This window comes from Hyla sarda, chromosome 3 (genome assembly GCF_029499605.1).
Source record: "Hyla sarda isolate aHylSar1 chromosome 3, aHylSar1.hap1, whole genome shotgun sequence".
NCBI lineage: Eukaryota > Metazoa > Chordata > Amphibia > Anura > Hylidae > Hyla > Hyla sarda.
Window position 1 is genome coordinate 66,159,702 of NC_079191.1, and position 144,179 is coordinate 66,303,880.

At 43.4% G+C, this 144,179-nt stretch overlaps 1 long non-coding RNA gene across 1 annotated transcript; it reads left to right on the top strand.

Moving 5' to 3' along the window:
* Nucleotides 1-21,353: 21,353 nt before the first annotated feature.
* LOC130361372 (uncharacterized) lies at nucleotides 21,354-89,369 on the top strand. Its single transcript, XR_008890985.1, has 4 exons — nucleotides 21,354-21,384; nucleotides 38,708-38,758; nucleotides 41,749-41,903; nucleotides 89,301-89,369. It is a non-coding gene; the product is annotated as an uncharacterized LOC130361372 (long non-coding RNA).
* The last annotated feature ends 54,810 nt before the right edge of the window (nucleotides 89,370-144,179 follow it).

Genomic DNA, 144,179 nt, shown 5'->3' on the forward strand with positions numbered 1-144,179 from the left:
TTAAAATGGATTTTCATGCTGGACTCTTTGAAACCTAAGGGTTTAAATATGGAGTTTAAGACTCCATATAGGGTGGTGATGCAATGAGGGTAGGTCGGAAATAGCCCTTAGTCTGGAGATGTATATATCAGTGTCAATTGACATAGGAATGAATAGACGGCACTCACGTTCTGTAGTTCAATCACGGACGCTTTATTCTTTTAGGAGCAGCAGGATCTCAGCAGTTACAAGTAAGATAAGCAACAAATGTTTCACTCTACATGCGCTTCTTAATAGCTTGATACACATCTACTCGTTATACTGTGTTTAAATACCATTGGAGCACGTTCAGGTGTGTGCTGACATCATCAGGTTACTAGGAAACCCTTGATGCTAAGTCCATTTGCTAAGTGGGTGGGAGCTACCTGGATATAGTACAATATTTAACTCTTTATTTGGCCAGGCTACTGCGTAAAAACGCCCCGCTCACCTCCATATAGCAACTATATTAGTCGCACCACATCTGAACTGCTCCCCTTGGTATAAAACATACAGTTACATTACCGATCACCTAAGTGATAGCGAATACAAACACCAAAATACAAAACCTAAAATAGTGTAACATAAATGCAAGACTAACGAAAACACAAGGAAGTAGTTAAAAAAAAGCACTCATATCATTTTTTTTAAGTCCCAAAGGTCCTACTGCATCGGTTTTAATTATCCATCTGGCTTCTCGCTGCAACAGCAGTCTATTCCGATCCCCGACGTTCTGGGGGACGTTCTGTGTTTCCAATCCTGTAAATTTTATTACATTAAAATCACCTGCATGTATTTCTGAAATATGCTCAATAAACCTAGAACATCCTGACTTTGTTATAATTGATCTTTTATGCTCACGAATACGTTCGAAAAGACAGCGAAGAGTTTTACCTATGTAGAAGCGTCCACATGGGCAAACCCTCGTGTAAACTACATATTTAGTTTTGCATCTGATAAAATCTTTTATCTGCCAGGTAACACCCCCCTACATTAATACATTTCGCTTCTGAGTTGAGGGCGCACTGGCTACAATTACCACAACGATGGTTGCCCATGGGAACGGCTCTATCTAACCACGTCATTTTTTTCTTGTCAAAATATTGGTTAGGACTTAAGGTATTCGCTATGGTGCGGTTTCTCCGATATGAGATGAGAGGTTTTTTTTTAAGCAATCTCACCTAATTCTGGATCTCCCTCTATCACATGCCAGAACTTCCTGATAGTTTTTTGTATGACTTGATCCATACTCAATCGTTGACAGGAAAAGGTAAAATCTCCTCTAATTTTTAGTTTTCCCTTTGTTTTTTAGGACCGTAACTCTATCTATTTTTCTTACTTTTTCTAGGGCCTTTTGAACCATATTAGTGGGATACCCTCGCTCTATAAAACGGCACTTAAGCTCCTCCGCTTGCTGGACAAATTAACTATCATCACTACTTATGCGTCTAAGGCTCACAAATTGACCATAAGGTATGGCCTTCTTGACGTGGGGGTGAGGATTGCTATTATAATGCAGTAACACATTAGTTGCCGTGGATTTTCTGAACCCTGACGTTTTTTTGCTACCTTCTGCAATCTCCACCCTCACGTCTAAGAAGTCCATTTGTTGGTCACCGTAAACTGCTGTAAAAAACATATTGAAGTCATTTATTGATTGAGGTGCTCCACAAAATCAAAAAATTGTGACTCTGAACCGGACCAAATTATAAATATGTCATCCATATATCGTAGATATGTTTTAATAAAACCGGCTGAGGTGTTAGATGGTGAAGAAATAAACAATTTTTCAAAGGCTGCCAAGAAGAGGTTTGCAAATAAGCACGCCACTGGCATACCCATTGCAACTCCCGAATCCTGGCTGAATCATTCTTCATTGAAACGGAAGGCATTAAGTGATAGAATAAAATGTAACAAATCACTGATTAAGGTAACCCATTTTTCCTCCACACCCATAGACTTGAGGAGTTCACCCACCACCCGGATCCCCAAGTTTTGGGGGATCCGGGAGTAGAGACTCTCCACATCTATGGATGCCATATGAAAATCATTCTGACAGTCAACACTATTTACTGCTACCAAAAATTCCCCCTGTGTCTTTCAAATAGGACGGGAGACAAGTGAGGAGTCGTCTAATAAGCCAGTCTATGTATTTAGAAAGCCCTTCAGTCACAGAGCCGATCCCCGAGACGATAGATCGTCCCAGGGGGTCGGCTCTGCAATTTATGAATTTTGGGCACATAATACCAATAAGGCTCCCGTGGCCATTTTGGAAAGATTTTTTCTGCAGTCCCCTGTGCAATGACTCCCTTTTCCACATATTTATGTAGCAATGTCTGTAATGCCTGTTCGTATCTGTGTGTGGGGTCCCCTTCAAGTTTAGTATATATATTTTTATCATTTAGGAGTCTGTATGTGTCACGATGCCGGCTGGCAGGTAGTGGATCCTCTGTGCCAGAGAGGGATTGGCGTGGACCGTGCTAGTGGATCGGTTCTAAGTCACTACTGGTTTTCACCAGAGCCCGCCGCAAAGCGGGATGGTCTTGCTGCGGCGGTAGTGACCAGGTCGTATCCACTAGCAACGGCTCAACCTCTCTGGCTGCTGAAGATAGGCGCGGTACAAGGGAGTAGACAGAAGCAAGGTCGGACGTAGCAGAAGGTCGGGGCAGGCAGCAAGGATCGTAGTCAGGGGCAACGGCAGGAGGTCTGGAACACAGGCTAGGAACACACAAGGAAACGCTTTCACTGGCACGATGGCAACAAGATGCGGCAAGGAAGTGCAGGGGAAGTGAGGTGATATAGGGAAGTGCACAGGTGATAACACTAATAGGAACCACTGCGCCAATCAGCGGCGCAGTGGCCCTTTAAATCGCAAAGACCCGGCGCGCGCGCGCCCTAGGGAGCGGGGCCGCGCGCGCCGGGACAGGACTGACGGAGAGCGAGTCAGGTACGGGAGCCGGGGTGCGCATCGCGAGCGGGCGCTACCCGCATCGCGAATCGCATCCCGGCTGGAGGCGGTATCGCAGCGCCCCGGGTCAGTGGAGGAGAGTGCAGTGAGGAGAGTGTAGCGAGCGCTCCGGGGAGGAGCGGGGACCCGGAGCGCTCGGCGTAACAGTACCCCCCCCCTTGGGTCTCCCCCTCTTCTTAGAGCCTGAGAACCTGAGGAGCAGACTTTTGTCTAGGATATTGTCCTCAGGTTCCCAGGATCTCTCTTCTGGACCACAACCCTCCCAATCCACTAAAAAAAAGGTTTTCCCTCTGACCTTTTTGGATGCCAGAATCTCTTTGACGGAGAAGATGTCCGAGGAGCCGGAAACAGGAGTGGGAGGAACAGATTTGGGAGAGAAACGGTTAATGATAAGTGGTTTAAGAAGAGAAACGTGAAAGGCATTAGGAATACGAAGAGAAGGAGGAAGAAGAAGTTTGTAAGAGACAGGATTAATCTGGCACAAAACTTTGAAAGGACCAAGATAGCGTGGTCCCAACTTATAGCTAGGGACACGGAAGCGGACATATTTAGCGGAGAGCCATACCTTGTCTCCAGGGGAAAAAATGGGAGGAGCTCTTCTTTTCTTATCCGCGAACTTCTTCATGCGTGATGAAGCCTGTAAGAGAGAATTTTGGGTCTCTCTCCATATGATGGAAAGATCACGAGAAATTTCATCCACAGCGGGCAGACCAGAGGGCAAGGGGGTAGGGAGGGGGGGAAGAGGGTGACGGCTGTACACCACGAAAAATGGGGATTTGGAGGAAGATTCAGAGACTCTGAAGTTATACGAGAATTCGGCCCATGGTAGAAGATCTGCCCAGTCATCCTGGCGGGAGGAAACAAAATGTCGTAAATAATCACCCAAGACCTGGTTAATTCTTTCTACTTGTCCATTGGATTGGGGATGATATGCAGAAGAAAAATTTAATTTAATCTTGAGTTGTTTACAGAGAGCCCTCCAGAATTTAGACACGAATTGGACGCCTCTATCCGAGACGATCTGCGTGGGCAACCCGTGAAGACGAAAAATGTGTACAAAAAATTGTTTAGCCAACTGAGGCGCTGAAGGAAGACCAGGAAGAGGGATGAAATGTGCCATTTTGGAGAATCGATCAACGACCACCCAAATAACAGTGTTGCCACGGGAAGGGGGTAAGTCAGTAATAAAATCCATACCAATCAGAGACCAAGGCTGTTCGGGGACAGGCAGAGGATGAAGAAAACCAGCGGGCTTCTGGCGAGGAGTCTTATCCCGGGCACAGATAGTGCAGGCTCGCACAAAGTCCACAACATCCGTCTCCAGAGTCGGCCACCAATAGAAGCGAGAGATGAGTTGCACAGATTTCTTGATGCCCGCATGACCTGCGAGATGGGAGGAGTGACCCCATTTGAGGATTCCGAGGCGTTGGCGTGGAGAAACAAAGGTCTTTCCTGGAGGAGTTTGCCTGATGGAGGCTGGAGAAGTGGAAATCAGGCAGTCAGGAGGAATGATGTGTTGCGGAGAGAGTTCAACTTCAGAAGCATCCGAGGAACGAGAGAGAGCATCGGCCCTAATGTTCTTATCGGCAGGCCGAAAGTGAATTTCAAAATTAAATCGGGCAAAGAACAGAGACCACCTGGCCTGGCGAGGATTCAGCCGTTGGGCAGACTGGAGGTAGGAGAGGTTCTTGTAATCGGTGTAAATAATAACTGGAAATCTTGATCCCTCCAGCAGATGCCTCCATTCCTCAAGTGTTAATTTAATGGCTAGAAGCTCTCGATCCCCGATGAAGTAGTTCCTCTCCGCCGGAGAGAAGGTCCTAGAAAAAAAACCACAAGTAACAGCATGCCCGGAAGAATTTTTTTGTAGAAGGACAGCTCCAGCTCCCACAGAGGAGGCATCAACCTCCAATAGGAGGGGTTTAGATGGGTCAGGTCTGGAGAGCACGGGAGCCGAAGAAAAGGCAGACTTGAGCCGTTTAAAGGCGTCTTCCGCTTGAGGAGGCCAAGACTTGGGATCGGCATTTTTTTTGGTTAAAGCCACGATAGGAGCCACAACGGTAGAAAAATGTGGAATAAATTGCCTGTAATAATTGTCGAACCCCAAAAAACGTTGGATAGCACGGAGTCCGGAGGGGCGTGGCCAATCTAAGACGGCAGAGAGTTTGTCTGGATCCATTTGTAGTCCCTGGCCAGAGACCAAGTATCCTAGGAAAGGAAGAGATTGGCATTCAAACAGACATTTCTCTATTTTGGCATAGAGTTGATTGTCACGAAGTCTCTGAAGAACCATACGGACATGCTGGCGGTGTTCTTCTAGATTGGCAGAAAAAATCAGGATATCGTCCAGATATACAACAACACAGGAGTATAAGAGATCACGAAAAATTTCATTAACAAAGTCTTGGAAGACGGCAGGGGCGTTGCACATGCCAAAGGGCATGACCAGATACTCAAAGTGTCCATCTCTGGTGTTAAATGCCGTTTTCCATTCATCCCCCTCTCTGATGCGGATGAGATTATAAGCACCCCTTAAGTCCAGTTTGGTAAAGATGTGGGCACCTTGGAGGCGATCAAAGAGTTCAGAGATGAGGGGTAGGGGGTAGCGGTTCTTAACCGTGATTTTATTAAGACCGCGGTAGTCAATGCAAGGACGTAGAGAGCCATCTTTTTTGGACACAAAGAAAAATCCGGCTCCGGCAGGAGAGGAGGATTTACGGATAAAGCCCTTTTTTAAATTTTCCTGGACGTATTCAGACATGGCAAGAGTCTCTGGGGCGGACAGAGGATAAATTCTGCCCCGGGGTGGAGTAGTGCCCGGGAGGAGGTCGATAGGACAATCATAAGGCCTGTGAGGAGGTAGAGTCTCAGCTTGTTTTTTGCAAAAAACATCCGCAAAGTCCATATAGGCCTTAGGGAGACCGGTTACAGGAGGAACCACAGAGTCACGGCAAGGGTTACTGGGAACCGGTTTTAGGCAGTCCTTGGAACAAGAGGGCCCCCAACTCTTGATCTCCCCAGTGGACCAATCCAGGGTTGGGGAATGAAGTTGAAGCCAGGGAAGTCCAAGGAGAATTTCAGAAGTGCAATTGGGGAGGACCAAAAGTTCAATCCTCTCGTGATGAGGTCCGATGCACATTAGAAGGGGCTCCGTGCGGAAACGTATGGTACAGTCCAATCTTTCATTGTTTACACAATTGATGTAGAGGGGTCTGGTGAGACTGGTCACCGGGATGTTGAACCTGTTGACGAGAGAGGCCAAAATAAAATTTCCTGCAGATCCGGAGTCCAAGAAGGCCACAGCAGAGAAGGAGAAGGCAGAGGCAGACATCCGCACAGGCACAGTAAGACGTGGAGAAGCAGAGTAGACATCAAGGACTGTCTCACCTTTGTGCGGAGTCAGCGTACGTCTTTCCAGGCGGGGAGGACGGATAGGACAATCCTTCAGGAAGTGTTCGGTACTAGCACAGTACAGGCAGAGATTCTCCATGCGGCGTCGTGTCCTCTCTTGAGGTGTCAGGCGAGACCGGTCGACCTGCATAGCCTCCACGGCGGGAGGCACAGGAACAGATTGCAGGGGACCAGAGGAGAGAGGAGCCGGGGAGAAGAAACGCCTCGTGCGAACAGAGTCCATATCCTGGCGGAGCTCCTGACGCCTTTCGGAAAAACGCATGTCAATGCGAGTGGCTAGGTGAATGAGTTCATGTAGATTAGCAGGGATTTCTCGTGCGGCCAGAACATCTTTAATGTTGCTGGATAGGCCTTTTTTAAAGGTCGCGCAGAGGGCCTCATTATTCCAGGATAATTCTGAAGCAAGAGTACGGAATTGTACGGCATACTCGCCAACGGAAGAATTACCCTGGACCAGGTTCAACAGGGCAGTCTCAGCAGAAGAGGCTCGGGCAGGTTCCTCAAAGACACTTCGAATTTCCGAGAAGAAGGAGTGTACAGAGGCAGTGACGGGGTCATTGCGGTCCCAGAGCGGTGTGGCCCAAGACAGGGCTTTTCCAGACAGAAGGCTGACTACGAAAGCCACCTTAGACCTTTCCGTGGGAAACTGGTCCGACATCATCTCCAAGTGCAGGGAACATTGGGAAAGAAAGCCACGGCAAAACTTAGAGTCCCCATCAAATTTATCCGGCAAGGATAGTCTTAGACCAGAAGCGGCCACTCGCTGCGGAGGAGGTGCAGGAGCTGGCGGAGGAGATGATTGCTGAAGCTGTGGTAGTAGCTGCTGTAGCATCACGGTCAGTTGAGACAGCTGTTGGCCTTGTTGCGCTATCTGTTGTGACTGCTGGGCGACCACCGTGGTGAGGTCAGCGACAACTGGCAGAGGACCTTCAGCGGGATCCATGGCCGGATCTACTGTCACGATGCCGGCTGGCAGGTAGTGGATCCTCTGTGCCAGAGAGGGATTGGCGTGGACCGTGCTAGTGGATCGGTTCTAAGTCACTACTGGTTTTCACCAGAGCCCGCCGCAAAGCGGGATGGTCTTGCTGCGGCGGTAGTGACCAGGTCGTATCCACTAGCAACGGCTCAACCTCTCTGGCTGCTGAAGATAGGCGCGGTACAAGGGAGTAGACAGAAGCAAGGTCGGACGTAGCAGAAGGTCGGGGCAGGCAGCAAGGATCGTAGTCAGGGGCAACGGCAGGAGGTCTGGAACACAGGCTAGGAACACACAAGGAAACGCTTTCACTGGCACGATGGCAACAAGATCCGGCAAGGAAGTGCAGGGGAAGTGAGGTGATATAGGGAAGTGCACAGGTGATAACACTAATAGGAACCACTGCGCCAATCAGCGGCGCAGTGGCCCTTTAAATCGCAAAGACCCGGCGCGCGCGCGCCCTAGGGAGCGGGGCCGCGCGCGCCGGGACAGGACTGACGGAGAGCGAGTCAGGTACGGGAGCCGGGGTGCGCATCGCGAGCGGGCGCTACCCGCATCGCGAATCGCATCCCGGCTGGAGGCGGTATCGCAGCGCCCCGGGTCAGTGGATCTGACCGGAGCGCTGCAGTGAGGAGAGTGTAGCGAGCGCTCCGGGGAGGAGCGGGGACCCGGAGCGCTCGGCGTAACAGTATGCTTCCGCTAGATATTGTTCAGATGTCAAAATCACAATATTCCCTCCTTTATCTGATTTTCTAAAAATTAGGTTTTCTTGGGATTTCAATCATTTCAACGCTCCAGTCTCCACTGTAGTTAAATTATTAACCTCCTGGGGGTACAATAAAGCTCCCACCTCTTGTGTAACCAAAGAGGTGAAAGTTTCCAAACTACCCTAAGGTTGCAAAGGGGGGGGGGTGAAAGTGGACTTCTTCCCACCTGTGAATACCGGATCATGTTGGTATGCTTCAACATTTAAGGAGGTCATTTCAGTATTCAATGTTACTAATAATTCAGCACCCTCCAGCACATCTTGAGATAAATCTGTGACAGCACTAAAGCCCAATGGGCCTATTTTAATAGGTTCGTCCCCATAGCGAATACCTTAAGTCCTAACCAATATTTTGACAAGAAAAACACGACACGACGTGGTTAGATAGAGCCGTTCCCATGGGCAACCATTGTTGTGGTAATTGTAGCCAGTGCGCCCTCAACTCAGAAGCGAAGTGTATTAATGTAGGGGGGTGTTACCTGGCAGATAAAATATTTTATCAGATGCAAAACTAAATATGTAGTTTACACGAGGGTTTGCCCATGTGGACCCTTCTACATAGGTAAAACTATTCGCTGTCTTTTCGAACGTATTCGTGAACATAAAAGATCAATTATAACAAAGTCAGGATGTTCTAGGTTTATTGAGCATATTTCAGAAATACATGAAGGTGATTTTAATGTAATAAAATTTACAGGATTGGAAACACAGAACGTCCCCCAGAACGTCGGGGATCGGAATAGACTGCTGTTGCAGCGAGAAGCCAGATGAATAATAAAAACGGACGCAGTAGGACCTTTGGGACTTAATGAAAAAAAATGATATGAGTGCTTTTTTGTAACTACCTCCTTGTGTTTTCGTTAGTCTTGCGTTCATGTTACACTATTTTAGGTTTTGTATTTTGGTGTTTGTATTCGGTATCACTTGGGTGATCGGTAATGTAACTGTATGTTTTATACCAAGGGGAGCAGTTCAGATGTGGTGCAACTAATATAGTTGCTATATGAAGATGAGCAGTGCATTTTTATGCAGTAGCCTGGCCAAATAAAGAGTTAAATATTGTACTATGTCCAGGTAGCTCCCACCCACTTAGCAAATGGACTTAGCATCAAGGGTTTCCTAGTAACCTGATGATGTCTGCACACACCTGAGCATGCTCCAATGGTATATAAACGCTGTATAACGAGTAGATGTGTATCAAACTATGAAGAAGCGCATGTAGCGTGAAACATTTGTTGCTTATCTTACTTGTAACTGCTGAGATCCTGCTGCTCCTAAAAGAATAAAGCGTCCGTGTTTGAACTGCAGAACGTGAGCGCCGTCTATTCATTCCTACCTCAATGGATTACTACATGTGGATTACTACGAGGTACGCTGGGAGCTTCATTGGCTGTGCTGCACATACAGGAACCTGGTGGCTGGACGTTGTTTTAGGGGTCTGAATTTTATAGAACGGTGCCAGCTTTACGCTTGTTGCTATATTGTATATATCACTGTAGTGTGTACATTCTTAAATATACCACTAATTGTCATATTTTATATTTATCAGGTGGATTTTGGGAGATGAATATGTCACTCACCGGATTGATTTTTTTTATTGTGTTGAATTTTATTAAATAAAACTTGAATACTACTTTATTGTTTTCTTATTGTTTACCAGTGGTGAGTGTTGGTGTGTGGAACAACACATGTCCCTTTATATATTTTTTGATATATATTTCACATATTTTCGTTTTATTCACAATGTTGGTGAGCTTTTATATTTTGGAGCATATTAATAGCTATTGTCACTATGTCCTGGGCAGAGTGGTATGTGGCTTGATATATGGACTGAGAGGGTCCTATAGTGGACACTCTGTACTGGACTGTTGGGGGCACCTCACCCATTGATTTAGTGGGTGGCAGGGGCATAGCTATAGTGGTAACAGGGGTGGCAGTCGCACCATTGCCCTGGTGCCTAAGGGGGCCTCAAAGCACATCTTCCCCATAAGAGACCGGTATTATAATGGGCACATGGGGCCCTGTTGCAGATTTTGCATCGGGGCCCAGAAGCTACAAGCTACGCCTCTGGCGGGTGGGGTGCGTCGGCGGACACAGATGGACCGAGGTGGATCACGGCAATGCCGGGTCCAACTGGGTCCAGGAGTATAACCACTGCAAAAGATGAGTGGGATCTGAGATATGTGCGTGGGACTAATGTGACATTTGTTATATGACTGCACACAATACTTTTGGCCTGAGAGTTACATACCTGATTGTTGGCCCTTATGCTCCATTTAACTAGCTCTATAAAACACAATGTCCTGTTTATACTTTATGGTTTTTAAATGCCCGGTTCTAATATGGCGTGTGTGTTTCCCCGCAGCTAGCAGGAGCCCATGACAACAGGGACGCTAACTCGCAGCGCGAGAAGCCTCTGCCCTTCTACACTTTTCCGCTGTATAGTGCACATGCTCAGTACTGTTTCACCACGCTAACGTAGTCTATGGCGTTTTGCATTCATGAAACCATCTGGTGAGTGACGACCCCCGATTGTAATTGTTTTAAATTTTATTCACAGATGAAACTAATGGGTTCACTGAGCACACTTAATTTTTTTTATTCATATTGTACTATGTTGTATATTGTAACATTGTATGTATGATTAGCACTTTGGCACTTTGTATATTGCACTGTTTACATATATGTTTTGGTACATAATTGTATTTATGATATTGATTTTACACAAATTTTATGATTGATTGAAGTACTTGGTACTTGATTGGTACCCCTATTTAAATGTGGTCACTATGGATTGTACACTGCTTGAAAAAGGCTTGGTTGAGCCAGCCAAAACGTTGCTGCTATTGTAATGACACTTTCTATGGAATAAATTTCACCTTTATCACATTGGTGCTGTGGAGAGATCGTTTTTCCTAGACAGATAGATGGATATATAGATAGATATGAGATAGACAGATAGATAGGAGATAGATAGATAGATAGATATATATGATATAGATAGATGGATAGATAGATATGAGTGTGATAGCCTGGGGGATTTAGGGTATGGGGAGTGTAGCTGTGCAGTAATTAAAGGGTTCTTGTTAACCCTTGCTATTCATGAGGCCAGGGTGAGGGCTCCTCAGTAACGCTTGTCCTACCGCCACCCTTCCTAAGAGCGATAGGGAGGTATAGTAGAATAGATTGTCCACAACCGGAGAGTTTTCTGAAACAGTATTAACTTTTACTGAAGGATATATATATATATATATATATATATATATATATATGATATAAATATAAAGATGGAAAGATAGATAATATGGGATAGACAGATAGATAGATAGACAGACAGACAGACAGACAGACAGACAGATAGATAGATAGATAGATAGATATGAGTGTGATAGCCTGGGGGATGTAGGGGATGGGGAGTATAGCTGTGCAGTAATTAAAGGGTGCTTGTTAACCCTTGCTATTCGTGATGCCAGGGTGAGGGCTCCTCAGTAACGCTTGTCCTACCGCCACCCTTCCCAAGAGCGTTAGGGAGGTATAGAAGAATAGATTGTCCACAAGCGGAGAGTTTTCTGAAACAGTATTAACTTTTACTGAAGGTTTTCTGCAAGCTTCAATAACATAACAGTCTTTAAACATAACAATGGCTTTCCTTGGAGATTGACAAAGGTTGGGACTTTAGCATTTAGAGTCTTTTAGTACTGTCTTTTAGGACTAGCGCTAATTGGTCCATACTGATGTAAAGCACCATTACATAGATTTGTGAGTAACACGTGACCCAAGGACCTCCTAAGGTCCTCCAACATACCATAGAGGTGACTAGCATGGTCACATGACCGAAGGTCCTGCGACACTAAACAATGTAAGTACTATACATTACTATAGAATATATATAATTATTAAATATACAAATATATTAACATTAGAGATAGACTTGAGGAGAGGCGACTAGGGGCTGTCCCACCTGGGGAACCCTACCTAAACGTAGTTACTCTGACTTTGGGGATCTCTACACTAGGTACGGCATGTAATACGGTACCGGGATACCACATGAGATAGATAGATAGATAGATAGATAGATAGTAAAAATGCAGAAATCCGCAGCACACAGGTCCAATGTGGTGAAAACAGAAAACATTTTAATCCATAATGTGAATGTCTTACAGCTGTAAAACATTCACATTATGGATTAAAACTTTTTCTGTTTTCACCACATTGGACCTGTGTGCTGCGGATTTCTGTATTTTTACTGTGAAGCCTATGGACCCCTAACCAAGGTCCGGTTCTGCGTGCACCCATTCATACGAAGCTCCAAGTGCTGTTTTTCTTTGGATTTCTAGATAGATAGATTGATAAATAGATATGAGATAGATAAATATGAGATCGATAGATAAATAGATATGAGATAGATAGATATGAGATAGATAGATAGATATGAGATATATAGAAAGATAAGATAGAAAGATATATACATAGATGAAAGATAATAGATAGATAAAAAAAATCAAAAATAAAAATAAAAGAGACCAGCAGCACACAGAAAAATAAGTGCAAAAAAAGTGCCTGCTCTTCTGGAGTTTTTTTTAGATAGATAGATAGACAGACAGGAGATAGATAGATATGAAAAAGAAAGATAGATATGAGATAGATAGATAGATATGGAATAGATAGATATGAGATAGATAGATAAACATGAGATAGATTTGATACATATCTGGGATGTAATCATATAAACATACTTCATATTCCAACAAACATATTCCAAATCCGATATAAAAGAAGTTAAAGTGGGCCTGACAGCAGTATTTTTGCATACTCAACCAAGCATATGGCTAGATTGAGCATTTAAACATGATTCCAGATATACCATTGTTTTTGCCATTGTCCCCTCCAGTGCCAAGATCTAAGGGTTTTTAGAAGTATGGAAATTAGGCAGAAGTGCATGGTGGGTGGGGAGGGAGGTTTGGACGTTCCTTTGGCCGCAAAAGCCCAGCTAGTAGCTGTCAATCAAGGTGTTATGGAGAGAATGGGCCGTACTTAGCTGGGCTCCTTCCCCCCTGTGCACTTGTGTCAAATGTCCATATTGATAAAAAGCCTTCAATCTTAATGCTAAGGACACAATTACTTAAAAAAAAAGGTATGCCCAGAATTATGTTTAGCCATCTGAACTTTTTGCAGTAATAAAATATACATATATTTTGCCTTTCTGAAAATGTTTTCTGAAAAGTGATATATTAAAATTGTGTTTGGTTGTATTAAATATAATTGGAATACACATAAAAATAAAATAAGAAAAGCAAAATAAATACAAAACCTCAAGCCATACAATCCCAAACCCAAAGCAAAGTCATAAAAAAGAAACTCCCAGCGCAGCACTAATCACATGACACCGTACAAATACCCCGTACAAATAATCCCTCTAATGATTTAATACAATTAATTGTCTACAGAGCAGATTCTACATTTTCCTTTCCCATTTTTTTTAAATATTCAATTAAACCCCTTTCAATAAATTGCTTGTCAACTTTTCTAAAATAAAGATAGAGTCGAGCGCTGGATGGTAGTTAACATGCTGCGACCCCGTGCCAAAATATTTGTGGCAGCAAGCATGTACAATTACGTGATGTGAAAGTATTTTTGGTTGCAAGGGGGGTGGCTAAAACTTTAATTATAAAAATGAATGCTGTTTCCATTTCCAATTGCCAAGAGGAACTTATCCTGGAGCGAAATTGTAGAAAAGCAGAAGAAATTAAGTAATCTCCCTTTGGAAAATTAAAGAACAAAGGGCTCAGAAATAATGTCACATCTAGGGGAAAGGCCAAAAGCCATATATAGAGTTGGTTATTTGGCACCGAGGAGCTAATAAAAAAAGGAAAAGTTCAGGAATTTCTTATTTTATTTCTTTCCTTCTGTATAGATGTTGCTCCATTTTTGGAAATATATATTTTTTCTGCAGCAAAGAAGAAAGGGATGATCCAGCAGATCCTTAAAACTTCAATGTTTTATTCGTAATAGTTAAAAATTTGGAACACAAAACATCGTTCCACCTGGCCAGCAACACACCACAAAATGAAGGCGTTTCGAGTGTATGCGCATGGTGATCAAGAGCGCGCATGCGCTCCAAACGGGTTCATTTGTGGTGTGTTGCTGGCCAGGTGGTGTGATGTTTTGTATTCAAAATGTTTAACCATTACAAATAATGGTTATATAAAACATAGCTGCACTCTTTCAAACAAAGACAAAAAAAAAACAGCATCCCACTTGTCCTCTGGTTGTGTGTGGTATTACAACTTGGCTCCATTCATTTCAATAGAACTGAGCTGCAACATCACGCACAACCTGAGCAAAAGAGGGGAGCTGTTTCTGGGAAATAAAAGCAGCAACGTTTTTTTCTAATCCTGGATAATGCCTTTCAATTAGAAACAGTGCCACATCTACCCATGGGATGTGTCATTTTTACTTGGATTCAGATGAGATGCAATACTAGACACAGCCCTTATACAGACAAGTTGCTATTTCAGAGGGGGGGGGGGGAATTAAATACATTTTTCAGGCCCTTGAAGTGAATGTATATTATTATTTTTATTTATTACATAAATATTTGCTAAGATCATTGTATTTGCATGTGAATTCTCTGTTTGGCCACAAAATCTTGCAATCTTGCCCGATTTATATAGTTTTGCTCTATGTGTACCCTCTAAATTTATATAGTTTTGCTCTATGTGTACCCTCATTCTGTTATATTTGTAAAATCCAAAAGTAAAGAATATCCACATTTACATATATACATTATATATATGTATATATATATATATATATATATACCGTATTTATCGGGGTATACCACGCTCCGGCCTATAACACGCACCCTCATTTTACCAAGGATATTTGGGTAAAAAAAAGTTTTTTACCCAAATATCCTTGGTAAAATGAGGGTGCGTGTGTGTGCATGCGTATACCCCGATACACCCCCAGAAAAGGCAGGGGGAGAGAGGCCGTCTCTGCCCGCTTCTCTTCTCCTGCCTTTCCTGGGGTCCAGAGCCCTGCTTCCGGCCCTTCTCTCCCCTGAATATCAGTGCCAGCGCCCCATTGCTGGCGCCGATAGCCAGGGGGAGAGAAGCGCCGCCGCCGCTGCCCCGTTGCCTCCCCATCCCCGGTTGTATAATTACCTGTTGCCGGGGTCGGGTCCGCGCTGCTTCAGGGCTCCGGTGTGCGTCCCATGCGTCGTTGCTATGCACTGCAATGATGAGTGATGTAATTGCGTCTCGCAGCGCATAGCAACGACACAGGGGATGCACACCGGAGGCCTGAAGCAGCGCGGACCCTACCCTGGCAACAGGTAATTATACAACCGGGGATTGGGGAGGCAACGGGGCAGCGGCGCCGGCAATGGATGCCGCTGCCCCTTCTCTCCCCCTGGCTGTCAGCGCCGCTGCCCCATTGCCGGCACCGCTTCTCTCCCCCTGGCTAATGGTGCCGGCAATGGGGCAGCAGCACCGATAGCCAGGGGGAGAGAACGGGCAGTGGCACCGATAGCCAGGGGGAGAGAAGGGCCGGCAGCAGGGCTCTAGACCCCAGGACAGGCAGGAGCAGAGAAGCGGGCAGCGACGGCAGGTCTCTGCACCTGCAAAGCCGCTGCAGTTCAATGATTTAAAGCACCCGCTTTAAATCATTGAACTGCTGCGGCTTATCGGCGTATAACACGCAGGTAGACTTTAGGCTAAAAAATTTTGCCTAAAAAGTGTGTGTTATACGCCGATAAATACGGTATATATATATATATATATATATATATATATATTTATATCATGAAATAATCTTGAAATCTTGCGGTTTTCCTTGTGACCACAAAGGCTGCTTTCACACTATAAAAATACCTCCGTTATAAACGCCCGTTATAAAAACCCTGGAAATCGGCCGTTAAACGGCCGTTAGAAAATCCCATTATAGTCTATGGGATTTCTCCAATAGCCGTTTTAAACCATTATTGCCCGTTATTAATAACGACCGTTATTTTGTGACGGGCAATAGTAACGGGGGGGGGGGGGGGAACAGTGCATGCACTAAGCTTAAAACTAAGCTAAGACTTGTTCTGTACAGATCACTTTCCAGCAGTGTCACAGGCAGGGTTATAGTAAAAGGTGACACCAGTATATAGATAACAAAAGATCTACCACCATTACCAATTGCTGATGCTCACAGCTCAGCCTCCCCCTCCTTATGGAATTACATATGAACAGGTCACAGAGCATGCCTAAAAAAAAAGCTAAACTTTCTAGTGAATGGGGCCTGTGTTTATGTCCATGGGTCCTTCTGTAAAGCATTTCTCTTAATACTGTTAAAAACAGCTGGGATAAGATGGCTGCCCCCCTCCCCCCTAATAATTTACCAAAAAAAATAAAATAAAATACAATTCTAAATAAGAAAATAGAAAACAGATTAGAATAAAAGAACACATTTTAGTCATTGGATGTAATCAGTAAATAAAAGATAATCTAGGTGATACAGGGGTACCCCGCTGCTAGACATCTTATCCCCTATCCAAAGCAGCGGGACCCCAGCAATCTCCCACAGCACCTGGCGTTCTAAAAAAATTTTGGTTCCTGTAATAGTGGTCGTGAAGTCATGCCCCGCCCCCTTCATTATTGTCTATGGGCGGGGCATGCCTTCACGACACGCCCCCTCCCATAGACATGAATGGAGGGGGCTTGGTGTTACATCACAAGGGGGCGTGGACATCACATCATGGCCTCCAGCTCCGAACAAAATGTTCAGAACGCTGGAGCACCGGAGTACCCCTTTAAGGCATAAAAAAGTCTAGCTCCACTTTTGCTTCAGAGTAAAAAAAAAAAATAGCTACAGAAATTTCTGTCTATATTATATTACGAGTCTTAAAAAGATGTGTAGCTGTCAAGAAAGGGTCACTAATAGAAACAAATGGGGAGGAAAAGATAAAAAAAAAAAAAAGTTGTGCTAGAACATCAAAACTGTACAGCTGTAGTGTTGAGAAGGTTTATGGAATGATGAGTCTAAAGTCTAAATACATATGAGACCTCGACCCGAAACATATTAGCCAAACCTGACCATTTTGCTGCCATCAAAAGGGAACCAATCAGAACAAGCATGTATAGTGGGTAGCTTGAGTGAGCTGTTTGAATGAGCCCTAAATGTATAGAATTCTATAAAAAAAAAAAGGCAGACTATGGAGGGTGGTATTATTGCTCTTATCAGTTGTGGTCAGCTGAAAAAATAGTGTATAGCATAAAATCGAACAATCATTAGATACTTTGTTAAAGGGGTACTCCCCCCATAGACACCTTATCCCCTATCCAAAGGATAGGGAATTAGATGTCTGATCGCGGGGGGTCCCACAGCTGGGACCCTCGTGTTTTCTGTGCAGCACCCAGCTGCCACACCACCTCCCATAGACTTGCATTGAGGGTGTGTGGCGTGACATCACGAGGGGCGTGTCCATGACTCCAGCACTCCAAGCATTCGGAACAAAATGTTCCCAACCCTGGGCAGCGGAGTACCCCTTTAAAGCTGTTTTCTTTCTAAAAAGAAGTGATCACAGTGATCTGCCACTTTCGTCTGCCATGTTGCCAATGAATGTCCCATGTGGGCCCAACCTTAGGGGTCAAAAGTGGCAGGCAGAAATCCATCCCCTTACTGGCATGTTTGGAATATGTCGCCTCATTGTGCCTAGAGCTTTTAGCTAACATCAGGGGGTGGGTTGTTACCCCATATCTACCCCACTTATGTATACTACAGGAATGTTAGGAAATAATGTATAAACCTTTTTATGGCATATTAACACAGTATAATGTATTATATTGTGTTGTCTTCTAGAAATATAGTCCATCCTTCTGGACAACCTACTGTTCACATCTAGACTATTGTCTTTTTACGTGTAATCCTTCCCTGATTGCCCAATCTTGATCTAGAAGTGCTTGTGAAAGGTTTCTAGGTGGGTAACTAAGTGTAAAGCAAATGCAATTTACAATGAGATTGCTTCTAACTAGTCATTGTGCACACATTTATAATCCCACTGTAATAGCCAAGAGTGCCATGAAGTGACTCTTACCTAGTGTAAAAGTTTTCCCTGAAAGGTTAACAATTGTACCATTGAATCTCCTCAACTATCTGTTTGAGCTTTTCCAACAGATGTCCCCATAGAAACCAATGTTTAACTTTGTGAGTTGTGTTCAGTGAACGAGTGGTCTCCTCGGCAAGGTCATACGGGGGACATCACGACAATCAAATCTAATCCGAAGTTTCGGGCTCGGCCCTTATGTTTATAGGAGGTGTGAATTCACTATGTGTTGATTCGACTGAGATGAAGCCATAGTGGAACATTATTATCTCGAAAACCACACAGGATGGAATGCAATAGTTTATACTGGTCTTACGCAGCAACACTCATACAATTCTAGCTCCCATGCCCAGCAATAGGAAAGAACTTATGCCAAAGTTAGTTCCACTATAAAATTCAATTTAATGAGAGTAGAAGCAAGCACAGACAAAAAACACAAGCAAACAATGAAAGGACCGATGAAGTAAAAGAAAGCAGTGAAGCGTGTCGGAGCACTTCCCCTACAATTCTATCAACAACTTTGAAGTTTTCATGGAAAATGTACATTCTGTGTGAGTGAAGGTGTTAGAAAATTCTCAGCAATAAACAGCTTCGGAAGTAACTTTTATCTTCAAAATATTTATCACTTTATACAGAGATGTAGGTAAGAAATAATATGGTATGCAGTGTGCAAGAAAAAGACAATAGAATTCTAATAGTAATATTAAAGGGGTACTCCGCCCCTAGGCATATTATCCCCTATCCAAAGGATAGGAGATAAGATGTCTGATCACAGGGGTCCTGCCGCTCGGGACGCCTGCGATCTCCCTGCTGCCCCCGGCATTCGTTTAGAGAGTTGGGTACAGCGCCAGAGGCTTGTGACATCACGGACACGCCCGCTCGGGATGTCACGGCCACGCCCCCTCAACGCAAGTCTATGGGAGGGGGCGTGATGGCCGTGACATTGAGGGGGCATGGCCATGACATCACATGTGGGGCGTAATGTGACGTCACGAGCCTCCGCCCCATATCGCCAGTTATCTGGCACGGAGCAAAGTTCACTCCGTGCACTGGATGTCTGGGGTGCTACAGCCTAGATCACGAGGGTCCCCAGCGGCGGGACCCTGTGCGATCAGACATCTTATCCCCTATCCTTTGGCGACATAATCAACCCCAGAATGTATGCAGCTAGAGACCCATTCATTCTCTATTGGGCCACCGAACATTTCTGAGTTCAGCGCACAGAATTGTTTAGTGGCCTCATAGTGAATGAATGGAGCGGTGGCTATGCAGGCACAGTCGGCACCATTCATTCCAGGGACAATTATGTCCCATTCTTGGGATCGACATGGATCCCAGAAATCGGATCCCTAATAATCAGGGGATAACAAGCTGAAATGGGTTAACAGTTTCCCCTCATCCCTGACTAATCTACCTGTCTAAGCTACAAAAAATAAAAACCCACCGCATGATGCTGCTACCACCATGCTTCATTGTAGGAATGGTATTGGGCAGGTAATGGGCAGTGCCATGTTTCCTCCACCAGACCAGAGAATCTTGTTTCTCACAGTCTGAGAGTTCTTAGGATGCTCTTTTTGCAAATTCCAGGAGGGCTTTCATGAGTCTTATATATGAGTCATAGTCATATATATATATATATATATGAGTCATAGTCTTATATATGAACAGCAATCCTACCCCTACGGCATGCACGAGGACGGCATTACTGCTAAACATGGCATTCTCAGTTTTAGAACAACGCAATGACTGTCAATACACAATTATAATTTAAATTTTAGTTCTCTACAGGACATTCATTTAAACTGAGGGATGTTTTCATACCTTTATATATATTTATGTTCAAACATATGTTATGATTTTATTTGTTTTATACTGTTTTATACTTTTTGGCCATAATGTTGCAATGGCTTTGAAAAACCATTTGACCAACAACCTGCAAAACAAAAGTTTAAGACATTTTTCATGCATTTTGTATACCATGGCACAGCAAAAGTTTGAAGCCATAAAATGTGGAAGAATAGTTTTGAACTTAATGTGGGGGAGTTACCCCCTCACTGAAGATGACCGAAACTTGTCTATATAAACTTGGTTTAAATCCTTTTTGTCCCAATCATCCATAATTGTCTTTTACAATTCCAGGTCACTTAGGCATGATTCAATCTACAGAAGAGGGGGGAATGAGCAATTGCATGACACCTATAATCTGGGCTGAGTAGTAGGTGCAGTGGGTGGTCATCCAGGGCCATAAGGAAGCTTAAAGAGTACCTCTCATGATCTTGTTAAATTTTATAATGCTCCCAGTTCACTGCCCCCATCATGATAAACCACCCCTGCCTTTATTTTTATCATTTGTTTTCTACCTTGATATTGCTCTGTATTTTCTGCTCTTTCAGTCAGATTCACAGACTGGGAAGGGGCGTTACCCAGTAGGCGTGACATCATCTGAAGCCATACAGGGGAGAACTTCCTCCCTCCCTCTGCTACACACAGCCCAGAGCAGTTCAGTGTGTGAGATGAGCTATGACTGGCTAAGGCTGCATACACCCCCCTCAGCATTTACTGATTTTGGACTTATGCCAGGCCAGCAGGAGTCCAAAGTCTGTGCAAAAGATGGGGGAAAATGTGCTCTGAACAAGTGGGGAGACACCTAGTGGCAGCTTTTTAAAATACAAATAAAACATACACATTTTTTTTTTTAAACAAAGTACATTAGAAAGATTTTTATTTACCATAAAGAGTGCAGTAGCAAAACAATTTTTTTTAATGAGAGTGCCCATTTAAGGGAGCTGGTCCCAAATGTGGGGGACACAATGTCAATTTGTAATGAATATGTCCCTCAACTTTTGCTGTGGCCCTCTAGATGTTACAAAACTTCAAATCCAAGCATGTCCAGACAGCCAACAGCTGTCCGGGCATGCTGGGAGTTGAAGTTTTGCAACATTTGGAGGGCCACAGTTTGAGATCAGGGATGTAGAGGGATGCATGGTGAATGTAATTTGTGCTTATTCAAGAAAACTTGGCACTCCAGTGTTTGATTCAATGAGTTTTGTTTACACAGTCCTTAAATAAATTAATGTTTCGTCCCTACTAGGGCCTTCATCAGAATTTACAGGACTGGTGTGGAGAGTAAAGGAGTCGGCCAAAAGCCTTGTGATGAGGTAAATTGCAGCATGGCTACAAGCCACGAGAGCGGTGTGTATTTTGCAATTTGTGCCACATTTTATTAGTCTTTCTTGTTGGAAAGGGATCCAGTGTGATCTTTAAGGAGATGACAAAAGCTTGGAAATTTTTTTTAAAAAAGTTTCCTATGTTTCTTCTTCCCTTTCTTATTCCCACTAAGAAGCCCACCGCTACACAGTAGGAAATCAGATGAAATGCTACTAGTTGGGGGTAGAGACTTTTTGCTTTCTTGATAACATTGTGGCTCGTTCATTAGTCATTGGCTTATATGGCTCAGAATTGTATGAAGGTCCCATGCTTATCTAATCCAAGCAAACACAACGACACCTATCCATCCTTAGGCCTTATCTCTCCTGAACACTCCTCAGCCTTTATCTACCAGGGCCAATAATCCCTAATCTTCTGAAAACCACTATTTGAATATGTGTATAACCAGATCGGTCTTTGAAAGCAAAGTAACCTCAAACATATTCAGAATTGTACCCAGCCCAGGGGAATGTGTAATCTAGACTTAGTTTTATTGATGGCCTTCTGTGCAGGCTGGGGGGTAAAGGGGTATTCCAGGAATTTGTTTTATTTGACTATGCTAGGGGCTGTAAAGTTATTGTAGTTAATAATATAGTGTCTGTACCTGTGTGTGACGGTTTTCTCAAAATTCTTCTGTGATTTTCACCTCAATATTTATTTTTAACAGCATACAAAATGACTGTTGTCTCAGAATTTTCCCAGGTTGCAATGCGGCCGAGACCTCACTAGTCAGCCAATGACAGGGAGCCTGTCTGCTTCAATGGGTGGAGGGATCGCTTGGTGGGAGAGAGATCAAACCACAACTAATGCAACAACTGTAGGCACCCTGATTGAAAACCACAGGTCTTTTGAATGGATTCAGCTCATTTATGTTTCAATGAGTGGGGTGGCTGATGTGTGGGAGGGAGGAAAATGGAATTGTGGGATTTGTAGTAAAAAAAAAAAAAAATAGTCAAACAGGAAATACCAGTTCACAAACAGCTAGCCACAGTATTATGGTAATCTCACAACATAGCCCTTTAACCCCAAGACAAGCGCAGATCCTTTCTAAGAATATCTATTACTGTCTGCCAGGTACATAATAAAATCACCTTATGTGAATTCACAGGTACGATATCTTCTACAGCCATGGTTGTAATCTTTCAGACTGTTAGTAGCCAAACCTTTTCATGATGTCATACCCAAATAAAAAAAAAATAAAATGATATGGATAATCACATCTTCAGAAGATGTTGGGCACACTGGCATAATTTGCATTGATTAGATCTTCATGGCAATGTTACTGTCACATACCAGATAGTGGACTCTCTATGCTGCAATTAAACTTGGCGCAGACTAATCCAGTGTGCAGAGTCTATGGAATTTCATGTTTCTCACACTTGGACACACAGGACTCTCATTCACACAAGCGGATTCTACTACGTATTTTAGTTTGGATTTTGCTGCGGATTTTCAGCTGCTTATTTTCTACTGCTTTTTTTCTTCTGCTTATTTTTTGCTGGTAAGTCAATGATGAAATAAGCAGCAGAAGATAAGCAGCAGAACAAAAAAAGCAGCATATCAGCTGCGGAAAATCTGCACAAAAATCCGCTTGTGTGAATGAGTCGTTAGGGTACGTTCACACGTGCATATTTTTGCTGCAGATAAGCTGCATATTTCCTGCTGCAGATTTTGTTGTTCATTGACTATAATGGGTAGCAAAATCTGCTACCGAAAATTTGCAGCAGATCTGCAGCAGAAAATAAGCACATGTAAACGCACCCTTGGGGCTCATTCACACGAGCAGATTTATTTGCGGGCTCTCCGTGGCTGTCCGCAGCAGATTTTCCACTGTGGAATTTCCACTGCGGAAAATCCAGCAAACACCCTATTGGCTTCAGTGGGGCTTGTGGCGGAGCCCACCCCCTTTCAAATATGCAGCGGGAAACCTGCAAATAAATCTTCTCATGTGAACGAGCTCTTAGGTAGGATCACACTTAATGGATCCGCAGCATATTTTACGCTGCGGATATGCCGGTAACCTGACCCATAGGATGCCTCCAGCTGTTGCCACCCCCTGCCCCGGGTTGCCCCAGCTCGCCCCACCCCTGACCTGCTGGCAGTGGCAATCCACAGCTCCTGGCAGCCACATAGGGGCCTGCGAGTCAGAATGCAGTGTACTTAGACATCGCGGAGCAGCCACATTGTACACTGAGTACACTGCACATGCGTACAACAACTTGCAGGCCCCTGTGTGGCTTCTCGAAGTTGATTGTCACTGTTTGACTACGGTTTTAGGTCCGTACAGAAAACCGGATACAGGTTGAAAATGAGCCGACTGGAGTCAAACAGTGACTCTGGTCAGCTCATTAAAGTCAATGGATTTCAGTGCCGGTCTGGCTGGGTGGGGTACTGAAGCATGCGGTTTTCCCCTCCCCCAGCCGAATTCGGCAGCCGTAGGCTGAAAACGTGGTGTGAAAGCACCCAAAGAGAATATTATTAAGAATGTAAGAAAGAGGTTAACTCTATCCTGTCATTAAAGGGGTGGACATCTTATCCCCTATCCAAAAGGGATCACGTGCTGCACCCGGCATTCGTTTAGAGCATCAGGTTTATCGACGGAGTCTCGTGATGTCACGCCCACGCCCCCTCCCATAGACTGGCATTGAGGGGGCATGGTCATGACGACACGAGCGGGGCATGACCGTGACGCCACGAGCCTCCGCCCTACATCGCCAGTCATCTGTCATGGAGCGAAATTCGCTCCCTGCACCGGATGTCTGGGGTGCCGCAGCCGAGATTGCGGGGGTCCCCAGTGGTGGGACCCCCGTTATCAGACATCCTATCCCCTATCCTTTGGATATGAGCTACCAAGCAGGCAGCACTCGTACTGAATCTAATTGAGTACGTGTTCTCTGAAGCAGATTCCCAGCTGTCTTTTTGTATTACCGATATAATATCGGTTACAGGGGCACACTATATAGTATACCACAAATGTGGTTTTACATGTAATGAGATCCTGAATTTTGTGAAAATAACCACCTAATGTGCAACACTTAGTAATAACATTATGAATTCAGGTAGAAAAACAGACATGGTGCACATCTACAATCTTGTATAATGATCTGATTGCTTCTCAGCATAATATCAAAAACTAACAGGTTGTTAGTATACATCTTTGATCAAAAAGTACAAGCCCACTCGCCACGTCAAGGCCACCTATTTAGAGTGGGTCCCTAACGTCCCTAGCATAAAATGGCGCAGCACCGAGCGGCGACCACCACCGCCGCGACACCAATGCCCACAGGGGGGAACGACCCACCGGCAGAGCGGCCCCAATGCCACTCAAACCAGTCTATGGGCCGCACCCCCCCGCAGACACGGCGCCACGGCAGCAACGGACACCGCACAGCACCACACCAGTGTGAACAAGGTGTAATGGCTCACTTACCTTGCTCTCCCAGTCAGACTGGGAGGCTGCTAGGAAAGAAATGACCCATATGTAGCTAACTACCACTTGACGTGGCGAGTGGGCTTGTACTTTTTGATCTAAAATGTATACTAACAACCTGTTAGTTTTTGATATTATGCTGAGAAGCAATCAGATCATTATACAAGATTGTAGATGTGCATCATGTCTGTTTTTCTACCCGAATTCACATTCGTATTAACATTATATTTACAATAGTTAGTGGCCACATTTTACATTATCTTTGGAAAAAATATTTTGTTAATCAATTCTCTTTATTTTTAACTGTCTGTTGATTTTTCTTTTTTCTATTTATCAAATTACCTATCATATTATTTCCCCTATAAGCAATAATAGGTTTACATTCCACTGCATTTCTAAGATCGGGATCTTGCTCCAATATATACCAGCTTTTTGTGATTGTTCTGGCAATCATAGAGGTTAGACATTTCTTGTAGTTCTCCATCAGGTTTGCACACTTCTTAGAAGGGATTTTGTCCTACTCCTTTTTGCAGATCCTCTCATTAAAGGGGTACTCCACTGGAAACTTTTAATCAACTGGTGCCAGAAAATTAAACAGATTTGTAAATTACTTCTATTTAAAAATCTTAATCCTTCCAGTACTTATCAGCTGCTATTTGCTCCACAGGAAGTTATTTTCTTTTTAATTTCCTTTCTGTCTGACCACAGTGCTCTATGCTGACACCTCTGTCCATTTTAGGATCTGTCCAGAGTAGGCGCAAATCCCCATAGAAAACCTATCTTGCTCTCGACAGTTCCTAAAATGAATAGAGGTGTCAACAGAGAGGATTGTGGTCAGACAGAAAAGAAATTCAAAAAGAAAAGAACTTCCTGTGGAGCATATAGCAGCTGTTACATATTGGAGGGGTTAAGATCTTTAAAAATATTTTCCAGGGGAGTTCCCCTTTAATGTTTAGAGGCTGATATTTGGCAACTTGAACTCGCTGATTGCTTCTATGGACATTAATGAAGGTAACAAGCTGAGATTAGGAGCACTCCCTTTAAGAGAGCGGTCCAAATTTAAGCTCCATACTTGTATAAAAGACACCTGGTAACCAGAAATCTTGCTGATTAATAGGGGATAAAATGCAAATCAATGTATAACTTTTTTGAAATGCATATTTCTGTCTATTTTTTTAATTCTCTCTCACTGTTCAAATAAACCTACCATTAAACTTATACACTGATCATTTATTTGTCAGTGGGCAAACATACAAAATAATCAGGGGGTCAAACTATTTGTTTTTCTTCACTGTACTTAAAAAGTGTAATATTTCATCCTGTGCTGAAAATACTGTATTGTATTTGGATTTGCACAGAAGGTTCAGTAAAACATTTCAAGTTTTTTCCACTTACACAAGTATTTGGAGTTATCCTTCCCACACTCCATACTACAGAGACAACCTATTTGTTTGCTACATCACCTTGCCATGTTACATTCCTGACCAGAAAAACATGCTGTAAAATAAGAACATGCTGTAAAAGAAAAACATGCTGTAAAAGAAAAAGAAACAAAAATTGTCAGAAATGCTCAAAAAAGTTGTGTTTATTTTCACATTGCATTTGACTGGAAAAATTCACAACCAATTTTTACACTTTTTGCAACAGAAACTAACATGCTGTAAATTAAAAAACTCACATTGCAGGTCAATTTCTGTACGAAAAAAAGTCTTTAAAGGGGTGCTCCTGAGAAGTTAAGAAAAATAAACTACTACAATACCTGTTCTGTGTCCCCATAATTATCCATGTGATTTTGGCAGCTCCTGTGGCCCCTGTTGTCTCCTAAATATTATTTTTCCTTGCTTGCAGCCCAGTCTACAACTCCTAGCAGTTGTTACGCCTAGCGCTCCGGGTCCCCGCTCCTCCCCGGAGCGCTCACGGCGTCTTTCTCCCTGCAGCGCCCCGGTCGGTCCCGCTGACCGGGAGCGCTGCACTGTCTTGGCCGTTGGGGATGCGATTCGCACAGCGGGACGCGCCCGCTCGCGAATCGCATCCCAGGTCACTTACCCGTCCCGGTCCCCTGCTGTCATGTGCTGGCGCGCGCGGCTCCGCTCTCTAGGGCGCGCGCGCGCCAGCTCTCTGAGACTTAAAGGGCCAGTGCACCAATGATTGGTGCCTGGCCCAATTAGCTTAATTGGTTCCCACCTGTTCCCTGGCTATATCTAGTCTCCTCCCTTGCACTCCCTTGCCGGATCTTGTTGCCTTGTGCCAGTGAAAGCGTTTAGTGTTGTCCAAAGCCTGTGTACCTGAACTTCTGCTACCCATCCTGACTACGAACCTTGCCGCCTGCCCCCGACCTTCTGCTACGTCTGACCTTGCCTCTGCCTAGTCCTTCTGTCCCACGCCTTCTCAGCAGTCAGCGAGGTAGAGCCGTTGCTAGTGGATACGACCTGGTTGCTACTGCCGCAGCAAGACCATCCCGCTTTGCGGCGGGCTCTGGTGAAAACCAGTAGCCTCTTAGAACCGGTCCACTAGCACGGTCCACGCCAATCCCTCGCTGACACAGAGGATCCACTACCTGAAGCCGAATCGTGACAGCAGTGAGTGCGGCTTGGTGTAATGGCTGCCAGCCAATTGCTTTTACTATCTGTGTGCATGCTGTGTTGTTGTCAGAAGAACACACTACATGTCTTTTCTTTCAAACTATCCTTCCCCCCAGCAATAAATCATACTATGTTCTGAATGGCAGCAGTCAGTGATTAGATCTACAGCAGGAAAAGAGCAACGTTATGTGCTGTGAAGTTTGGGCTTCTCTGCCGCAAAGTCCTCACACAGGGAGGGGAGGGGGAGAGGAGGTGTGGCTGTGAAGCCAGAAATCACGTGGTGTTTGTCTTCCAGGAGGGTGGGGGCTAGGTCTCAGTGAAGGGTTTACACAAACACAAACAGGATCAGATTATAACGTCTTTCTCTCACTCCCAGCATGTAAGTGACAGCTGAAAGAGGGAAACTGCTAATGAATGATATTTAGACATATAAATAGGTTGGTGAGAGGGAAAGGATGGGCTATGGGATTAGTTCCCCAGAGTACCCCTTTAATATGTGGATGAGATTTGTTAAATGTTATGAAACCCACTGTGGATTTTTTTTCATGACCATTTCCACTACATCTTCCATATCAAGTCTTATGTGGGCTGTTTTAAACTTTTAAATATTTATTGTTTGTTTTTAAAACTTTTTTTTACCCCAAAATTTTTTATTTTATTTATTTTTTAGTAGGCTGCATTCCCAACACATTTCTACTCTTTACAGACAAACAGTGAACTAGAATCACACAGCCTGAAAGTTCTTTAGGAAAATGCAACATATAGATTTAACCTCTTAAAGGGGTACTCCACTGGAAAACATGTATCAACTGGTAACTGGTGCCAGAAAGTTAAACAGATTTGTTAATTACTTTAAAAATGTAAAAATTTTAATCCTTCCAGTACTTATCAGCTGCTGTATGACCAACAGGAAGTTCTTTTCTTTTTGAATTTCCTTTCTGCCTGACCACAGTGCTCTCTGCCGACACCTCTGTCCATGTCATGAACTATCCAGGGCAGTATAGGTTTGCTATGGGGGATTTGCTCCTTCTCTGTACAGTTCCTAAAATGAACTGAGGTGTCTGCAGAGAGCACTGTGGTCAGACAGAAAGGAAATTCAAAAAGAAAAGAACTTCCTGTGGAGCATACAGCAGCTTACAAATACTAGAAGGATTAAGATTTTAAATAGAAGTAATTTACAAATGTGTTTAACCTGTGTTTTCTGCCACCAGTTGATTAAAAAAAAATAGTTTTACAGTGGAGTACCCCTATAAGGACAAAGGGTGTACCTGTACGCCCTTGTGAACAAAAGGAATTAACAAACACTGTTTAACTGCAACAATTTCTTTCTTTTATGTATGGATTCTTCCAAAATGATAACAAGATACAGGAAGGCAGAAAAAATAATAATCACCCAATGTGGATAGACAAAAGTCTGCACAATGTGTCTTGGAGTAATAGCCGACTTCTTAATAGCTTCATATGCAGTGTTCACTGCTGGATTCTCTGGTCATCTCCCTTCACACGAAGGACAGGTGAAACAAGTTGCTACGTTTCAGAGGCTATGCCTCCTTTCTCAAGCACGCTGCTGGGAACCCCGGGGATCGCGGCTGCGGCACCCCGCTATCATTACTGCGCAGAGCGAGATCGCTCTGCATGTAATGACGGGCAATACAGGGGCCGGAGCATTGTTACATCACGGCTCCGCCCCTCGTGATGTCACGGCCCACCCCCGTCAAAACAAGTCTATGGAAAGGGGCGTAGCGGTCATCACGCCCCCTGCCATAGACTTGCATTAAGGGGACGGGCCGTGATGTCATGAGGGGTGGAGCCATGACGTCACGCTGCTTCGGCCCCTGTATCACCCGTCATTACGTGCAGAGCGATCTTGCTCTGTGCAGTAATGATAGCGGGGTGCCGCAGCCGCGATCCCCGGGGTCCCCAGCAGCGGGACCGTGGCGATCTAACATCTTTTTTGTCGCCTATGAACTTCAGGATACTTTGTTCAATACACTTCAGTAATACTATATTGTAGCCTATCTTCTTAGGGGTAGGGGTATTAACATGGCAGGCCAGACAGCCCGCTGTACATGAAGCAAGTTAGCTCCTGAGCCTGTGCCATATTTCCCATATTAACTCCCCAAGGAGTTAATATTTCAAGGAACACCTTGGGTAGTCACACTTGAGTGGAGGCCAGCTTTACTGGGGATGGTTTTCCTGGTTTAAAGCCACCATGGTTCCCTTCTTTAATAGGAGGCACTGAGGCTTGGTTCTTAAACAAATTATAGAACATAATTGATAGCAACAACTACATAGTAATAGTATCCCATACAGTAAGGTCTGGCTTTTTGTTCTTCTCTAATAATGTACATAGACAGCCCAAATTCTTTTGAGGAGTAACAAGACCATGCTTGGAAGCCAAGTGAGCAACTTATTGAATAATGGTCCCCAATATCAATAATTGAGATACAGAAAGTTGTATCAATATCCCTAGAAGTTTCACAGCTAAGGCAATACCTTCTGTTTGTCCTTTTGTAAAGGACATTTTTGAGAAACAGTTTGAGCGTGATGCCAGATTCATAGCTCCTAATGAAAAGCAGCGTTCATGTTTTACAAAAATGCTTATCGTTGGAGAACATTTCTTTATATTACACTTGCATAAAAGGGCGATGTGTGTTTCCAATTGCCAATATTTCACAATACGAAATTCTGAAGAACATAACTCTAACAATGTCAGCCAGTGTTTTTCAGGAGGATGGAAAATACAGGACGTAAAATTCTACATGTGAGAAACAATCACGGTGGGATTAAACACAGAATGGGACAGGGTTGCTTTTGATTGTTATTGAAACAGACGGCAAATATGGAGAAATATAATTTTAATGTTATTCATGTGGATGACATATGGAAGGAAAGTCTAACTTGATACCAATCTTAAGTGAAAAAGAGGGTTGAAATAGAAAAGAGATACAATGTATAGGCCCAAGGATGGTGCCGAAGAAAATTTTTTTTTTTTTTTAATTAACTGGTGCCAGAAAGTTAAACAGATTTGTAAATTACTTCTATATAAAAATCTTAATCCTTCCTGTACTTATCAGCTGCTGTATACTACAGAGGAAGTTATGTAGTTCTTTTCAGTCTGACCACAGTGCTCTCTGCTGACACCTCTGTCCATGTCAGGAACTGTCCAGAGCAGGAGAGATTTTTACAAAGAAATTTACAAATCTGTTTAACTTTCTGGCACCAGTTGATTTAAATAAAATCGTTTTCCACTGGAGTACACCTTTAAAGGGGTACTCCGGTGGAAAACTTTTTTTTTGTAAATCAACTGGTGCCCGAAAGTTAAACAGATTTGTAAATTACTTCTATTAAAAAATCCTAATCCTTCCAGCACTTCTTAGCTGCTGAATACCACAGAGGAAATTATTTTCTTTTTGGAACACAGTGCTCTCTGCTGACATCACAAGCACAGTGCTCTCTGCTGACATCTCTGTCCATTTTAGGAACTGTCCAGAGCAGCATATGTTTGCTATGGGGATTTTTTCCCACTCTGGATAGTTCTTAAAATGGAAAGAGATGTCAGCAGAGAGCACTCTGCTCGTGATGTCAGCAGAGAGCTCTGTCTTCCAAAAAGAAAATATTTTCTTCTTTAGTATTCAGCAGCTAGTAAGTACTGGAAGGATTAAGATTTTTTAATAGAAGTAATTTACAAATCTGTTGAACTTTCTGCTACCAGTTGATTTAAAAAAAAAAAAAAAGTTTTCCACCGGAGTACCCCTTTAACCCCTTTACCCCTTAAGGACGCAGGACGTAAATGTACGTCCTGGTGCGGTGGTACTTAACGCACCAGGACGTACATTTACGTCCTGTGCATAACCGCGGGCATCGAAGCGATGCCCGTGTCATGCGCGGCTGATCCCGGCTGCTGATCGCAGCCAGGGACCCGCTGGCAATGGCCGACGCCCGCGATCTCGCGGACGTCCGCCATTAACCCCTCAGATGCCGGGATCAATACAGATCCCGGCATCTGCGGCAGTACGCAATTTCAATGAATGATCTGATCGCCCGCAGCGCTGCTGCGGGGATCCGATCATTCAGAACGCCGCACGGAGGTCCCCTCACCTTCCTCCTTCCGCCTCCCGGCGTCTTCTGGTCTGGTCTGAGATCGAGCAGACCAGAACAGAAGATAGCCGATAACACTGATCTGTTCTATGTCCTATACATAGAACAGATCAGTATTAGCAATCATGGTATTGCTATGAATAGTCCTCTATGGGGACTATTGAAGTGTAAAAAAAATTTTTAAAAAAATGTAAAAGTTAAAGTAAAAAAAAAGTGAAAAATCCCCTCCCCCAATAAAAAAGTAAAACGTCCGTTTTTTCCTATTTTACCCCCAAAAAGCGTAAAAAATAAATTTAATAGACATATTTGGTATCGCCGCCTGCGTAAATGTCCGAACTATTAAAATAAAATGTTAATGATCCCGTGCGGTGAACGGCGTGAACATAAAAATTTTTTTAAAAAGTCCAAAATTGCTACTTTTTTAATACATTTTATATAAAAAAAATAATAAAAAAAGTATTAAAAGTTTTTTATATGCAAATGTGGTATTAAAAAAAAGTACAGATCATGGCGCAAAAAGTGAGCCCTCATACCGCCGCTAATATGGAAAAATAAAAAAATGTTATAGGTCATCAAAATAAAGGGATTATAAACGTACTAATTTGGTTAAAAAGTTTGTGGTTTTTTTTAAGCACAACAATAATATAAAAGTATGTAAAAATGAGTATCATTTTAATCGCATTGACCCGCAGAATAAAGAACACATGTCATTTTTACCGTAAATTGTACGGCGTGAAAATGAAACCTTCAAAAATTAGCAAAATTGCGTTTTTCTTTTTAATTTCCCCACAAAAATAGTGTTTTTTGGTTGCGCCATACATTTTATGATATAATGAGTGATTCATTACAAAGGACAACTGGTCATGCAAAAAACAAACCCTCATACTAGTCTGTGCATGAAAATATAAAAGAGTTATGATTTTTTGAAGGCGAGGAGGAAAAAAGTAAAATGTAAAAATGTAATTGTCTGAGTCCTAAAGGCCAAAATGGGCTGAGTCCTTAAGGGGTTAAGGACCCGGGCTTTTTCCGTTTTTTCCTTTTCAATTTTTCCTCCTTAACTTTAAAAAATCATAACTCTTAAAAATTTTCACCTAAAATTCTATATGATGGCTTATTTTTTGCGTCACTAATTGTACTTTGTAATGACATTAGTCATTTTACCCAAAAATCTACGGTGAAACAGTTAAAAAAATCAATGTGCGACAAAATTGATGAAAAAACACAATTTTGTAAGTTTTGGGGGCTTCCGTTTTTACGCAGTACATTTTTCGGCAAAAATGATACCTTATCTTTATTCTGTAAGTCCATACGGTTAAAATGATACCCTACTTGTATAGGTTTGATTTTGTATCAGTTCAGAAAAAAATCATGAATACATGCAGGAAAATTTATACGTTTAAAATGGTCATCTTCTGACCCCTATAACTTTTTTATTTTTCTGTGTTCAGGGCGCTATGAGGGCTAATTTTTTGCGCCGTCATCTGTAGTTTTTAGCAGTACCATTTTTGTTCTGATCAGACTTTTTGATCACTTTTTATTCACTTTTTTGTGGTATAAAAAGTGATCAAAATGCGCTATTTTGGACTTTGGAATTTTTTTGCGCATACGCCATTGAACGAGCGGTTTACAAAGTGATATATTTGTATAATTCGGACATTTCCACACGCGATGATACCACATATATTTATTTTTATTATTATTTACATTGTGTTTTTTTTATTCTTGGAAATGCCGGGTGATTCAAAATTTTATTAGGGGAAGGGATAATTGAAAGGGTTAATGATTTTTTTTCACTTTTCTTATGCAATATTATAGCTCCTATAGGGGGGGCTATAACATTGCATTAACTGATCTTTTACACTGATTGATCCATCTCCATAGGAATGGATCAATCAGTGTTTTCGGCGATTGAATGCTCAAGCCTGGATCTCAGGCTTGAAGCATTCATTCGGTGATCGGACAGCACAGGAGAAGGTAAGAAGACCTCCTCCTGTGCTACAGCTGTTCGGGATGCCGTGATTATACCGCGGCGATCCCGAACAGCTCCCTGAGCTAACCGGCAACTTTCACTTTCGTTTTTAGCCGCGCGGCTCAGCTTTGAGCGCGCGTCCAAAGGGTCGCGCTGTGCCGCGCGCTATTAGAGGCGGGTCCCGGCTTCACTATAACGCCGGGCCCGCCGCGATATGATGCGGGGTCACCGTGTGACCCCGCGTTATATCGCAGTACCGGGACCCAGGACGTACCCATACGTCCTGGGTCCTTAAGAGGTTAAGCTGTATTCTAGATTTTGATAGTAAGAAGCAAAATGTTCTTTTAAACATTTTTTGTCTTCCAAAAACAACAGGTCAAGTGCCTAAAACCACAGACATTATCATTTCCACTACAGTGGCCCCTGCAGTATTCAAATGAATATCAGCCTAAGTAATGGATAAAGAAATGTACATGTTATATGTCATGTCTGTATTGACCTGTGTTCACACACAGCTATTGGTTTGCTGTGTGTGAACAGTTTTATGTTCTCTTGTCAGGAAATTGTTAATGTCTCTGACTTTTTCAGCCTCAGCCTCTGTTGTCCAATTGCCTTTAGGGTGTGTCTAGTTAATTTCAGCACTGACTAGCTTCAGTGCTGGTGATTGACTTCATTTACTGATGGACTTCTTGATGTCTAGCTGCTAACATTCTGGCTATGCTGCTAATGGAGGCTTGGTTTGAGCTTTTAATCTACTATGTCTGTTATAGCATGCACTTTATATTTTCTGGTTTTAGCCATGTTAGGTTGCATGCTCTTAGTGGATTTTAAGCTGTCTTTGTTTAGTTGGTTTTAGGATTTGTTTATCCTTTCTGCTATGTGTCTGTTCACACTGTGTTTTCTCTTGTATCCGTTTATGTGAAGGTCTGTGTTTCATATTTCTGTTTTCCTACTGGGCCAGCATCCTGACCAGAAGGTGGAGTGTGCCGCTTACCAGTAGTCTATTTGGATTTATTATTAATGGCTACTCCTATAGTGGAGTGTCCAGTTTGTGTGTACAGTGTGAACAGCGTTCTATAAATATATCCTGTGTATCTAGGCATCCCTGTTACCGCTCCATGGGACTCCTTGTCAACTGGAGGTGTTCTGAAGGGATTGCGATTATTCCCGTCTTGTGTTCAGTGTGAACAGTGTTCTATAAATGTGTATCTAGGCATCCCTATTAAAAGTCCATGGGGACTTTGTGTCTACTGGAGGTTTTGCATAGGGAATGTGGATATTCCTGATTAGCTATAGATCCCTGTTTCTGGTCCATGGGGACTTTGTGTCTACTGGATGTTCTGGGGGATTATGCTATATTCCGGTCTGTTCCTAAAGTCTATTGACTTATCCTTTTTCCTGTCTGTTGTTTTGAACTCTATGTTTATTAGTTCTTAATTTCAGATCTTTGGAGTTCTGTACATAACTACTGATCTACAGTGTCCTCTGTTCACGACCGTGGATCTATAGTGTCATCTTTTCTCGACCACTGAGTCCTCTGTTCATGACCGCTGATCTATAGTGTCCCCTGTGCTGCTCACTGATCTGTGTCCTCTGAACTCAATCTGTTATAGAGTTCTATGTTCCTGTTTTGTTTCTGGTTTGTGACCGACTATTTATTAGTATGTGTTTTTATTAAACCCTTGCACTTTAGTTCAGGGAGGGACCGACGCCCAGTCGTAGATCCACCGGTTAGGGTGGATGGGCAAGTAGGCAGGGAGAGCAGTTTTAGGGTCAGTTTAGAGCTCACTTTCCCTGTCCCCTGGTCGGTCCCTGACATTATAGCTGCAGACCATACAGCTGCTATACAATTCCAGGAAGAGGAGATCCAGTACAAGAGGGCCTCATTTCCTTTTTTTAGGCACTGAGAACCTGTGCGCTGAACTCCTCTATATAGGCCACACTTCAGCCAAGGACATGATATTTCATGATTAAGGACTGTTCTGACTGAAACACGTCAATCTGCTTAAATCAGTCACCGAGACATTTTTTTTTAACAAGTTAGAGTAATAAAGATAAAGTATTTTATGGACCTTGTGCTGGACCATAATTCCATGTCAAGGGTATGGGAAATCAACCCCAATATTCAAGAAGTCAGTAAGAGTCTGGAGGACAATCCTGCCAAAAGACTACCTGTCACCAAACCATATTTTCTAAACTAACTCAGATTATATTCCCTAACTATTCCCAACACCCCTCCTGCCCTTGAAAAATGTTTTTGAGCTTTAAAAATCTCTGTATTAAAACTTTTTCCCTTGCTTACATTGTGTGAGCTACCGGCAGGAGAAAGGAGGCGTTTCCCAGCAGGCGCAACATCACTAAAGCCTGCGAGAGCTGTTGTGATGTTTGGTTCTGCCTGAACCCACATGGTTAAATCTTTCAAGCTATGAAGTCTCTTTTGTTTTTTTTTTGTTTTTTTTGTTTCTAGGTTATGCCCAGCGGTCTGGGCAAGGTAAGCTGACCTCGTTGGCTTTTCACCTGAGTCTCCCTATTTAAGCCTGCATTATGCCTTCAGACCTTGCCTGTGAAAGAGCTTACTCTAGTAGTTAGCGTTATTTCTTGTATTTCTGATCATCTGGTATTTCTGACTTTCCGGCTTGGCATTCTGACTATTCTCCTGTATTTGTGACTTGGCACCTTTTGACAACACCTGGTAAAGACTCGGCTAGTGGACTTTGACTATTGTGTGAGTGTGTGTTTCGTTTATTTCTGTTAGTTTGTGTTATTCTATACAGTTCCCGACCTCCATCTGTTTTGTAGTTTATTTTGTTTACTGTGACTTCCATCACATATTTATCGAGGGACTGTCACCGTGGTTGTCGATCCCCTATGTAGGGCAGATAGGCAAGTAGGCAGGGATAGAATTAGTGGGTGAGATCAGTTTACACTCCTTCCCTGCTCATACATGACATTTTCACAGGACCAAATACCTGCATTTGCTAAGATGGAGGCTATGACGGTTCTAGTAGAGCAAATGCAGGATCTCACACATTTGGTACAGTCTCTTGCCAAGCGGGTTCAAGCCCAGGAATCAGCTAATGTTCGGGCAGTGGTCTGTACTCCAGGTTTTTCTAGTGAACCAAAATAAATCTTCCTGACCACTTTTCAAGTGACCGAAAGAAATTTGTGGTGTTCAGGGAGAGTTGAAAGCTGTATTTTCGCTTAAGACACTTCTGCCCATACATGACAGCTGTGCTTCGCCATGACCCGCACGCAACTCCTGAGTTTGGTCTCCTGCCAGGCCGGGAGGAGACCAAACTAACTGTTTGACCTGCGCAGGGAAAAGAACAGAGCTACCTAGTCACCATTTTTTCAATCACTTTAAAAACATATAAAGGTTGAGAATTTTAACAGCAAGTAAATGGTAAAGTGTCTTATCATTACTTAAGGAACAATATATTACCAGTTTAGTTTGGTGACAGGTACTCTTAATAAATAAATTTATTAAGATGTGTTTCTATGACTGTCCATGTGCCACACTATAAAATCTATTCCAGCTGTGACCTGTGCATCATTTATGGTTATATCCACGGATAATGGCAATAGGCGAACTGACAACATCCCAAAATTGGTATGTGGATTCATTGAGGTAGCAGTATAATTCAATACCTGTACAGTATATTTGAGTCAGAGACACTCCTTTGAGGGAAATGTTTTGAAGGTCCTCTGTGTTGATGACTTGTCTATGCAAATTTTTGGTCCAAAGATCTTTTACCTCACAGCACTTCAGCTTGGACCAGATGATGACAGTGGATTTTTTGTAGTCTATAGAACATGGGCTATTTCAGGTAGTGCCCAATGGACCTTTTTGGCTATGAACAGACAACATGGCAGCTTTATGTTAGAAAAATATACTACATAGTAGTGGATATTTATCAAAGCTAGGGAAAGAAAATTCCCTTGAGCAACCAATGCAGTCTCTACTTTCTTTCATGCTTCAGTTCATTCTTCATCTGATTGGTGGATATGGATAACACTCTCCCAGCATTTTGTGGACTATCTAATTGATGCTCATAAACTTTGGGAAATTTTATAGGGAATAAACTAAAGCTAAACCAAACTAATAAACTATATACTTTCCTCTAAAGGCAAATGAAGGGAAAGGCAAACGAGGAAATGTTTGTTTAGACTGTTGTCTTAGAACAAAGACAGGAAATAGTAAAATGTTGTACACAATAAGAAATGTACATAGAAGGCAGACCATGCCAACATCAGCACCTCTAGACATGTCTTCTTCCTCCAGCCAGGAACAATACTTTGAGCAGACCTACGAGCAGAAATACAGGGGTGTCTATAAACACATGGCTCGATAGGGCTAGTCTTCATGATTCCTAGCATAACAATTTTTTTTATCTCTATAATCCTTCCCAGTGCCAATATATAAACATTTTTGTTATTGCACCAATTAATGCCATAGGGGTGTTCCCCAGCACGACAAGAGTCCAGGGAAGTCAAGCCATGCCCTCTTTATTCCCTTTGCACACTACCATCCACCTACCCCGTATGACTTACAACCATTAGATAAAAAAGACATATGCTGGACTTACCTAGGCTCTTGCCATGCTGGGGAAAGCTCCTGGGCATTTAAGCCTAATTTGCATGATCACAAAAAGGCATGTATATTGGCACTAATAAGGACTATGGAGATTTAAAAAAAAAAAAAAAAAGTGTTTTTGGAATCTTGATGAATAGCTCTATCTATCACCATGCTTATTTGCACACTTTTTTGCTGCTGGCAGGTCTACTTTAAAGGCTATGTCTACCTCCCAGCATTGCAAAAGATCCTATTTGCCAAATTTAGTTTCTACAGCTCCCATACAGACTATGTGTCTCCATGGTAAAGACAGCAAACAAATTCCATATAGTATAGTTTTGCAGTCTGACAGTTTCACGCTTACTTAATCCGTCCCTTTATTTTGTGCTAGTTTAGGTTTGGTAGAAATAGAGGACAGAGAGAAAGAAATATGCCTACAGAATCAGACTACACAGAGTTTGTTTGTTGTTTCTTACTATGGGGTAGAAACAGTAGGATATTCTTTTAATCAAGTCTTATTGCAACTTTTCTTAATTTTTCATTTTAAATGCATCAAATAAATAAAAAAGTTTGTAAAGGTGCATCACCTATATAATTTCACTTACTTTCTTTTTCACAGCTTGAAGTTTCTCTTTGTTGAAGTTTCTTACAATCCCCAATACTTTCACAGGTAAAATATAATTCATTCCCTATATTAAAATATTAAGTATGGTCTGAGATAGAGTTGAGCGATCTTTTCTGAAGTTTAAATCACCTGGCTCGCCAAACTTTTCTGAAGTTTGCAGCAAACACATTCTCTGTGAACTGGCAATGTAGTAAGACACAAAACATATGTAGAACACTGTCTAAGTGCACTAAAGCCCTGGGATTTGTAGTACACCAACTGTACACAGTACTGTAGGTGACTGGAGGTCCCTGAGGTCAGCCCACTGAAAAATGCTTGGCTCTGCTTGTGCTGTGATACCTGTTATGGGCTTGTTCACTGCTGGTTGGGATTTGTAGTGCACCAGCAGCACACAGCACTACAGGAGGTCACTGTCTGAGGTCAGCCCACTGATTAATGCTTGGCACAGCTTGTTTTGAACTCTATAGGATTTGTGAAGCCTTTCTGGGATCAGTAGTCCTTAATCACTCTCTTAGCTTTCTCTCTCCAAAATGGCGGCCACAATTTAGTGCATGGGGGTTTACTAGCCTCTTAAACCAGCCATTATGCTGTATCCTCATTGGCCTGGGAGCTGTATTGCACATAATGCAAAGCAATGAATAGCTAACTTAGGATCATGTGATCTTGCTGCTAGCTGCAAGGTATGCTGGGCTTCTCTGACATCATCACACTGTTCCCAGTACTTCCTCCTTTCATTCAGGCACCAAAACACCATGTGTCCCTCATCCCTTCTGCAATGACTCCTACTGTTGCCAGACCTGCACAAGCCAAGCCTGGAAATGTCCGAAAGTTCAGCGACCTGCTGTCACAAATTTCAGAGCGAGACTGGGTTCACTGCGTTCAGCTCACTCATCTCTTGTCTGAGACTATTGTTTACCCATGGTGTTTTGTCTGTACCCCAAGGTACTTCTCACCCCCCTTCCCGAAAATGCACATAAAATATATTGTATACCTAAAAAGTGATCGTCCCACAGCTACTAAATAATACTAGCATACAAGGTACAAAGGCAAATAGTTTCACAATCTACAGTACAGTGAGGCAAATATTACAAATATTGCCAGTTTACATGGGGTAAATGTTATTATCATCATACAAATTACCATCACGATGCTATTACGATGCATTAACTTGATTTATCTGTGATCTGCTAGTATGGCAGGCTGTAAGAGGCGATTTGTCATGTCAGGCACCAAGGCCTTCAAAATTAAAAATAAAACTCACTGAAATGTAATTGGGATTGTGCCAAGAAAATGTTGTGTTGGATGAATAATCATGGTTTATGATTCACAGACTACGCTTAAGTAGCTTTTAGGTTAGATACATTACACAGAAAACCCAATGCTGTATTTAAAGATATTGTAACCTCAGGCTCTATAAATGCAGCACTGATAATAGTGTATACCTTTAATAAATAACCAGTCACCATATCATCATCATTATACTGTTAGTCAGGGGCGGACATATCGCCTGTGCAGCAGGTTCAGCTGCACAGGGGCCCAGCGTGTGAGGGGGCCCGCCCTCACACACTGGGCCGGTCCTACCATCGGACCCAGTGCACAGGACCACCATCAGGGGGTAAACCCATACACTTGTATGGGGCCCGGAGCTTCAGGGAGGCCCGGACGTCCCTGTACTTTTTTTTTCCGGCTAGTCAGTGAGTGACTGCGACTGTCACTCACTGACTCCTGGCTGGGTACCTGTCAGAACTATGACCGGGCCTCATAGTCTGGGGGGCCCGCAGGACTATGAGGCCCGCTCTTTCTGTTATGGGGGTGGTGAGAGATGCAGGGGGGGTTATAGTAGTGATGAGGAGAGGTGCAGGGGGATTATAGTAGTGATGAGGAGAGGTGTGGAGGGGTTATAGTAGTGATGAGGAGAGGTGTGGGGGGGGTTATAGTAGTGATGAGGAGAGGTGCGGGGGGTTATAGTAGTGATGAGGAGAGGTGCGGGGGTTATAGTAGTGATGAGGAGAGGTGTGGGGGGTTATAGTAGTGATAAGGAGAGGTGCGGGGGGTTATAATAGTGATGAGGAGAGGTGCGGGGGGTTATAGTAGTGATGAGGAGAGGTGTGGGGGGGTTATAGTAGTGATGAGAGGTGCCTGGGGGGGGTTATAGTAGTGATGAGGAGAGGTGCGGGGGGGTTATAGTAGTGATGAGGAGAGGTGTGGGGGGTTATAGTAGTGATGAGGAGAGGTGCAGGGGGTTATAGTAGCGATGAGGAGAGGTGCGGGGGTGGTTATAGTAGTGTTGAGGAGAGGTTTGGCAGGGGTTATGGGGGTGATGAGGAATGATGAGGACACAGAGGATAAGAGGTATTATATTTAGTGGGTATAGTGTGTGGCAGGATTATATTTAGTGGGTACAGTGTATAGCAGTATTATATTCAGGGTACAGTGTGTGGCAGGATTATATTTAGTGAGTACAGTGTATAGCAGTATTATATTCAGGGTACAGTGTATAGCAGTATTATATTCAGAGTACGGTGTGTGGCAGGATTATATTTAGTGGGCACAGTGTATAGCAGTATTATATTCAGGGTACAGTGTATAGCAGTATTATATTCAGGGTACGGTGTGTGGCAGGATTATATTTAGTGGGCACAGTGTATAGCAGTATTATATTCAGGGTACAGTGTATAGCATTATTATATTCAGGGTACAGTGTATAGCAGTATTATATTCAGGGTACAGTGTGTGGCAGTATTATATTCAGGTTACAGTGTGTGGCAGGATTATATTTAGTGGATACAGTGTACAGCAGTATTATATTCAGGTTACAGTGTGGGGCAGTATTATATTTAGTAGGTACAGTGAATAGCAGTATTATATTTAGTGGGTACAGTGTATGGCAGTATTCTATTCATAGTACAGTGTGTGGCAGTATTATATTCAGGGTACAGTGTGTGGCAGGATTATATTCAGGGTACAGTGTGGGGCAGTATTCTATTTAGGTTACACTTTCTGGCAAGGTTATAATGATTATTGTCTTCATGCAGAGGATGAGGATCTGCTGACAAAGTGAGGAGCCAATGATGTCCGGATGTCAGACTCTGCAGAGAAGATGGAGCTGGAGGAAGACCTGGTCTCTGGACGAGATGAAGAAGAAAAGATTACAGAGAAGCTATCACTTAAGTCAGAAGACGTCACTCAGGTTACTGACATCATTGTGTGTTCTTATGACTGTCCCATCAGAGCTGTAGTCACTTGTAAGTTCTGCAGTGATGATGGGTAAAACTGTGTCCAAGCTGTGTCTCTTCAGCTGTTACAAAACTACAACTCCCATTGCCAGAGGCTCTTCAGACATGATGGGAGTTTTAGCTTTCCAACAGCTGGAGAACCACTTCAACCAAGGTGATCGGTGGGGGTCTCAGGCCTTGAGTTGTGTAAGGGGCCCCAAAATTTCTGATGGCAGCCCTGCCAGTACACATATGACAGGGAAACCAGTCTTGCCCAGTCACTAAACTGCTACTTACATCTGCCCATGGGGACTTCCTGGCTGAGGTGCGTGCGGTGAGTGACGTCATCGCAAGCACCTGGACGCTAACGTCCAGCGCAGAGCGTTCGATAACGTCACTTATAGCGCGCACCTCTGCCAGGAAGTCCTCTCAGGCAGATGTAAGTAGTGCAGGCAAGGTAAGAGTGTGTGGGTGAGTGAGAGTGTGTGTGTGTGTGTTTGTTTGTTGGGGTTATCCTACACTACCTTATGTGGGGAATCTATGCTACCTAATGGGGGGAATATATGCTATGCTACCTAATGTGGGGAATATATGCTACGCTACCTAATGTGGGGAAATTATGCAATGCTACCTAATGTGGGGAATATATGCTACATAATGTGAGGAAACTATGCTACCTAATGTGGGGGAACTGCTGCCTACCTAATGCAGATTAATGTGAGTTGCAGTGCAATTTTATGGCATATTACTTTTTTTTGGGGGGGGGGGGGGGCCCAGGCACATTCTTTGCACAGGGGCCCTCTGTTGTCTGTGTCCGCCCCTGCTGTTACTGACCAAATCCTTTATACGGAGACCAATGTTGCCAGTATACAAGGAGAAATATCATCACCATACATATTACCATCACATTATTACTAACAAACTCCTGTATACTGAGACCAATATTACCAATAATACCAGTATAAAAGGAGGAATATTATCACCATAAATATTACCATCATACTGTTACCGACCAAATCCTGCATACTGACCAATATTACCAATAATACCAGTATGCTAAGAGGAATATTATCCCCATACATATCCCCATGATACTGTTACTGACCAAATCCTTTATACTGAGACGAATATTACCAATAATATCACTACACAGGGACGAAAAATACTGCCATACCATGACCACATATTACCACCACATAGTGACTGAATAACACCACCATACTGTTACTGAATTAAAAGGAACCAAGCAGCAGATTTTACCATATACAGTATAATGCTTGGCAACGCGTTATATATGGTAAAATCCTTATTCTCACCAACCACAGGGGACCTTTTTGTCCCCAGGAATGGGAAGGATATGAAGTCCCCTCCGGCCACCCAGTAAGTAGTCCTCTGGGTGGGGAGTTGTACTTACCATGTCCCTTCACTCCGGCGTGGTCCCGCCCCCTTAGCTTGATTGACGGCTCGAGTGACACGAGTCATCAATCAAGCAGAGGGGGCGGGACTACACTTTGCTCTGTCTGCTAAAAAAAATAAAAAATCTCACCCCCTAGGTAGGCAGAGGCAGACCACCCACTCATTAGGCATATTGTCAGACTCTCCCCACCTCAGTAGGTAGATCGCAGGCCCCCTTGATTAATTAGATCTAAAAAAAAAAAAGCCTGTGATCTTTTAGAGTGAGCAGTCATTTAAAAAATCTCAGGTATTAGGTAGGCAGACCATCCTCTCATTAGGCAGAGGCCCCCTCATCTCTCCAGGTAGGAACTCAGGCCCCCCTCAACAGGTAGCTAGGCCTGAAGAATAAGCCTGTGACCTTCAAGAGTGAACATCTGGGGCTCTCTGCCCTGCGACTCGTTGCTTTTGTTTATCTGCTTATGCTTATATCTGTTCACTGCCAAAATACTTAAGGGAACAATAAAACTAGACCATGGAGCAGCAGTAGAAGGTGGTCTGGTCTGATGAATCAAGTTTTCTCTAACTTTCTGGGCCGGCTGTACAAGACCAAGATAAGCGGCCTTGGTTGCTTTATTAGATTTAAGTCACATTGTGATTTTAATCACATTCATTTATTTTGTTTCACGTGGATAGCACTTTTTCCCACCTACTCAGCCCAGGCCTAATAAATCAACAGGAGACTGCACAAGGGTCTGTTCCTAAAAGTATTCCATTCCTCAGATAGTCTGTGGGGTTGTGCGACACAGAGTCGGGGGGGCTAGGTTAGGCAGTTTGGGGCTGCTTGGCCACGGGGCGGTTTCCCATTTGGGCATCGGTGTCATGGTGGTAGTCACATATACACAATTCTCTACCCAGGTGGCTGTGACATGGCAAGTGGGCTATATTCTGAGAAGAAAAGGATCTCTGTAGAAGACGTGGATGTACGGCCGTGTCTACATTTCAGACACCTTTTACAATACGTATGACAGCGTTTCACCATATTATCCTTCTTGAGTTATTTGGCAGAAATCCAGTCACTTTCTGTAATATTATAAATGACCCTCCCGTATGTGTCTCACTCACTTCCACTCTAAGATTGTAAGCTCACAGGAGCAAACTGTATCCTATATATATACAACTGTATTTGACATCCAATGTAAACCATTAGCTCTTTATTGTTCTAATACCCACACTTAGAGAAGCATTTGCATATATATTTGGAAATTTTACAATGTTCCTATTCATATCCGGAAGATTGAATAATAAGGTGCTGTCAGCTATTACCGCTCTGTAAAGTTATCACTCACAAATGTATGTGAACACGTGGAACTTTTGTTAGGAGCACGGCAAACAAAACTCAACACTAAATGACATTGTTCATCTGTAATTGAAATAGGATGAATTTAATAATATGAATTTTATATGAGTTTCCTACAGCGATGTTTACCAACCAACGCTTAGTAAATCTGAGCAAACATTATCATTTCCAAGACACACCGAATGTAACAGTGGGAGTTCCTCTCTCTTCTGTTATCCTTCCAAGCAATGAATCTTCAAGCTATTCTCTGTTTTTATGGAACAAATTTCACTTAAATGCATAGGCCCTTTAAAGGGGTACTCTGCTACTAGGCATCTTATCCCCTATCCAAAGCATAGGGGATAAGATATCCGATCACGGGGGTCCAACCCACCGGGACCCCTGCGATCTCTGCACAGCACCTGGAGTTTGCATCAGAATGGAAATCCACAGAGGAGCATTAATATGTTTTTTTGTTTGGATTTTTGAAGCCCAAGGGTCCCTACCTGCCTCCTCGCCATCCGATCGTCGTTCTATTGCTCCATGCCTGAGATCCAGACTGGAGCAGCAGAGCGCCGATAACAAAAAGTAAAAAAAAGGCCAATGCTATGCTATGGCATAGCATTGAACAGTGTATGCAATCAGAATATTGCATGTTATAGTCCCCTATGGGGGCTATAAATGTGTTAAAAAAAAGTTTTAAAAAAAGTTAATAAATGTGATCGAACCCTTTCCCTAATAAAAGTTTGAATCACCCTCCTTTTCCCATTAAAAAAAATGTATATGTATAGTGCGTAAATGTCCAAACTATAAAAATATAATTTTAATTAAAAGACAAGGTCAAAAAAATTGTGCATTTTTGGTCACTTTTTCTACCCTTAAAAAATGTATACAAATAGATCAAAAAGTCCCATCAAAACAAAAATGGCAGATTATGGCACAAAAAATGAGCCCTCATACCACCCCATATGCAGAAAAATAAAAACGTTATAGGGGTCAGAAGATGACAATTTTAAACGTACTAATTTTCGTGCAAAAAAGTTATAATTTTTTAATAGTAGTAAAACAAAATCAAACCTATATAAGTTGGAAATCATTTTAACTGTATGGACCTACAGAATAAATATAAGGTGTCATTTTTACTGAAGAGTGCACTGTGTAGAAACGGAAGCCCCCAAAAAGGCACAAAATTGAGTATTTTTCAATTTTATCCCATAAATAATTTTTCTTTGTTTCGCCGTAGATTTTTGGTAAAATGACCGATGTCATTACAAAGTAAAATTTCTTAGCACAAAAAAAAAGCCCTCATATGGCTCTGTAGGTAGAAAACTGAAAGCGTTATGATTTTTAAAAAGGGAGGAGAAAAAACGAAAGTGCAAAAACATTAAAAAAAAGAGTCCTTCAGGAGTTAAAGGGGTACTCCAGTGAAAAACTTTTTTTTTTTTTTTAATCAACTGGTGCCAGAAAGTTAAACAGATTTGTAAATTACTTCTATTAAAAAATCTTTCCTGTACTTATTAGCTGCTGAATACTACAGCGGAAATTCTTTTCTTTTTGAAACACAGAGCTGTCTGCTGACATCATGAGCACAGTGCTCTCTGCTGACATCTCTGTCCATTTTGGGAACTGTCCAGAACAGCATATGTTTGCTATGGGGATTTCGTTTTACTCTGGACAGTTCCTAAAATGGACAGAGATGTCAGCAGAGAGCACTGTGCTCATGATGTCAGCAGACAGCTCTGTGTTTCAAACAGAAAAGAATTTCCACTGTAGTATTCAGCAGCTAATAAGTACAGGAAGGATTAAGATTGTTTAATAGAAGTAATTTACAAATCTGTTTAACTTTCTGGCACCAGTTGATTTAAAAAAAAAAAGTTTTTCACCGGAGTACCCCTTTAAGGGGGTAGACTCTACTAGCAGAGCACTGATGTAACTGGGCAATGCTATTTGTTGGAGTCTGCATGTCATTTCTTTTTCACATTTTTCAGCTCGTCTTGCAGTACAGTTTTTAACTATTTGTTCATTGGATTGCTTTTTTCTCCTCCAGGGGAAGTTGTCATCAGGAGCGAAGGAAACAGTCAGAAGGCAGCTGGAAAAGAGGGCCCCACACATCCACCTTTATAAAAATAAATAAACAAAAACATTTGCCCAAATCAATTAATTATCACATTCAAGATCCTGCATGATAAAGGAGTAACCCCACAAATATTCTGACAGAAAATGTGCAGATTTTTTGTCACATCCCAAAAAATGTTAATAAAAAAGTCATCAAAAATGCAATATTATTCAAAAGTGGTACCAATAAAAACTGCAGCTTACAACACAAAAACTGAAAAAAATAATTTTTATATATCAACTGGCTCCAGAAAGTTGAACAGATTTGTAAATTACTTCCATTAAAAAAATCTTAATCCTTCTAATAATTATCAGCTGCTTAAGCTGAGTTGTTCTTTTCTGTCTGGCAACAGTGCTCTCTGCTGACATCTCTGCTTGTCTCGGGAACTGCAAAGAGAAGAACAGGATTGCTATGGGGATTTGCTTCTACTCTGGACAGTTCCCAAGACAGGTGTCATCAGAGAGCACTTAGACAGAAAAGAACAACTCAAAGGAGATGTACGGCACAGACTTTTTCTATTCCATCCTGCCCGGGCTGCAAAAAAAGACAAAACAAACTTTCACTTACCTCCATATGTTCCCCCGGAGCTCCGCAACAGCTGATCAGTCGGCCGGGGCTGTCTGCTTCCTACTTCCTTTAGCCTGGTACGTCACACGGAGCTTCAGCCTATCATGGGCCGTAGAGATTTCCCGCCTTGGCCGGTGATAGGCTGAAGCGCCATGTGATGTACCGGGCTAAAGGAAGTAGGAAGTAAATAGCCCGGCCGACTGATCAGCTGTTGCAGAGCTCCGGGGGAACATATGGAGGTAAGTGAAAGTTTGTTTTGTCTTTTTTTGCAGCCCGGGCAGGATGGAATCGAAAAAGTCTGCACCGGACATCTCCTTCAACTTCAGCAGCTCATAAATACTTAAAGGATTAAGATTTTTTAATAGAAGTAATTTACAAATCTGTTTAACTTTCTGGAGCTAGTAGTTTTCCTGGATAACCCCTTTAAAAGCAAATTTGTCTGTTCCATTCTTAGCTAACTGTGGACCAAATCAATGCACTACCTACATTACCTACAAGAATGGATAGACCCAATACAACAGCACATGAGCTTATATCTACAAAATATTAAATCAAATATAGAAAGATAATCAGCTCACCCCTGTAGCCTTTCAGCAGCACGGACCGGGATGGACCATTGTCCCATAACAAAAATCCAGATAAAGAGGAAAGGTCCAGCGCTTGCTCAGATGCAAAGGTATATTTTATTGACTCAACAGGACACGACAGATGCACAAATGTGACGCGTTTCGGTCATGTGCTGCGACTAAGGTCACAGCATGCGACCGAAAGATCCCATTTGTGCATCTGTCATGTCCTGTTGAGTCAATAAAATATACCTTTGTATCTGAGCAAGCGCTGGACCTTTCCTCTTTATCTGAACATATAAAATCATCTCCTTCTTCTTGATCAATTTCAGCCAAATTTAATAGGGTTTTCAAATTATCACAGAACATACAGTGGAGACCTCACTTCAGTCAGTAAAAGAATTCATGATAATGTCATTCGCTTCTGGGGTAACATATTTTGGTCTGGACTATTTTGCACCAAATTTAGAAATTTTAGTAATAGTCACATAATATCCAGGCTATTATTTCTGGAAGGAGAGCCCTATTTCCTGTGCATTGTAGCGGCTTATAAAATTCACAGACTGTGCAATAGGCCCAAAATCTGAACAGGTAAATACATTACTTTTCATGGCATAACAAAAGCATTTCTCCGGGTAGGAAATGACCCCCACTGACGTCTAATTATAAAATCCAGAATCAGACGCCATATTTTGTAATCCCGTAAAACGCTGAGAAATGTAACTTACAAGGCAAGCGATCTGAGCCCTTCTGGCCTCTAACATTAAAGACTATGACTTCTGTTGGCAACATTAACCAATAACCATAGTGTTTGCTATAGCCGAGTTACATTTATATGGCTATGAAAATGCCTTCTGCTGCTTGTAAATGCTTCAGGAACATTTTTCGAACTTCAATTTTTTTTTCGCATTGAACTTCTTTATCCAAAGTTTAAGAAAACAAAGTATTAGCTTTATTGAGGTTTTCGTAAAATGGCGTCATTGATTAAATGAGCTTGATGTAAGTTGGGTTCTGTGTACTATGGACGTCTTAATGTGGCATATTCATTTATATTAACATATTTACAATTCTAGGTAGTCAAGTAAAATCTTGAATTAGGCTTGAGGAAATACAGAATCTGTTGGCGCTATATAAATAAAATTATTTTATTATTATAAATGTGTGGAACTTCACCCCCTTGGCATGCCACCAACCTACAATCATTCCTACCTGCGGAGCCACATTTCATCATTTCACTTAGAGGCTAAAACAATTATATATATATATATATATATATATATATATATATATAGTAGTTAGGAGTAGCCGCATTAGTCCAGTGATGCAAAAAGCAAAATCATCGGTAGTTGCAGTATCTTGTAATACCTTTTTTATTGGACTAACAAGATTTTGTAGAGACAAGCTTTTGGGATTCCTCCCTTGATAAAGGGAGGAATCCCGAAAGCTTGTCTCTACAAAATCTTGTTAGTCCAATAAAAAAGGTATTACAAGATACTGCAACTACCGATGATTTTGCTTTTTAGATATATATGTAGAAAATGTATTCTTACCTGAAATTTTCTTTTCCTGTAGTCCGTAGGCGGCACGAATGGGGTTAAGCCTTCCTGCTTACCTGGAAGGAAGAAACAAAACTAGCAGTAAAAGTGAGACAATTTAATTACATAATTACACATAATGAGCACACCTGACCGGACCCCATAAACCTATCCCAAGAACCACAGACACTTGCATCTTATGCAGCAATAAACTTATTCAATGGGAGGGTATACTTGTGCCGCCTACGGACTACAGGAAAATAAAATTTCAGGTAAGAATAAATTTTCTATTTCCTGGTCGTCCTTAAGGCGGCACAAATGGGACATGCAAAGCAATGCAAGAAACAGCAGGAGGGAAATCAATGGTTTATGGCACCTTGAAGCACTCTCGAACCAAAGGCCGATCCCTCGGACGATGCTAAATCGATCCTGTAGTGTCTTATGAATGTGTTCGGTGATGCCCACGTGGCCGCTTTACAAATCTGGTCCATTGGAACATGATACTTCTCAGCCCAGGACGCTGCTGTAGACCTTGTGGAATGAGCTCTTAGGAGAAGAGGGGACTCTTTATCTTCTAGAAAATAACAATGCTTGATGGTGTCCCTTATCCATCTTGCTAGCGATGATTTGCTCGCTCTTTTCCCCTTATTCGGCCCTTGAAACAAGACCTCTGATTGTCTGAATTCTGAGGTTCTCTGTAGGTGCGCAGAGATCGTTCTTTTTACATCCAGGAGATGTAATTCGTCATCTGACTCATCTTCAAACACAGGCAGTATGATTTCCTGATTAATATTAGCAACTGTGGAGACTTTGGGGAGGAAACCGGCATAGTTCTTAGTATAACAGCATCCGATAGCAACCTGAGATAGGGTTCTTTCGAAGATAGGGCTTGAAGCTCACTGATTCTTCTGGCAGATGTAATTGCCACTAGGAAGATACACTTGAAAGTCAGGAACTTCAAGGAAGAACTTTCCAGAGGTTCAAATGGAGGTGATGTTAGTCTCTTTAGAACCAAAGGCAAGTCCCAAGCTGGTAACGGGTTATGGAAGGATGGGCGCAGTTTGTTAATAGCTCTGAAAAATCTGCTGATGAGAGGTGTTCTTGCAAAAATCCCATTAAGGCAGGAACTAATGGCGGTCAACTGCACTTTGAGTGTATTTGGCTTCAGACCCTTTTGGAAACCTTCTTGTAAGAACTGTAACAGAGATGCCACTTGCTCTGGAGAGGAAGATTTTCTGGCGCACCAGGCTGAGTAAAGAGACCACACTCTATTGTACACCTTGAGGGTAGCTGGTCTTCTGGAAGCTAAGAGGGTAGTTATGACTTCCTAAGATAGGCCTTGATCTGTTAAGGCTCTGATTTCATGTTCCATGCCGCAAGCTGGAGTCTCCCAAGGTCTGGATGAAGCATCCCTGATTGGAGAAGTAAGTCCTTCTGGATGGGATTGGGTAGCTTCCAAACCTGATTCTTTGCCAGATTCAAGGCCAGCGGAAACCACACCCTCCTGGGCCAAATGGCAGGATCACCACCGCTCTCACCTTCTCGTCCCGAACTTTTTGCAGTACTTTCGGGATCAATGGAATCGGGGGAAAGATATAGACGAAAGACTTCTTCCCGCTTATCGACAGAGCGTCTATTGCTAGCGGGTTCCCCACTCTAGACAGGGAACAGAACTGGGGAAGCTTCTTGTTCTGAAAGTTCGCCATAGCATCCAATTCTGGTAGACCCCACATGAATGTGATCTTCTTGAAGACCAGAGGATTCAATTCCCACTCTCCTGGGCAGATCGAGTTTCTGCTGAGCCAATCTGCTCCCATGTTGTCCACTCCCTTGATGTGGATTGCTGTCAGGGAAAAGAGATTTTCTTCTGCCCAGAGCATGATGCGGGCACACTCCTTCTGCCTCCACAGCCCTGTGGAGAATTCTGGGCTTGAAGTGGATGAGCGCTTTCCTGATCGCCATGAGCTCTTTCAAGTTCGAGGACATTCGTTGCTCCTTCTGCGACCAAGCTTCTTGCACCCAATAGTCCCCTACATGGGCACCCCAGGCCAAGCCTGAGGCATCTGAGGTGAGGACCGTCTGAATCGGACTCTTGAGAGATCTGTCCTGCAGGAAACGCTCCACCAAAGGAGATCTTTCTTCACTCCAAGTGGAATCCTGATGGTCCTTTCTAGGGAGTCTTGGCTTTTATCCCACTGGCTCAAAATGCAATTCTGTAACATTCTGAAACGCGCTTTTGCCCACGGAACAGCTTCCAGAGAAGATGTCATCAACCCTAACACCCTCATCACCTTCCTTACTGAACACTGATCCACTTGAAGGAGATCTTGCACCGCCTCTTGGAGATTGGTGGACCTCTGTTCTGAAAGGAACAACTTCATCCGAAGAGTGTCTATTGTGAACCCGAGGTAGGAAATGAGTGTAGAAGGGTTCAAAGAGGACTTTTTCACGTTCACTATGAACCCGTGGGCTTCCAGAATCTGCAGGGTCTTGTGAAGATGTTGCTTCAATACGGCTTCCGAGGGGGCTCTGACTAGCCAATAGTCCAGATAGGGCGTTACACATATTCCTTGAAGCCGCAGAGCTGCAGTCAGGACCACCACCACCTTGGTAAAAACGCGAGGTGCCGAGGTAATGCCGAATGGTAGGCATGTGAATTGTAGATGGAGTATCTGGTGATTGAACAGGAGAGCAATCCGTAGATATTTCCTGTGTGCTCTGAGAATAGGAACATGCAGATACGCATCCTGAAGGTCGACTGACGCTAGGAAGTCTCCTTCTTCTATGTTTACTATGGCAGACCGAATTGACTCCATTCGGAACTTGTGCTTCACGAAGAACTGATTCAAATAAGATAAGTCTATTACTAGCCTCCATCCCCCTGAGGCTTTGGGGACTGGAAATATCGGGGAGTAGAGACCTTGGAATTTCTCGTGATCTGGAACTCTTTCTAGAGCGTGTTTTTTTTATGAACTCTTCCACCAATTCTAGAACTACTGGGTTGGAGGGTTTGTTGAGCATGAATTTCTGTGGTGGGAATGATCTTAGTTCTAGAGAATACCCTCTCGTGATGGTGTCTGTCACCCAGGAGTCTGATGACGTCTTTTGCCAGACCTGCGAAAAAAAACCTCAACCTGCCCCCTACTGGAGGAGAGGCGCCGATGGCGTCATAATTCTTTGGACTTATTGAAAGGTTTTTTTCTTGGCTGCTGCCAGATCCTGTCTCTTTTTGTAGCTGGTCTTTTTGCTCCGAAAGGAATAGTTCCTTTTCGGGGAGTATCTGGACCTCCCATAGAATGGCCTAGCGGACTTCCTTTTCTCTAACGGGAAGGCAGCATCTTTCTCCTCATTGTATGATTTTAATACATCTTTAAGATGAGGGCCAAACATAGAAGAAGGATGGAAGGGCATGTTAACAAAGCTGAACTTAGAAGACATGTCACCTGACCATTGCTTTATCCAAAGCGCCCTTCTGGTTGCATTAGATAAAGCCAGGGACCTGGATGAAAATTTTAGTACGTCCACAGGAGCATCACACAAATATTCTGCGGCAGACTTCATCATATCAACACCTTTTAATAAGCTGTCTCTGGACACTCCCTCCTCTATATCCTGAGATAATTGGCTTAGCCAGATCCTTAGAGCCCTGGCTACAGGAATTGATGATGCCGCAATTTTGGAGGTGGAAGCTGCTGCCAGATAATTCTTTTAAGCTAAGTTATCTGCTGTTACGCCTAGCGCTCCGGGTCCCCGCTCCTCCCCGGAGCGCTCACGGCGTCTCTCTCCCCGCAGCGCCCCGGTCGGTCCCGCTGACCGGGAGCGCTGCACTGTCATGGCCGTCGGGGATGCGATTCGCACAGCGGGACGCGCCCGCTCGCGAATCGCATCCCAGGTCACTTACCCGTCCCGGTCCCCTGCTGTCATGTGCTGGCGCGCGCGGCTCCGCTCTCTAGGGCGCGCGCGCGCCAGCTCTCTGAGACTTAAAGGGCCAGTGCACCAATGATTGGTGCCTGGCCCAATTAGCTTAATTGGCTCCCACCTGCTCCCAGACTATATCTGATCACTGCCCCTGCACTCCCCTGCCGGATCTTGTTGCCTTGTGCCAGTGAAAGCGTTTAGTGTGTCCAAAGCCTGTGTTACCTGAACCCTTGCTATCCATCTTGACTACGAACCTTGCCGCCTGCCCCCGACCTTCTGCTACGTCTGACCTTGCCTCTGCCTAGTCCTTCTGTCCCACGCCTTCTCAGCAGTCAGCGAGGTTGAGCCGTTGCTAGTGGATACGACCTGGTTGCTACTGCCGCAGCAAAACCATCCCGCTTTGCGGCGGGCTCTGGTGAACACCAGTAGCCTCTTAGAACCGGTCCACTAGCACGGTCCACGCCATTCCCTCGCTGACACAGAGGATCCACTACCTGGTAGCCGAATCGTGACAGTAGATCCGGCCATGGATCCCGCTGAGGTGCCGCTGCCAAGTCTCGCTGACCTTCCCACGGTGGTCGCTCAGCAATCGCAGCAGATTGCCCAACAAGGACAGCAGCTGTCGCAGTTGACCGCCATGTTACAGCAACTTCTGCCTCTGCTACAGCAGCAACCATCTCCTCCGCCAGCTCCTGCACCTCCTCCGCAGCGAGTGGCCGCTCCTAGCCTCCGCTTGTCCCTGCCGGACAAATTTGATGGGGACTCTAAACTCTGCCGTGGATTTTTGTCTCAGTGTTCCCTGCATATGGAGATGTTGTCGGACTTGTTTCCTACAGAACGGTCTAAGGTGGCGTTCGTAGTAAGCCTTCTTTCAGGAAAGGCCTTGTCTTGGGCCACACCGCTCTGGGACCGCAATGATCCTGCCATAGCCACAGTCCAGGCCTTCTTCGCTGAAGTCCAGAGTGTCATCGAGGAGCCAGCCCGAGCTTCTTCTGCCGAGACTGCCCTGTTGAACCTGGTCCAGGGTAATTCTTCAGTGGGCGAGTACGCCATCCAATTTCGTACTCTTGCTTCCGAGTTATCATGGAATAACGAGGCTCTCTGCGCGACCTTTAAAAAAGGCCTATCCAGTCGCATCAAGGATGTGCTGGCCGCACGAGAGATTCCTGCCAACCTCCAAGAACTCATCCATTTGGCTACCCGCATTGACATGCGTTTTTCTGAGCGACACCAAGAGCTCCGCCAGGAAAAAGACTTAGATCTCTGGGCACCTCTCCCACAGCATCCTTTGCAGTCTACGCCTGGGCCTCCCGCCGAGGAGGCCATGCAAGTGGATCGGTCTCGCCTGACCCAGGAAGAGAGGAATCGCCGTAGGGAAGAAAATCTCTGTCTGTACTGTGCCAGTACCGAGCATTTCTTGGTGGATTGCCCTATCCGTCCTCCACGTCTGGGAAACGCACGCACGCACCCAGCTCACGTGGGTGTGGCGTCTCTTGGTTCTAAGTCTGCTTCTCCACGTCTCACGGTGCCCGTGCGGATTTCTCCTTCAGCCAACTCCTCCCTCTCAGCCGTGGCCTGCTTGGACTCTGGTGCCTCTGGGAATTTTATTTTGGAGTCGTTTGTGAATAAATTCAGCATCCCGGTGACCCGTCTCGTCAAGCCGCTCTACATTTCCGCGGTCAACGGAGTCAGATTGGATTGCACCGTGCGTTACCGCACAGAACCCCTCCTGATGTCTATTGGACCCCACCACGAAAGGATTGAGTTATTCGTCCTTCCCAACTGTACCTCTGAGGTCCTCCTCGGTCTGCCCTGGCTCCGGCTGCATTCTCCCACCCTTGATTGGACCACCGGGGAGATCAAGAACTGGGACTCTGCCTGCCATAGGAAGTGCCTCTCCCCCCCTCCCAGTCTCGTCAGGCAAGCCTCAGTGCCTCCTCATGGCCCCCGTCCTGGTGTCACACTGCCCCGTGCCAGGCTTCGCCCTCTGCCCTCCCTCCCCATTCCCACTCCTGCTGTGCTGCCTGCCGTTGAGGAAACCCTCCATTCTTTCCCGGTGTCCTCATCCCAGGGGAGGCAGTTACCGGACAAACAAAAGGGGAGACCTAAGGGGGGGGGGTACTGTTACGCCTAGCGCTCCGGGTCCCCGCTCCTCCCCGGAGCGCTCACGGCGTCTCTCTCCCCGCAGCGCCCCGGTCGGTCCCGCTGACCGGGAGCGCTGCACTGTCATGGCCGTCGGGGATGCGATTCGCACAGCGGGACGCGCCCGCTCGCGAATCGCATCCCAGGTCACTTACCCGTCCCGGTCCCCTGCTGTCATGTGCTGGCGCGCGCGGCTCCGCTCTCTAGGGCGCGCGCGCGCCAGCTCTCTGAGACTTAAAGTGCCAGTGCACCAATGATTGGTGCCTGGCCCAATTAGCTTAATTGGCTCCCACCTGCTCCCAGACTATATCTGATCACTGCCCCCTGCACTCCCCTGCCGGATCTTGTTGCCTTGTGCCAGTGAAAGCGTTTAGTGTGTCCAAAGCCTGTGTTACCTGAACCCTTGCTATCCATCTTGACTACGAACCTTGCCGCCTGCCCCCGACCTTCTGCTACGTCTGACCTTGCCTCTGCCTAGTCCTTCTGTCCCACGCCTTCTCAGCAGTCAGCGAGGTTGAGCCGTTGCTAGTGGATACGACCTGGTTGCTACTGCCGCAGCAAGACCATCCCGCTTTGCGGCGGGCTCTGGTGAACACCAGTAGCCTCTTAGAACCGGTCCACTAGCACGGTCCACGCCATTCCCTCGCTGACACAGAGGATCCACTACCTGGTAGCTGAATCGTGACATCTGCTTTGCGCTCCAATGGGTCGGATAATCTGGAGGATTCATCCAAAGGGAATAGAGACTTCTTGACCATTCGAGGCTAATGTGGTACCAATCTTCAAGAAGGGCTCTAGGTCTTCGCCAGGCAATTATAGACCGGTAAGTCTAACGTGCATTGTGGGTAAATTGTTTGAAGGACTTATAAGGGATTACATACAGGAATACATAGGGGATAATAGTATTATAAGTGATAGCCAGCATGGGTTTACTAAGGATAGAAGTTGTCAAACAAATCTAATTTGCTTTTATGAAGAGGTGAGTAGAAGCCTTGACAGAGGAATGACTGTGGATATAGTGTTTCTGGATTTTGCCAAAGCGTTTGATACTGTCCCTCACAGACGTCTGACAGGTAAGTTAAGGTCCTTGGGCTTGGAAACTTTAGTTTGTAACTGGATTGAACACTGGCTCATGGATCGTACCCAGAGAGTGGTGGTCAATGATTCGTACTCTGATTGGTCCCCGGTTATTAGTGGTGTACCCCAAGGTTCAGTACTGGGCCCGCTGCTGTTTAATTTATTTATCAATGATATAGAGGATGGTATTAACAGCTCTGTTTTTATCTTTGCAGATGACACAAAGCTTTGTAGCACGGTACAGTCTATAGAGGATGTGCATAAGTTACAAGATGACTTGGATAGACTAAGTGTCTGGGCATCCACTTGGCAAATGAGGTTCAATGTGGATAAATGTAAAGTTATGCATCTGGGTACTAATAACCTGCATGCGTCGTATGTCTTAGGGGGGATTAAACTGGCAGAGTCACTGGTAGAGAAGGATCTGGGTGTACTTGTAGATCACAGACTACAGAATAGCATGCAATGTCAGGCTGCTGCTTCCAAAGCCGGCAGGATATTGTCATGTATCAAAAGAGGCATGGACTCAAGGGACAGGGACATAATACTCCCCCTTTATAAAGCATTGGTACGGCCTCACCTGGAATATGCTGTTCAGTTTTGGTCGCCTGTTCATAAAAGGGACACTGCGGAGTTGGAAAGGGTGCAGAGACGCGCGACTAAACTAATATGGGGCATGGAACATCTTAGCTATGAGGAGCGATTAAAGGAGTTACAATTGTTTAGTCTTGAGAAGAGACGTTTAAGGGGGGATATGATAAACGTATATAAGTATATAAATGGCCCATACAAAAAATATGGAGAAAAACTGTTCCAGGTTAAACCCCCCCAAATGACGAGGGGGCACTCCCTCCGTCTGGAGAAGAAAAGGTTTAGTCTAAAGGGGCGACACGCCTTCTTTACCCTGAGGACTGTGAATTTATGGAACGGTCTACCTCAGGAACTGGTCACAGCAGGAACAATTAACAGCTTTAAAACAGGGTTAGATACATTCCTGGAACAAAATAACATTAATGCTTATGCAGAATTATAAAACTACATCCCTTTCCCTTATCCCCTTACACCCTTCCCTTCAATTCCCTGGTTGGACTTGATGGACGTATGTCTTTTTTCAACCATACTAACTATGTAACTATGTAACCACCAGATCAAGTTTAGGAGGATTTTCCCACTCTGCCGAATTCTTTGGGTCCAATCCATAGGCGGTTTTAAAACGGGCTCCCGCATCAGACTTCCTATCAGGGTTGGCCCATTCCTTCTTGAACCAATCATTTAGAATGGGGTGAGAAGGAAGTCTCATATCCGGGATCTGTGGAAAATAATATAACTGATCCTTCTTAGGCTTAGCAGAAACATCTTTGGAAGATTCAATAGTATCCTTCACAGCAGATAATAATTTGGTAAATTTATCCTTGGGCAACAAGTAAAAGTCGTCATCCAAATCTTCAAACACTCTCTCCGGACTGGATGAGGAGGTACTACATTCCCCAGATGAGGAGTTGGATGTGGCTGGAGAAGCATCCCTGACAACTCTCTTTCTTTTCTTGGGCACCAGGGACTCTTTAATTAAAGGTGTTACACATTTCCCCCTTGAACCATGACAGGAAAGAATTGGTCTGCATGCTATCAGATGGGTTCCGACAAGAATTGCAAGTATCCAGAGCATAAGATTCTGGTAGGGGCTGTTTACACTTGATGCACTTGTTGTGTTTAGACTTTCTCTTTGCCTTTCCAGAAGGAGCCATCTGGGAACACAAGAGAAAACAAAGGGGCCCCTCACTAATGAAATGAATGCACTGAAAAGAGAGCATAAAAACAGGGATCACCAGAAATATTCCTACCTCTGACTGGCCAAGGGATCTGCTGCCTAGGCTGAGTGCAGCCATTTGCAGATCCCAGTGGTCATAAATGCCTGGGAGGAACGGAACCGGAAGTGACGCGGCGGAAGTGGGGCAGAGCATTGGAGATCATCAACCATCAGCCCTGGACGCTCCTATTGGAGTCCCCCACAAGATTCAACATCCCAGCGCCACCACCCACTGGTAAGATGGAAGATTGCATCCCCAGCACTTACCGACTTGTGGCCCCTGCACTTTCAGGTTCCAAACGCGAATACCGGAACTTCCAGAAGTGCGTCACACGCCTGCGCAGCCCTCACTGGCGACTTCCGGTGCTGCGACGTGCTGACATCCCCGGCATCCAAACGTCTCCAATCGTGACAATCGGGACGAATCCTCTACTGTCGGGCCAGGGAACGTCGGGGTGCAGGCTGAGGGACCGGGGATAGCACCCGGTATACGGCCGCCCATGGGCTCAGGAACCTAGAAGCCCCAGGTATGAGCCACTTGCCTCACGTCTTCTTCCAGGTGAGAAGAAAGAAAAAATACAAGTGTCTGTGGTTCTTGGGATAGGTTTATGGGGTCCGGTCAGGTGTGCTCATTATGTGTAATTATGTAATTAACTTGTCTCACTTTTACTGCTGGTTTTGTTTCTTCCTTCCGGGTAAGCAGGAAGGCTTAACCCCATTTGTGCCGCCTTAAGGACGACCAGGAAATATATATATATATATATATATATATATATATATATATATGTGTGGTTTTTTTTTTTATACTGGCTTTTTACTTTCAAAAGAAACAAATAACAATAAAAATGTTGGCAAAAACAGTAAAAGAAATTGTACAATGCATACAGCCTAATATAAGATAGTGAATGATACTGATACAAGCTTCACAACAAATATACACAATATCCCGTTATTAAAAGGGTTATCCAGGATTGAGAAACATGTTGCTTATTTTTTGCAAAAAACAGTGCCACCCCTGTCCACGTTTGTCTCCTGTATTGCAGCTTAGCTCCATTAAAGTTAATGGGATTGAGCTGCAGTACTACACACAACCTGTTGATAGGAGTGGTGCTGTTTTTGCAAGAAAGAAGCAGCCTTTTTTCTAATCCTGGACAACCCCTTTAAGCAGACACATAAGAAGTAGGGATATTAAGATAAGGAAATATCACAACAAATGCTGCAAAATGCGGTGAGGTAACTGAGAGAGTATGTCATGTAGGGTGGGGAGCAGAGAAGCCCTAAACTGTCCCCAGTCACTGTCCCTTGGATGATCAAAAATATGGCCCCCAACTGAGCGATGGTCTCTACTCTAGAGTAAGTGCTCAGGGATATAGGGAAGGTCAGGCAAGCCAGGTCAACATCAAATGGGGCATCAGGAAATGTAGGTGGAAATTCTCAATCTTTCAATGCAGAATAACCAATATTTTAAAGAGAAGGAGCAAATAGATCAGAAAATGTGCCATCTATTTCCTTGGGAAGCTTGTCTGGGTCTGGAGATTTCCCATTTCCAAGGAAAGAATGACATTTGTGACCTCCTCTAAAGTGATAGGAATGTCTCATTTATCTCTCTTAAGAGGCAAAAAGAGTAGTAAATTGGAGCATGTCTAAATAGTGTAAGATGGCATAAAGTCATTCTGGTGATTAAGAAACATACAAATCCTTAGTAAATTGGGAGAACCCGATGGGTAAGTAATTTACTCTATTGGCTTCCTAGTTCACAGGAGGACTGTTCAAAAACATAAATACATTTGCTTTATTTTTGAATACCAAAAGATAGAACTTGAGAATATATGCACAGTTCAGCTCCCCCCCTTGTTCTTAGCCAATGCCAGGGCCGGAGTGCACAACACTGAGAAAGGTAAGTACCAAAGAAGTAGATTGTCCAGTATGGCAAATCTTGAAAACGGTGCTGATTTATTATAAAGCCATAGGGTATCACAAAGACGGGATCTGTGATACCGTATGGCTTTATAATAAATCAGCACCCTCTTCAAAAGATTAAACTAACCAGTATCCAGCCAAGTAATCTCGATTGGATCAGAGGGATTAGTAATATTGCAATGTTTGAGTCATTCCTATCGGGTAACTCTGAGCAAAGGATTTTTCTTAAGTGGGAGATGGAAGTCGGTGACCCCATAAATAGACCTTCAGTATGTCCTACAGAACTTTGAGGTTAGGAATTCATTCATGAGCTTGTAAAAATATCCATATCTGGTCTGGTAATCGATCTACAGGCCTAAAATGGGCAGCCAAAAGGGATGTATTCTTAACCTATAAACTGTATAGAGATAATATATGGACAAAAGGATTCCTATAATACAGTCCATTCTTGTTAGAAAATTACAAGAGGCATGATGACATCAAACCACCTTATAGCTCCATCCTGGGGAGCTCCATCATAGGGGCATAATGGAGCCGAAGGGGTCCTTTGCTCAACGGACACTAATGGGTATCAATGGATCCTATTGACTTGAATGGGGTCTGTCTGGTTTTGTAAGTGTGTAACGGGATGTTCTGTGTAAGATGTTTTCTAGGAAGAAAAAATAACTGACCTGTAGTATTTTTTTCCCCTCCATTCAAGTTGCATACTTTTAACGGACTGAGCGAAAAGAGCTTCCCTGGAAGGAGCTATGTAGTGGTGGGAACTTAGGCTAAGTTGTGAGGTGTAACAGTCTCCGAAATTCTGTCCAATCACATGTCGATAAAAAGGTACCCAATTCTGTTGTGCTTGATAGGAGAGATAAGTCAGTCTGTCCATGGAATTTGTCAATATCAGGCTTATGTAACATTCTTTTAGATCCTGCATACAAAATGGTTTAGCACCTTGGTATGATAATACAAACAGGGCGGCTTGAGGAGGTATGCATACACCCAGAAGATTATAAGGGACACCATCTATAATACCATGTAGAAAAACAAATCAGTTATAAATCTTTTTTTTTTTTGACAGGTATAACTTTATCAATGGTTAAGCGTGTCCTATTCTTATTACATTTGGCGAAGCATGAAAAGTATAATTTTGTACAGCTAAAATGTTGTAACCCATCATATTAGGCTCCAGCACATGATGGCTTCTGCTGTTCAGGTTGCCCCTATCAATTGACAATCACTTTATATCACCGCTGTAAACTTACACTGAGATGCCAACAAAACTGTTGTGTTCTACGGCTTACGTTGGTGCAGCTGAAGGGGGGGCAGTATTGCTGATGGAATTTGTAGTTCCACAAATGGGAACATATGAAAACTTCCTTACCTATTCCACCCATAATTAAAGGAATTCATAATCCTGCTGTGTATGGCTATTGGGCAAACATGATTTCTGTATCGGGGTCTGATATATGACAGGACATCTATAGGGTCTGATTTATTCTTTTGTAATTGTTCTATTAATGCACTGCACATCAGCAGAGGATCAATAGTCCATTCCACAGCTGCCTCCTGCTATGTGCTGCATCTATGATAGCAGTGACAGCAAGGATTGCACTAGTACTAGTTAGCTGCACTTTAATATCATTTTTAGCTAATGCAAAAAAAAAAAAAAAACTATTACACACTTTACCTCTCAGACATGTTTTGCCAAGTAGGGCATCTTCAGGGTACAGACAATGGTGTGGGTACCTACTACATACTTTCTCATCACGGTCTGGAGTCTAAACTGATTTAGGGGTCTGAACTGTGGTATGAATTTATTTAGGGATCTCGGGTTTGAATGCATTTAGACTTCTGAAGTCTGAATATTATAAGAGGCACTGTCTGTAGTCTAAGGTTATTTGGGGGACTGAGGTAATTTACAGTTCGGGGATCTGAACTTAGTTAGACTTGGATCCAGGAACTACATCAAAAGAGGCATAAAAGGTAAATAAAAGAGATTAAAAGGGACCTGGGCATATTTCTGGAAAATAATGGCATTTCAGGTTATGGATAGTAGTATATGAAAAGAACTTTGATCCTGGGATTTATTCTGATGCCATAATGGAGTCAGGAAGGAATATTTCAGCTTCCCCCCCCCCCCCCCCCTTTCTCTGGATCAACACAGCAGGGACACAGTAGGGATATGGGTTGAATTTGATGGACTCTGGTCTTTTTTAAAAATCTTATGAACTATGTAATTCTGTGGTCTGAATTTAATAAGAGGTCTAGTCTGAGGTCTGAGTTTATTTATGAATCTGGGTCTGAGTTAAAGGGGTACTCTGCCCGCAGACATCTTATCCCCTATCCAAAGGATAGGGGATAAGATGTCTGATCATGGGGGTCCTGCCGCTGGGGACCCCCACAATCTCCCTGCTGCACCCGGCATTCGTTTAGTGCATTGGGTGCAGCGCCGGAGGCTCGTGACGTCACGGCCACGTCCCCTCAATGCAAGTCTATGGGAGGGGGCGTTACGGCCATCACGTCCCCTCCCATAGACTTACATTGAGGAGCGTGGCCGTGATGTCACGAGCCTCCGCCTCGCATCGCCAGTGCACCGGATGTCTGAAGTGCTGCAGCTGAGATCACGGGGGTCCCCAGCGGTGGGACTGCTGAGATCAGACATCTTATCCCCTATCCTTTGGATAGGGCAGGGGTCTGCAACCTTTAAGACAAAAAGAGCCACTTGGACCCGTTTTCAAATAAAAAAAAACTGGGAGCTGCAAAACCATTGCGACATTTAAAATAAACATAACACTGCATATATTGTTTCTTACCTTAAAGCTATATATACAGGATCGAGCAGTCAGCTGTCAATCTGAAGAAAAAAAGGACTTTCACTTAACAATGTAAAATATATTTTTGCAAATTAATAGCTATAGGCCTGGGGTGGGCTTTTTTTTGGGGCCCAGGTCTGGGGTGGGCTCTTTTTGGGGCCCAGGCCTGGGGTGGGCTTTTTGGGGGGCCCAGGCTTGGGATGGGCTTTTTTGGGGGCCCAGGCCTGGGGTGGGCTTTTTTTGGGGTCCAGGCCTGGGGTGGGCTTTTTTTGGTGCCCAGGCCTGGGGTGGGCTTTTTTTGGGCCCAGGCCTGGGGTGGGCTTTTTTTTGGGCCCAGGCATCGGGTGGGCTTTTTTTTTGGGCCCAGGCCTGGGGTGGGATTTTTTTGGGGGCCCAGGTCTGGGGTGGGCTTTTTTTTTTGGGCCCAGGCCTGGGGTGGGCTTTTTTTGGGGCCCAGGCCTGGGGTGGGCTTTTTTTAGGGCCCAGGCCTGGGGTGGGCTTTTTTTGGGGGGTCCAGGCCTGAGGTGGGCTTTTTTTGGGGGCCCAGGCCTGGGGTGGGCTTTTTTTTTGGGCCCAGGCCTGGGGTGGGCTTTTTTGGGGGGCCCAGGCCTGGGGTGGGCTTTTTTTGGGGGGCCCAGGCCTGGGGTGGGCTGGGGAGAGGGGGGTTAATGCACTGGGGAGAGGGGGGTTAATGCTGCCGCGGGGTGAGGGGTTAACGTAGCGTTAACCCCTCACCCCATGGCAGCAGCAGCGTTAACCTCTCACCCCGCGGCAGCGATAACACTGTCGCTGCCATGGGGTGAGGGGTTAAGTTACCCCTCACCCCATGGCAGCTGCAGCGTTAACCTCTCACCCCGCGGCAGCAATAACGCTGCCGCTGCCATGGGGTGAGGGGTTAAGTTACCCCTCACCCCATGGCAGTAGCAGCGTTAACCTCTCACCTCGCAGCAGCGATAACGCTGCCGCTGCCATGGGGTGAGAGGTTAAGTTACCCCTCACCCCATGGCAGCGGTAGCGTTAACCCCTCACCCCGCGGCAGCATTAACGCTGCCGCGGGGTGAGGGGTTAACGCCCCGCTGTCAAGTGAGTAATGTACTTTACATGCTCACCAGCTCCTCGCGTGGCGTCTTCCTCTCCCGGCGGCGCTCCTCGACTGAGGCGCAGGCCGGCGACGTCACTGTCATGTGACGTTACATTGTCACATGACAGTGAGGATCCGCGCGGCCCTGGAAGAAGAGACTCCGCTCCGATGGCACCAGGGCAGGTAAGTATAACCGACAATGCCGTGATGGTGGCTCACGGGCTCAGATCATTCCGGGACACTGCATTGTCCCGGAATGAGGGTGACGGAGCCGCGGAAAAGGTGTAAAAGAGCCGCATGTGGCTCCGGAGCCGCGGGATGCCGAACCCTGGGATAGGGGATAAGATGTCTAGAACTTATTTCGAGGTCTGGTCTGAGGTCTGAACATATTACAGGTCTGGTTGGACCTTAACTAGAGATATACTAATCTAGTCATAATGAATAAAATTTGGTCCTTATTTTACAACAAATCCAGATTCATTAGAATCCAAACTAATGATTGACAGCTCTCTCTATACGCACAATAATACACTGATCATCACTGTGTAGGACCACCCACTTGACTACTGCTGCCTGCAGATTATACAACGTTTTCATTGTGATTGGTTCCCCTTAATGCAAAGAGTCTCTTACACATTAAATGGTAAATGCGCTACTCATGGAATGCTGAAGAGGAATTTTGAATACATATTTTTTTATGTGACTATCCCATGATGAATTCCATTTGTAATAAAACAGTAATGCAAGAAAGTGAAATCTAAATTTAAAGTAAAATCAATATAATACTAATGTAAAAAAAAGTTCATCACCTTTAATGATTCCAATTCCAAAGGAGATTTACAAAAGCTGAATATATGTAGTATATTATACTTAAAGTATATTTGGTACTCATATATTTGGTATTCATTACTTTGTGAGAAATGACTGAAGAATTTCCAAGTTTTGTAGGTTATTGAGTTATTTAGCATACCTATTGTATAAAGACAAAAACATATTTAGTCCAGCTCAACCCACTTGTGTAATACGTGTAGGGATCAGCATTAAAGGGGATATCCACATACTAAAAGTGATTTTAGTATGTACCTGCCAGACCGTAATAGACATGTTAAGGAAGGATTTGTGGGGTTAAATGGATACTGTATGTTGTGAGATTACCATAATGCCGTGGCTATCTTTTTATGAACTAGGTATTTCCTGTTGGAGTTTGTTCTCTCAACTACAAATGTCATAGTTCCTTGTTTGTAAAGTGTAAGGTCACTTTTCTATCTACCACACAACAGCCAACCCACCAACTGAAACCAACCTGTGCTGCCTTCAATGTAATAGACCAGTGTTTTCTGACCAGGGTGCCTCTGCCTGAGACTACAGTAATTTTGTATGCTGTTAAAATATATGTAGGGGCGAAAATCACAGAAGAATTGCGAGACCACCATCACACACAGGTACAGACACTGTATTTTGAACTACACCAACTTTACAGCCCCTGTAGTACAGTCAAATAAAACAAAATCCCAGAAACATCGACAAATCCAGCACTTTATTGCAGTGGTCTCCAAACTGCATCCCTTCAGATGTTGCAAAGCTACAACTCCCAGCATGCCCAGACAGCCAACAGCTGTCTGGGCATGCTGGGAGTTGTAGTTTTGCAATATCTGGAGGGACGCAGTTTGGAGACTACTGCTTTATTCAATAAGAATACACGGAGATTATAGCACACAGCCACCTATGCAAAATTATCTCCATGTTAACTGACAGGTTTCAAGTGCCGGCATGCTCTTAGTCATAGTATCCATTTGCTTGCAATACCATACCTTAAAGGGTGTGTATAATTTATTTTATTCTTTATACTGATTAGAGCCAGACACTGAATCATGTTTAATCTGCTTCTATTATTTGATTAGAATTTTCCATTTATTTCATATTTCTCTTGCCTGAGCTGCTTTTATCAGCATTTAGAGATATACTTTACAGCAGGATCCATGGACGTAGACAACAATACACAGGACCTGTCTAATTCATGTGAATTGGAAACGTTACTGGGCATTCTCAGTGGCCTTTTCAGTGGCCTACAGGGAGGGGGAGGCTGATCTGTGTGCAACAGCTATTGCATACTTTTGTTATCCGTCTACTGGTGTCACCTTTCCCTTTACTCCTGTCTTTGATGATAAGGACGACACTGCTAGAAAGTGATCTTTACAGAACAGGAATGCTCATCTTAGTTTAAGGCCTAGTGGCCAAAATATATTCTCTACCACAGTTGCTTTTCGGGGCTCAATATTGTATTTGCCCAAATTAAAGGGGTATTCCTGGAAAAAACTTTTTTATATATATCAACTGGCTCCAGAAAGGTAAACAGATTTGTAAATTACTTCTATTAAAAAATCTTAATCCTTTCAGTACTTATGACCTTCTGAAGTTAAGGTTGTTCTTTTCTGTCTAAATCCTCTCTGATGACGCCTGTCTCGGGAAAGGCCCAGTTTAGAAGAGGTTTGCTATGGGGATTTGCTTCTAAACTGGGCGTTTCCCAAGACAGGTGTCATCAGAGTGGACTTAGACAGAGAAGAACAACCTTAACTTCAGAAGGTCAAAAGTGCAGTATATTAATAACTAAACTAACTTTGCTGACCCTGTCTTACATTTAAAGAACCAAAAACACCGGAATACCCCTTAACTAAGAGTTCCAAGTGCCCTTATTATACAGGGTGGGCCATGGTTGGTTGGTGATATTAACTTCTTGTTTGTGGCACATTAGTATATGTGAGGGGGGGAAACTTTTCAAGACGGGTGGTGACCATGGCGGTCATTTTGAAGTTCACCATTTTGAATCCAACTTTTTTTTTCAATAGGAAGGGGGTCATGTGACACATCATTATTTACGTTTGACCGCTAAGCGATCACTTAGACCCTATATTTCCCACCCGATATAAAACTTAACGTTTATTGAGCCAAGATTAAAATAACCTCACACATATTGACCCATAGTCCATTGATTGGCATGACACTGCATGCTATCTTAATTAAATTGAAAAGATAGATTGTGGCTGCAGTCCACAATCTACAAGTGTGAGACAATAAAAATTCTAACACATTGCCCGCCCACCCGACGTTTCGCCACAGGCTATGGCTTTATCAAGGGCTAAGAGGCAACTGGCATGCAAACAAGCCTTGCAGGGGTTTATATAACCTCCTGTCTCTGACATCATCGAAACATGTCACTTCCTGTATAATCATGACATCTAATTGGTCAAAATCCCATGCAAAATATTGATTGATCACCTCCTGGCCAATAGGATTTATACCAGGATGCATCTTGCTATATTCACTTGATTGACAGCATTCTTGACCAACCAGCAGAATCCATTCATACTTCTAGACTCCTTATTGGTGCCGGAGGCGTCCACGTATGTGCGCCGTTTCTCCTGCGCTAACTGATAGACTCCCGAACGTCTGATTCGGGCGCATGCGCAGTCCAAATGCGCAAAGAGACGTGCGCAAGTACTTAGTTAGTTACAGCCACTAAACCAAGGAGCTGCGCGAAAGCATATGCACCGGCACTTAGCCGATCTCTTCCTTCATTACATTTTGTTCACACATAGCTATAGTTGTCAAGACTGTATTACACGATTCAACCACTATATGTTATCGCACGACTGCACAGCAAGAAACACCGCTAACCCAATTTGAGATTACCAATAGTAATTAACACCTGGCAACATAGGGGGGACAGTCATATATTTGTATGTGTATATTCATCAATTGCACTGCATTATTAATTTCCATATACCAAATAGACCTTAATAGTTTTATACGTGCAATAAACATATATGAGGTTAAATACCCCAAATGGGTTAACAGCTAATAAATATTATTATAATCCATAATATCGCTGGGGTATTGTAATCACTATAGATAGTACTAAGGTGCCATATTCATCGTCATATTCTGCATGGGATTGGTCATAATTTGTTCATATCATTGAAACGATAATTATAATCTAAATTACTATAGTCGTCATGAATTAAAGGAATGTAACATTAAATCAGAATTTATATTACTAGTAAAGGCTCATAACGGCTCTTCTGCATAGTATTAATACCCTTTAACCAAGAGTTCCAAGTGCCCTTATTATACAGGGTGGGCCATTTATATGGATACACCTTAGTAAAATGGGAATGGTTGGTGATATTAACTTCCTGTTTGTGGCACATTAGTATATGTGAGGGAGGAAACTTTTCAAGACGGGTGGTGACCATGGCGGGCATTTTGAAGTTCACAATTTTGAATCCAACTTTTTTTTTCAATAGGAAGAGGGTCATGTGACACATTAAACATATTGGGAATTTCACAAGAAAAACAATGATGTGCTTGGTTTTAACGTAACTTTATTCTTTCATGAGTTATTTACAAGTTTCTGACCACTTATAAAATGTGTTCAATGTGCTGCCCATTGTGTTGGATTGTCAATGCAACCCTCTTCTCCCACTCTTCACACACTGACAGCAACACCGCAGGAGAAATGCTAGCACAGGCTTCCAGTATCCGTAGTTTCAGGTGCTGCACATCTTCACAGCATAGACAATTGCCTTCAGATGACCCCAAAGATAAAAGTCTAAGGGGGTCAGATCGGGAGACCTTGGGAGCCATTCAACTGGCCCACGACGACCAATCCACTTTCCAGGAAACTGTTCATCTAGGAATGCTCGGACCTGACACCCATAATGTGGTGGTGCACCATCTTGCTGGAACAACTCAGGGAACGTGCCAGCTTCAGTGCATAAAGAGGGAAACACATCATCATGTAGGCCATTGGATATGCGAAATTGCTACATGATGATGTGTTTCCCTCTTTATGCACTCAAGCTGGCACGTTCCGTAGTTTTTCCAGCAAGATGGTGCGTTAAAACCAAGCACATCATTGTTTTTCTTGTGAAATTCCCAATAGGTTTGATGTGTCACATGACCCTTTTCTTATTGAAAAAACTAAAGTTGGATTCAAAATGGCCGACTTCAAAATGGCCGCTATGGTCACCACCCATCTTGAAAAGTTTCCCCCTCACATATACTAATGTGCCACAAACAGGAAGTTAATATCACCAACCATTCCCATTTTATTAAGGTGTATCCATATAAATGGCCCACCCTGTAGATTAAGGCAATATAGGAGCTACTCCAATAAGCTATATGAAAATTCATTATTGTACTTCCTTCTAGAACAACAACTATTAAAACACTTTTTTTTATTAAATATTTTACACATTAAAATGAAAACAACCCAAAATCCATTCAAAGAATAATAAGGTTAAAAATAAAATAAAATTCCATTCGTGTTAAAATGAGATCCTCAGAGAGAACCCAGAGACAACAATTTGAAACGCGTTCCCCCTCAAGTTTCAAGCCATTGTATTCATGAGGTAAGTATAGTAATGTAGAATGTTTGGCTTATTCATCTCTTGAGGGGAAAAAGATCCATTATAATTTTAAGACTTGGAATGGTTCGAGCCTTTCAGCTTTATTGACAGGAAATGCTATTATAAGTATTCACCCATAAAATTCCAACAATGATTTGTGCTCTTGCTTGTTAGTGAGATTGAAGTGTGACATGAGCCGTATTAATCGTTGTCCAAAAAACGGGGATATTGTGTTGGTCCGAAGGCAGAATCATTAAATGCTGTTGGCGGCTTGCATCAAAATGCAGAGTGGATGAAAGGGGGTGAAAATAAAATAATATTCTGATTGACAGACCCATGGTGTCATACAGAAAGCCCGAAACGCAGAAAATTGCAGGGCAGCCTAGTTATGTTTATATGGTAGAATAACAGTAAAATGCTTCAGCTCTTTAAAGGACTTGCAGATGTTGTGTTAAGGTAGCACTGCCAAACAACCGAGCAAACACGGCTTTTTCAAATACGAATCCCAGAGGTAAAGGAAAAATGTTCGGCAGTATTTGTACTTTTATGTTTCTTAACAACAGAAATGTACTGAAGGTCTAAAGTGTTACGTTTTTTAATGCTTTGGCCTTTGGAAGAGAAAAGGATATTATCCGAAACACCAACAGCAATTTAAGCCATGTCAGAGCTAATGTGTAATCCTTATACTGTAAACCGGAGACCAGAACGTATTTTTTATGTTTATGAAGGTCAGTGAAGGCATTGTTAGAAACCGTTCGCATAATGCTAAAAACCTATATTGAAGATAACTGTCAGGAGGATCTCCTAATATATGCCTCCTAGGAAATGCGTAGAAGAACAAGCTCCCTGTGTCACGTCCGGAGAGCAGTGCAAAGCTGAAACTTATCCCCAACCACCGTTTCTACCTACTTGGATGATTTGCTGTAAACGGCAGCCCCTAGCTTTGTGATGGTTCCTGCACTGGGCTAAGTGCACAAGGTGTCAGGGAAGTTAAACAGACCAGTTTGGCAACACATGGGCAGATAGAGTACCAGAACAGCAGACAAGGGGTTAATCAGAAGCAAGCCAAAACTGAGAGGGCAGTATAATACACAAGCAGGATCAAATCAATGACAGGGCAAGCAAGGGTCAAACCAGAAGAGTAGCGTGGTACAAAATCAGCAGGCAGAAAGATTTGTCATGGATCAGATAACTGAAAGTCAAATCAGAAAATTAAAGGGGTACTCCGGTGCTTACACATCTTATCCCCTATCCAAAGGATAGGGGATAAGATGCCTGATCGCGGGGGTCCCGCCGCTGGGGACCCCCGTGATCTTGCACGCGGCACCCCGTTTGCAATCTGTCCTCGGAGCGTGTTCGCTTCGGGTCTGATTACGGTCGACCGCAGGGCAGGTGGCGTATGACGTCACGCCCCCGCCCCCGTGTGACGTCACGCTCCGCCCCTCAATGCAAGCCAATGGGAGGGGGCGTGATAGCTATATTTTTTTATAACACAAAGACAGATATGTCTGAGATCATTGACTTAAGGGGGTACTCCACTGAAAAACTTTTTTTAAATGTAGTGGTGCCAGAAAGTTAAACAGATTTGTAGATTACTTCTATTAAAAAATCTTAATCCTTCCAGTACTTATCAGCTGCTGTATGATCCACAGGCAGCTATCACGGGACAGGACCGACGGAGAGCGAGTCAGGTACGGGAGCCGGGGTGCGCATCGCGAGCGGGCGCCACCCGCATCGCGAATCGCATCCCGGCTGGAGGCAGGATCGCAGCGCACCGGGTCAGTGGATCTGACCGGAGCGCTGCAATAGCGAGAGTGTAGCGAGCGCTCCGGGGAGGAGCGGGGACCCGGAGCGCTCGGCGTAACAGTACCCCCCCCCTTGGGTCTCCCCCTCTTCTTGGAGCCTGAGAACCTGAGGACCAGACTTTTGTCTAGGATATTTTCCTCAGGTTCCCAGGATCTCTCTTCAGGACCACAGCCCTCCCAATCGACCAAAAAAAAGGTTTTCCCTCTTACCTTCTTGGAGGCCAGTATCTCCTTTACGGAGAAGATGTCCGAGGAGCCGGAAACAGGAGTTGGAGAAACAAGTTTGGGAGAGAAACGGTTGATGATGAGTGGTTTAAGAAGAGAAACGTGAAAGGCATTAAGAATACGAAGAGAAGGAGGAAGAAGAAGTTTGTAAGAGACAGGATTAATCTGGCACAAAATTTTGAAAGGACCAAGATAGCGTGGTCCCAATTTGTAGCTGGGAACACGGAAGCGGACATATTTAGCGGAGAGCCATACCTTGTCTCCGGGAGAAAAAATGGGGGGAGCTCTTCTTTTCTTATCAGCAAACTTCTTCATGCGTGATGAAGCCTGTAAGAGAGAATTTTGGGTCTCTTTCCATATGGTGGAAAGATCACGAGTTATTTCATCCACAGCGGGCAAACCAGAGGGCAAGGGAGTAGGGAGGGGGGGAAGAGGGTGACGGCCGTACACCACGAAAAATGGGGATTTGGAAGAAGACTCAGAGACTCTGAAGTTATACGAGAATTCGGCCCATGGTAGAAGATCTGCCCAGTCATCCTGGCGGGAGGAAACAAAATGCCGTAAATAATCACCCAGGACCTGGTTAACTCTTTCTACTTGCCCATTGGACTGAGGATGATAAGCAGAAGAAAAGTTTAATTTAATCTTGAGTTGTTTACAGAGAGCCCTCCAGAATTTTGACACGAATTGGACGCCTCTATCCGAGACGATCTGCGTGGGCAACCCGTGAAGACGAAAAATGTGTACAAAAAATTGTTTTGCCAACTGAGGCGCTGAAGGAAGACCAGGAAGAGGAATAAAATGTGCCATCTTGGAAAATCGATCAACGACCACCCAAACAACAGTGTTGCCACGGGATGGGGGTAAGTCTGTAATAAAGTCCATACCAATCAGAGACCAAGGCTGTTCGGGGACAGGCAGAGGATGAAGAAGACCAGCGGGCTTCTGGCGAGGAGTCTTATCCCGGGCACAGACAGTGCAGGCTCGCACAAAATCAACAACATCCGTCTCCAGAGTCGGCCACCAATAGAAACGAGAGATGAGTTGCACGGATTTCTTGATGCCCGCATGGCCTGCGAGATGGGAGGAGTGACCCCATTTGAGGATTTCGAGGCGTTGGCGTGGAGAGACGAAGGTCTTCCCTGGAGGAGTTTGCCTGATGGAGGCTGGAGAAGTGGAGATCAGGCAGTCAGGAGGAATGATGTGTTGCGGAGAGAGCTCTACTTCTGAGGCGTCCGAGGAACGAGAGAGAGCATCGGCCCTAATGTTCTTATCGGCAGGGCGAAAGTGAATTTCAAAATTAAACCGGGCAAAGAACAGAGACCACCTGGCCTGGCGAGGATTCAGCCGTTTTGCAGACTGGAGATAGGAGAGATTCTTGTGATCGGTGTAAATAATAACTGGAAATTTTGATCCCTCCAGCAGATGCCTCCATTCCTCAAGTGCTAATTTAATGGCCAGTAGCTCTCGATCCCCGATGGAGTAGTTCCTCTCCGCCGGAGAAAAGGTCCTAGAAAAAAAACCACAAGTAACAGCATGCCCGGAAGAATTTTTTTGTAGAAGAACCGCTCCAGCTCCTACTGAGGAGGCATCAACCTCCAGTAGGAAGGGTTTAGAAGGGTCAGGTCTGGAGAGCACGGGAGCAGAAGAAAAGGCAGCCTTGAGCCGTTTAAAGGCGTCTTCCGCTTGAGGAGGCCATGACTTAGGATTGGCATTCTTTTTGGTTAAAGCCACGATAGGAGCCACAATGGAGGAAAAATGAGGAATAAATTGTCTGTAATAATTGGCGAACCCCAAAAAACGTTGGATAGCACGGAGTCCGGAGGGGCGTGGCCAATCTAAGACGGCAGAGAGTTTGTCTGGATCCATTTGTAGTCCCCGGCCAGAGACCAAGTATCCTAGGAAAGGAAGAGATTGACATTCAAACAGACATTTCTCCATTTTGGCATAAAGTTGATTGTCACGAAGTCTCTGAAGAACCATGCGGACATGTTGGCGGTGTTCTTCTAGGTTAGCAGAAAAAATCAGAATATCGTCCAGATACACAACAACACAGGAATATAAGAGATCACGAAAAATTTCATTAACAAAGTCTTGGAAGACGGCAGGGGCGTTGCACAGGCCAAAGGGCATGACCAGATACTCAAAGTGTCCATCTCTAGTGTTAAATGCCGTTTTCCATTCATCCCCCTCCCTGATGCGGATGAGATTATAAGCACCTCTTAAGTCCAGTTTGGTAAAGATGTGGGCACCTTGGAGGCGATCAAAGAGTTCAGAGATAAGAGGTAGAGGATAGCGGTTCTTTACCGTGATTTTATTAAGACCGCGGTAGTCAATGCAAGGACGTAGGGAGCCATCTTTTTTGGACACAAAGAAAAATCCAGCTCCGGCAGGAGAGGAGGATTTGCGGATAAAGCCCTTTTTTAAATTTTCCTGGATGTACTCAGACATAGCAAGAGTCTCTGGGGCGGACAGAGGATAAATTCTGCCCCGGGGTGGAGTAGTGCCCGGGAGGAGGTCAATAGGACAGTCATAAGGCCTGTGAGGAGGTAGAGTCTCAGCTTGTTTTTTGCAAAATACATCAGCAAAGTCCATATAGGCCTTAGGGAGACCGGTTACAGGGGGAACCACAGGGTCACGGCAGGGAGTACTGGGAACCGGTTTAAGGCAGTCCTTGAAACAAGAGGTACCTCAACTCTTGATCTCCCCTGTGGACCAATCCAGGGTTGGGGAATGGTGTTGAAGCCAGGGTAGTCCAAGGAGAATTTCAGAAGTGCAATTGGGGAGGACCAAAAGCTCAATTTTTTCGTGATGAGGTCCGATGCACATTAGGAGGGGCTCCGTGCGGAAACGTATGGTACAGTCCAATCTTTCATTGTTAACACAATTGATGTAGAGGGGTCTGGCGAGACTGGTCACCGGGATGTTGAACCTGTTGATGAGAGAGGCCAAGATAAAATTTCCTGCAGATCCGGAATCCAAGAAGGCCATAGTAGAGAAGGAGAAGGTAGAGGCAGATATCCGCACAGGCACAGTAAGACGTGGAGAAGCAGAGTTGACATCAAGGACTGTCTCACCTTTGTGCGGAGTCAGCGTACGTCTTTCCAGGCGGGGAGGACGGATAGGACAATCCTTCAGGAAGTGTTCGGTACCGGCACAGTACAGGCAGAGATTCTCCATGCGGCGTCGTGTCCTCTCTTGAGGTGTCAGGCGAGACCGGTCAACTTGCATAGCCTCCACGGCGGGAGGCACAGGAACGGATTGCAGGGGACCAGAGGAGAGAGGAGCCGGGGAGAAAAAACGCCTCGTGCGAACAAAGTCTATATCCTGGCGGAGCTCCTGACGCCTTTCGGAAAAACGCATGTCAATGCGAGTGGCTAGATGAATGAGTTCATGTAGGTTAGCAGGGATTTCTCGTGCGGCCAGAACATCTTTAATGTTGCTGGATAGGCCTTTTTTAAAGGTCGCGCAGAGGGCCTCATTATTCCAGGATAGTTCTGAAGCAAGAGTACGGAATTGTACGGCGTACTCGCCAACGGAAGAATTACCCTGGACCAGGTTCAACAGGGCAGTCTCAGCAGAAGAGGCTCGGGCAGGTTCCTCAAAGACACTTCGAATTTCCGAGAAGAAGGAGTGTACAGAGGCAGTGACGGGGTCATTGCGGTCCCAGAGCGGTGTGGCCCATGACAGAGCTTTTCCAGACAGAAGGCTGACTACGAAAGCCACCTTAGACCTTTCAGTAGGAAACTGGTCCGACATCATCTCCAAGTGCAGGGAACATTGCGAAAGAAAGCCACGGCAAAATTTAGAGTCCCCATCAAATTTATCCGGCAAGGATAGTCGTAGGCCTGAAGCGCCCACTCGCTGCGGAGGAGGTGCAGGAGCTGGCGGAGGAGATGATTGCTGAAGCTGAGGTAGTAGCTGCTGTAGCATCACGGTCAGTTGAGACAGCTGGTGGCCTTGTTGCGCTATCTGTTGTGACTGCTGGGCGACCACCGTGGTGAGGTCGGCGACAACTGGCAGAGGAACTTCAGCGGGATCCATGGCCGGATCTACTGTCACGATGCCGGCTGGCAGGAGGTGGATCCTCTGTGCCAGAGAGGGATTGGCGTGGACCGTGCTAGTGGACCGGTTCTAAGTCACTACTGGTGTTCACCAGAGCCCGCCGCAAAGCAGGATGGTCTTGCTGCGGCGGTAGTGACCAGGTCGTATCCACTAGCAACGGCTCAACCTCTCTGACTGCTGAAGATAGGCGCGGTACAAGGGAGTAGACAGAAGCAAGGTCGGACGTAGCAGAAGGTCGGGGCAGGCAGCAAGGATCGTAATCAGGGGCAACGGCAGGAGGTCTGGAACACAGGCTAGGAACACACAAGGAAACGCTTTCACTGGCACAATGGCAACAAGATCCGGCGAGGGAGTGCAGGGGAAGTGAGGTATACATAGGGAGTGCACAGGTGAACACACTAATTAGAACCACTGCGCCAATCAGCGGCGCAGTGGCCCTTTAAATCGCAGAGACCCGGCGCGCGCGCACCCTAGGGAGCGGGGCCGCGCGCGCCGGGACAGGACCGACGGAGAGCGAGTCAGGTACTGGAGCCGGGGTGCGCATCGCGAGCGGGCGCCACCCGCATCGCGAATCGCATCCCGGCTGGAGGCAGGATCGCAGCGCACCGGGTCAGTGGATCTGACCGGAGCGCTGCAATAGCGAGAGTGTAGCGAGCGCTCCGGGGAGGAGCGGGGACCCGGAGCGCTCGGCGTAACACCTATCTTATATGAAGGATAGCCTTCTGCCTATCCCTATCTTATATGAAGGATAGCCTTATACCTATCTCTATTTTATATAAGGATAGCCATATACCTATCCCTATCTTATTTGAAAGATAGCCATATACCTATCCCTATCTTATCTGAAGGATAACCTTATACCTATCCCTGTCTTATATGAAGGATAGTCTTATACCTATCACTATCTTATATGAAGGATAGATTTATACCTATCCCTATCTTATATGAAGGATAGTCTTATACCTATCCCTGTCTTATATGAAGGATAACCTTATACCTATCCCTGTCTTATATGAAGGATAGCCTTATACCTATCCCTATCTTATATGAAGGATAGTCTTATACCTATCCCTATCTTATATGAAGAATAACCTTATACCTATCCCTATCTTAAATGAAGGATAGCCTTATACCTATCCCTATCTTATATGAAGGATAGCCTTATACCTATCCCTATCTTATATGAAGGATAGCCTTATACCTATCTCTACTTTATATGAAGGATAACCTTATACCTATCACTATCTTATATGAAGGATAGTCTTATACCTATCCCTATCTCATATGAAGGATAGCCTTATACCTATCCTATACATGCTTAAACACCTTCACTGTATTTGCAGCGACCACTTCTGCAGAAAGGCTATTCCATGCATCCACTACTCTCTCAGTAAAGTAATACTTCCTGATATTACTGCAGAAACCTTTACACACTGATTTAAAACTATGCTTTCATGAATTAAAAAAAAATTCCTATATAATGAATTGCAGAAATAAAAAGACTATGAAAAGCTGCAATATATCCCACTTTATAGGTACAGTAAGACATGCCACTAATAGGTGACTATTGTAAAAAGTATACACTGTACAATGCAGTGTACATGTGTTTTGTTTCTGTGAATCTTTGTATACAGTAATTCCCCCCCACACACACACACACACTGGATCTCCCCCCCCCCCCCCCCCCCGTGTACTTTCCTGCATGACATGCTTTGTGTAGTACTCTGATGATTCCCCAGACATGCTACAGCCAATCACTGGCCTTAGCCCTAGTTGGCTCCAAATCACTAAGACCTTTGATTGGCTGTAGGGTGTTCAGGCACATGAGTGCTGTAAGGAAGAAACTAAAGGCGGCATTGAGGTATGATGCGGCAACGCTGGATTCAGCAAGGATATAGTGCATCTGTTTTGTCCAATCATAGTGTCTATTGTTATTTTATCACCCTAGCATGCTTTTTATCATTTTTTTATTATTATTTTATTTTATGTGATTAAAGCTTATATTACAACATATTGCTACTAAATAATGACTTGTGCTATTGTTGAATGATTGTAATTTACATTTCCATCCCCCAATGGCTGTCCGGACATGCTGGGAGTTGTCATTTTGCAATATCTGAAGGGCCACAGTTTTGAGACCACTGCTGTAACCAGTCCGGCGCTCCCTATGGTTCTACCTGTTTATCACACTCCCCACTAGACTGAAAAGAGAAGTGTCCAAAAAGAAACTTAGTGAATGCACAACAATAAGATAATAATCTGGCCTGCCCGAACTCTTGTTATCAGTAATTTCCTTTATTTTTACATGTCTCCAAATTTCTGGCCAGTATCAGAGCCCGAAGCATATTAGAAATATAAAGCCAAAATGCTGAAGACATTGCACAACTTCAATTTGCACTCATATTCTATTCTCTGTTCAATACAACAAATAGAGAAAGTCTTTCCAGGGTTTTATTTTTCTATAACACAAAGACTGATATGTCTGAGATCATTGACTTAAAGGGGTACTCCACTGAAAAAACTTTTTTTAAATGTACTGGTGCCAGAAAGTTAAACAGATTTCTAGATTACTTCTATTAAAAAATCTTAATCCTTCCAGTACTTATCAGCTGCTGTATGATCCACAGGCAGTTCTTTTTGAATTTTCTTTTCTGTCTGACCACAGTGCTCTCTGCTGACACCTCTGTCCATGTCAGGAACTGTCCAGAACAGAAGAGGTTTGCTATGGGGATTTTCTTCTACTCTGGACAGTTCCTAAAATGTACAGAGGTGTCAGCAGAGAGCACTGTGGTCAGACAGAAAGGAAATTCAAAAAGAAAAGAACTTCCTGTGGAGCATATAACAGATGAAGAAGTACCAGTAGGATTAAGATTTTTAAATAGAAGTAATTTACAAATCTAGCAAACAGGTTGTCTGCTCACCCGGTCACCGCACGGCAAAGTAATCCTCCAAGTTTAGAAGAAGAAAGCAGATAGATGCCAGCGGATAAGAAACTTCACCTTTATTTTCATCATGTTAAAAGCATTGACATGGAGAGACTTCAATAAGACATGTAGATAAAATCCTTGCGATAAGTGCCAGGCATGACGCGTTTCAGGTCATGTGACCTTTCATCATATGCATGGTGGAGAGCTGAAGGGAGGAGAATATATCTAGCCGTGCAAATGGAACAGGTGAGTGGAAACCACTAACCTGGGATTAACCCCATAGGTTCCAAAGCTTGCAAATACCCTTCAGCTGAATACCACGAGTACAGGCAAATACAGCATAGAACAATATCTAGTTTCAATACAAAAATCGTCAGCATAAAATCATTTCTTTTACCCGTATGAATAGGAAAACTAAATACAGACAAAAACGTGCAACCATAACAGCTATAATTTAACATGCCTGTCAAAAAATGACACAGAGGGGCAAAAACCATGAATAATGCAGAATAACGTCTGACTTTAAATTCAGACCATGCGGTAGAAAAGTGTGTAAGGAATAGATCCAAAAGATTTCTCTGTTATGTAACAAATTTAAACGATCACCTCCCCTATCTGGTAAAAACACAATTTCAATACCTGAAAATGAAAAATCTGAGACATTGCCGCCATGAACATTTTTAAAGTGTTTTGATACATTTAATGCGTTAGTATAAGAAATACCGTTAATGCCTCTCAAGTGTTCTTGAATTCGCTTTTTTAATGGTCTTTTAGTACAGACAATGTAAGAAATGTGGCAGCTATTACAATCTATTTTATACACTACATAAGTAGACTCACAATTGATAAAATGTTTGATGAGAACAGGTTTCGAATGCGGAACCTGTATCATAGAGGTCTTAACGGGATGTTCAAATACAACGCACCTGGATAAACCGCATTTGAGAAATCCTTTTAGTTTGAGCCTCGATGGGCGAGAACTAGCAGAGGGTAGAGGGGGTAAAGCACTAGGAGATAGAAGATTGCCTAAATTTGGGGCCCGTCTACTGGAAAAATTTATACCATTCTTTAGATATTTATTCAAAATTGTGTCCTGACATAAAATTGGTAAAAATGTATTTATGATATGTTTAACCCCTTCATGACCCAGCCCATTTTCACCTTCAGGACCTGGGCATTTTTTGAACATCTGACCACTGTTACTTTAAACATTAATAACTCTGGGATGCTTTTACTTATCATTCTGATTCCGAGATAGTTTTTTCGTGACATATTCTACTTTATGTTATTGGTAAAATTTCACTGATATTTGCATCATTTCTTGGTAAAAAAAAATCTAAAAATTTCATGAAAATTTTGAAAATGTTGCATTTTTCTAACTTTGAAACTCTGCTTGTAAGAAAAATGGATATTCCAAATAAATTACATAATGATTCACATATACAATGGGGGAGATTTATCAAAGGATTTAGACTGGTTTTTCCTGTCTATATTTGTCTCACAGAAAGTCGCAGTCTAAATATGTGCGACTTTTCTGCGACTTTTGCTGTAGAGGATTTTTAGAACATGATGCATTCTAGTCTATTTTAGACAGAAATGCATTGGAAAATGCATTGGTGCTGAATTTATCAAGTGCGACTTTTGTGCGACAAGTCGCATCTGCCCAAAATACGCTGAAATGTCAGACCATGTTGGAGCAGGTCTAAATGCAGTTTAAGCTGTAGACCATGAAGTCTGAGCACAGAATTTATCAAGGGCTGTGAGACCTTTGATAAATTAGGAGCACAATAGACAGGAGACTACAACATACGCTGGTCTATAAGCATACCCAGAATAGACTAGATTAGGAAATGTCCCCCATTATGTCTACTTTATGTTTGCATCAAAAAATTTACGTGTTTTTACTTTTGGAAGACATCAGAGGGCTTCAAAATTCCGCAGCAATTTTCCAATTTTTCTCAAGATTTTCAAAATCGTACTTTTTCAGGGACCAGTTCAGGTTGGAAGTGGATTTTAAGGGTCTTCATATTAGAAATACCCCATAAATGACCCCATTATAAAAAACTGCACCCCCAAAGTATTCAAAATGACATTCAGTAAGTGTTTTAACCCTTTAGGTGTTTCACAGGAATAGCAGCAAAGTGAAGGAGAAAATTCAAAATCTTCATTTTTTACACTCGCATGTTCTTGTAGACCCAATTTTTGAATTTTTACAAGGGGTAAAAGGAGAGAAATCAGCCTAAAATTTGTATCCCAATTTCTCTCAAGTAAGTAAACATCTCATATGTGTATGTAAAGTGTTCGGCGGACGCAGTAGAGGGCTCAGAAGGGAAGGAGCGACAATGGGATTTTGGAGAGTGAGTTTTTCTGAAAGGGTTTTTGGGGGGCATGTCCCATTTAGGAAGCCCCTATGGTGCCAGAACAGTGGACCCCCCCACATGTGACCCCATTTTAGAAACTACACCCCTCATGGAATTTAATAAGGGGTACAGTGAGCAGTTACACCCCACTGGCGTTTGACAGATATTTGAAACAGTGGACTGTGCAAATGAAAAATTGTATTTTTCATTTTCACAGCCCACTGTTCCAAAAATCTGTCATACACCAGTGGGGTGTAAATGCTCACTGTACCCCTTATTAAATTCCATGAGGGGTGTAGTTTCCAAAATGGGGTCACATATGGATATTTATTGTTTTGCGTTTATGTCAGAACTGCTGTAACAATCAGCCACCCCTGTGCAAATCACCTCAAATGTACATGGTGCACTCTCCCTTCTGGGCCTTGTTGTGCACCCCCAGAGCACTTTGCGCCCACATATGGGGTATCTCCGTACTCGGTAGAAATTGCATTACAAATTTTGAGGGTCTTTTTTCCCTTTTACCTCTTGTGAAAATGAAAAGTATGCGGCAACACCAGCATTTCAGTGTAAAAAATTTAATTTTTATACACTAACATGCTGGTGTAGACCCCAACTTCACCTTTTCATAGGGGTTAAATAAGAAAAAGCCCCCCAATATTTGTAAGGCCATTTCTCCCGAGTACGGACATACCCCATATGTGTCCCAAAACTGTTGCCCTGAAATACGACAGGGCTCCAAAGTGAGAGAGCGCGATGCACATTTGAGGCCTAAATTAGGGGTTTGCATAGGGGTTGACATAGGGGTATTCTATGCCAGTGATTTCCAAACAGGGTGCCTCCAGCTGTTGCAAAACTCCCAGCATGCCTGGACAGTCAATGGCTGTCCGGCAATACTGGGAGTTGTTGTTTTGCAACAGCTGGAGGCTCCGTTTTGGAAACAGTAGCGTACCAGACATTTTTCATTTTTATTGGGGAGGGGGGCTGTGTAGGGGTATGTGTATATGTAGTGTTTTTTACTTTTTATTTTAGGTTAGTGTAAGTGTAGTGTATTGTTTTTAGGGTACAGTCACACGGGCAGAGGTTCACAGCAAGTTTGCCGCTGGGAGCTTGAGCTGCAGTGCAAAATTTGCGCCATCTCAAACTTGCGGCACTCACTGTAAACCTCCGCCCATGTGAGTGTACCCTGTACATTCACATTGGGGGGAGGGGGGGCAAACATCCAGCTGTTGCAAAACTACAACTCTGAGCATGCCCTTTGGCATGCTGGGAGTTGTAGTTTTGCAACAGCTGGAGGCACACTGGTTGCGAAACACGGAGTTAGATAACAAACTGGTGTTTCGCAACCAGTGTGCCTTCAGCTGTTGCAAAAACTACAAATCTCAGCATGCAGTTACAGCAGAAGGGCATGCTGGGACTTGTAGTTATGCAACAGCTAGAGGCATACTGCTACAACTCCCAGCATGCACTTTGGCTGTCCGTGCATGCTGGGGGTTGTAGTTATCTAACATCTGAAGGCACACTGGTTGCAAAACACTTGAAAGCTTATTACTTAACTTAGTGTTTCCAAACCAGTGTGCCTCCAGTTGTTGCAAAACTACAACTCCCAGCATGCCCAGACTGCCCAGGCATGCTGGAAGTTGTAGTTTGGCAATATCTGAAGGATCAGATATTGCCGAACTACAACTTCCAGCATGCTTGGGCAGTCTGGTATGCTGGGAGTTGTAGTTTTGCAACATCTGGAGGTCCACAGTTTGTAGAGACCACTGTATAATGGTCTCCAATATGTGCTCTTCCAGATGTTACAGAAGTACAACTCCCAGCATGCCTGTACAGATTGAGCATGCTAAGATTTGTAGTTTTGCAACATCGGGAAGAGCACAGATTGGAGACCATTATACAGTGGTATCCAAACTGTGGACCTCCAGATGTTGCAAAACTGCAACTCTCAGCATGCACAGAAAGCCAAAGGCTGTCTGGGCATGCTGGGAGTTGCAGTTTTGAAACTCCCAGAGGCAGTGGTGAGATCGCTTTACGGCGATCTCACTGCTGCCAATGAAGATGCCGCCCTGCTGCTGCAAACTCACCGCTGGGACGCACCACCCCCGGGACCGCCTGGAGGACGTCGCTCGCGCCGGGACCGCTCGGGACACTGCATGGCCGGGTAAGTGACGCCGAGGGATAGGTAAGGGACACTTAGCAGAGCGGTGTGTGTCCCGATCTCCGTGATCGGGACATACACACCGCGCTGCTAAGTATTCTGATAGCAAAACGCTGCTATCAGCTAGTCAGATTTGACTAGCTGATAGCAGCGATCGCTGGGGGGGGTGGGGGATGAAACCCCCCGTGGTCGCATGGTAAGATGGCTGGCTATCAGTGATAGCCACCGTCTTACCGGGCGCTGCGGGATGCCGCGAGTAGCGGCAAAAATGTTCATGACGTACCTGGTACGTCATGGGTCGGGAACACATCCCACTCATGACGTACAGGTATGTCATAGGTCGGGAAGGGGTTAATATTATTGAATTCCAGACTACGAGCCTCATTTACTAAGCTGAAACCGACCAGTTTTTGTCTGGTTATTTTGTCTGAGACATGTCTGCGCTAGTGTGCGACAGTGTGCTCCTGAAAAATCCGACTAACCCGAAAAAGGGGCTTTGTCTGTCGCAAAGGGGGCGTGGTCGGCCAAAAAAGGGCATGGTTTCACAACCCGACCAATTTACTATGGAATTTACAGAAAATCCTGTGGGTAAATGGCTGGAAATATCGACCTAGAAAAAGCTGGTCAGAAAATGTTCCCGACTTTTCCCAATAGTGAATAGAGAGGAATCCTGCATGTCTGAAACAACTTTTCCCACTAGTAAAAACCCAAAACTCTTAGTAAATGAGGCCCTATAAGTTGTTACAAATGTAGGTTTTGACAGGGAATTAGAAAATGGGGGTTTAGATTTAGGAGTGACAAGACTCTGCTCGCAGGATGGTGTTACCAGCTGTGGACTTTCTGTATGTAGAGGTATGAACACGTTCCTGTTTCATTTCGTGTAAAATGACAAGAAAAGGAGTGAAGGACTTGTGCCAGGTGGAAGTGAAAAATAGATTATGAGGGTTATTGTTAACATAATCAACAAAAAGGGATGCATCATGCTCAGAGGACGACCAAATAATAATGACATCATCCACGTATCTCCCATACCAAACGATATGGGAGAAAAATGGGTTATTGTCGCAGAATATGTATTGCATTTGCCACCAGTGAACAAAAATATTAGCCACCGACGGGGAAGATTTAGCCCCCATTGAGGCACCCGTCCTCTGAACATAGAATTGATCCTGAAATTTACAAATCTGTTTAACTTTCTGGCACCAGATGATTTTTTTTTCTTTTGGAGTACCCCTTTAAAAAATAAATGTTCTCTGAAGTTGTAGGTTTCCTGTTGACTGCAGCAGGTTTTCAGGCTTTGCATCCTACTGTGCTTTAGATTTTTAGTTGTTTCCAGGGTGCTGTTTTGATCTGATGCAAAACATATTGCTCAAAAAGCTACTTTTTTTTGTCTCATACGGTCCCAAAATAGCCTCCCCCCCCCCCCCCCCCCCTCATAATTTTTCTTTTTGCTTTCAATTTTAGCAAATAATAGCTGAGATTCCATCATTTATTTGTTAGGGCTTTTTTATTTTTTGCAAAAGTTGCAATATGCATAGTCTCCCCTATCTCAAGCATAGAAACTTTAACTTTTTTAGCAATTTTATACCCATGTTATGGCTGCCTCTTTTACTTCATCCTCTTTGGAGTATATGAGAACATTGAAGGGAAACTTATCGCAGGTCCATGTTCATTTAATTTTTTTTTAAATGAATTTAATTGTTATTCGGAGACTAGGAGTTGTCCTACACTCGTTTGAAAAAAAAAATAATGCATCAAGTTGTTGGAATTGAATTAAACTTCATGTTTAAATGTAATGATGACATAAGTGATTATAATAAAAGAATAAGTTTAGAGAAAAGAATAAGGAGGTTCTAGTACCCTATTTGGCACCTTTAGTCATGATACATATGAGATGCGGTTGGTCATGGAAGCATATGTAGGTTCCATAAGGTGTCCTGCAGAATTTTTGCCCCTAATAGTTTGGCCAGTAAAAACCTAGTTGGCTGGCATTTCATTGAAACCACCATCCTGATTCTCCCAGTCCAAAGTCATATGCTCAAAATGAGTGATAGAAGCAAGTCTAGCAGTCACCGATCTATAACCAAGAGGTACACTTCCCATAAGTAGCTTCTGAGAGCCTTTTTTAGTGGCCAGCAGCTTCTTTCTAACAGACCTAGTGTATAATCAGACCAAACTTGTAATCATTTACATATCTGTCTGAGCCACAATATACATTAAAATAATAATAATAAATACTTAATTTAAACAATTACAAGAAGATATAACTAACCCTATGGGATTGTGCAGATTTTTGCATTGATTGGTATTAAAATGTGTTCTGGTTGTTATCTAAATTTACTGTTGTAGACAAACACTATCTATTTTAACAACACCCTGTTCCAAATTTATATGCAAATGATACTTTTCTCATTTACTGTAAATAATTGTTGTAAATAAAAGTCAGTATAATTCTCATGTTATCAAATATTAAGAGTACAATTCAAATTTTATTGAACAATCCTCCTTATGATAACAGTATTTTTTTTAAACATAAAAAACTTACAACGCACTGTTCCAAATTATTACAAACGGTGGGTGGACTGTATCATTGTATATAGAGCTGTTTTGTGTCTATCTTTTAGCGCAAAAATATGCGCAAGTTTTTTTTTTTTTTGCTTCTTTTTAAATATATATATATTGATAGAATTCTTCATCGCCTTGTCTACGGTTAAGTTTGCCATAGAGCATTTTCTACTGTAGAATCGAATTTACTAACTGCGTTGTTTTTTTTTTGCGCAAAAAAATGTGCAAACGGCATTCTCTTGCGCAAATATACATCACCTCAGAGGACACGTACCAAAGTGTCTATTTTGGCACAGTAAGGACTGCTACTCCCATCATGGACAGACTCTGCCCATGATGGGAGATGTAGTACAGGAGCTGAGGTGCAGATCCCACCGAGTCATTCTGCAGAGACCCGCTGCGATCCGCCGGTGGTATATGCGGCTACACTGCGCTGCCTGCCGCTCCTGTATACACTGTCATAATTCCTAATCCCCGCCGCAGGGGGACGGGAGCTCTGATTGGTCAATAGCTATTCACCAATCAGAGCTGCCCTCTCTCGGCGTGGATTATGAATTATAATTAAGTAATAATATATAATTAAGAGCTGTATATAGGGGCCGGCGTGCAGCTCAGTGTAGCCGTATGTACCGCTGGCTTGTATAGTTAATAAATGCGGATCGCAGCGGATCTCCAGAGAATGGCCTGCTGCGATCTGCACCTCTGCCCTTGGACTACTACTTCTATCCTGGCACAAAATCTGTCCCATGATGGGAGTAGTTATAGTACTGCAGCTTTGAGGGATGGCACTTGCATATCTCCCAGCTGCGGGACTTTTAGGACTACTACTCCCATCATGGACAGACTCTGCTCATGATGGGATTTATAGTCCCAGAGCTGAGGTGCAGATCGCATCGGGTCATTCTGCAGAGACCCGCTGCGATCCGCATTTAAGTAAAAAAGTCGGCGGTACATGCGTCTACAATGTACTGCCCGCCGGCTCCTATATACACTGTCACATTTCATAATCCCCGCCACGGGGAGAAGGGAGCTCTGATTGGTGAATAGCTATTGACCAATCAGAGCTCCCGTCTCCTGATTATGAAATGTGACAGTGTATATAGGAGCCGGTGTAATGAAGAAAACTGTGCCCTGTAGCGGAATGTGACCCTCCGTACAGGGACACAGTTTTCTGCTTTGCAGGCCGCTCCCTCTCATTCCATTCCCTCTACCCTCCCTCAGGTGGACGGGGACACAGTTTCTACACCGCTTAAATAGACTGTGGAGCTCAACCAGAGGAGCGTCCTACAGCCTTTCTCCCACCCGCTGCGGTGCATATCAACCATCGCCCGCTACCTGCAGCGCAGTGTAGCTGCATGTACCACCGGCTTGTTAACTTAATAAATGCGGATCGCAGCAGATCATTCTCTGTAGATCCGCTGCGATCCGCATTTATTAACTAGGCAAGCCGGCGGTACAGGCATCTACACCGCGCTGCCTGCCGGCTTGTATATACACTTTCATAATTCATAATCCCCGCCGCCGGAACACTGCAGCTCTAATTGGTGAATAGCTATTGACCAATCAGAGCCCCCTCTCCCGGCGGGGATTCTGAATTATGAAAGTGTATATACAAGCCGGCGTGGAGCGCAGTGTAGCTGCATGTACCGCCGACTTGTTCACTTAAATGCGGATATCAGCAGGTCTCTGCAGAATGACCCGATGTGATCTGCACCTCAGCCCCTGGACTAAAACTCCCATCATAGGCAGAGTATGTCCATGATGGGAGTAGTAGTCCTAAAATTCCCACAGCCGGGACATGTGCAAGTGCCATCCCTCAGCAGTGCTGCGGTACTACAACTACTCCCATCATGGGAGAGAATCTTTCCCATGATAGGAGTAGTAGTCCATGGGCAGAGACTTGATCTTTGCATAATGGGAACAGAGCCTTTCTGGCAGTGTGTTCCCAAACAGGGAGACTCCAGCTGTTGCTTAACTACAGCCCACCATGATGTAGTTTAGCAACAATTGGAGGCTCCCTGTTTAGGAACACACTGCATTATGTGCACTCTTCCCAGGGGAGAGCGCAAAAAAATTATTAACCCATATTTCTTGTTTTTCTTTTCTTATCATTTCAGATATGTGAATGCAGAGGACTACGTCCGATTCGGTGGACTGCGACGATGACCAGCGTTTTTTTTATTTCAATAAAATGGTTAACGAGGGCTGTGGGGGAGTGTTTTTTTAAATAAAAAATTTTTTTCAATGTGTCGTGTTTTTTTTTATAGAATTTTCAGGGTTAGTAGTGGAAGCTGTCTTATAGATGGAATCCATTACTAAGCCGGGGCTTAGCATTAACTCCAAAATCAGCTAGCGCTAACCTCCAATTATTACCCCGGTACCCACCGCCACAGGGGTGCCGGGAAGAGCCGGTACCAACAGGCCCGGAGTGTCAAAAATGGTGCTTCTGGGCCTAGGCGGTAACAGGCTGGTGTTATTTAAGCTGGGGAGGGCCAGTAACAATGGTCCTCGCCCACCCTGGTAACGTCAGGCTGTTGCTGCTTGGTTGGTATCTGGCTGATACTGAAAATAGGGGGAACCCTATGCGTTTTTATTTTTTTTAATAAATACATAAATTTTAAAAACGTGTGTGGTTCCCTTATTATTTCAGTGTCAGCCAGATACCCACCAAGCAGCAACAGCCTGACATTCCCAGGGTGGGCGAGGACCATTGTTACTGGCCCTCCCCAGCCTAAATAACGCCAGCTTGTTACTGCCTAAGCCCAGGAGCCCATTTTTGAGGCTTGTTAGTACCGTCTCTTCCCAGAACCCTGTGGTGGTGGGTACTGAGATAATAATTGGGGGTTAGTGCTAACTGATTTTGTGGCTTACGCTAAGCCCCGGCTTGGTAATGGATTCCATCTAAAGGATGCTTTCCACTACTAAGCCTGAAAATTCAATTATAAAAAACACGACACATTGAAAAAACTATTTTTAAAAAACACTCCCCCACAGCCCTCATTAACCCTTTTATTGACATTAAAAAAAAAACGCTGTTCATCGTCGCAATCCACCAAATCTGACGTAGTCATCCACATTCACGTATCTAAATTTAGAAGAAAAAAAAACATAAAGTTTAGTACATTTTTGGTTTCCACACACCAGCAAGAACGCAAGAAAAAAACGCAAGAAAAACTGACAAAATGCAGGAAAAAGCTGGGACAGTTTTTCTGGCGTTTTTGCAGATAGACAAAAAACCTCATGGAATCCTGGCCTCAAAGCAATAGAACAAAATCCCTACATCTACTTTTCCTGTGAGGTAGAGAAGGAGTGCACGGTAGAGCGAGGGGGGGGGGGCGTTTCTATATTTGCACAAGATTTATCAAGTGTGCACAACCTTAGTAAATTCTGAGCAAGAGTGTAAATTAGACAAGCAGTGTAAAGGGGTATATCTGTGTCTACAATCTGTGTCTCCACCCAGTAAGTTTATAAACACTTTATAGGTTGTAAAGAACTGAAAATTGTCACTTGTTGTGTTTGCAGCATATTTACTGATCAAAAGCTACTTCAATCAAACTTTTAACAACATTTTAACTTTTTTTTTACATTTTAACAGGTCATGTTACATTTTAACAGAGGACCCCTCATTTGACAGCAGCTTCATAAGTCTTGCATCCATTGAATTGTGAGTTTTTGGACAGTTTCTGTTTGAATTTGTTTGCAAGATGCTGTTTGGATGTAAACTGCCTCCCACCCTCATAGATCTTTTGCTTGAGGATGCTCCAAAGGTTCTCAATAGGATTGAGATCAGGGGAGGATTGAGTCCACACCATGATTTTCTCTCCTTTTAAACCCATAGCAGCCATTGATGCAGAGGTGTTCTTTGCAGAATGAGATGGTGCATTGTCATGCATGAAGTTGATTTTATTACGGAAAGCATAGTTCTTCCTTCTGTACCAGGGAAGAAAGTGGTCAGTCAGAAACTCCACATACTTTGCAGAGGTCATCTTTACACCTTCGGGGACACTAAAGGGGCCAACCAGCTCTCTTCCCATGATTCTGGTCCAAAACATGACTCCACCACCGCCTTGCTTACATCGCAGCCTTGTTGGAACAGGGTGGCTGTCCATCAACCATCCACTACTCCATCCATCTGGACCATCCAGGGTTGCACGGCACTCATCAGTGAACAGGACTGTTTGAAAATTAGTCTTCAGGTATTTTTTTGCTGTTTCTGCTGAAAGCTCAAAGGTCTCTGAAAGAGTCCTTACAGAGTAAGGTTTTTGGAAAGGCTGGAATAGGTAGGGCTCGCTCTTCTGGCCGAGACTCCTATTATAGACCCTTCAACAGAGGCCAAGTACAATACACCCAGGACTGGTCCCAATTTTCCGCAGTCTCTGCGCAGTCAATATGGTTTCCCAAGAGCAAGTGAAACAGGTGATGCAGATCAGTCCCTGAAGTATGGACATTCCGTTGGGGGGGGCAGACTGAAATATTTTATCCAAGCTTGGTCAATGATTACATCAGACTCGTGGATTCTGCAAGTAGTGAGGGGTTGTCGAATAGAGTTTATGGTCCCACTTACACAATTGCAATGGCCACATGTTATCCAGTTAACAGAGTTGGTCAAGGAACTGATTAATTCCGAAATAAAAGAGTTGCAAGCGAAAAACGCGATAAAGGTAGTTCCCAGGCAAAGACCCAGGTTCCTAAGCAATAACTTCTAAGTAAAGGAGAAGGATGAAGGCGACAGGCCGGTGATAAATTTAAGAAGTCTCAACGAGTATGTGGTATATCACCATTTCAAAATGGAAGGAATCCATTTACTCAGAGATCTTCTGCAACCAGACGATTGGTTGGTAAAGATCGACTTAAACGATGCGTACCTCATGGTACCCATTCACCCTTCTTTCCACCAATATCTTCAGTGTCTTTGGGATGACCAGAAATGGGAATTCACATGCCTCCCGTTCGATCTCTCATCAGCCCTGTGGTGTTTCAAAAGATTGATGAAACCCATAATGGCCTTACTGAGGAGTCGTGGTGTTAGCCTCATAATATATCTCGACGATATACTATACATGGCACGCACAAAACAGCAAGTGTTTACTCATCTGCATATGACAATTTCCCTTCTCTCAGAGTTAGGGTTTCTAATAAATGATAAGAAATCAGTTCTAAACCCTTCCAAGGAAATAGAATTCTTGGGGTTTCTCGTGAATACACAATCGGCAACTTTAAGTCTACCAACCAAGAAACTAGCGTTAATCCGCAAAGAAATTTGAGCCTTATTGCGCAAACAACTAGTTTAGCTGGCGATATTCCCAGCGCCTCTACATTACAGAGCATTACAACTTCTGAAAACCAGACATTTAACAGAAGGATTTACCTATTCAGACAAGATTCCTCTTTCTCAGGATGATAGAGAAGAACTTCTTTGGTGGCTCCATCATGTCCAGGATTGGAATGGAAAGACCATTTTCAATTCCAAACCGGATTTGATAATAGAATCAGATGCCTGCCTGTCTGATCAGTTGGGGAGCCCGATACGGCTCTTCCTCCACAGGGGGGAAGTGGTTGAAAGAGGAATCTTGATTACACATCAATTGTGTGGAGCTCCTAGCGGGTTTGTTTGCTCTCAAAAGTTTTGCTTCCCACAGATCGAATTGTTGCATCGTATGGAAAACATTATGATGCATTGTATGGACAACTTTTTGGAGGGGCAATATATCAACCTGCCTGGGGGGAACGAGATCGAAGATGTTGGCAGACATAGTGAAGGATTTTTGCCACTTTTGCCTACAAAAGAACATAATACAGAGTACCTTCCGGGGATATCCAACTCAGATTGCAGATAGGAACTCCCGATATATGAATGATTGCAGCGATTTGACTCTACATCCAGAAATCTTTCATGAAATACAAGCTCTATGGGGTCCACTTCATCTGGACTTGTTTGCTTCCCGACTCAACCATCAGTTGCCCCAATTCTTCAGCTGGAGACCAGATCCAGAGGCGTCGGCAACCGATGCATTCCTTCAACATTGGCCACAAGAAACCCTGTACGTTTTCCCACCATTTGCGATGATTCCCAGAGAGCTGTTGCAGGCGGAGAATCAGAAGTCGACCTTGGTGTTGATCACCACGTGGTGGCCGACTCAATTTTTGGTTTCCTCAAATTCTGGGTTTGATCATAGATTACCCAAGAGTTTGCCCCCAGTTTCCTTCGATTCTTCGGGGTCCCATGTCAGAATTGCATCTGTTGGTGCTGTCAGGTCTGTTACCTTTAATGGCATAGTTGATCTTGGGACATCGACATCTGGTATCAGCATTTCACTGTCGGCTAAAGACCTCATATGGGACGCATGTGCTCCAGGTACCAGATCTGCTTACCGATCAGCCTGGGGATTTTGGGTTCGTTGGTGCTCACAACGACAAATGGATCCCATACATGCCCCTATATCCTGTATTGTGAATTATTTATCTGAAACACTTGATTCAGGTAAGGCATATAGGACTATAAATGTGTATAGATCAGCTATCTTGGCACATCATGTACTGGTGAAGGGTATATCCATTGGTCAACACCCAATGATATATTGGAAAGGTATACGGTTCAGAAGACCTCCAGCCCCAAGATATCAGTTTACTTGGGATGTTTCACTTATTCTTCGCATGTTTTCCTCTTGGGAAGACAATGATGATTTATCACTTAAATTGTTATCCTTTAAATTGACAATGTTACTTTGCCTTATTTCTATTAAATGCATTTCAGATGTGAGAGCTCTTGATATATCACGGAGACAATATAATCCTCATGGGGTTCAATTTACCATACATCGCAGCATTAAAACAGAGTTGTGCTCAGAAAGTCATGTATCTATGTCTGTTTTAAAATGTGTTTTACTGTGTTTTTGCTGGTATACAGTATTATTAACTTTAAAGGGGTACTCTGCTGCTCAACGTGTGGAACAAACTGTTCCGAGTGCTGGAGCCGGCGCCGCGAGCTCGTGACATTATAACCCCGCCTCCTCATGATGTTATGCCCGCCCCCTCAATGCAAGTCTATGGGAGGGGGCATGATGTTTGTCACGGCCCCTCCAATAGACTTGCATTGAAGGGTGGAGCGTGATGTAATGAGGGGGCGGTGTTATGATGTCACAAGCTCCCGGCGCCGGCTCCAGCATTTGGAACAGTTTGTTCCAAACACTGAGCAGCGGAGTACCCCTTTAACCTCTTAAGGACCCATGACGTATGCATACGTCATAAGTCCCGGTCCTGCGATATAACGCGGGATCACACGGTGACCCCGCATCATATCGCGGTGGGCCCAGCGTCATAGTGAAGCCGGGACCCGCCTCTAATAGTGCGCAGCACTGATCGCTGTGCCGCGCGCTATTAACCCTTTAGCCGCGCGCTCAAAGCTGAACCGCGCGGCTAAAAACGAAAGTAAAAGTGCCCGGCTAGCTCAGGGAGCTGTTCGGGATCGCCGCGGTATAATCGCGGCATCCCGAACAGCTGTAGCACAGGAGGAGGTCTTCTTACCTTCTCCTGTGCTGTCCGATCGCCGAATGAATGCTTCAAGCCTGAGATCCAGGCTTGAGCATTCGATCGCCGAAAACACTGATTGATCCATTCCTATGGAGATGGATCAATCAGTGTACAAGATCAGTAAATGCAATGTTATAGCCCCTTATGGGAGCTATAATGTTGCATAAGAAAAGTGTAAAAAAAATCATTAACCCTTTCAATTATCCCTTCCCCTAATAAAAGTTTGAATCACCCGGCATTTCCAAAAATAAAAAAACATTATGTAAATAATAATAAAAATAAACATATGTGGTATCGCCGCATGCGGAAATGTCCGATTTATAAAAATATACCGCTTTTTAAACCGTTCGTTCAATGGCGTACGCGCAAAAAAATTCCAAAGTCCAAAATAGCGCATTTTTGAATAAAAAGTGATCAAAAAGTCTGATCAGAACAAAAATGGTACCACTAAAAACTTCAGATGACGGCGCAAAAAATGAGTCCTCAAAGCGCCCTGAACACAGAAAAATAAAAAAGTTATAGGGGTCAAAAGATGACCATTTTAAACGTATAAATTTTCCTGCATGTATTCATGATTTTTTTCGGAAGTGATACAAATTCAAACCTATATAAGTAGGGTATCATTGTAACCGTATGGACCTACAGAATAAAGATAAGGTATCATTTTTGACAAAAAATGTACTGCGTAAAAATAGAAGCCCCCAAAACTTACAAAATAGTGTTTTTTCATCAATTTTGTCGCACATTGATTTTTTTTCCCGTTTCACCGTAGATTTTTGGGTAAAATGACTAATGTCATTACAAAGTAGAATTAGTGACGCAAAAATTAAGCCATTATATATAATTTTAGGTGAAAATTTTTAAGAGTTATGATTTTTTAAAGTTAAGGAGGAAAAATTGAAAATGAAAAAACGGAAAAAGCCCGGGTCCTTAAGGGGTTAAGCTTAAACTTTGATGCGAGACTCCTGTCCCATAAAATTTTGGATTTTTATAGTGTTTTGACGGAAAATATAGATTTTATAAAGACAGGAGGCGAGTATCATCCCTCCCCTTTGTTTTTCCCATCCCTATCATGTTGTGCATTTTATTTTTCAGGTTATTGATCAGATGATGGGCGTTTGGATTACAGTCTGTTGAGCTGTGTCGCATTATTTCATGGTTGAAATTGTTTTTTCCTCCAGTTGGGAAGTCTCCAATACATTCACCATTGAGTTGGTCGAGTTGGCGGTCAAAGATGTCTGGTGGTCGATGAGTGGACGGAGTTTGTTGAATTGTCGCTCTTTTGATTCCTATCCAGTTCCGTTTGGCAGTTCAACATAAAGAAAGAGGGAGAGGCTGAGCTGAAGTTAACTAATATTACTGATGCCTCAACGGGATTGGTTGATATCTTTAAGGATTTACATATGGTTGCTAAGAGACCATGTTTCTTTTTTATTCATTATGTTATGTTTACATATTCATTTCTTTCTGCTATTGGGCATTAAAAAGGAAGAATTTGCACTTTGATACTCACCTCCTGTCTTTATAAAACCTATATTTTCTGTCAAAACACTAGGAAAATCCTAAATTCTATTGACATTTTGCTGCAACGTTTTACCTGGATTTTGAAAACTTTGTAGCAAAATCCTGGCAATAGTGCAACACAAAACCGCAATGTGTGAAAACCACTGTAGGCTGTGCTTCCGAAAACTATATTAAGCCATTCAAAAACTCACCAAAAGCAAAATAAATTCTATAAAAAACATAAAAGGAACATAATGTAACTGAAACTTTGATAGCTACCAGACCACATTTTATTAGCAATCAATACAGAAATTCAGTTGATTTCAACGGGTTCACTTACTTTTACTTCTAACTGTATCTAATTTTTCCATTGCAATAGGCTTTTCTTGAATTAATAAATGTATCCATGCACAAGGGAGATATTCATTACAATAATGAATGGGGATGTCTGGGGACGTCTGCCGACTGGAAGCTGGCGAGGCGGAGGGTCTGCATTTATCTTCTAATACTTAGAGATGAACCTCAGTGTTGTATATTTAATTTTCAATCAGAGAAGGAAATTGATGATTACAGCAGAATGATACCTGTGAGGGCCACAGCTGTCTATCCCAGAACAATGCTTCGTCTGTGCTTTCTCTATCGGGGTGATTACCCGAAAAACGCTTGCAGTTAAAATGCTGCCCTTATGAAAATCATCTACACAGACTTTAATCCCTCTAATGTTTGAACAGAGTGTTCTACATTTACATGGATTAATGCCATTTCCTCTTGTAATTCTTCAAATTCTAATTCACATTGCAACAATTAAACTGGAATAAAACAAACACTGAAGACAAACACACATATTAGGAGGCTAATTGTAGCAATAAACTGCACGGGCCATTGCATTCTCCAAAATGGAGACTTTATGTATTTCATATTGGCTACGAGTCATTTTTAGTTCACCGACCATATCATAATTTTTATTAGTCTAAACATGTCCTATTAACCAGATGTGTGTGTAGCTAGGGGGCACAAGATGTGCATTAAACTATTGTTGAAGAAGGGTTTGCATGACACTAGAAGATGGGGTCTGCTTTTTTCCAAAAGACAGAGCCACTCTTGTCTATAAAGTGTCTGGCATGACAGCTCAGCCCTGTTCACATGAGATGGGCTGAACTGTAATACCAGATACAACCGATAAACAAGAGTGGCATTGCTGTGGGTTCAGGTTCGGGGATTGATGGTGAACTCCCATTGTACACATTGGTTCTAAGGTAAAAGAACCTGTCATCACTTTCATGCTGCCTGAATCACAAGTCAGTGTGGAGGTCACGATGGCTTCTACAGCCTCGCCAGCCTTGAATTGTAGATTTTTCCCTGTTTGTGTATAGGGAAAGATCTATCAATGAAATCCGACAGAGCAGGTAGAAGCCACCAGGGACCCCCCCCCCCCCCCTCCCCCACCCACCCCAATGTCTTGGGGTTTGGGCAGCATGAAAGGGTGTACACTTTTATGAACACTGGCAACCTGTACAAGACAAGGCACTGCCTGAGATGTCCATTCATTGAGGAAACAGCTTTGCACTTTTTTTAGGCATAGACGTGCACACATAGACTCAAAAGGAGCCCCTGCCCTTTTAATGTACCTGCCCTATAATGCCTCACTGATTGGGACCTCTGTGGGTTGATGTGGGTCCCAGTGAGCTGACATAACTGCCCGAGATCCCTTACCTCAGGAACTGTGTTGTGTAAACGTGTAAGATTTTTACAAACATCTTTTTTTTAATAATGAGAAGTGCCTTTTTTATACTTGAGCCCCTGCCTCCCAAAATGTCTGTGCACATCCCTGCTTTAAGGAGTATCCCTTTTAAAGTGTCTGTACTCAGTATTAGGGTTATTTAGTTTTAAAAAAAAAACTGCTGTGACCTAGATGTGACCTAATAACTATACATATAAATATATCAGGAGGCAGTACACAGATCTCTACCATGATCTATTTATGCCCAGGATTGCATTTATAACAAGGGGACATCCTCTATACACAAGCACAGACGGGGGTTCTTTACAGTAAGAGCAGTGAGACTATGGAACTCTCTCCCAGAGGAGGTGGTCATGGTGAACACAATCAAAAGAGATCAAAAGAGGCCTCAACTTGTTTCTGGAGAGTAATAACATTACAGGTTACAGATAATAGATTTATAGGGACAAAATTGTTGATCCAAGAATCTATTCTGATGCCATATTTGGAGTCGGGAAGGAATTTTTCCCTTGGTATGGGGTAATTGGTATTAGCTTCATAAGTTTTTTTTGCCTTCTTCTGGATCAACACAGTAGGGAAAAAATTAGGGATATAAGTTGAACCTGATGGACTCCAGTCTTCTTTCTACCATAAGAACTGTGGCCCAAAATGTATCAAACTGTGTGAGAGCAAAAATGGAATGATTTTCCCACTGCAACCAATCACAGTTCAGCTTTCACTTTACCAGAGCTCCTAATCTGAGCTGTGATTGGTTGCTGTGGGAAAATCACTCTATTTTTTCTCTCACGCAGTTTGATAAATCTGGGCCTATGTAAATATATGTAAGGATCAGCATTCAGTGCCTTCTGACATGGGCTCTCTGACTGCCCACCCATCTTGTACATGTATCCCACATTCATGATATCTTGTCCTAGGACAGTGAATTGGGCAGCACACGGATGAATACCTTGTTGGTAGGTTAGCACAATGCATTCACCAACACAGCATGCATTACAACTTCCATTTTTAAGTTATTGCATATTATAAGCAGGATGATTTTCATTTAATATGGATTGATAAATAATGATAGTTTTATTGAATGCCATGTTGTTGGAATCAATGTTTTAATATCTGTCTCTGTTTATTACATTGAAATTGCAGTATAAACTGAGGCCTCATAACTGTGTGTGGTAAGGTTTACGTTCTTGCATAAGCTGATTCATTGGTCACATGACATGCTCCCCAGTCAACTTCTATGCAGAAGTTTCTAGAAATTCTATGAAAAGAGTTGCTAGTCCATCTCCCTCTTCTTTCCAAAGGGCTGAATCCAAAATAAGTGTTAGTCTGGCTAAGGCCAGGGAAAAGTAAAGATCCCCTAACTCTTCTCCTGCTAGGCAAAAATACACCTAGTCTAGAGTGTTTTTCTTAGGTACAGTTAAGTTCAGGCTTATTTTGTCCTGTTTAATTTTCAAGTCAAAGTCTGCTACAAGTAAGTCCCAAGTCCTATTCCAGTTGCAAGTTCCATCCTAAAAGTACAAGTATCTGTACCACAGTAAGCCACAGTAAGCCCCTCACAGTAGAGATAATTCCAGCAGTGTTTAAACCTTTCCACAGCAAATCCCTAGGTTGCTATTCCTGGAGTGGTCTCTGCTAGCAATAGTCAGCATGCAGCTAGAAAGAAGATACCAAGTCTCAGGACCAAGGCAGAGTGCGGGAATCTTGGTTAGATGGTGCACGGGTTGTGGCAGGTAGAGTTCAAACATAACTGGGGTCAGGGCAGACGATAAACAAGAAGACATACAAGCTGAGTGAATGCCAGACAAGACTTTAGGAACCCAAATTACCTACTACTGAGACACTGAGTGATGGGGAAAGGATCCTTAAGAGTCCCCGGGCCCTTGAGTATTGTGTGGGCTGGCACAAATGTATAACCTGGTGTAGAGTCTTTCTTAGCTGCTTTTATTACCATGTCAATGACGATATGCAAACCTGGGCAATTGCCAAGGTCCAAAAGACTTGAGGGACTGAAGAAAACTGAATATGAAGGTGAGGAAGACTGGTGGCCTACCTTAACTCTTTCATCCAGGATCTACATTCATCTAAAGCCTACTCTCATCTCAGTAAACATACTTTGATATTGTTTGAGTGGTATTTCTGTTGCAAAAGATGTCCTCCTAGTTCTGTATCATGCTGGATTCTGATGCTGTTATGGTAGCATTTATCTGGCAGTAGATATTGATTTCCAGAGAATGGACATTTATATGTGGTGGCCTAGTATGGGATGGTGTTTCCCTGTGCCTTTCCTGCCCTGTCAGGCAGTATCCCTCAGTGTCCCCAGGCCCCCCTGCAGTTGTTTCCCCCATGTAAAGATGTTGTGTATTATATTTTGTTTTGTATCGTTAATAAATGTACCATGTGATTGTTACCCAGGAGGTACTAGTGACCAGCTGACCCCAAAGGTGACCTATCTGCTCCCTGCTAGTCTCCATATAAACCCTGGGTGGAGCTAGCTTCTCTCTCTTGTTCCTGAGGTCCACTATAGTCAAGTCATCCTATTGTGTGTGTGTCCAGAACAACGGAGGCCTTATGTCAAGTCCTGCAGCTACAAGTCAAGTCCTGCAGTCACAAGTCAAGTCCTGCATCTTCAAGTCAAGTGCAAAGTAAGCTAAAGTCCCAGTCCTGTAAGTCAAGTCTAGTCTTCTGTCTATCCAGCATGGCCTTCACCAGGGCCAGACTGGGGATAAAAACCAGCCCTGGAAATGATTGCATACCAGCCCCACAACACATTGTGCCAGCCATCGGCCACCGTGTGCGCAGGCATATTACTTTACATGGATATAAATATATATATATATATATATATATATATATATATATATATATAGACACACAGAGATATATCACAGTATAGTTCAGTATATTATAGGATAGTATAGTTCCCCACATTAGGTGCAGTATAGTTCCCCACATTAGGTGCAGTATAGTTCCCCAGTATATAGTCCCCCACATTAGGTGCAGTATAGTTCCCCACATTAGGTGCCATGTAGTTCACCACATTATGTGCAGTATGGTTCCCCCCACATTAGGTGCAGTATAGTTCCCCCACATTAGGTTGGGAGTATGGTTCCCCACATTAGGTGCAGTATAGTTCCCCCACATTAGGTGCAGTATAGTTCCCCCACATTAGGTGCAGTATAAAGTCCCCCACATTAGGTGCAGAATAGCTCCCCCACATTAGGTCCAGTATAGCTCCCCCACATTAGGCGCAGTACAGTTCTCCCACATTAGGTGCAGTATAGTTCCCCCACATTAGGTGCAGTATAGTTCCCCACATTAGGTGCAGTATAGTTCCCCCACATTAGGTGCAGTATAGTTCTCCCACATTAGGTGCAGTATAGTTCCCCCACATTAGGTGCAGTATAGTTCCCCCACATTACGTGCAGTATAGTTCCCCCACATTAGGTGCAGTATAGTTCTCCCACATTAGGTGCAGTATAATTCCCCCACATTAGGTGCAGTATAGTTTCCCCACATTAGGTGCAGTATAGTTCCCCCACATTAGGTGCAGTATTGTTCCCCCACATTAGGTGCAGTGTAGTTCTCCCACATTAGGTGCAGTATAGTTCCCCACATTAGGTGCAGTATAGTTCCCCCACATTAGTTGCAGTATAGTTCTCCCACATTAGGTGCAGTATAGTTCCCCCACATTAGGTGCAGTATAGTTCCCCCACATTAGGTGCAGTATAGTTCCCCCACATTAGGTGCAGTATAGTTCCCCCACATTAGGTGCAGTATAGTTCTCCCACATTAGGTGCAGTATAGTTCCCCCACATTAGGTGCAGTATAGTTCCCCCACATTAGGTGCAGTATAGTTCCCCCACATTAGGTGCAGTACATAGTCCCCCACACTAGGTGCAGTATATAGTCCCCCACATTAGGTGCAGTATATAGTCCCCCACATTAGGTGCAGTATATAGTCCCCCACATTAGGTGCAGTACAGTTCCCCCACATTAGGTGCAGTATAGCTCCCCCACATTAGGTGCAGTATGTTCCCCCCCACAGACATACAGCCTTCAGCCATATACAGTGTATGGCTGGAGGCAGTATGCCTGTTTACTGCCCCACTATAGTATACCGACCACCGCTCCGGGGTCACGATCTACTTCTATGGCCCATAGCCTATGATCATGACCCCTGAGTGGTGGTCGGAATACTGAAGATAACGTGCCACTGCCCGCAGGTCACTTACCTACCATGCGTGCGCGTCCTCCTCACCGCTCCGCTCTGTTACTATGGGCGCACGCACGGGAAGTCAGTGACGTTTTTAAAGTTAACACGGAGCCGGCGGCCGAACAGAGGTAACCAGGGCATCCTTGTGTCCCGAAAAGATTTTTCGGGACACAGGGATGTCCATAATGTGACAGGGGCCCCCTGCGGGCACGGGGGCCGGATCAGGCGCTCCATGAACCCCAATGATCTGGCCCTGGCGGCCGCTGAAGGGGAATAAATGCGCAGCCACATCTCAAAGCGGCACCAGGGCCTCGACCGACCAGTAATTTCCCTGTATCCCAGTAGGCCAGTCCGGGCCTGGCCTTCACTAAATTCTCCTGTCTACTACAAGACACAGCAAACCTGTGAGTTCTCTATGTCCCTGGTCACTTCCTTGGGCCTAAGCTGTACTGCATAGACTGTAACAACTGTCTACCCTCAGTAAAGCTACCGTTGTCCATATCTTGGCGTTGGTGTCTTCATAGCCTCCGTTTCTAGCCCAGGATCAAGCGGTATAACTTCAGGTGGTTAAGGCTAAACCACGCCCTGGCATTACGAATACAAGGGGTTAACCCCTTAAGGACCACGGGTTTTTCCGTTTTTGCACTTTGGTTTTTTTCCTCCTCACCTTTTAAAAATCATAACCCTTTCAATTTTGCACCTAAAAATCCATATGATGGCTTATTTTTTGTTTCACCAATTCTACTTTGCAGTGACATCAGTCATTTTTCCCAAAAATCAACGCGAAACAGAAAAAAAATAATTGAAGAAAAAACGCCATTTTGTAACTTTGGGGGGTTTCCGTTTCTACGCAGTACATTTTTCGGTAAAAATGACACCTTATCTTTATTCTGTAGGTCCATACGGTTAAAATGATACCCTACTTATATAGGTTTGATTTTGTCGTACTTCTGTAAAAAATCATAACTACATGCAGAAAAATGTATACATTTAAAATTGTCATCTTCTGACCCCTATAACGTTATAATTTTTTCACATATGGGGAGATATGAGGGCTCATTTTTTGCGCTGTGATCTGAAGTTTTTAACGGTACCATTTTTGTATTGATCAGACTTTTTGATCGCTTTTTATTCATTTTTTCATGATATAAAAAGCAACCAAAAATATGTTATGGAATTTTTTTGCGCGCACGCCATTGACCGTGCGGTTTAATTAATGATATATTTTTATAGTTCGGACATTTACGCACGCGGAGATACCACATATGTTTATATTTATTTTTATTTACATGGTGTGTTTTTTTATGGGAAAAGGGGGGTGATTTGAACTTTTATCAAGCAAAGGGTTAAATCACATTTATTAACTTTTTTTTACACTTTTTTTTTTGGAGTGTTATAGGTCCCATAGGGACTAGTGTTGAGCGGCATAGGCCATATTCGAATTTGCTAATATTTGCGAATATATGGACGAATAATGGTCATATATTCGCGAATATTCGCATATTCGTAATATTCTCGTTTTATTTTCGCATATGCGAATATTCGCATATGCGGAAATTTGGAGATGCGAAAATTAGCATATATAAAAATTAGCATAAACGGAAATTCGCATATGCGAAACTTAGCATATGCAAACTTTCGCATATGCGAACATTCGCACACCAGTCTCATACAGTAGTATTAGAGCCTTCTTTACACCACACAAGCTGGAAGCAGAGAGGGGTGATCACTGTGATGTGTACTGTGTAAAAAAAAAAAAAAAGAATATTCGTAATTACGAATATATAGCGCTATATTCGCGAATATTCGTGAATTCGCGAATATGCGATATTCGTGAATAAAATTTGTATTGCGAATATTTGCGAGCAACACTAATAGGGACCTATAACACTGCACACACTGATCTTATACCCTGTTCACTGCAAAGCCATAGCTTTGCAGTGATCAGGGTTATCGGCGGTCGATTGCTCAAGCCTGAATCTCAGGCTTGGAGCATTCAATCGCCGAGGGAACACGCCGGAGGTAGGTAAGAAGACCTCCGCTCGTGTCCCAGCTGATCGGGACTCCTCATTTTCACTGCGGTGGTCCCGATCAGCCCCACTGAGCACCCGGGAAGGTTTTACTTTTGGTTTAGACGAGGCGTTCAACTTGAACGCCGCGTCTAAAGGGTTAATAGCACGCAGCACCGCAATCGCTGCCGCGCACTATTAGCCCCGGGTCCCGGCATCAGATACATGCCGGGACCGACCTGATATGACGCGGGGTCACCGTGTGACCCCGCGTTATATCGCGGGAGCCGGCCAAGGACGTAAATATACGTCCTTGGTCGTTAAGGGGTTAATACCATCTGCCCTGCACCACACACCCTGCTATTACCACATATATAATATTATCTGTTCCTTAAAGTGGTTATCCACCATAAGGTGATTTTAGTACGTACCTGCCAGTTAGTAATGGAAATGGTTAGTAAGACAGGCTCCTACTGATCACCTGACTAGTGATGTAATGTCTCGAGCCACACTGCAACCTGGGAAAACCTGAGACGACACTCTTTTTGTATGCTGTTAAAAATAAACATCGGGGCACAAACTACAGAACAATTGTGAGACCACCATGAAACACAGGTACAGACACTATATTATGAACTATATTAACTTTACAGCCCCTGTAGCACAGTCAATAAAAAAAAAATGCTGGAATACCCCTTTAAACATTACTCCATGGAGTCTTGTATAGTATGAAGATGATTCTAAAGGGGTACACAAATGACATTGGATAAACTGCCAAAAAACTTCTCTGAGATGTCACCAAACAGTATTTTTGGGATCGGTGATAAACGTTTTGTCATATAAGTAGAATCTACCACATATAAAAAACAGATATTGGATTTCTTAGTATAATTGTTCCATGTTTAACCTTATTATGTCATTTTTATATGTAATCTCCATCTGTTAGACTTGTGTACTTCATTGTTCGTGTGGGGAGTCCAGTAGAGTAGCAGGTGCGACAGTATCAAGAGACCCAAGGAGGACTTTAAATCCATAGCAATTAATTTAAGTGTAGGAAGTATGTTGATCCAGAGCAGAATCCGACTGCCATTATGGATTTAGGAAGGAATTTCTCTTATACTCAGATGATTTAATTGAGGTTCTGACTTCCTTTCCTTGACTTCATGTTAAGATAACTCAAAGGTAAAACCTGCAGGTGATAGAGACTAAAATCACTACCTCCCTCTGCCCAATTATATAATTATTAGGAAACCAAAAACTCCATTTGGTAACTGTTTTTATAGGAAATAAGGCTTTTGAGAGCTGGTAATTGACAGATGTCAAGGAAAAGGTCCTATCATAGGAGACATAGGGTGGCCCAAGGTATGTGAAAATATTTTGCATTGGAATTATGGTGGATGGTTACTTATAATTCACATTCCACTCAATAATGGACTCCATAATGGAAAATCCTGTTCCACTAATTCTGCCAACACCAATTACGGACACATGATGACTCTGCCCTCCTGAGGATTATTAGGACTGTTATTGGACTTCCTGTGTTTGATGTGATTTTTTGATTGACATCATGAAGTATGAAGTAAGAAGTCTCCATTCAAGAAAATGAAAGGTCAAGTTATGTCGAGATTCTTTTCTTTCCACAATCATAGCCCGAACCAATATATACAGTACGTTGTTTTAATCTTAACCTCTTTCTGACCTGGCAAATTTTGATTCTTTACCGAAATTTTTTTCTCTTCAGAATTAAGACCCAGAACATTTCCCCCCCCCCTCAAAAGTGGCTTATGCAGTTGCGCTTTTTATTAGCGCCTTCATTTTAACATATATTACAAAACAAGAAAAACGTTTTTTTGGGGTGAAACTGTGGGGAAAAAATGCAATCACGCAAAATTTACACTTTCATTTTAGTATATGGACCAGAACAATTGCAGTGGTACTAAACGTGTCTACTTTTTATTTATTTTCCTACTTTTCAAGACTAGAAAACATTTTTTTTTTTTTTTTTGTACCATGATCTGTAGTTTTTTATGGTACCATTTTGGAATAGATATAGTTTATTTATTACTTGTTATTCCTTTTTTGAGGGTATGTGATGTGACAAAAAAATCAGCTGTACCGAGATTTACAGTTTTTTTAATTTAATTTAATTTTAGTGTTTAATAACAGTGCCATGTCTGTAGTTTTTATGGTAGCATTTAGGAACAGATATAGCCTATTTATTACTTTTAAGGGGGGGGGGGCTGGGTATGTAATGTGACCAAAAATCAGCTGTACAGAGATTTGGTGATTTTGTATTTAATTTTATTTTAGTGTCATTTATTTTAGTGCCATGATCTGTAGTTTTTATGGTAGCATTTTGTGATAGATATAGCCTATTTATTACTTTTTTTTTTGTGATGTGATGTAATGTGACCAAAACTCAGCTGTACAGAGATTTGGTAATTTTGTATTTTATTTTTTGGTGTTTATTATTTACAGTGCCATGATCGGTAGTTTTTATGGTACCATTTGGGAAATATATAGCTTATTTCTGTGATGTGACCAAAAATCTATTGTACAGAGATTTGGTGATTTTGTATTTTATTTTGATGTTTATTATTTACAGTGTTCAGTTTAGGATCAATAATATTGCATTAGTTTTACCATTTTCACCCTTAGCAATATGTTATTTTATTTAACAAGTATTTTTATTTATTTATTTATTAGAATTTTTATTAGGTGGGACTTTTTTCTCTATTTTAAAAACTTTTTTTAATTATAATTTTTTTGTCCTGCTAGGGGTCTTGTAGTATAAGTATGTGGTGTCTATGGGACCATGAACCACCAATGAAAACATCATAACTGTCTAAATCAGTGGTCTTAAACTGTGGCCCTCCAGATGTGGCAAAACTTCAACTTCCAGCATGCCTGCACAGCCGTTGGCTGACTGGGCATGCTGGGAGTTGAAGTTTTGCAACATCTGAAAGGCCACAGTTTGAGGCCACTGGTCTAGATGCCATAATCATTATTACTTGTGACATCTAGACAGTTAAGTGACGGGCATTGGATGGATCTCCAATGTTGGTCATTAAAGGGGTACTCCGCCCCTAGACATCTTATGTCTCCCATAGACTTGCATTGAGGGGGTGGGGCGTGACGTCACACAGGTGCGGAGTCGTCACATCACGATCTTCCGTCCCCGTGGTCGGGAGGAATTAGCCTGAGAGCCTCCAGTGCTTCCAGAAGCAGTTACAGGTGGGTGCTGCTTGCTATATTGCGGGGGTCCCCAGTGGCGGGACCCCAGCGATCTGTCATTTTATCCCCTATCCAAAGGATAGGGGATAAGATGTCTAGGGGCGGAGTACCCCTTTAATGGCAAGTTACAGCTATAGACGGCAGCCAATACCTCCAGTGGGACAGCCAATACATCCAGTACCTCAAGAGAACACACCATACATGTTCCCCCAACCCATAACCTAACTATGCATCATGGGTTAGAAAATATCTATGTGCACATACCCATTGAATTACCTTTTCTGTGCTGTTAGCATACAGCTAAGGGCCCTATTACCTAGGGTAATTATAGACCTAACACACAGGCCGATATTGCCTTGAATAATAGGGCCAAAAATCATTAAAAAAAATAGGACAATGCTCATTCATTGGCTGAACAGTTCATTTTGATCTGTCAAAAAATCATTGGCCATTGGCCGCACATCTCCTCGTGTAATGCTGATTTTTGCAAAGGGTTTGCACAAGTGATGCAGCGATCGCCCAATGCTCAAGGCCTGTTTATATAGATCATTGGGCTGTCTGAAATGGTCCTAATCCAGCTTTGTCCTGACTGACAATCTGGTTGATAAGGATACAATGCATAGCAACTAGCCTTGTCAGTGGGGTTGTCAGACAGCAGAGCCAGAGCCATGGCAACAGCTCACTCGGGTGACCAATGAAACAGTTTAACATCACTGTTCATTGGCCAGCCAAGTCCTAAGGCACCGGTCACTGTTATTATCAATTCGGGAGGTGGGTGACCAAAGGGGCAATCGGTAGTGTGCACACTACCATTTTGAGGAAAGCCCATAGAGGGAGACCATACGAGCACAGAATAGAAGAGAATAGAAGAAAAAAAAGGAGGGCAGCGCCTCGTGTCATTCCGTGTGGAAATATAGCCTCAAATATCCCTGGGGTGGTATTGTGCTCACCTTAGGTGAACCTTGGGTTCATGCATATAACCCCTCTGTGTTGTGGTACAGACCTGTGATCGTGAGCTGCAGCCTGCAGGTTCAGGGCTGGTCTCCTCTGAGGGGTCGTCAAATCATGAAGTGAATAAATGTAGAAAAAATCTTTGCAGTGGCGCTGCTTTGCGGCACAGCGCCACCGCAACATTTTTTTCTACATTTTTTCACTTCATACGAGCACAGGTGAGCCCCCCTGTACCACTGGCCTTATAGCAGTTGTGTGGTCTGCCCTGTGCCATGGGCCTTATAGCAGTTGTGTGGTCTGCCCTGTGCCATGGGCCTTATAGCAGTTGTGTGGTCTGCCCTGTGCCATGGGCCTTATAGCAGTTGTGTGGTCTGCCCTGTGCCATGGGCCTTATAGCAGTTGTGTGGTCTGCCCTGTGCCATGGGCCTTATAGCAGTTGTGTTGTGCGGTCTGCCCTGTGCCATGTGCCTTATAGCAGTTGTATGATCTGCCTTTGTGGGTGCTATGCCACTGGGGTCTGGTTACTACTGCCCCCCCCACCACCACCACCACTGATTTCAAGAAAGAAAAGGCAAAAACAAAAAAATGCCCTTCTTGGAAACTCACGTGCATTGTGTATAGATTTAATGAAAGTCTATCGGTGGAGATTTATCAAAACCTGTCCAGCATAACATTACTGAGTTACCCATAGCAACCAATCAAATTGCTTCCTTTATTTTTCAGAGGAATAATGAAAGAAAATGAAAGAAGTGATCTGATTGGTTGCTATGGGCAACTGAGCAACGTTTCCTCTGGACAGTTTTTGATAAATCTCGCCAATTATACTATTATTCATATATATTATTTTTTAATACATTTTGGTGGAGATCCACTTTAGTATTATTCCTAGTTTTGTAATTTAGAAAATATCCACAGGATATACAATAAATGTCTGGTACATGCAGGTCCCACTTCTCAGACCCACATCTATCTTCAAAACAGGTTGCCCAGAACCAGTCTGGTGAGGCAGCCATATGAGGCTCTGCCACTTCTCCAATAACCCTCTGCATGGATGCAGTCGCCGGAACCTGCTTCACCAGACGACCGGAGAACCACATTTTGTAGGTAGATGTGGGCCTCATAGTCAGCACCCATTTTTCTTAGACATTTATGGTATATACTGTGGTTATGCCATAAATGTCTAAGGTGGGAATACCCTTTTAACATTGATTTACATCTACCACTAACATTATTATAAAGAGTCCACTTTAGACCAAACCTCTGTATTAAAAGGTTACCCAGAAGAAACCCTGACTACAGATACCATCTGCAACTAACGAAGGAACCTGGTAGCAAGTGTTCAGTTTCCTTATAGCACCCCCGAAGCTGAAACAAAGTATTGCATGATGCCTTATTGAAATCACTGTGCTGTTGTTTGGATTAAAGTACGACTAATTTATAGAGGTCTCACGTATCCTCTATTGGGTATTCCAAATCCGACAACCCCTTTAAGTTATCAGAGGTGGAATGGGCGACTATATGGTTAGGCGAGATGTGACATTTTATTATAAATAAATGGCAAATTTGCTAAATTAATAATTCATTGTTTTTCTTTCATTAAAAATGAGACTTTACACATTTGGTTAATATCCACAGCAGCTCAGGAGTTACATTCCGTTACGGTTTAGTAGAACCCAACATGGCTGTAATGTAATATCAGGAAGAAAATATGAATGCGATTCATAGAAAAGAGATGTATCTGAGCTGTCTAACGTCACTTGGCATAGGCCTGCGGGACTCCATTAGAGACAAAAAAGAAAATATATAAATGAAAATTAATTAGTTATTGTAAAAATATTTCTGAAATGTCATCCATGCGAGTCACTTACATAAAGTAGCCTGCACAGGAACATTATCCAATCACTCAATGTGTAACAAATTCTACTCCTAGTTCTCTGTCTGCTCCGTTACGATCTGGCTCGGCCCTAAAGTGTAATAGGACATTCTGACAACTCTGTTTACATTAACCAAGAAAAAAAAACGACCGCTGTGTAGTATTTTCCGAAAGCCTAAAAGCAATGATTTATCTATGGAGGGCTGGGTTTACATTTGTTTTTTTTTTGTTTTTTTTTTCTGTTTTCGGCGACCCATTCAATAGCACTTCTTATATGGGCACGCTAGTAAAATATAGATACAAGGGGGAGTTTTTCAAAACCTGTGCAGAGGAAAAGTTGCTGAGTTGCCCATAGCAGCCAATCAGCTCGCTTCTTTCATTTTTAACAAGGCCTCTGCAAAATGAAAGAAGTGATCTGATTGGTTGCTATGGGCTACAAAGCAACTTTTCCTTTGCACAGATTTTGATAAATCTCCCCCCAAAATCCCCCTTCGGCTGTCTGGGCATGCTGGAAGTTGTAGTTTGGCCACAGCTGGAGGCACTCTGGTTGGGAAACACTGCCCTAAAGGGAAGCTGACAAGGGTGATGCTGATTCCAACACAGGTTACCTTTTCTTCTCATCCATAACTTTGTTCCTGACATATGGACAAAACTCCTAATATGTAAATGATCTTTTTAATGCATTCAGGGCATTCCCCAGCCCCTTGGTGGGCCATGGTACCCACCCGCACTGGCACTGAGATAAACCCCCCTCCATAAATATTCATATTCCCCTCTTCAACACGTCGCTGATATGTGTTATTTCCTTGGGGAAATGGTACCATGTCCACTCTTGGTATGGGTCCAAGGCTCAAGTCCTGCAGGAACGTGTGGGAACTGAGTTCCTGTACTTTTTCCACAGCTAGAACACTGTTCCCATTAGCAGGACCAGCCATATAGTGGAAATCTTGGGTGAGTTCCTCTACTTTTTTTCCCAGGATTTGACCCCGGTAGGGGGCCCTGTATAAGGATGAGGACACAGCAAAGTGTATGGAAATGTTGTTACTTGGGTAGAATATAGTGCCCCACAGAGACATCAACTAGTGGCACACAGTACAGACCAAAAGTTTGGACACACCTTCTCATTCAAAGAGTTTTCTTTATTTTCATGACTATGAAAATTGTAGATTCACACTGAAGGCATCAAAACTATGAATTAACACATGTGGAATTATAGACATAACAAAAAAGTGTGAAACAACTGAAAATATGTCATTTCTCGGTGGAAAGTGTCCTCAAGTGCAGCCACAAAAACCATCAAGAGCTACAAAGAAACTGGTTCACATGCGGACCGCCCCAGGAAAAGAAGACCAAGAGTCACCTCTGCTGCGGAGGATAAGTTCATCAGAGTCACCAGCCTCAGAAATCGCAGGTTAACAGCAGCGCAGATTAGAGACCAGGTCAATGCCACACAGAGTTCTAGCAGCAGACACATCTCTAGAACAACAGAGGAGACTGTGTGAATCAGGCCTTCATGGTAGAGTATCTGCTAGGAAACCACTGCTAAGGACAGGCAACAAGCAGAAGAGACTTGTTTGGGCTAAAGAACACAAGGAATGGACATTAGACCAGTGGAGATCTGTGCTTTGGTCTGATGAGTCCAAATTTGAGATCTTTGGTTCCAACCACCGTGTCTTTGTGCGACGAAGAAAAGGTGAACGGATGGACTCTACATGCCTGGTTCCCACAGTGAAGCATGGAGGAGGAGGTGTGATGGTGTGGGGGGGGCTTTGCTGGTTGGGGATTTATTCAAAATTGAAGGCATACTGAACCAGCATGGCTACCACAGCATCTTGCAGCGGCATGCTATTCCATCCGGTTTGCATTTAGTTGGACCATCATTTATTTTTCAACAGGACAATGACCCCAAACACACCTCCAGGCTGTGTAAGGGCTATTTGACCAAGAAGGAGAGTGATGGGGTGCTGCGCCAGAAGTCCCTGTGGTCTTCTTCTTCCTCCTTAGAATCACGTTTTGTGCCAGCAGGAGCTGCTTGCTCAGTGGCCCAGTGAGTGGGCAACAGACATCAGTAAGAGGAAGAAGAGGATCAAAGAGCGAACTGGAAAAGCTGACAGCAGAAGCAGGTGAGCGGTGGAGGAGCAGTATGCAGGTTTTTTTTAATTCTCAGTGCACAGGGAGACAGTAACATGAAGAAATACACACATCCAAATGCCAAAATGCTGAAGCTGCACAACTCAAAGCCAGCTTCTCCCTCATGGATGACACCACAGGAACTTCTGAGTGACCTAGATGGTGGTCTATCACAGCATGTACTCTGGGTGATATATTATTTTTTGCTTTTGGACTGTTTCTGCTTATATTTTGTAAGCAAAGACACATAATACTATCAGCATTTTGGTATTTGGATGTGTGTGATTCACAATGTGACTGTCTATTCTGAATTGGAGCTTTCAGCCACACACAAATACTCACCCGGATTTATGTGATTTGGTCTGTAATATTGTTTATATGTGTACAGGATGGCAAATAATGTATTTTTTCCCTGTAATACCCCTTCAACTAAAAGGTTGATCCAAAGGTGTGTTGAATTGGACAGAGGGTTCAACTTTATGGCAAATTAATCTATGTTTGACAGACCTATTTAAGTTTTGTGTATAAAAGAGATAGATAGGATAGATAGATAGATAGATAGATAGATAGCAATCCAAGGGAAGCAGCACCCAAAGAAAAAAATCAGCAGAACCGAACCCCGGTCAATGGTCCATGTGTAGATACAAATTAGTAGAAATCTGCAGCACACAAATTAATGAAGGTGCAAAAAAATGAAATTTATTCCATATCCAGGTGAAAGTTACAGCGACGTTTCAACCAGCTCTCCTGATGCTTGAGAAAGACCAGGAGAGCTGGTTGAAACGTCGCTGTAACTTTCACCTGGATATGGAATAAATTTCATTTTTTTGCACCTTCATTAATTCGTGTGCTGCGGATTTCTACTAATTTGTAGATAGATGGATAGATAGATAGATAGATAGATAGGATAGATAGGATGGATGGATAGATACCAAATAGCAGGTGGGTAGAGACAGCACAACCAGGCGTAGTTTAGCAAACAGCGGGGTGCAAGCAGGCAAAAACACAGTCCCAATCGCAGACCATGAATGTAGATCCAAAAAAGAATAATCCTGGCAGCACTCCCATAAGGTGCAAATAAGCAGATTCTATTTACCCATGTGAAAGCAATGTTTCAACTGCGTCATTTTCAAGCATAATGTGAGGGTTACAAGTGCCACAATATATTAGGTGAATAATTTATACAATAATGAACAATCAAGATAAAATACAGTAAAATACATATAGAAATACAATGGTGGTGATAATAAACAGTAGCTCATGCTGTGCATCAATCTAAGTAAAGTGAGCAGTGCATTAAAATACATGGATCAACCATTTCCAGTACATAATTCCGTTGTGTAAAGATGCATAATTATTGAATCGTGCACAGCTTGTGCTAATAAAATCAATATATATATATATATATATATATATATATATATATATATATATATGTAAACAAACATGAGCAACCTGCCGACTGTACAGGATAACACTGTTATGATGCGCTTGATCTGCGCATACCATTGGCCACGCAGACGTCACGTGTTGATGACGCGTGGCAATAGAGACAGGAGAGTACGGAAGCAGCGTATTTGCTGTACAGCCGGTAGGTTGCTCATGGCAAACCACAGGGTATGTTTGTTTACATATATATTGATTTTATTAACAAAGGCTGTGCACGATTCACCAATTCACCAATTTACATGGAATCATGTGCTGGAAATGGTTGATCCAGGTATTTTAATGCACTGCTTACTTTACTTTGATGGATGCACAGCATGAGCTACTGTTTATTATCACCACCATTGTATTTATATATGAATTTAACTATATTTTATCTTGATTAATTGTTTGTTAATGTATAAATTATTCACCTGATATATTGTGGCACTTGTAACCCTCACATTATGCTCAAAAATGACAGCATGATGCCGTTGAAACGTTGTTGTTTCCATATGGGTAAATAAAACCTGCTTATTTGAACATTATGGGAGTGCTGCCAGGATTATTCTTTTTTAGATAAATAGATATGAGGTAGATGGATAATAGATAGATAGATATGAGATGATAGATAGATAGATAGATATGAGATGATAGATAGATAGATAGATAGATATGAGATAGATTGAGAAGAGATAGATAGATAGATAGATAAAAAGACAAAAATACAGCAGCACTCCAGATATAAAAAAGATAAAGTGCAGGGTGCAGGCCACTGATAAGAACCAAGTCCCTTGATTCATCAATGTCCATAAAAATAGAATTCATTGCAGCACTCCATGATATGAAAACAAGTGAAGTTTTATTCCATCAAAAAAAAGTGAAAACAGCAGCGACGTTTCGATCCTCTCCAGGAAAGATGCTGCAATGAATTCTATTTTTATAGATAGATATTAGATAGATAGATATGAGATAGATAGATATAAGATAGATAGATTTGAGATAGATAGATAGATATGAGATAGATAGATAGATATTAGATAGATATGAGATAGATAGATAGATAGATAGATAGATATGAGATAGATAGATAGATAGATAGATAGATAGATAGATATGAGCTAGATAGATAGATATGAGATAGATATGAGATAGATAGATAGATAGATAGATGATAAATAGATATCTTTTTATTCAGTTATAGAGAGAGAAGGTGTATTTAAATATGAAGATTTTCTTTCCTCCTTAGTTTTGGCTCAGAACTCCCCCGCCTGCCCAAGAAGACATTTGAGGTTGGAGACTTCCTCAGCACAGCTAATCTTTTCCTCATTACATAATTAATTGTACATTGTTTAGCACTAGTATACATTAATATGTAACTGATCTGACTTGTCACTTCCGATACATTTCCTCAATTAAATCTACATCTTGGCATGCACTGCTCTTTTTATATTACCATAGAATAATTCTATTATTTGCATTCAGATGGGTTTTGCCCTAAGGACTGAAAGGTAAAAGTATTGTATAAAGCCAGAAGGCTTCATAGCGCACAACGGCTGACTATTAAAGTCTACAGAAATCTGATAAACTGTTGCAAGCAAAGCTTGTAAATGGAATGATATGCTGCTGTGGTGGCCCAGTACGGGAGATGTTACACCCTACCCTTTCTGCCCTGTGTGGCAGCCTCCCTACAGTGTCCTCTGAGCCTCCTTGCATCTCTCCCCCCATGTAAATATGTTTCTAATGTATTATGCCATGTAATGTGTTCAGAAAGCGTTGTCACTTTAAGACTGTTCACCATGTGACTTGTCATGTGATTGTTACCCAGGAGGTACCAGTGACCAGGTAATCCCAGACCTATTGGCTCCCTGCTAGTCTCCCCCATATAATCCCTGGGTGGAGCTAGCTCTTTCTCTTTCCTTACAAGTCTTTGCTGAGGTCAAATCGAGTCCTAGAGAGTGTCCAGAGTCATAGGAGGCCTCAAGTCCAGTCTGCAGCCACAAGCAGCTACAAGTTAGCCACAGTCTCAGTATTGTCAGTCATCAGTCAAGTCAGTCACAGTCACCATTTGTCAAGTCAACGTGGCCTGCATTAAATTGACCCCATCTACTACATGTCCCAGCAAACCCTTAAGGTCTCTGAGTCGCTGGTCCCTCCGTGGGCCCTGGTTGAACTGTATAGACTTTACCATCTGTCTACCCTCAGTAAAGATACCGTTATCTGTAACTTGGCATCAGAGTCATTATTGCCCGGTGCCTAGCCCAAGATCTAGCAGTATACCTTCAGGTGGTATCGAGGATAAACCATGCCCTGGCGTCACAAATACAAGGGGTTAATGCGATCTGCCCCTAGGGTAATTCCATCTGCCTTTTGCATCACACCCACAACTTTTGGTGTCACGAACAGGATGCGGATGCGACAAGTCCTCAACCATTCTGAATTTTGTCCTGTATTGTCAGAAAATTGCATGCCAATGCAAATAAAGTTTGCTCCAGAAAGTGTACGGCACTTTATCAATGGAAATTGTTATACCCGAGGCCCTTGTGAAAAAGAGGGGGAGGTGAAGAAAAGACTATTGTCCACCATTGTGAAACACAACTACTGTGTCCACCATGTGCAAGTTCAGATCAGAAGCTATGTTACGTTGTCAAGTATTGCCTGTACCTGAAAGGGTTAAAGATGTGCCGGAGAAGCATGCAAAAATATCCCGCACTGGTCATCGTTCCACCCCTGAGCGTGGAAACCATGTAGCTTTAATGATGCTGAAGTGGAACTGTGAAGATCCACCCCTTGTTGCCGGTGGAGCGGAAGTCAGCGCTGCACCGCTGATGCACTTCTGGTCTGTGGCCATTTTCCAGGAGCCCTGCATAAAAGGAGCAGCGCTGCCGGATTCTCCCATTTTGCCGGAAGTCAGCAAGTGGAGCAACGTGGCGGAACAGGCAAGCACAGAGAGCCCCAAGATGGTGCCGGAGGCCTGGAAAGTTGCCGCGGCCACAGCATACCTGTTTCAAGAGTTAACTGACCGTCTTCAGAAGATCTCCATCAGGGCCAAGGAGGCCTGCTACCAAGTCCCGCTGCCTGAGGACAATGGAGACTACCCACCAACCCCGGCGGAGGGAATGCCGGCATTTTCTCTTGCATCATCGCCGGTGAGGCTGTCCCCTCACCACTGGACCTGGGGGTCCTGGGCCGAAATTCACACCGAGGAGTCAGAAGTGAGTACCCTGGCTAAGGCCGCTTTCTCTACCCCTCCTTCTACCCCTAGCCCAGAGCAATCCCCCCAGGTCCAGAAGTCTGCTGTACATCCCCGGTCACCACGATTACCTAAGTGGTTGTTTGGCAATGAGCCGCAAGTTATTCAATATCTGCGACAATATCTGCTACTCTTGCTGTCCCCTAAAGTCAAAGGCATCTGTCCAGAAGAAGAGAAATATTTGCCCGAAGTGCTTGTCATGGCACCTAAGTATCTACCACAGTTGTCTGTGAATGTGTCCAGGCCTACTCCTGTGGTCGAGGAGGTTTGGCCTAACCAGCGGGCACCAGCTGAAGTGCCTCGGCCTACTCCCGCAGAGGAGGTTTGGCCGGCTCAACAGGCACCAACTGCTGTTCCCCCAGTGGCGCAAGCCGCTGCAGTACAATTGGTGGTCACCATCAGCCCTACTATTACAGAGTTTACTTTGTCCCGGCTGAACTGGAACACCCGAGTGAGTCCATTAGAGGGGGCACAGTCCCGTGGAACCCACTACATGTCCTAGCCTCAGAAGCAGTCTGACAGGCGAGGCTGGGATGGCAAGTTTCCAAGTTAAAGAAGTCTACTAATGATAATTTTGCTATGAGTCACTAACTTTACTTTGTGAAGTACTTTTGTTGTCTACAGGTTATGCAATGTTTAAGAGGAAGTGGCTGACGAACTTGTCAAGAAGTTTATTTGTAACCATTTGCGTAAGTGTATGTGCCCGGCTTTCAGCCATGATTCTTTACTAAGAACTCTAGAGAGTACCAGAACTGTGGAGCAGTACTAGAATCAAAAAGAATAATATATGTATATACCGTTAGAGTAATGTATTTTTCTATTATCTTTGTGCAAGTGAGTATTCGTGTAAGTGTACTATAATGTTTATGGTGTGCTGTAATAAAATGTATATAATATGTTTGTACAAAAATGTCAAAGTGTGCAGAGTCTTTTGTTCAAGGCAATTTATATAGGAGGTAGCTTGACCCGATCAGGAGAAGCGAAGCCACTACCTCACTGCCATGACAGCTTCCCGCTAGATATAGGGAGTAAAAACAATATCACACATTGTCCAACTAATTTAGTCAGTCTATACAATGTGTATATAACCTAGTCAAAATGTCTAGTCAGGACTGTATGTAACATGTCCATTACCAGTCCATATTGTCGAAATGTTTATGTATCTTACATTGTTCCTGTCCCCGTGTACATGGTGCTCTTCTGGCCAGAGGGTTCCCCTGCAACTAAAGTAAAGCACGTAGTGAGACAGAAATGTTGTATACAGGGGTAACATTGGTGTGTTCTATAAAATATGTATAGAGTTCTGGGGAGAAGTCTTTTAGCCAGTAGCTAAGGCGTTGGGTGAATAGCCTCCGGCAGCCCAATCTGCAATTTATGTGTTTCAGTATCTAGAGTGTAATGAAGCCCGTGTGTGTACCAATTTATTTCCCAAAGGAGCATGTATGGACATTTCAAAAGTGCTACATGGACTCATCCCCTGTTGTTATTAACTATACAGACCTGTGAAGGACATTTTATACCAATATGCCCCAGGAACTGTCACTAGGCCTCAGTGGCCACTGTTAGTCATCCACCCTCCAGGATTGGGCGCCAAGGATGGCTATGCTTAAGAGGGGGAGTTTGTGATGTGTCCTCTGGGCCCCCTTGTATCTGTCCCCCCATGTAAATATGTCTCTAATGTATTATACCATGTAATGTGTTCAGAAAGCATTGTCACTTTAAGACTGTTCACCATGTGACTTGTGATATGTGACAGGAGGTACCAGTGACCATGTGATCCCAGGGGTGACCTATGGGCACCCTGCTAGTCTCCCCCATATAATCCCTGGGTGGAGCTAGCTCTTTCTCTTTCCTTACAAGTCTTTGCTTATGTCAAGTCGAGTCCTAGAGAGTGTCCAGAGTCATAGGAGGCCCAAATCCAGTCTGCAGGCACAAGCAGCTACAAGTAAGCCACAGTCTCAGTATTGTCAGTCATCAGTCAATTCAAGTCAGTCACAGTCACCATTTGTCAAGTCAACATGGCCAGCATTAAATTGACCCCATCTACTACAAGTCCCAGGAGGCCCTTAACCCCTTAACAACCCAGGACGTATATTTACGTCCTGCGCCGGCTCCCGCGATATGAAGCGGGGTCGCGCTGCGACCCCGCATCACATCGCGTCGGTCCAGGCACTCATCAACGGCTGGGACCCGCAGCTAATACAACACATCGCCGATCACGGCAATGTGCGGTATTAACCATTTAGAAGCGGCGGACAACCCTTCACATCATCTGAGACAATCGTTACCGCATTGCCGGTCCTCACCTACTCTCTCACCTGCTCCCCGTGCCGTCGGGGTAGAGAGGATACCTCCAGCGTTGCCATACGCTGCTACGACCGATAGGCTTCACAGCGCTGCCACACGCTGATTCCCAGCCATCATCTCCGACCCCCAGCACCGGATCATGTCACCCCTCCTACATTTCTCCCGTGCCGCCGGGACAGAGGGACGTGTATCCGGATTGCAAGCACAGCTGCACTCACCTGACTGTGCACACTGTAGCCGGTAAGATGCACTAAGTGCCTGAACTGTATAGCGATTGCCCTCTTGCATTCAGTCCCCGTGCCATCGGGGTAGAGGGGGCATCGCCTGTATCTCTGCACCTAAAAACGTTTATAGTGGGCCCCAATCTGGGAGGCTCCAGAGCTACCGAAAATTTGCCTTATTGGATTATCAACTTTTTTGCTATGTACTTTCATCTGGATTAATCCTGGCTCTTATAATATGACTTTACAGTATAACTAAACAGATACTGTTTGCACTGTCCCATTGCCCCACTTTCATTGTCTCATTGTCCAATTAGTAAAGTGCAATACCACTGTGTATATTTTATATTTTTAGCATTTTATACCATTGTAACCATTTTATCTAGTGACCAGTCTGCGACAAGGGCCCTGCCGCAGACCTCACATCATTTTTCCAAATAAATGTTATCATTTTATGCTATTTTAGACACGTTTTCTTTTTTTTTTTTTTCTCTCTCTCTCTCTCTCTTTCTTCTAATTTTCGACCTTATATATTTTACTCTGACCTAGCCTAGCAGGACTGCCTCCCCTTTTTACACTATTAGTACTCTTTCTTGGCACATGAGTATGTGCAACGCAGTATCCTCGGTATAGGTTTTCTCTTTTTACGTTGAGCTCCCACATTTTTTAAAATATTTTTTTAATATATTTTCAGGTGTGTACTTTTGCCTGGACATTGTGGTATGCACTTATGAGGGAGCACAATGCGCTACAGTATGGTTAAAAAGTATTTGTGAACAACCCCAGCTGGTGAGTACTTTTTCCTGGCCTTTCACAGTATTTAGGCCCTTGAGACATTAACAGGAACAAAATAGTACACCACTTAGATGTACGTATGTGGTATGCACTTATGAGGAGAGGACAATGCCCTACAATACGCTTAAAAAAATATGTGTGTACAACACCAGCCGGTGAGTACTTTTGTCTGGCCTTTCACAGTATCTAGGCCCTTGAGACTTTAACAGGAACAACATTGTACACCACTTAGATGTACGTATGTGGTATGCACTTATGAGGGGAGGACAATGCGCTCCAGTACGCTTAAAAAAGTATTTGTGTTCAACACCAGCAGTACACACCAGTGCTGCAGCACACAGTCACTGTGTACTACACCCAAAATTGCACTTTCTCTCTCAATCTCACTCCCTTCCATTGCTTCTAGGCAGGATTTGTGCTTGAGCTGAATTGCTGCTGTTCTGTGCAACACACTGCTCTATGTCCCTCTCTGTAATAGAATGCTGTAGTGACTGGGAGGTGAATCGCTGCAGTAAGAATGCTTTTCTGTGCAACACACACTGCCTGTCCCTCTGTGCAACAGAACCCTGAGGTGACTAGCAGGTTAATCGCTGCTGTAAAAAAGCTTTTCTGGCCAACACACAGCGCTGTCTGTCCCTCTCTATCCCTCTGCAGTGAAAGGCTGAAGTGACTGGCAGCAATATGGCTGCCGATTATATAGGGCTGTGATATCACAGGGGTGACTGGCTGCATGCTGCATGTGATTCAGGGTCATCCTGCCTACCCTTATTCCCGCCTTCCCAGGATTCCTTGCCCCATGTCCTCACATGTAAAACTGCCCTGGAGCCTGGACCACACTTAATGGAGTTAAATGAAGGGATTCGAGCAATCAAATTTTTCCTGAAATTCGTAACGAATTCGGATTTGCAATTATTGAAAAAACAAACCTTGAACAGATTAGAATTGGAGGGCACGTATAAAGGAAAGACTGTGGTTTACTCCTCCTCTCTCTTCTGAAAACACTTGGTTGTTTAGCTGAAGAGAACTTTAAAGTGTATGAAGGGATGAGGGTGATAGCTGTCAGTAGACAGATACTATGTATGGCCACCTTAATAGGGTATTCGGGGAACTAAACTTACCCCCTATCAAGAGAATAAGTGTTTGATAACTGGGGTCTGACCGCTGTGACTCTCCGCGATCTCCTATGCTGGACCTGGCAACGCAGTCATCCTCCAAGTGCTCCGCCCCCAAGATGAGCAGAATTGACAGCCCACTCACCAGCTACTAACTAGCTAAGATGTGGTCCCATCTCAGCTGGTGATTGGCTGAGCAGGCCTCACTCCTGTTCATCTCCGAGGGTCAGGGCCAGAGCGCTTTTGAGGACAGTTAAAGGGGTACTCCACTGAAAACATCTTATCCCCCATTCCCCTGTCATTCGGTGCACCACCCCTGTCATACTAGCCGCCACGCCCCCTCCCATAGAAATGAATGGAGGCGGCGTGGCGTGGTGTCACAAACATGGAAGCTGCAAGCTTTCGAGTTCTGGATGCCGCCGCTATTATCCCCTATCCTTTGGAAAGAAAATAAGATTTCAGCGGAGTACTCCTTTAAGTTGCTGGGTTTAACAGAGGCTTTACTGAGTTTAAGACAGATGATATTATCTTCACAGCTAGGCCAGATTCCCAGAGAGGTGGCCAGGAACTCAGAAGACCTTGCAGCTTGCTGGGACCAATTATACTTGTAATAAACTTGAGACAATTATCTTGAAGCTTGACTATATGCAGGACTTGACTTTTTGTAGTGACAGCAGACAAAGACTTTTGACTCATTGGAATGACTGTAGCTTTGTGGCCTTCCAGGTAGCTGGTCACTAGCACTGAGATCTCTGGTGTTTGCTGTGCTCAGTAGCAGATGGAATCTCAAAAAAAGAAATTGTAATGTCTGCCCCTTTATATAGTGGGGGGGGGGCTGGACTAAAGCCCATTGGTCAATCTGCGGGTCAAAGGTTAAGCTGGTGCTCTCTGGGAGAATATGTGACAACAAATCATGTGACTGCATAACATAACATGTGACAGACTTACAGGTCGTTGAGACAACCTCTCACAGGTCCTCTGCTCTATCTATACATTAGGATCCTGTCTATACATTAAAGCATATTCTGGAAACACAACATTCTGGAAACAACAGGTCACTGAGGGTCCCAATCTGACAAGGCCTAAGGGAAGTACAGGACCATGTCCTGTACTGGGACATTACAATTTAACAATCCATATCTCTGTACAGTGAGAAGAAACAAAGGGTTTTATCACCCTGACTTAAGGCCAGGGAGAACCAAGAAAGAACGGTAGGAGGCTAACATGGCTGATGATTGTAGATGTGTCACATTTTAAGCATAATATTGTCCTTAAAGGAGTACTCTGTTGCTAGACATCTTAACCACTATCCATCCCCCCCGCGATCTCAGTGCAGACACCCAGCGTTCTGAACATTACATTGAGAATGCCAGGTTCGACAGGCCATGGTTGTGACATCACGCCACGGCCCCTCATGAGGTCATGCTATGCCCCCTTCCATTCATGTCTATGGGAGGGGGCGTGACAGCCTTCACACCCCTTCCCATAGACATGAATGAAGGGGGCATGGCATGAGGGCACGACCACAGCCTCCTGAAGCCGGCATTCTTATCATAATGTTCAGAACGCCGGGTGTCTGCACGGAGATCGCGGTGGTCCCAGCGGCAGGACCCCCATGATCAGACACAGAGTACCCCTTTAACATTATCAAATAGACTGATAAGAGGAACTGGAATAAATGCTGAGGGCATGGGTGCAGGTTTGTTACAGAGAGCACATTGTTTTACCGTGAATTTGCTGGACATCATGCACAGACATGACCTGATATACCGCAGAGATAACTTGGCTGCCTCATTGTTTCTATATCTGCTGCAAACATTTTCAAATAAATATTTAAAGATGTGAAGACCGACATATGGATTCTCTATTAAATTGTTCACATAGTTCTATTACAATAAGGTGGTGCAATCACATTCTGTTCCGAAATATTTTTTGGCTCCAAAACCTCATTGAGCAATGCCTGAGGAAAAAGGTCATTTGAGATTGCTTCTGGTTCTGCATTGTTCTAGACCAGCATTAACTAATCTCCTGAATATGGCTTCTTCAGAGCAAATACACGTACTCCTATATAGGACATGCTATTTCTTCAGCCAAGACGAACATTTTTATTTAGTAAAAACTGGAGAGTAATGTTTCACCTTAAAGGGGTACTCCGGTGGAAAAAAAAAATTTTTAGGTCTTTATAAGTTAATGGGTGCCAGAAAGTTAAACTGATTTGTAAACTGATTCCGTTCTTTTTGAATTTCTTTTTTGTCTTGTCCACAGTGCTCTCTACTGAGACCTCTGTCCGTGTCAGGAACTGTCCAGAGCAGCATAAGTTTGCTATGGGGATTTTCTCCTGCTCTGGACAGTTCCTGATACGGGCATCAGGTGTGAGCAGAGAGCACTGTGGACAATACAAAAAGAACAGAATTTCCTTTGTAGCATACAGCTGCTAAAAAGTACAGGAGGGGTAAAGATTTTTTAACAGAAGTAATTTACAAATCTGTTTAACTTTTGGCACCAGTTCATAAATTAAAAAAAAGTTTTCCACTTTTACCCCTTTATCCTCTTAAATGTCCCCACCTGCTGCAGAAACTCTTTTTTTTTTTTTAATAGTGTGTTAGTCACTATTAATTGAAGTGAAGCTAAAGGATGAAGTGTTGACTTAAAGGGGTACTCCGGTGTAACATTTGTAAATTACTTCTATTTAGAAATCTTAATCCTTCCTGTACTTATCAGCTGCTGTATACAGAAGAAGTTGTATAGTTCTTTATAGTCTGACCACAGTGCTCTCTGCTGACACCTCTGCCCGTGTCAGGAACTGTCCAGAGCAGGAGAGGTTCTCTATGGGGATTTGCACCTACTCTGGACAGTGCCTGACATAGACAGAGGTTGCAGCAGAGAGCACTGTGGTCAGACAGAAAATAACAACTCAACTTCCTCTGGAGTATACAGCATCTGATAAGTACTGGAAGGATTAAGAAGTAATTTACAAATCTGTTTAACTTTCTGGTACCAGCTGATTAAAACATTTTTTTTTACCATTGAAGTACCCCTTTCAGGCTCATTCACGTTGCTGTCTGGCTCTGTTATACATAGCTCCATGGACAAGTTCATCGGTACAGTGCAAGTATTATGTGAACCTACCCTTACCTGGTCAACATGACAGGATTGTTTATCCAAAAGAAGCACACATAGGCATTGAAAATGTATCGAAAGAATGGACACTAGTAGATTTTGACCTAAAACGGTCAAACAATACAACTAGGTTCATCGATGTAGGACAGATTTACTTTCTAATATAAAAAATTTAAGTGGTACAATAATTGCATCCTTAGGTCTGAATTGTGTCACCTGCCGAATCTGACAAATCAGAATTCGTTACGAATTTCAGGAAAAATTCAATTCGTAATGAATGCTAATATCGCTGTGAGTCGATCGCGCCAATCGCTCCATTAAACTAACATAATCAGCTTTTATGAGGAGTTGAGCTCCAGACTGGACCAGGGGAATCACTGGATGTCGTATATCTGGATTTTTCCAAAGCATTTGATACAGTTCCACATAAATGGTTGGTGCATAAAATGAGAAGGATTGGACTGGGGGAGAATGTGTGTAAGTGGATAAGTAACTGGCTAAGTGATAGGAAACAGAGGGTGGTTATTAATGGTACTTATTCTGATTGGGTGACTGCTACTAGTGGGGTACCACAGGGGTCAGTCTTGGGTCCTGTTCTATTTAACCCCTTAAGGACGCAGGGCGTACCCATATGCCCCCATTTCCGTGTCCTTAAGGACTCAGGGCGTACAGGTATGCCCTGCATTCTTCTGGCCCCTGCCGCTTGCCGGGCGGGGACCTGACCAGGATGCCTGCTGAAATCGTTCAGCAGGCATACTGGCATATCGCCCAGTGGGGTCCTGAGGTCCCCTCGGTGATTTGCTGTGTTTGCCGATCAATTCAGAAGGATAGGAGCGAGGTGGCAGTGATGCCACCTCCTCCTATCCCCTGCCATTGATTGGTTAGGACTAAACAACCAATGGCAGTTGGGGACGGGGGGGGGGGGGGGGTTTACAGTTGAAATCCCTGCTCTGCCCACCCCTGGATGTCGGGCAGAGTGGGGGGGAGATGGGCAGGCAGCAGCAGGATCGGTGGCAGGTTCTGTAGCAGTGAGGAGGCGGCTGCGGAGCAACAGTGAAGGCAGCAGTAAAGATTCGTGGTAAGTGACCTTTCCTGCTGCCTTCTAGGAGTTGCCAAACTACAACTCCCAGCATGCCCAGAAAGCCTTTGGCATGCTGGGAGTTGTAGTTTTGCAACATTTGGAGGGCCACAGTTTGGAGACAACTATACAGTGGTGCCCAAGCTGTAGCCCTCCAGATGTTGCAAAACTACAACTCCAAGCATGCTCAGGCTGTCCAGGCATGCTGGGAGTTGTAGTTCTGTAGCATCTGGCCCTTCAGATGTTGCAGAACTACAACTCCCAGCATTCTTGGACAGTCTCAGCATGCTGGGAGATGTAGTTTTTCAACATCTGGAAGAGCACAGTTTGGACACCACTATACAGTGGTGTCCAAACTGTAGCACTCCAGATGTTGCAATACTACAAATCCAAGCATGCCCAGACTGCCCAGGCATGCTGGGAGTTGTAGTTCGGCAACATGTGGCTCTTCAGATGTTGCCAAACTACAACTTCCAGCATGCCTGGGCAGTCTGTGCATGCTTGGAGTTGTAGTTTTGCAACATCTGGAGGGCTACAGTTTGAACACCACTACACAGTGGTCTCCAAACTGTTCTCCTCCTGTTGTTGCATAACTACAACTCCCAACATGCCCTTCGGCTGTCTGGGCATGCAAGTTGTAGTTTTGCAACAGCTGGAGGTTTGCCCCCCCCCCCCCCATGTGAATGTACAGGGTGTTTCTCGCTGCAAGTTTGAGATGCAGCAAATTTTCCACTGCAGCTAAAACTCCCAGGAGGAAACTCGCTGTGAACCCTCCCCTGTGATTGTACCCTAAAAACACTACACTATACTAACACAAAATAAAGGGCAAAACACTACATATACATATACACCTACACAGTTAACACCCCCCCCCCCCCCCCAATAAACATGAGAAACATCTGGTACGGCACGGTCTATAAAACGGAGCCTCCAGCTGTTGTAAAACAACAACTCCCAGTGTTGCCGAACAGCCATTGACTGTTTTGCAACAGCTTTGCAGTTTTGAGTTTGAGTTTTGCAACAGCTGGAGGTACCGTGTTTGAGAAACACTGCTTTAAGGTATTTTTGGTATCGGAAGCAAGTGTAATTCTTGCATCCGGGTCAGTTCCTATGCAAATCCCCAATTTAGGCCTCAAATGCGCATGGCGCTCTCACACTTGGGAGCCCTGTCGTATTTCAAAGCTACAGTTTAGTGCCACATATGAGGTATCTCCGTACTCGGGAGAAATTGCCTAACAAATTTTGGGGGGGCTTTTTCTACTTTTACCACTTATGAAAAGGTAAAGTTGGGGTCTACACCAGCATGTTATTGTAAAAAAAATAATTTTTTTACACTAATAATTCGGGGTTGGCCCATACTTTTCATTTTCAGGAAAAGGAAAAAAAGACCCCCAAAATTTGTATCAAAATTTCTTCTGAGTACGTAAATACCCCATATGTGGACGTAAAATACTCTGCAGGCGCACAACAAGGCTCAGGAGTGGGAGCGCCATGTACATTTGAGGTGATTTGCACAGGGGTGACGGATTGTTACAGCGGTTCTGACATCGCAAAAAAATAAATACCCACATGTGACCCCATTTTGGAAACAACAACCCTCACAGAATGTAACAAGGGGTATAGTGAGCCTTTACACCCCACAGGTGTTTGAAGTATTTTCGTTAAATTTGGATGTGAAAATGAAAATGTTTTATTTTTTTCACTAAAATGTTGGTGTTATCCCAAATATTTAATTTTCACAAGGGGTACTAGGAAAAAAGCCCCCCAAAATTTGTAACCCCATTTCTCCTGAGTATGTTAATGCCCCATATGTGGATGTTAAGTGCTCTGCGGGCAAACTACAATGCTCAGAAGAGAAGGAGCGCCATTGAGCTTTTGAAGAGAATGTGTCTGGAATTGAAGGCCATGTGTGTTTACAAAGCCCCCATGGTGCCAGAACAGTAGAGCCCCCCACATGTGACCCCATTTTAGAAACTACACCTCTCACGTAATGTAATAAGGGGTGCAGTGAGCATCTACACCCCACAGGTGTCTGACAGATTATTTAAACAGTGGTCCGTGAAAAGGAAAAATGTCATTTTTCATTTGCACTGCCCACTGTTCCAAAAGATCTGTCAAATGCCAGTGGGGTGTAAATACTCACTGCACCTCTTATTAAATTCTGTGAGGGGTGCAGTTTCCAAAATGGGGTCACGTGTGGGGGGTTTCTGCTGTTCTTGCACTATGGGAGGTTTGTAAATGCACATGGCACCCGACTTCAATTTCATCAAAATTCTGTCTTCAAAAGTTCAATGGCGTTCCTTCTGTTCTGATACCTGTAATGCGCAAGCAGAGCACTTAATGTCCACATATGGGGCGTTTTCTTAATTGGGAGAAATTGGGCTTCAAATTTGGGGGGCCATTTTTTCTTATTATACCTTGTGAACAAGAAAAATTTGGGGTAACACCATCATTTTAGTGTTAAAAATAAAATTTTCCATTTTCACGTCCAACTTCAACGCAAAGTCATCAAACACCTGTGAGGTGTTAATGTTCACTATACCCCTTGTTGCATTTCTTGAAGGGTGAAGTTTCTAAAATAGTATGCCATGTGGGTTTTTTTTTTTTTTTTTTGCTTTTGCTTTTCTGTCACCATGGGGACTTTCTAAATGCAACATGCCCCACAAAAACCATTTCAGCAAAATTCTCTTTCAAAAAGCCAAATTTTGCTCCTTCTCTTCTGAGCATTGTATTCATCAAACACATGTGAGATGTTAAGGTTCACCCTACCCCTTGTTACATTCCTTGAGGGATGTAGTTTCCAAAATAGTTTGCCATGTGGGGGTTATTTTGCTGTTCTGGCACCATGGTGGCTTCCTAAATGCAACATGGCCCCCAAAAGCCATGACAGCAAAATTCATTTTCAAAAATCCCACAGTTTCTCTTTCACTCTTGAGCCATTTTGTGAGCCCGCAGAGCACTTTATGTCAACATATGAGGAATTTCCATCCTCGAGAGAAATTGGGCTAAAAATTTTGGGAGCTTTTTCTCCTTTTCTCCAAAAAAATAGGGCTACAAGAACATGTTAGTGTAAAAAATGTAGATTTAGATTTTTCTCCTCGAGTTTGCTGCTATTCTTGTGAAACACCTAAAGGGTTAACAAACTTTAGGAATGTCATTATGAATACTTTGAGGGGTGTAGTTTCTATAATGGGGAAATTTTCGTAAAAATTTTGAAAATTGCTGCTATACTTTGAAGCCCTTTAATGTCATCAAAAAGTAAAAATATGTCAACTTTCGGATGCCAACATAAAGTAGACATATTGGGGGACATTTATCAAAGCATTTAGTATGGGTTTTTTTTTGCTTAAAATTGTCGCAAAAAAGTCGCACAAGCAACTACGCTCTTTTTTCTGTGACTTTTTGCATGTTCAGTGTCCTAAGCAAAAAATTAAAATCTTGCTTACCAAAGCAAAAAGTGATCTTTGACTTGCAGTGGTCAGAGATTTATCAAGTGCGAAAGTTGCAAAAAAGTCACATGGGATGAAAAAACCTATTACATTTACTCCAGCTCAGACATGGAGCAGAAAAAGCCACTACCAAAGCAAAAAAAGAAAAAGTGCTTAAGTGAACGAAATTTATCAACAGGCTGAAAGCAGTTGATAAATAAGTCGCACATAAGCATAAAAGTAGTAAGAAAAAAATAACTAAAAAAAGGAATACATATGCAAACATTGATAAATGTCCCCCATTGTATTTGTGAATCAATATAACATTTATTTGGAATATCCATTTTCCTAACAAGCAGAGAGTTTCAAAGTTAGAAAAAGGCAACATTTTCAAAATTTTCATTAGATTTTGGGATTTTTCACCAAGAAAGGATGCAAGTAACGCCGAAAATGTACCACTATTTTAAAGTAGAATATGTCACGAAATAAACATTCTCAGAATCAGAATAAACGGTAAAAGCATCCCAGAGCTATTAATGCATAGGGTGACAGTGGTTAGAATTGCAAAAAAGAGTCCTTAAGGTGAAAAAGGGCTGAGTCCTGAGGGGTTAATATATTCATTAATGTATTGTAGAGGGGTTGAATAGTAAAGTAGCAATCTTTGCAGATGATACTAAACTCCATAAAGCGGTAAACACAAAAGAGGACAGTGCACTGTTACAAATGGATCTGGATAGGTTGGAGGTTTGGGCTGGGAAGTGGCAGATGAGGTTCAACACTGATAAATGTAAGGTAATGCACATGGGGAAGAAAAATCCAGGCTGGGATTATGTATTAATTGAGAGAACACTTGGGACGACTGACATGGAAAAGGACTTCGGAGTCTCACATAACAGTAAATTTAGCTGTAGTGACCAGTGTCGGGCACCTGCTGCAAAGGCAAATAAAATCCTGGGGTGCATCAATAGGGGCATAGATGCCCACGACAATGAAATAATTTAACCCCTGTATAAATCACTAGTCAGACCACACATAGAATACTGTGTACAGTACTGGGCACCAGTGTACAAGAAAGATATAGTGGAGCTGGAGAGGGTTCAAAGATGCGCAACCAGGGTAATATGGGGAATGGGAGGACTACAGTACCCAGAAAGATTATCAGAATTGGGGTTATTAAGTTTAGAAAAAAGAAGGCTTAGGGGCGACCTAATAACTATGTATAAATATATCAGGGGACAGTACAGAGATCTCTCCCATTATCTATTTATACCCAGGACTGAATCAATAACAAGGGGGCATCCTCTATGTCTTGAGGAAAGAAGGTTTCTACACCAGCACAAATGGGGGTTCTTTACTGTAAGAGTAGCAAGACTACTGAATTCTCTCCCGGAGGAGGTGGTCATGGGGAACTCTGTAAATGAGTTAAAAAGGGGTCTGGATGCATTTTTGGAGAGTAAGAACATTGCTGGTTATGTATACTAGATTTATAGTGACAGAACGTTGATTCAGGGATTTATTCTGATGCCATATTTGAAGTCTGGAAGGGATTTTTACCTCTAGTATGAGGGTTCTTTGCCTTCCTCTGGATCAACTCAGTAGGTACTCATTAGGGTTATAGGTTGAACTTGATAGACTCTGGTCTTTTTTCAACCTTATGACCTATGTTATATGTTATTTAGTGCAGTCCAGGCTCCAGTGGGCAGGCATCTAAAATGGCGGATCCACATGTGAGGACATGGGGCAAGGAATCCTTGGAAGGTGGGAACAAGGGTAGGCGGGATGACCCTGAATCACATGCAGCATGCAGCCTATCAGCAGCCAGCCATCCCTGTGATGTCACAGTCCTATATAATCGGCAGCCATCTTGTTGCCAGTCACATCAGAGTTCTATTACAGAGTGAGAGGGAGAGACAGCAGTGTGTGTTGCACAGAAAAGCTTTTTTACAGCAGCGATTCACCTCCCAGTCACATCAGCGTTCTATTACAGACAGAGAGGGACAGAGAGTAGTGTGTTGCACAGAAAAGCTTTTTTACAGCAGCGATTCACTTCAAGTCCAAATCCAGCCTAGAAGCACTGATAGGAGTGAGATTGACAGAGAAAGTGCAATTTTAGGTGTAGTACACAGAGACTGTGTGCTGCAGCACTGGTGTGTACATCAGCTGAAAAGCTAAAAGTAGCCAGCCAGTTAGGGTGAGCAGGGCACTAAAAGCATATTGTCCTCTTTTAAGTGTAACCTGTGCGTACATCTAAGTGGTGTACCATTTTGTTCCTGTTAAAGTCTTAAGGGCCTAGATACTGTGAAAGGCAAGCCAAAAGTACACACATGCTGGTATTGTAGACAAATACTGTTTTAATCGTACTGGAGCGCATTTTCCTCCCCTTATAAGTGCATACCACATGCAAACATCTAAGTGGTGTACCATTTTGTTCCTGTTAAAGTCTCCAGCCACATCTCATTCTGCAACTATATGGTCTCCCCATGCTTTCACCACCTCTGGGCTGTGTCATTCAGCCACTATATGGTCTGCTCTTGCCGCCAACTACAGGCTGTGTCATTCAGCCACTATATGATCTCCTCATGCTTCCGCCACCTCCAGGTTGTTTCACTGTACCGCCATGTGGTCTACTCATGCTGCTGGCACATTAAATAAAACTTTTTAGGTTCATTTATTTAAAATCTTCAATTTAAATGTTAAAAAATATCTTTAATCTTTTCGACTGTGAGGCCCTATGGTCTTGTCAGGCTGTTGCCACCTCCAGGCTGGGTCATTCAGCCACTATATGGTCTTCTCATGCTGCCTCCACCTCCACGCTTGGTCACTCAGCCACTATATGGTCTGTCATTGTGCCGCTCTGCGACAGTGATTCTAATAGTGACAGCTCTGATCTGCATGTCATACTGAATAACAGTATTATTTCACTAACCCAGCACACTCCCTATGCGTATTACAACAAGGCAAAGTGTTCTACACCCCTATTGAGGCTCTCTGTAGGCCAGAAATAGCCATTTTTAATACAGATTAGCCGCAAATAAATTTGGATCAAACCAAATTTTTCTGAAAATTTGACGAATCGGCCAAATCAAATTTTTTCAAAATCACTCATGTCTATTAGGATTATATACCTTAAAGGGTACTCTGGTGGAAAACAAGTTTTTTTTTTTTAAATCAACTGGTGACAAAAAGTTTAACAGGTCTGTAAATCACTTCTATAAAAAAATCTTAATCCTTCCAGAGTATGTTGTGTTGTATGCTCCAGAGGAAGTTGTGTAGTTCTTTTCCGTCTGACCACAGTGCTCTTTGCTGTCACCTCTGTCCATGTCAGGAACTGTCCAGAACTGACATGGACAGAGGTGTCAGCAGAGAGCACTGTGGTCAGACAGAAAAGAACTACACAACTTTCTCTGAATTGTTCAGTAGCTGATAAGTACTGGAAGGATTAATATTTTGGAATAGAAATAATTTACAAATCTGTATAACTTTTTGGCACCAGTTGGTTTAAAAAAAAGATTACACTGGAGTACCCCTTTTAGCTACATTCTGGCTAAGGTAATCACATCATTTAGAGAAATGAAAAACAATGTTTGAAAAGCAAGGTAAGTGCCCCTTTTTTTTTGCTTTAGCTGCACCGCATTTGCTTAATATGTGGCCCACACTATTAGTGCCACATATTCAGATATTTAGCACCTGATTTAGTTACCCATTGGCCAATTTATTTATTTATTTTTAAAGGTGCCTGGTTAAGCTTTTCTCTGCTATTAGCACCCTATTTTCAAAGGTCTAGCACCGCTTTCTGGTGCACAAAGTGTCGCAGCTAATACCAAGTATACCTGGTATTAAATTATCTGCTATTTGTTATTTGCCCCAAATTTTCTAAAGTCTAAACACATTTCTGAAAATAAGGTGCAGTTGACACTCTTTGAGACACTAAATAAAAAGCCCTAATAACACAAGTCTTTTTAAATATGCAATGTGCCTGCATTGTGCCAAATCACAGGATTCCCTAAACAGAAGTAAGGAGTATAACCACTATTGTGGCAGAATACAGTTCCCATTTTGAAAACCTTGTAGTAGTTTAAGTAGTGTTGTTTATCACATCGTATGAGTACCAATACTTTTTTCAAGTACCATATTTATTGGCGTATAACACGCACTGGCGTATAACACGCACCCCCATTTTAACAGGGAAATTTAAGTAAGAAAAATAAAATGTAAAATAAATGACTTGGACTAAAGGCCACATCATCCCCCCCAACTTCGTTTTCTTTTCAGTTTGGTCCCGTCTCCTCCAGTGCCACATCATTCCTTTCCTTTTATCAGTCCATGTGCCACATTTACCCCTCTCATCGCCACCCCCCATGTCTTATCATCTCCCCATGTCTCATCATTTCCCCCTCTCATAGACCACCACTAGCCATACAGACATTAAGCATTTAGTGCCTCCTCCCACCATCATTTCCCCCTGTCTCTTCATGTCCCCCATCATTCCCCCCTCATCATCCCCCCAACCCGTCTCATCTTGCCCCCCCATCATTCCCCCCTCGTAATTTTCCCCTGTCTCATCATCCCCCACCCTGTGTCATCATGCCCCCCATCATTCCCCCCTCATCATTTCCCCCTGTCTAATCATCCCCCACTCTGTCTCATCATGTCCCCCCATCATTCCCCCCTCATCATTTTCCCCTGTCTCATCATCCCCCACCCTGTCTCATCATGCCCCCCATCATTCTCCCCTCATCATTTCCCCCTGTCTCATCATCCCCCACCCTGTCTCATTATGTCCCCCCATCATTCCCCCCTCATCATTTTCCCGTCTCATCATCCTCCACCCTGTCTCATCATGCCCCCCATCATTCCCCCCTCATCATTTCCCCCACCCTGTCTCATCACCCCCCACCCTGTCTCATCATGCCCCCCATCATTCCCCCCTCATCATTTCCCCCTGTCTCATCATTCTCCACCCTGTCTCATCATGTCCCCAATCATTCCCCCCCTCATCATTTTCCCCTGTCTCATCATCCTCCACCCTGTCTCATCATGCCCCCCATCATTCCCCCCTCCTCATTTCCCCGTCTCATCATCCCCCCATCATGTTCCTCCTATGAGTGGTCTTCAAACCTGCAGACCTCCAGATGTTTCAAAACTACAACTCCCAGCATGCCCAGATAGCCAACTGCTGTCCGGGCATGCTGGGAGTTGTAGTTTTGCAACATCTGGAGGTCCGCAGGTTGAAGACCACTCTTCCCCTTTCCTTACCTGGCTGCACTTCGGCAGGTCAGGTCAGGCGGCGGGTCTTGTGGGCTGCGGGGTCAGTGAAGCAGATGAGTGACGTCCTCTCCCTGCTTCTCTGTGCGGCATCAGGGATGTCCCTTTTCGGCGGCGACTGCAGGAAACAGAAAGGTGACGTCACTGATGGCTAGCAGAGAAGCCAGCAGAAGACGTCACTCATCTGCTTTACTGACCGCAGCCTACAAGACCCGCTGCCTGACCTGACCTGCCGAAGTGCAGCCAGGTAAGGAAAATAAAAAAAAATACATAAAAAGCAGGAAAAGGGGGAATGATGAGAGGGGGGATAGGTAAGGAAAATGAAAAGTGAAGCTGTCACTTGTTTTCTCCCGCACTATCCACAGGTACTGGTGGATTGTGCGGGAGACGCTGATGAAAAGGTAGGGCAGATCCGGACAAGGTAGGGCTCATTTTAATCAGCGTCTCCCGCACTATCCACCACACCACACTGCTGCTGCTTTAAATCAGTAACCAGAAGATTTATCAGCGTATAACACACAGGCAGGCTTTTTGCCTTAAATGTAAGTTTTAAAAGTGCGTGTTATATGCCGATAAATACGGTACTAATCAATACCGATTACCAATATTTTTTAGTCATATGAAAGCAGAGGTAGCTCTAGACTTTGTGAAGCCTTAAGTGAAAGTGGAAGATGAGACCCTCACTGACACTCATAATTATGATGTGCCCCTAGTATGTAGGCAGGGAATACCCCTGTTTGGTAGAAGCCCCCAGTAGGTAGGTAGGGAATCCCCCTTTTAGGTAGAAGCCCCAGGGTGGTAGGTAGGAAATCCCTATTTTAGGTAGATGCCCCCAGTGTTTAGGTAGTAAGGTAGGTAGGTAGGTAACTTCTTACAATATTAGAATAAAATATAACAAGGGCTGTCTGGGCATGCTGGGGGTTGTAGTTTTACAACAGCTGGAGGCACCCTGGTTGGAAAACACTGCCCTTTACTATTCATATCCCATAAATCTGTCTGAAATCCCAATATTACCGCCATAGCACAACCAAGCAGTTACAAGATGAAGTTACCGAATAATATCAAACTACAGGGTCTATAGTTGCAGGGTCTCCTTCCCATGTCATTATGATCCGTCATAATGTTTCTCTACTGTACACACAGTGCTTGTTCATTTCATTCCTCTACATGCTATGCTACAACCCTGGAATTTTTTTGGCTGACATCACTATGTTGTAGCAAAAGTTCAAAAGGATGTGCAACAGTCTACTTCAAATGCTTTGGAAAAGTTATGAAAACATATTATTTCCATGTAATGATCTGAAAACATTGTTTTATTAAATGTATCACACAACTGATGGGAGGAAACTGAGTTCTGTAAATCATAGTCAGTGCTGGGAAGAAGGGAGCAAATGTGTGCAGGATAACAGATAGGTAGCTAGAAAGGTAGGTAGATAGATAGAAGACAGAAAGACAGATAGGTATGAGATAGATGGATAGATAGATAGATAGATAGATAGATAGATAGATAGATAGATAGATAGATAGATAGAAGATAGATAGAAGACAGAAAGACAGATAGATATGAGAGAGATAGATAGATAGATAGATAGATATGAGATCGATAGATATGAGATAGATAGATAGATAGATAGATAGATAGAAGACAGAAAGACAGATAGGTATGAGATAGATGGATAGATAGATAGATAGATAGATAGATAGATAGATACATAGAAGATAGATAGAAGACAGAAAGACAGATAGATATGAGATAGATAGATAGATAGATAGATAGATAGATATGAGATAGATAGATAGATAGATATGAGATCGATAGATATGAGATAGATAGATATGAGATAGAAAGATATGAGATAGATAGATATGAGATAGATAGAAAGATATGAGATAGAAAGATATGAGATAGATAGATAGATAGATACAGTATGAGATAAATAGATTTGATAAGGACAGACAGATAGACGATAGATAGATAGATAGATAGATAGATAGATAGATAGATATGAGATAAACAGATATGATAAAGACAGATATGAGATAGATAGATAGATAGATAGATAGATAGATAGATAGAAATGAGATAAAGACAAATATGATAAACACAGACAGATAGATAGATGATAGATAGATATAAAATAGATAGATGATAGAGAGAGATGTATGACACTTTGCTTGTTGCTGTAGTGGTGCAGAGATTCCTGTCAAAATCACATGAGGCCACATTCCTCTACCTATAGAGGTAGCAGTCGCATCGGGGCCCTGGTGCCTAAGGGGGCCCCAAAACACATCTGCGCTATAAGAGATCAGTATTTCAATTGACATATGGGGCCCTGTTGCAGATTTTGCATCGGGGCCCAGAAGCTACAAGCTACGTCTCTGCCTGCAGGGCAGGGCCGGACTGGGACCAAAAATAGGCCCAGGCATTTTAGAATAAGCAGCCCATTTTTTGGGTGGCGGTCCGATTGCTGAGACCCTCTACTGATCACCTCAGTTTAGGTGGCTTTCCAGCGGTTGTAAAGCTTTAACTCCCATCATGTCTAGAGAGCCTCAGGAATTATGGGAGATGTAGTTTTGCTACAGCTGGAGAGCCACAGATTGGGGAACAGTTTTAATCCATCATCTCTGCAGAAAAAATTTACTACAGCTCTGATGGGACAGTCAGGAGAATACACAATATCAGTCACTACATCGGATGGGACAGTCAGGAGAATAGAATATGATATCAGTGACCATGAGTGACGTCTTCATGGTCCAGACGCCAGGACTTCATCCAGCTCCATCTTCTCTGCAGAGTTTGACGTCCGGACATCGTTGGCTCCTTACTTTACCAGCAGATCCTTATCCTCTACATGAAAAAAATAATTAATATAACACTGCCAAAACTGTGCCCCCTGAAACGAACCCTGACACACATTGTACCCATTTTAATAATACTGCCACACACTGTATCTGTAATACTAATACTGCCACACACTGTTTCTTCACAGATCGGCTTAATCCTACCCCTGCACTGTCCTCCTCTATCCCCCTCCTTCAAACCCCTCTGTCCTCCTCCTCCAGACCCCTCTGTCCTCCTCCTCCATTCTCCGTTGTCCTCCTTCATCCTCCTCCTCCAGAACCCTTTGTCCTCCATCCTACTGCTCCAGACCCCTCTGTCCTCCTCCTCCATTCTCCTTTGTCCTCCTTCATCCTCCTCGTCCAGACCCCTTTGTCCTCCCCCATCCTACTGCTCCAGACCCCTCGGTCCTCCTTCTCCAGACTCCTCTTTCCTCATCTACCCTCCTCTGCCAGACTTCTATTCCATTCTGCATCCTCCTTCTCCAGACCCATCTTTACTCCTCCATCTTCCTTCTGATCCCTCTGTCCTCCTCCTCCTCAATACCATTTGTTTCTCTTCTCCTTCAGATCCCTCTGTCCTCCTCCATCCTCCTTCTTTGGATCCCTCTTTACTCCCCCATCTTCCTTCTGACCCCTCTGTCCTCCTCCTCCTCAATACCATTGTTTTCTCTTCTCCTTCAGACCCCTCTGTCCTCCTCCATCCTCCTTCTTCAGAGCCCTCTGTCCTCCTCCATCCTACAGACCTCTCTTTTCTCTACTCCTCCAGACCACTTTGTCCTTCTCGATCCTCCTTCCTCAGACCCCTTTGTCCTCCTCCACTCCACTCTTCTTCAGAGCCCTCTGTCCTCCTCTAGACTCCTCTGTCCTCCTCCATGCTACAGACCGGTCTTTTCCCATCTCTTCCAGACCACTTTGTCCTTCTCCATCCTCCTTCCTCAGACTTCTTTGTCCTCCTCCACTCTCCTCCTTTAGACTCATCTGTCCTCCTACATCCACCTCCTCCAGACCCCTCTGTCCTCCTCCCCCAGACCTCTCTGTCCTCCTCCTCCATCCTCCTCAGCCCTCCTGCTCCAGACCCCTCTGTCCTCCTGCTACATCCTCCTCCACCCTCCTGCTCCAGACCGCTCTTTACTCGTCCATCCTCCTCCTCCACCTGACCCCTCTGTTCTCCTCATCCAGGACCCTCTGTCCCCCTCAGTCCTTCTCCTCCAGACCCATCTGTCCTCCTCCTACATCCTCTTTTTCCCTCCTGCTCCAGACCCCTCTGTCCTCCTCCATCCTCCAGACCCTTCTTTACTCCTCCATTCTCCTTCTCCAGACCCTCTGTCCTCCTTCATCCTCTTCTTTCCTCCTCCACCCCCCTCCAGACCCCTCTGTCCTCTTCCTCCAGACTCCTCTTTCCTCCTCAACCCTCCTCCTCCAGACTCCTCTGTCTTCCTCCATCCTCCACCTACAGTCTCCTTTTTCCTCCTCCTCCAGACCCATCTGTCCACCTTTATTCTCCTTCTCCAGACCCCTCTTCACTCCTCCTGACGTCTCTGTACTCCATCCTTCTCCTAACCTATCTTTCCTTCTGCATCCTCCTCACTACCTCTGTTTTCTCTTCATCTCCAGACCCATCTGTCCTACTCAATCCCCTTCTGTGTGCCCCTATGTTCTCCTCCATCCTTCTCCTCCAGACCCCATTTTACTCCTCCTTCTTCCTCCAGACTCCTCTGTCCTCCTCCTGACCCCTCTGTCCTCCTCCTCCAGACCCCCTTTTCCCTACTCCTCCAGACTCCTCTGTCTTTCTCCGTTCACCTCCTCCAGAGCTCTCTGTCCACTGCAGACCCCTGAGGTCATGTTCAAATGGTGTTAATTATGCTGAATGTCCGCATGTAAAATGCGTAAAATACATACACACATCATACATAAATACATACATACATAACACATACATGCATACATACATCCAGCTTACACACATATCATGCATACACACATCATACATACATCCGTCTAGCTTACACACATCATACATACATACATACACATCATACATACACACATCATGCATATTCATACATTTCATACATAAACACATCATACATACGCACACATCTTACTCACATCATACATATACATACATCATACATTCTACACACATATCATACATATATATGCACATCATACATATGCACCCACATCATACATACACCTGCCGCTGTCCCCCCCACATCATACAATACATACATACACTTCATACATACACACAACGTATACATACATACATATATACACACACATACATCATACATACATGCACACGCACAATATACATACAAACATAATACACATATACACACATCAAACATACATACATACATCGCGCTTACACACATCTATCATACATACATATATTAAATACATACACACATTCTACACACATCATACATACACACACATCATACTGATACACATTATACATTACATACATACTCACACATTGTACACACATCATACATACATACACAAACGCAATAATACATACACACATAATACATATACTCACACATAAAACATACACACATCATACACACACCTCCCATAACACATACATGCAAACATCATACATACAGATGATACATAACCTCCTCCCCCCCCCCAGTCCTCAGCCTCCTCACCTACATATGCCATTAGTTCAGGGTGATCAGGTCCCAGGGATCCAGTGTCGGAAGCAGCGCTAAGCTGCACGGAAGCTTTAGTGCCCTGGGTAGGCCAAAGTAAAGGCCTGTGCTACAGCAGCGCAGCCTGAGGGTGCGGGAGGTGCCTGGGGGGTTCCGGGTTTTTAAGGGTTTTAGTTTTGAGGGGCGCTGCTGGGGGCCCCTACATAGACAGAAGCCCCCCCCCCCCCCCGCACCATGAGGGCTGTGGGGGCCTCCGCCACGCCCCCACTTGGCTGCCAGGAATATGTTGCCGCGGATGTTGGGGTCAGAAGTAGATAAGGAGCGTCAACTCCCATCTGCTTGCCGGCCTCCACTTCTTCCTCAGCGCCAGGAGCAAGCAGACATCGTGCCTATGCGGCACACGTTTGCTTCCAGCAGCCAATCCGCTGCGGCAGGAGGAGGGGTAAGAACGGCTGGAGCTGCAAACTTAAAAAAAAAATTTTTAACATTGCGTCGAGGCAGACAACCCACTGGATGGCCCGGCCCCCGGGCAAATGCCTGGTGTGCCCGATGGCCAGTCCGGCCCTGCTGCAGGGTAATAAAAAATACTCACATAGAATTTTTTAAGGCTGGGTTTACATATGTCCAGCTTCCGGCATAGGTGAACTCAGCCTAGAATTTGACATAACTGATTCTGCAACTGATGACAAGTTGTCATCAGTTGTATGGCATCCAGCGTCCATTGGGTCTGGATGCTGCATTCCCATGCCCTACAGCACGTCCAACCACCCGGCATCAAAACTGAGATGCTGGATGATTGTGAACTGTCCCATTCAAATAAATGGGATCAGTTCTAGCATCAGTTTTCCTTCGGTGCACGCTGGAGGGAAACTGTGCTGGACGCCTGATATATGTGAACCCAGCCTAATAGAGCAAAGCTTAGGATTTGAGCATTAAGGCAAACAGCATATCACCAACTACACTGCTCAAAAAAATAAAGGGAACACTAAGACAACACAACCTAGATCTTAATGAATGAACTAATTGAATGAAATACTTTCATCTTTACATAGTTGAATGTGTTGACAACAAAATCACACAAAAATTATCAATGGAAATCAAATTTTTCAACCCATGGAGGTCTGGATATGGAGTCACACTCAAAATCAAAGTGGAAAACCACACTACAGGCTGATCCAACTTTCATGTAATGCCTTAAAACAAGTCAAAATGAGACGCAGTAGTTTGTGTGGCCTCCACGTGCCCGTATGACCTCTCTACAACGCCTGGGCATGCTCCTGATGAGGTGGCAGATGGTCTCCTGAGGGATGTCCTCCCAGACCTGGACTAAAGCATCCGCCAAGTCTGTGGTACAACGTGGCGTTGGTGGATGGAGAAAGACAAGATGTTCCAGATGTGCTCAATTTGATTCAGGTCTGGGGAACCGGTGGGCCAGTCCATAGCATCAATGCCTTCCTCTTGCAGGAACTGCTGACACACTCCAGCCACATGAGGTTTAGCATTGTCTTCCATTGGGAGGAACCCAGGGCAAACCGCACCAGCATATGGTCTCACAAGGGGTCTGAGGATCTCATCCCGGTACCTAATGGCAGTCGGACTACCTCTGGCAAGCACATGGAGAGCTGTGCGGCCCCCCAAAGAAATGCCACCCCACACCATTACTGACCCACCGCCAAACCGATCATGCTGGAGGATGTTGCAGGCAGCAGAACGTTCTCCACGGTGTCTCCAGACTCTGTCACGTCTGTCATATGTGCTCAGTTTGAATCTGGTGTTCTCTGGCGAATGCCTAACATCCTGTACAGTGTTGGGCTGTAAGCACAACCCCCACCTGTGGATGTCGGGCCCTCATACCACCCTCATGGAGTCTGTTTCTGCCCGTTTGAGTGGACACATGCATATTTGTAGCCTGCTGGAGGTCATTTTGCCGGGCTCTGGCAGTGCTCCTCCTGCTCTTCCTTGCAAAAAGGCATAGGTGGTGGTCCTGCTGCTGGGTTGTGTCCCTCCTACAGCCTCCTCCACGTCTCCTGATGTAATGGCCTGTCTCCTGGTAGCGCCTCCATGCTCTGGACACTATGCTGCCAGACACAGCAAACCTTCTTGCCACAGCTGGCATTGATGTGCCATCCTGGATGAGCTGCACTACCTGAGCCACTTGTGTGGGTTGTAGACTCCATCTCATGCTACCACTAGAGTGAAAGCACTACCAGCATTCCAAATTGATCAAAACATCAGCCAGGAAGCATAGGAACTGAAAAGTGGTCTGTGGTCACCACCTGCCCACTCCTTTATTGGAGGTGTCTTGCTAATTGCCTATAATTTCCACCTGTTGTCTGTTCCATTTGCACAACAGCATGTGAAATTGATTGCCAATCAGTGTTGCTTCCTGAGTGGACAGTGTGATTTCACAGAAGTGTCATTGACTTGGAGTTACATTGTGTTGTTTAAGTGTTCCCTTTATTAATTTTTTTTTTTTTTTTGAGCAGTGTAGATTCCCCTGAAGTGAAATTTAAAAATTAAGATTCAAACAAATCTGAATTTTTAGTTAAATTTGTAATAAATCCGATTCAGGGAACAGTTTGTTTATAAACAATTTCTCACCTCTATTGTCTATTCTATTTCTACCTCGGAATCCACACGTTTTTATTAATATCCTAGGTAAAGCTTATAAGGTCAGAAGAATGAAATAACCTTTACACTTTGCCAAAAAATGCTAGGTATTCTATGTTATATCATCATTGCACACAATGCCAGTAACATGTAAATGTGCTCTGTAAAGAAATCAAATTAAATTGTGACTGTCTTGGTAATAAATAATACTTAGTATCAGGGGCAGACTAAGGTGTCTGGGCCCCCGAGCAATAACAATAGTTATGGGCCCCTTGCCAACCACCAGTTATAATACATCTGTACTGTGTTGAGTAACATTCATTTCAGTGGTCTCCAAACTGTGGACCTCAAGCTTTTGCAAAACTACAAATCCCAGCATACCCAGACAGCTGTTGGCTGTCTGGTCATGCTGAGAGTTGTAGTTTTGCAACAGCTGGAGTTCCACAGTTTGGAGACCACTGATTTATTTAATATATCTTTTTCATGTATTTTTATGTATTTATTAATGTTTTATAAATTAAATGTATTATTTTTTTATTATTAATTCATTATATATTATTTGTATGTGTCTAAATGTATTATAAATTAATTTTATCATTTAATATTTATTTCTTTGTATTTTATTATCAATTAATTTTAATTATATATTTATTTATTATGTTTTCATTGATATATTATACATTCATTTTATTCCTATATATTTTACGTATGTATTTTTTCATTTATTGTTTTTAAATTACTTTTATTACTTATTATTTATTTCTATGTTATTATATAAAAATTGTATTTATTATAGATTTCTTTATTTTTATATTATTATAAATTCATTTTATTTATAAATATTTTATTTATATGTTATTTTTTCTTTATTCATGTATTTTTTAAATTGGTCTTATTTTTTATTAGTTATATATATATTATTATTATAAATAAAATGTAGTTACTATTTATTTATTTATATATTATTATACACACACATATATATATATATATATATATATATATATATATATATATTATGCAAAGTAACTCATCACACCACCTTCTCAGGTAGTATGCCCTAAGATCAGCTCTGGCTCCAGTTACAAAGTCTCAGAAGCTGATTGGGATTTATGCCAAGCCAGAATTCTCCCCAGAAGGGAAGAAGACCCTTCTGCAGACAGCTGTTTCGGGGTGCTTGCTCCTCGTCAGTACAGAGCAGAGAGTTCTGGCTTAGCTGAGGATGAGAGAACTGTGACTAGTTTAAGGGGTCAAGTATTTTCCTCAGGGAGAAGATCACTGTTTCCAGTGTAAAACAGAGATTCAAAAAGGCCATTAGCACATAGTGCAACTAGTCACAGGTCTCTCATCCTCGGCTAAGCCAGAACACCCTGCTCTGTACTGACGAGGAGCAGTAACCTCATATATATATATATAGAGAGAGAGAGAGAGAGAGAGAGAGAGAGAGAGAGAGAGAGAGAGAGAGAGAGAGAGAGATTATATACTATTAATTTTATTTATTTTTATACTACTATAAATTCATTTTATTTTTATTTTTTTTATTTTATTTTTTTTTGCTGACCGTACACTTTTACTTTATTGTATCAAACTAAAGGGGCTAACTTGGTCAATGCCGATGTTGACTCATAACATCACCTGATGAATTTAGGCAAGGTAAGAATTTCCTCCTCCATAAATCTTACCCAAGAAGCTTTGTGTTTTTCACATCACATAATAGTAACTAATGTCCTGAGTGTAAATCAGATAAATGCTCCCAGCAGGAAGAAGAGAAATATATTAGATAAACGTAATCTGGTTTATTCTGCAGCAGTAAAAACTTTTTTTCTCTACATTCCCATCTTGATTGAGACATTTATATGATAGAAGTTGAAGAGTTCTCGTTTCTTTTGCCTCCACCTCCTTCCCCCCTCTCGCAGCAGGATCTCTGAGCTGCACTGTATTAGCCCTTGGAAATTCCAGAACAGTATGCAGAGTTTTATTTCTGGAATTCAACCAGCAGGGGGATAGGAACCAGTGGGCCGCCATAGTGGATACTTTAGATTTTAGTGTGTTTGCCTTTCATGACCTAAATAAATCCTCAACAATAAATATCTTGCGAGTTACATCAAACAATATCCAGCCAGCCCATAAATAGATGTTATGCACTTGCAGATCTCATCTTGCATTAACTTGCCAACTTTTTTCTTTTATTTATTTATTTATTTTTTAAACACTTATTGCCCAAGACGTCAACATATTTTTTATCTGAATGTGGTAACTGTAGTAACATGCTTGAGATGATGACATTTCTACATTGTGAACAAGATGCCCAGGACCCTGATGATGAAACTAACCAGGGGAAACAACTACATGGAATCTATGGGGGAGATTTATCAATATTGGTGTGGTTGCACCCTTTTTAAGGTCGCCAAGCAATGAAGTTGCAAAATACTCTTACTATTATAATATTTTTTTATATTTTAATTATTACTATTATTACGCTGCATAATTCATCTGCTTATATTTGCTGCACTGATATTCAAAACTCATGAACCTTTGTACAGTGGTAGAGCTGTGCATAATCTTATGTAACATAAAAGTCATAGGTCATTTGAGCTGGGAGCCATCGTGATCTTTTTTACACCATTATTATTTGGTTGTCACCTAAATAATAATAGGGTCACATTGCTTTGTTAAAGGGGTACTCCACTGGCCAGCATTCGGAACATTTGGTTCCAAACGCTGTGTGCGTGCTGTGGGGATTGGCCACGTCTCCCTTGTGATGTCACACCATGCCCCCTCAATGCAAATCTATGGGAGGGGGCATCTTGACCACCACGCCCCCTCCCATAGACTTGCATTGAGGAAGCGCGGTGTGACGTCACAATGGGAATGTTCCGAACGCTGGCCAATGGAGTACCCCTTTAAAGGAGTACTATCATGCAGGAAAATGTATTCCCTATCTAAAGGACAAGGGATAATGTCATGACTGGGGTTGCATAGGGAGAGTGAGCCCTAAGCGGTCCCTATATACACTCTCCCAGCCTACTTGCCCATCCACCCTAAACGGTGGATCGACAAGTTAACAAACAGTTAAACCAGAATCCAGATAAACAGCAAACATGATTAAATGAAGAAGACTAGGTACTGTATGCAACAAGTATACAGCAGAATCCAAGCGATGCAGGGGATG